The sequence below is a fragment of the Mixophyes fleayi genome, chromosome 4 (genome assembly GCF_038048845.1).
Source record: "Mixophyes fleayi isolate aMixFle1 chromosome 4, aMixFle1.hap1, whole genome shotgun sequence".
In the NCBI taxonomy this organism is placed as follows: Eukaryota; Metazoa; Chordata; class Amphibia; order Anura; family Limnodynastidae; genus Mixophyes; species Mixophyes fleayi.
Window position 1 is genome coordinate 149,812,335 of NC_134405.1, and position 144,179 is coordinate 149,956,513.

General features: G+C 39.3%; 1 protein-coding gene across 3 annotated transcripts; it reads left to right on the forward strand.

The window, feature by feature from the left end:
* Positions 1–8,529: 8,529 nt before the first annotated feature.
* Positions 8,530–99,585, forward strand: TAF3 (TATA-box binding protein associated factor 3). 3 transcript variants are annotated; one of them, XM_075208600.1, is made up of 7 exons: positions 8,530–8,866; positions 27,939–28,181; positions 79,204–80,978; positions 86,036–86,121; positions 95,832–96,084; positions 97,252–97,358; positions 98,470–99,585. In XM_075208600.1, the coding sequence occupies exons 1-7, from the start codon at positions 8,701–8,703 to the stop codon at positions 98,579–98,581; spliced, it is 2,742 nt and encodes a 913-aa protein (XP_075064701.1). In that variant the 5' UTR covers positions 8,530–8,700; the 3' UTR covers positions 98,582–99,585. The 3 variants fall into 3 exon arrangements, with proteins under 3 accessions (XP_075064701.1, XP_075064702.1, XP_075064703.1); XM_075208601.1 differs by having other exon boundaries at positions 86,039–86,121; XM_075208602.1 differs by lacking the exon at positions 8,530–8,866 and adding an exon at positions 11,118–11,154.
* Positions 99,586–144,179: the final 44,594 nt, after the last annotated feature.

Below are 144,179 nucleotides of genomic sequence, written 5' to 3' on the forward strand. Positions count from 1 at the left end.
CATATAATAGAAATTTCTTGGGTGTAGATAGACTATTTTTTTCTTGGGTGAATTACTGACCAATGGGTAAATGTATCAAGCTGAGAGTTGTCCGGCGTGTTTGAAAAACCTATTAGATTCTAGCTATCATTATTTAGTACATTCTACAAAATGATAGCTAGAATCTGATTGGTTGCGATAGGCAACATCTCCACTTTTCAAACCCGCTGGAAAACTCTCAGCTTGATACATTTACCCCCAAGTGTGCTTGGTAATTCTCTATATTGCTGCTGGACTAGAGAAGTTTTCCTCCTGCTTTGGAAACTTACTGAAAGTGAAGTAATGATAGTTGGACTTCCTTAGGCTCTTTCCAGTTGGACGGGCAAGATCTCAACCATTGGAACAAATTCCCAGCATCTATTGGATTTTGAATAGGTTCCCAACCCTGAGATCCTTCATCTGTAGCCTCAATTGCCCATTTGAGTAATAACCCCTCCCCAACCCCATTGAAATCAAAATTCTCCAATTTTTAAAAAAACTTTTTTTTTTTTAAACAGGAGTAATGTTGTATTTTATTGGGAAGGCGGCATACTTTGAATGACAGGTGTTTGTAGCAGATTATTCTGGTCTTCATAGAGATTTGAGGTTGACTGTTAAAACATGTAAGGTCTTCAACTCCAGGTGTGTATCCTTATGAAATTACTTTTCTTACCCCAACTTACGTTGTAGTTAGAGCAATAAATCTGAAACGGTCTTAAAGTTGTGAAAAGATAGGCTGATAATGGAGAATATTTCAAGATAAAGCTTCACACATAATGCCATTGCTGCATCATGTATGTCCATAATACCTAGAATAATGGACACAATCCAAATGCCACAAGAGTATAGTGTCTTACTTGTTAATATGGAGCGCTACGCTCTGTCTCCCATCTTGGTAGTGGTGTCCCCTGTGATCTAGTGAAGACAGGAAGTGGGGCAGCCTCTAGCCATCCACATCGCTTTACTGAGCATGCACAGACAGGAAGTTCAGCTCTCAGTTGGTTCTTCCAGTGATAGTTAAATTGTGCAACAATATGACCTTACTATCATCTGCATATATGAATGTATTATAATATAGTTAAGTACATCAAGTGCATATGCTTGTCATACTGCCTGTCTATTGCAGTCAGTATCAACTGTAAGCAACTGTATATATGTATATATCATCTGTTAACCAATTTGTTGGTATTAATTCAGAAATTGTTGTAAGTCTAAAAGATTCTTGTGGCTTAACATGATAATAGGTTTCTGTCAAAATTACTATGATAACATCACACATTCAAACCAGCGCCATACAGTGCAGAAGGCAAGCCCTATTTTCCTGAGTAGAACCTTCTTCAACCTGAGCTTTGCATCTGTGCTCACAGTGGACTTCACTTGTTGGACCAGGATGAGTCTCTTCACGGAGAGCTAAGTTCAAGGAGAACTGTATTTCCAACATATGTACAAAAGAAAGACTCATTGGGGTAAATGTATTAAGCTCCAATTTCTGCAAGGCACTAGAAATCAGCGACTTTGCAGTGGAAATTTAAAGTGGTGATGGCTTGTAAAGGCAAGTTAGGGTGTGGGGTGTGAACTTCCAGGAACTGCTTAATGCCATGAAGGAGTTCATGGCTTTCCACTGTGAAGAAGTAGATTTTCTCCCACAGTCCAAAAGCACACTGGTACGTTACATGGCTTCTGACTAAACTGACCTGTATGTGTCTGTTATTTGGAATTTAGAGTTTAAGATCTTCTGGGATGGAGATTGATGAGTATTACATGATTGTAGAAGGCTATGTGATATTTTGGCACTATATAAATAATAATAACCCCACCCCTACTTGCATTAAACTCTAGCCTAGGTTTTTCCTCCACTTTTGGAGGGGTTCACAAGGAGCCCTTTTCTTGCCATTTGATGAGTTTGCAAAATTTGTATGTAATTTAGAGCTGAACATATACCCCCCAACAAAAAGTATTCTGCATATCTATATTCATATCCATATATTTAAAGGAGGGTCTTTTGTCTGTATCCTCAACCAAATGGCTGGATCAGCTATTGTCAGGGGCCGTCCACTCCCTGCCACCAGTGCCGGAGACGACCACCAAACTCACCCTGAACTCTTACGGGTCCACGTAAGGGCTCAAGCTGCATGCGCAGAAAGGCTTCGCTTCCCGTTGCTAGGCATCGGGACACCTCACCTGTTGGCAGTCAGAGACGCTGGCCGCCAGCTTCCCGGGACCAATTAGGATTGTACAGGTTCTATTTAAAGCTGCCTCTGGCACCACTAGGGTGCCAAAGTATTGGTTCCACCCAGCTCCAGCACCTTGTTGTTTCAGATTCTGTTCCTGTTGTGACCTCCCTTTTTGGTTCCGTTTTTGTACCTTGCTGCCTGTTCTGGTTTCCTGACTCCTGGCTTGCCTTTGACCATTCTTCGGTACTCCCCTTGTACTTCGCTGTCTGTTTGGTTACTGACCCGGCTTGATTAACTACGCTCCGTCCACTCTGTTACTACGCTGGTGGCTGACTCTGAGAACCGCGACCAGCGCACCCTCCTGCAGCAAAGCCCAAACTCCCTTGAAGGGGTCCCTGCTGTGAATCTACTTCCAACACAATCTTGTACTTTCATGTGATTCATTACGTCGGTCAGGATTATTAAATCCAATAGTCTTGGACTCTCATAAGACCTTCTGAACTGTCTTTCAGATGTTTGGCAATGTAGACCATACATCATCATCATCATCATTTATTTATATAGCACCACTAATTCCGCAGCGCTGTACAGAGAACTCTTTCACATCAGTCCCTGCCACATTGGAGCTTACAGTCTAAATTTCCTAACATAGCCACACACAGACAGACAGGGAGAGACTAGGGTCCATTTTTTGATAGCAGCCAATTAACCTACCAGTATATTTTTGGAGTGTAGGAGGAAACCGGAGCACCCGGAGGAAACCCACGCAAACACGGGGAGAACATACAAACTCCACACAGATAAGGCCATGGTTGGGAATTGAACTCATGACCCCAGTGCTGTGAGGCAGAAGTGCTAACCACTAGGCCACTGTGCTGCCCAATACAGAAAATGTACCTCATCTTGAGAACTGCTTTCTATGGCAAAAATGACCAAGCCTACTGCGGACCTTTCAGATCTTGCTTCCAATCACACTGCTTCTGGTCTCTCGGTCTCTCTAGAGGAGGAGAGGTCTGAGGCAGTGCCTTTCTAAAAAACTTCCTGTATTTTTATCTTGTTTTATGCCATTGTATTTAATATGTTTGTATGATAATCCACTCAATGTACAGAACAACATATTATGCATTTTATAGTTAAAATGTCCACTGGAATACCACTTGCTTAATTGTATGACACGTAGTATTGATTTCTCTTTTTTCTTGCTTTTATTAGAGTATTGGTTACTAATAAATACACACCAACAGAAAAAAAATATTCATTGTACCATCTTACATGCCATTGAGGTGAGAAAATAACTTTGTTAGACTATAGTTATACCAGGTATTCTATGTGGTTCTTAGAGACTGATTTTAAATCCACTGAGATACTCTATTTATCTGTTTTGCTTTAAGTTGAATATTTACAAGTCTTTAAGAAAGCACATAACATATAAAATGAGGTGGTATAATATAAACAGTTAAATATGTCAAAAGTATTACTAGAATAAAGGGGGTGGAGTATTTCTAAAAATAGGATTCTTAGAGCAAGGATAAAACATTGACATTGGAGGGTGTAAGACTGTATGGCAACATAAAGAAAAACTATTTTACAGAGAGGTTGAGGGATCCATGGAATCATCTCCCAGCAGTTGTGGTGGGGACTTGTACAAGAAAAAAAATATCACTGTCTCCATTCGGCTCCCTTCTATTGACAGCGCTGTGACGTTATTAATTAAATGACCTCAGTGATGCTGCACCCACATATTGCTTTTGTTAAGAAAACAATAGAAAAAAACCCCACAAAAGAAAGAAACACACAAAAAGGCAGACTATTCTGTAGGCTATTTAATACCTGCAATTTTGTTTCTGTGCTTATTTATTTGTTACCAAAGAAAACAACTAAAAAATACCAAATACAGCAACAGGTATTTGGTTGTTGGACCACAAATTAAATTGGTAAGTTCTTCATGTGGCAATGTTTGCCTCAGTCCTTGTTTTAACACACTTAAGAAAAGTGGAAGAGATGGGCAAGGAGTTTGTCATCATTTATTAAGCACCACACAGCGCTGCAAAGTCGGTATACAGATGTATGAATATAAAATAGCAAATACATGCATATACAACTATAATAACAAATACAATTAAGCATAGAGATAGGGTAGAGAGGACCCTGCCCATAAGAGCTTACAATCTACAGGAGTAGTACAATTAATGTTGCCTCTTGTCCACTTTTTATTTAGGTTCAGTCTTCTTTCCAGAATATAATTTCAGTGACCTAGAAAACTGGTCAATTTAATAAAATGATGTAGTCCTAAATTAAATTGAAATAACACATTAAGGAATGGGAAAGGTGTAAACAGGAAAGTGTTGAAAGAGCCCTAACCCACAGAACAGAATCATAAACAAAATGAGTGTAAATAGTCAGTTTTCAATGCTGTAACTGAAACTAATGAGAAACTTATCAAAACTGGTGTAGAGGGATCGCAGCCAATCACAAATTTGCTTTCATTTTCTAAGCATTAATAGAAAAAAAAATGCAAGAATATGGTTGCTACAGGTTATGGCACATTTTTCTTGTTCAGTTTTTTTTGTGTGTAAATATTCAAGTTGTCAGCAGCCTATTTGGATTTCACATGTACAAATGATACTCAGACAACATACATTGCTGTGACCCACAGAAAGCAGTTAGGGGGGGTATTAAATTGTTTGCGAGTTGTTTTTTTTTGCCCGCAGTGTAAAAAAAATTCTCCCTGCGGGTTTTTAACTGAAATAGCGACCGTTTTTAGTTAGCGCAGTGTGAAAACTTGTGCAATTCAATTGAAAAAGAGGGAACGCTGCCCCCTCACATTAAACATTGTATTTGCGAGTTTTTAGGGGAGTGAAGGGGAGTTTTAACGCGGTTATGTATAACACAAAAAAAAGGTTTTGCATACATTTTCATACATTAGATTGCTTTACACATTGATAATATCTACATTACATTACTTTCTTTAGCATATTTTTTAATTGAACTATTTTTTAGCATAGAATCATCTATACCATGTCAATACACATTACTACATTCATATTTGTACCAAAAACATTCATAAACATAATTAATTAGTGATTTTTTTTTTATTTTTTTTTAATGTTTATTTTATTTCATTATTTTTTTCACAAGAAAATCAACTTTTACATGTTAGGCATTAGTGATAAGCATTTTCACATTATTACATGATTTCAAATACTTTTCAGAGGTTTTTTATTTTTAACACACCCCAAAGAGGTGCGAGATAAAACAGCATATTTGCCTGTTTAACGCGTCGCGTTAAAAAACAATTGAATAGCTTTTAATGTGGCTACCTCTAGCACACCCTATACTTTCAATAGACCTTCTACTGGACCGCGAGAGGACCACTTCATGAAAAAAAAAACTGAGCGTTAAAAATAGAATTGAATCGTGGGTAAAGCCGCTCGAAAATGCTAAAAAAAAACAGCATTAAAATGACTTAACGCGGTCAAAAAAAAACCAAACTCGATGACAATTGAATATCCCTATTTTATAGTGCAATTAAAATGAAAGCAAGTGTTTGCATGCTTTGGGTTACAGCACCTTTCTTACACTGTTATCTTTGCATTAGGCTTAAACGTTATGAACGGTTGCTGATTGCCCCATATTTTCTGCACAGCATCCAATAGAAAATGTAACAGTGTATGCAGGATGCTTCGTCCTCCCTGTATCTCTACCAGTAACTGCATCAGATACTGAGTCGAAAAAGACCCAGATTAGTTCTCAAGAGTAACAAAAATAAATTACAACTTTAAACTGTAATAACTCAAGCTGATATGTCAATTGGATTTGAGCAAACAGTTACTGTAAAAACAAAATACATTTGAAGTGTTCTCAATGTGTATTCTGACCTACTGAATGACTCACTCATTTTTAGTCCCAAAATCGTTCACTACACCAAAGAAAATTACACATTTTATGTATCAAAATAAACAGGATAAATAGAACAACATATATAAGGACACAACACATACCAGGAGCAGAATAATCCCTAGAAAATAATAATCACCACCATCATCATCACCATTTATTTATATAGCGCCACTGATTCCGCAGCACTGTACAGAGAACTCATTCACATCAGTCCCTGCCCCATTGGAGCTTACAATCTAAATCCCCTAACATATATACACACACACACACTTTTTTTTTTCTGATAGCAGCCAATTAACCTACTAGTATGTTTTTGGAGTGTGGGAGGAAACCGGAGCACCCGGAGGAAACCCACGCAAACATGGGGAGAACATACAAACTCCACACAGATAAGGCCATGGTCGGGAATTGAACTCATGACACCAGTGCTGTGAGGCAGAAGTGCTAACCACTAAGCCACCGTGCTGCCCAATGGGCACAGTAATGGAAAAGCGTTTTTCTTTTTCCTTTTTACTATTCAAGTGTGGGTTTTTATAATTTAACTATTTAAAATGCTACTAAAAGAAAGCACTATCTGTCACATTAAAACAATATAAAAGTCACTCTTATACTGTTTGAAATAAAAATATAGTCATGCAAATAGCAAAAAGCACTAAAATGTGTCAAGTCACAATACTACAAAGTACCAGACAGTACAGTACAATTGATAACAAATGTTTACAGTATTGTATACTGAGGCAAACTGAGGTCTTACAAAGACAAACATGCCTGTAGTCGGATTATACTTTAATTCGGCGGTTCCCAAACTGTGCGCCGCGGCTCCCAGGGGTGCCGCGGCGCTGTCACTGGGGTGCCGCGGGCCAGACATAAAAACAAAACAAAACACAGAAACTTACCAATCCGTCGGGCGCCGGGACCCAGCAGCCTCCTCTCTCCTGCAGCTGTCCCTGAATATTGCCGTCCATAACAAGCTGCAGGAGAGAGGAGGCTGCTGGGTCCCGGCGCCCGACGGATTGGTAAGTTTCTGTGTTTTGTTTTATGCCTGGCGCGGGGCAGAGTGAGAGGGATCGTGGCAGAGGAGGGGGACAGAGGAGGGGGACAGAGGATGGTGACAGCGGGACAGAGGAGGAGAGCAGAGGATGGTAACAGCGGGGCAGAGGAGGAGAGCAGAGGATGGTGACAGCGGGCCAGAGGTTGGTGACAGAGGATGGTGACAGTGGGACAGAGGTTGGTGACAGAGGATGGTGGCAGCGGGACAGAGGAGGAGAGCAGAGGATGGTGACAGTGGGACAGAGGTTGGTGACAGAGGATGGTGACAGCGGGACAGAGGATGGTGACAGTGGGAGAGAGGTTGGAGACAGAGGATGGTGACAGCGGGGCAGAGGAGGAGAGCAGAGGATGGTGACAGCGGGACAGAGGTTGGTGACAGAGGATGGTGACAGCGGGACAGAGGAGGAGAGCAGAGGATGGTGACAGCGGGGCAGAGGATGGTGACAGTGGGACAGAGGTTGGTGACAGAGGATGGTGACAGCGGGACAGAGGAGGAGAGCAGAGGATGGTGACAGCGGGACAGAGGAGGAGAGCAGAGGATGGTGACAGTGGGACAGAGGATGGTGACAGCGGGGCAGAGGAGGAGAGCAGAGGATGGTGACAGCGGGACAGAGGTTGGTGACAGAGGAGGAGAGCAGAGGATGGTGACAGCGGGGCAGAGGAGGGGGACAGAGAGCAGAGGGGCAGAGGATAGGGACAGAGAGCAGAGGATGGGGACAGCGGGGCAGAGGAGGGGGGACAGCGTGACAGAGGGCAGAGGGGGCAGAGTGCCTGAGGGCAGAGTGTCTGGATGCAGAGGGGGCATTTTTGCATACAACTAAATAAGTATTTCTGTCCTGACCTAAATACTTATTACAATTTTTTGACCCAGCTACTTCTAAAACAGGACTGCTCAATAATTATTTTGGAGGGGTGCCTTGAAAAAATTTGGAGACTCTAAGGGTGCCGCGAACTGCAAAAGTTTGGGAACCACTGCTTTAATTCATGATATTGTCCCTTTAATTCTTAAAGTGCCCTGCTGTATCACCTCTGTACTGTCATTTTTGGAGTTCCCTCTGGCAAACTCCTATTTGCGTAACATTTATAGAACATATATTGTTCATAGTGCTGTATGCGCTGCTTGTTAGTGTTTCTCCAGCATCAGGTTGTATTAAACGTCTAAATGTGTAAAAGGAAAACAAGTGACACTGCCTTGTCTATCCTACACACTCATTCCATGCATCTCTGTACTTCACATAACATGATTGGACGCTTTGTGCCCTAGACTAATATGGCGGCCATTGACTCATCATTAGACTCTCCAATCTCCGCCTCACTGTAACACCTCCCCTTTTGTGGCAATGGCTGATTTCCGAGCGACAGATCGTACCGGAAGTTACCTGATCGATTCGCTCTGCGATGGCTTGGTGTATCCTGCAGCCTGTGCTAAGCAGCGAGGAAAGGAAAGGCCAAGATGGCGATAGGATTGAGAGCGCGGAAGGGGCCGTGCGGTTGATCGGGGGAAAAAGAAGCAGAGAGACCGAGACGCCTGACTGTGATGGGAGCGGGATAAATCGGGATGTGTGAGAGCTACTCGCGCTCGCTGCTGCGAGTGTCGGTGGCGCAGATCTGTCAGTCTCTGGGCTGGGACTCCGTGCAGGTCACCGCCTGCGACCTGCTCACCGATGTCCTGCACAGGTACCTGCAGCAGCTGTGCCGAGGAGCCCATCGCTACTCCGAGCTGTGTGAGTATCCCCCCTCTGGATACAGCTTCTGTACCTCTTCCCAGGAGCAGTTGTGTGATGTGTGCATCCTACCTGACAGGGAGGTGTGTGCAGCTGTTTATATTTTGGGAGATCAGTTCTGGCTCTGCACAGTGTGAGAAGGTGACTGCACTGTTTCTGGGTGTCTGATAAGTTACAGTTGATTGTGAACATGTTTTCATGTCTCAGAATACGATGTGTGTATACATAAATACAGCTATAGTGACCACATAAATGTTTATAAATATAGAATCACAGGTAAGTGAGATCTTTTCTGCTTTTGTTGTTCATAAACAAGTTACAGTAGAGTTATGCACAGTGTGGCTTATATTGCTGCTATATCTAGTATAATATTTCACATATTCTCTTCAGGATATTAATGTATCTGCATATAATGGCAATTAATGAGAAATCATGGTCATGGCAACACTTTATAGCTTAATTATGTGTATTATAAAGCAAATAGAACTTTGATAGATGGCATTTTGTTTAATTTATACAATATATTTTGAAAAAGATGTGATTGTGAAGGGTCTCTAAATAGTATTTAGATTGTCATGAAAAACAAATGTTTGGTTAAAAAAATGTATTTAATTCACATGTTCTAAATTAATATAGTAGTAGTATACTTTGCAAAGCAAAACTTTGTGTGAAATTTTATGTTGCTAAGATCAGTCAGTGGAGGAAGATGACTTTGGATGAAATAAAAATATTTACTTTGTTGCCAATTCCTTAGTCTGTTTACATTTTTTTTTTACAATTGTAATGTGAATGAAATATTACAGGCAGATTGTAGCACCAAGAATTGGCACTGACTTTAAAGCGTTATAGTTTTATATCAATGTATAGTGTTGCCCTCTATCTTCATAATTGTATCAGCAGCTGACAATTCGTTTCATGTCTACAAACATAAGTGCCCAATAGGATAATTAGTTTTCTGTATTCTGAAGTAAAAACTCATGAAATACATAAGACTCAAAATGCAACAAAATTACAACAGGCATTAAAAATTAGCATCTTTAGAGTATTTGATATGCTGACAATTTTGGTCTGCTCTGTCACAGTGTCAGTGAACCTGTCACTTAGATCTACTTTCTTGCCTCTTACACATCCAGACTCTCTCGGTTAATGTCTACAGTATATGTTGTTTTGCCAGTTTGTGTTGTATGCAGCAAATTGTATCTGTGTTTTAGATAGAATGGTATGTGATATGTTCCCTTTTCTAGTAGTTTTTTTCAACTTACAATTTCTATGTTGCAACACTCCTCTCCTTTTTAAAGCTAATGGGTGTGATTTGTTTCAAAATGAAGTACACTCAGACAAAAATTAAGTAAGCGACACTAAATAACCATGGTAGCTGGCTCTTTATTTTTCATCTGTTACAGAACATGCAAGTTCAATTAAAAGTCAGGTACAGATAACACTACTGGCATTACCTGGTACTAATACAACTTTTTATTGTATTTTTACAGCCAGTAACTTTTTTCATTTCGGTGTTTTTTTTTATTGGTCATTATTACATTGTTATGCTGCTTGTTCTTGCTGTACTTTGTGGTGGGTGTGAAGTTATTTCAGCATGGAGCTAGCAGTTGTTTTTATTTATTATATCCTTTGTTTTTGAATGTATTTTTACCTGCAAGTCCCTTGATTTGTAAATTTTCATTTATTTTAGCCTGGTCAATGAATGACTGTGCTTTATATTAAACTTTCAACCTTAGAAAGCGGGTTTGTTTTGAAATGTTTGGCATATATATATATATATATATATATATATATATATATATATATATATTCTTAATGACCTGAAACAGTCTTATTAAAATACATTTCTCCAAATTAGTCACCAATGGATGTTTCTGATGTGACTTAGTGTTTTACATAGGTTAATGTGTTCATACAGTTCAATGTGATACACTTACAGGAAGTTATGTAGATGGGTATATTATCTGGAATTCTAACAATTCTGTAGTCTTTTCAATTGTGTGATATGCAAGTCTATAAATAAAGTTTAAGATGTAGCCCCATGAAAACTATCAATGTTTATTTAAAATACAAACTGCTCACAAGAAATGTGTTTCTGAGTGTGTGTATAATATATATAATTTATTTTTATTTGAATCTGCAGTTTGCAAAGTGTCATCTAGCTACAGTCAAATGGCACCTGATGTAGTGGGCAGAGAGTCTTCTCTCATCTCCTGCTGACAGCTTAATCACACTCCCTTTCCTCTCCCATCATGTATATGGAAGGATGGGTTGGAGTCAGAGTTCAGGTGACCATCTCCTCGTGAACGAGCTTGAGTACTGAAACAGAAATGTGTTCCAGCTGAAACACTGTAGTCCATATAAGTGCAAATGTAAACCCTCCAATTGATACTGTGATGTATACAGCAGATTATTGGCTTGGACATGCAGTATATCTAGTTATACAGCACTTGTGGTGTGTCCCACCATTCTGTTTGGATAGGTAGGATGGATTTAGTCTGCTACCATATTTTATAAGCATTATGCCATCTGCAGAGCAAACCTTTTTTTTTTTTTTTTTTAACTTTTATTTATAGATTATGTCACACAATAAACATATACTGGACAGTATCCCAAGATGGCATAAACAAATTGCATTATGAATTGGAAATCAAAGCACAAATGGCATGACCACTTGGTGTGGTTACATAACATAAACTTGGTAGAAGGATGTTGCAAAAATAAACCCATCATCATCAGTTATTTATATAGCGCCACTAATTCCGCAGCGCTGTACAGAGAACTCATTCACATCAGTCCCTGCCTCATTGGAGCTTACAGTCTTAAGTCCTTAACGTGTACACACACACACACAGACTAGGGTCAATTTTTGATAGCAGTCAATTAACCTACCAGTATATATTTTTTTTTTGTTTGTTTTTTTTTTTGGAATGAAGAACCTTAAAGATATGCTGGGGAGTGTGATGTTGTATACATTCGTGAAGACAGGGGTAGGGTGGGAGAAAGAAGAGGAAGGGGGTGGAATTTGAGACCAGGTCTGGGGTCCTTGGCGGCCAGAGCATTATGCGACAGTCCTCCTAGACAGAACTGTTCACAGGAAGAGGGACAAGTTATTTGAGTTTGATCAGGAGGTGGATTGGGACCCAAGGGACCATTGTAGAGGAACTAACCACCCCAGAATTTATGGCAGAATTTATGGGTTTTCATATTTAGGTACGCTGAAATTTTCTACATGGAATCTAAATACCAGATTGTATTGAGAAATTGCTGTGTAGAAGGAGGGTTTGAATTTTTCCAGTGTTTTGCGACCAGACATCTGGCTGCATTGAGGATCTGAACAGACAGTTTCTCAGAGTGTTTGTGTAGGGCCTCGATAGGGGATCCAAGATAAAAGGAGCATGGGCACTTTCAGACATGGATGGTAGTAACTGCGCTAATCATAGCTGTTACCTCATCTCAGAAGGAGGCTTTTCCCGGGCAAGACCACAAGATAGGGATGGAGGAACCCTCTTCCCCACAGTCCCTCCAACACAAGTCTGAAGAGGACCTGGGTCGGAACCAGGTACCGATGGTCATAGATTTTGTAGAAGTTTTCTTTAACAAGGGATGAGATGGAAGTCTGAGACCCTCTCTCTGATTGTTTCTGAAGTAAACCATGCCACAACTGGACTCTGATGAGTACTGGCGGATGTCCTGAAGCCCCTGTCACCGTTAACGATCACCCTTCGCAGAGTGGAAAAACTAGTGCGTGGAGGTTTATACTGCCATTTAACCTGAGAAAATAAGCAATGCAGTTGGATGAGGGTGGACCTGGGCACCTGCATCGTGAGAGTCTGGAAGAGATAAAGCAGGCCGGTGCAGGATATTCATATTTAAGGGCGACTATCCTACCGAGCCAGAAGATAAGTTTCTGCCACCTGAGCAGATCTATCTTAATTGTTTTGTTTATGGTGGGGAAACATTCTGCATACAAAGTATCATAATTGCAGGTAATATAGACACCTAGGTATTTCAACTTAGACTGTCACCAGGAGAAGTTGAAATTACTTTTAAGTAGACTCAGGGTTGAAGGAGGTATATGCAAGAGTTTCAGTTTTGGAAAGGTTTATTTTGTAATCTGAGATGGAACCATAATCAAAGAGGGGTGGCAAACAGAATCAGCAATGAGGTGTGAGGGGAGGTTAACGTGAGGAGGATGTCATCTGCGAATAGGCTGAGTTTATATTCATCGGAGCCAACTGTAACGCCTTTAATATCCAGAGAGGAGTGAATTTTGGCTGCCAGGGGTTCGATCACAAGGGCAAAAATCAGGGGGGGAGGGGAACCCCTGACGAGTGCTATTAGTGGTCTAGATCGGGGAGGAGAGCACCATATTTACTGAGACCCTATCAGAGGTGTTCGAATAAGGCCTGGATACCTTGAAGAAAGGTGTCATCAAGCCCAAGTTTCCGAAGAGCTTCCAGCATAAAAAAACCAACTAATTCATTCCAGCGGTGCGGGGGTGTTAGCATGTTTCAAATACCTATTTATCGCTTTCGGATAAAATAAGTATAAATACTTTAAACGTCTGACCACGTTTACCTCTTTGTGTTAAGCATCAAGTCTATATCAATTACAATGAAGAATAAAAAGATGGCTAATCTAAATGTTTCTTAAAGCTGAGAGGGTTATAGTGTGCCCTTCATCATGTGCATAAACCTTCCAAACAAAACTATACACATACAGCCCACATAAGAATATGCAGCACCCCCAACAATTAACCAAGTTAGGTCAAAATGACGTGTAAAGCAATGTACATTGAATTATATAATATAGGCATATTGGCATCTTATCATGTTCAAGTAGAAGTTGTCATTTTGTTTATTTCTTTGTTTTGTTCATATGTATAGCTCTACAAATCTTCATATCCAAGTAGTGGGTGATAAATGGAAATACCAAGGTAAATGAGGGGCACCAAGCATATTGAAAGCAAGGGCTTCCATACAGGTTGTGGTTCATGTGTTAATTCAGACTTCGGCAACCAAGGCAGTTCAGCAATTTTATGCATGATCCTGACCATGCTGGGATCTTTATTATCAATGACTTTGAATGAGGTGATAGTAGGGGTGCATTTGTCAGGTGTTTCAGCGACCAAGACAGCTTAATTTGCTAACGTTTCATTGTAAAGCTAATAAATTATCCAAAAAAACGTTTAATTCCTGGTAGACCTTCATAAATTTGACACACAAACCAGATTGTCTTCCTCTCCATCTATGAATATTGGCATTGCAGCCATCGTCTTTGGATGTCTATTACACCCTACACTTATACTTAAATATGTAAAGAAATGGACAAAGGCAGTTTGGTTTTTGTCTCTCTAGGCCCCCCTCCACTTGCATAAAATACCATAAAATTCAAACTAGCCCAGATGTCAAACTCTTGTGGTCTGCCACCTGCGTCATCTCTGCTTGTGTTTGGAAAGTGCAAATTGGTGCCAGAACCTCATGTGCCAGAACTGCTGCCACTGGTGCCACCCTGCTGCCACTGGCGCAGGACTTACAGAATCAACCGCATCCTCATCAGCTCCCTCATTGGCTACCCAAATCTCCCCCTCATCCTCTTCTAATTCCAAAGTGTCATCCTCACTTGGTGTATCACCGGCTACATTCGGGCTGTTCAGGCACACAGCAGAACTGCTGAAAAGGTCCCTCTTTATGCGTACACTAACAGAATGCTCACGATTAGACATCCCACTGTTGGATGGACTCTCCACAGGGATTGGTGGCATTTCTGATTCAGAGCAAACATTATCCTCTACTGCCTTATTGTTATCTTGCAGCTCGGCTTTGACACGTAACAGTAGTTGTGCACCACTTGTAGGCTCGGTAACATTTTTTGATCTGCCACTAATAGACAAAGGGGAAGGCCTCATTCTATCTTTGCCACTGTGTGTGTAGAATGGCATGTTGGCAATTTTTTTTTTTATCGACGCTTATCTTTTCCTCAGTTACACTTCTTTTTCGCTTCAACAGGGTAAATTTTTTGGGTGTGTGTCTTTTTTGACTGATTTCAAAAGACTGTAGTTTGACATCGCCTTTCCCAGATGACATACTGGGAACACTACCATCAGGACTGGTGACAGAACCTGGTTGCTGATTCTGCTCATATGTGGACTGCTTTGAATCCATTATGAGCCCAAAGCACTTGTACTGCTACAAATTGTTTTAGATACTGCTGACAAATATGACTTTTGACAGCCAGAAAAATTAATACAAAAGAATGGGGGACACCCCAACAGCACTTGGAGTGCCAGAAACTGAACAAAAAAAATCCCTCCTCTCTTCTCCTCTTAATGTTGTAACAACTGATTACAATGGTATTGAATACAATCAATCACTGTCCCTGCGCTGATCTAGCCAGTGTGACCTAACCCTGCTCTCTCCTGTCAAATGGCGATGGATTGCTGTGGAGGCTGGTATTTATGCTTTTCAAATCTCGTGAGAACCGAGAAAAACGAATACGTCACAATGACGTTTTGCCTCAATTTCGAATCCGAATGGGCGGGAGAGTACCGAGCGTGCTCGGCTCAGTACTCCGATACCCTAAATTCGGTAGGATTCGGATCTCGGGGGAACCGAGCCCGCCCATCTCTAATATGTACACACAAAAATAGATCTGTAGCATCTCGGTGATGGGCAAAAAAAAATCCTATAATCCTACTGGCTTTGAAAGTGCATAAACATGAAAGCAGTGAGGTGATGGCCACAATGATACTTTTTATTTGACTGTAGGAAACATTAGAGCATGAAAAATTATGTAACTTCGTCCTGCCCACCCAAAAAGTCAGTGTAGAGCTAGCCTTTTGTTCTGGTTTTAGAGGCATCGGTTTATCAAAGGGATAAATGTTTGTTAAAGTAGGTGGTAAAGTATGTATTGAGGTGAAAGATTACAAATTTTCTTTTGCTCAAATGTAATATGCAAACGAGTACAGAAAAGTATGTTGCTTGTTGCTAATAGTACTTTTTTTTTTTTTTTTTTTAATTTGTCAATGACTAGTGATGTTTAACATGTGTTTACAAAATATGGCAATGCATGGAACAACTTTAAAGGTCACCTTCATGTGTAACATATCTGATTTATTTTTGGGTGGTTAGTATTGCTTCTACTGGACCAGATTGTCATTTAAAAACAAGAGCTCCAAACTGTTAGATGAACAGTAAAGTTTTATTTGCTATGTCTACTTCAGATGCCTTATAGACAGGCTAAATGTGTCCCTCGGCTCATGGAGAACTTCTATCGCCTTTTAAAAATTTTAAGATTTAATCTACATACGCACCAGGTTGCAGCTGTTTTAGACTATTGGGGGCAGGGATTATATTTACTCACATTCCTATCGGGTGCAAGCAAAGATTTCAGATTGAACATCGGTGCAGTGTCTATTTGCAATATTGTTGTGGGGCTGCATTCACCAATGTAGCGCTTTAAAGTGGTGCCCCCAGCTCTATAACTTAGTCCACATCTCTACGATGTTAATGCCTGGTTTCTATAGTAAATGGTATATCTTGAACCAGGCACCGAGTAGACCTTGATGCCATTATGTCATCAAGTTCCAGCTTTCTAGCTATTTGCACTGGAACCTTTAATTGTGATAGTCAGTGGTATCAGGTGACAATACGTGTAAAGCCAGACAGCAGTTGCCAGTAAGAAGTCTAATATTTCTGAAATTATTTAAGGTTGGATAGGACATTCTAAATATAATATATCAGTAAGGCATTTTAAAAAGATCTGGTGGCATGAAGTTGAAAATCTCCTTTAGTTTAAAGTTAATAGGAGAATTGCCTTCAAAGTATTTTCCCTATAAGGTTTTTTTTTTTCTAGAATAGAGTTCGAATACTTGCTCATGGAGAAAGGTTGAGCAGCCCTGAGTAGTGTACTCAGGGCTCTGGTCAAAAACAGATATTTGTGAAAGAGGCAGCAGAGGTTGACATGGCTTGTACTGAGTAACAGGGATCTGCCTATAGTCTGTTCTCTAAAGCAGTGGTTCCAAAAGTGTATTTTAATACAGAACTCTTTCTACTTAGTAACAGGTGAGGTTTGGCAGCTGAACAACCTATTTCTAGCAGGGAAAATGAGAAGGTGTGGTCGCATTGGGATAAGAACACAAGCATTGTACACTGGAGAATAGGAAATTATCACTTGGTATGATGAAGACTTGGTTCCTGCTGGGATTGTAAACATTTTTGTTCTGTTTGGGTCATTCCACATTAAGTCAACACAATTTTACAAAAAATTATTTCATTGTCTCATTTTAAACCTTTTTTATAGTCTTTCATATGATGTATAAGAATGTGTAGCAAAAAAAATATTTTTTTTTGTATTGCAGTACAGTGTTGGCCAGAAAAATCTGTGTGATGTTTATACTTTTGTGTCAAAAAAAGACAAAACTATTATAGGAGTGATACCTTTATTGGCTAACCAAAAGAAAATGTTATATTTGCCATCTTTCAGAGCACAGAGGCCCCTTCATCAGGCAAGTGTACAAATGAATGACTGAGAAAAGGGCACAACATTTAAGAGATGTTATATCAAGCAATTTGTACAGGATGGGGGAGGAATACATCATTAAGATAAGCTAAAGTAATAAAACTGAGTTTTTTGCTAGGATGGAAGAGTGAAAGTCCTAGGAGTTCAGAGATCTGGAGTCACTCTGCTGTGGGGTGTGTAGTGTGTCTATGTAGTGGGTCATAAATCCAGGTGTTGGGTTAAGTCCTTGAGTCAATGACTGGAATGTTCTCATCAGCTTGTATTCCCAGATTTTTCTCTGTCATTTTTTAAAAAAAACTTTCAGTATTAAGACTTTTAAATCTGTCATACTGTGTCCAGGCTTCTTTATTGTATGTCTGTGTAGATTCATCTTAGATAGCAGTTTCTGCTTGGTCTCTCCAATGTAGATTCCCTCAGGGCACCTTGTACACTATATCACGTACACTACATTGGAGGATGTACATGAGAATGTCAGTGATTTTATAGTTCCGTTGTGTGTTGGGTATGTGGACTGTGTTTGTTGGTAGGACATGGGTGCAGATTTTGCATTTTTTGTTTTTGCATGGGAAGGTGTCAGTCTCTGAAGGTGATGAGAGGGCACTTCTAATGAGGAGATTTCTTAAGTTTCTAAGTTGTTTGTATGAAAGGAGAGATTAGCATACTGAGGTGACATCTTACTACCCATGACACTTCGTATACACTGCAGGTATGTCTTTCCCAAAAGAAAAGTAATTATGATTGAGTACGAACCCGATCAGCTGCAGGGTCGGCTCTGTGGCTAGACTGTTTACTTGAAGGTAGTGTTGGCGTGCGGCTATGCCATCCTTGTGGGGTATGTTAGAGTACAGAAACTCCACATCCTGTAGTTGCCAGTATTGAGTCTTCTGGTAGTTGACCCAGGGCTGAAAGTTTGCAGAGAATGTCTGAGGTATCCTGGCTATAACTAGGTGTTCGTCTCACCAAGGGTTGTGGAACATTTCTCTATCCAGCCAGAAATATCTTCCGTTAAGGTCCCAATACCAGAAATTTTTGGTCTTCCTGGATTGCCTTCTTTATGTATTTTAGGTAACATGTAGAAAGGTACATTTTGGGATTTCACGATATATGGTCCAGTAGAGAGGATGATCCAGGGTTAAAATCGTTTATGATCTTTATAAGTTCTTCTATGTATTGTTTGGTGGGGTCTTCCATAATCGGAGTGTAGTATTTTTTTTATCCGAGAGCTGTCTGTGTGCTTCCTGAATGTAATCTGATGTGTTCATAATTACTACAACTCCTTCCTTATCTGCTGGTTTAATGATAGTATTGTTAGATTTTAATGATTTTATAGCCTTCCTCTTCTCCACATTGAGATCGTGTGTCACTTTTTGGTGTTTGTCCAAAATATCAGTCCTTTTCCCAGTCATTCATTTGTAAACGGCCTGATGAAGGGGCCTCTGTGCTCTGAAAGCTAGCAAATGTAACATTTTCCTTTGATTAGCCAATAAAGGTATCGCTCCTATAATACTTTTGTCTTTTTTGACACAAAAGTATTCAACATCACATATATGATGTATAACAGCATTATGTTACAACAAAAAATAAAAATATAAAATGTTCAATATCAAAATTTTGATTTTCTCAAAAATCCATATTTTTACATTTTTGAAAAACCTCTAAAAAATTGTTCATACTGTTGTTAATAAATACCCAAAGTTTTATTATGGGACCATTTGCTACAGGAACCTTCAGTTTTGAGTGGTTCATGAAAATTGTTTTTATTGAGGTACTACACATCTGAGAAAATCAACGAAACAATGTTTCTCTTTCATCCATCTGGGGGACACTGCTTAACCATGGGGTTGAGTAGGGAAGGGAGGAGTCTGGCACCTAAACAGTTAACTTTTTTCTGCTGACAGCATGTTCCCCACATACCTCAGTTTGAAGTAGGTGCCCTAGGAGTAGGGCTGAACATCAGAGAGCTCCACAGTGAACAGGGTTCACTGTAAATAGGCTTTTTTCTTTTCTTTAGAAAAAAGTTTTTTTTCTGTTGACTAGCGGAGAGAGGCTCTGTTTTTAACGGAGCTGGCTCGTGGGAGAAGCGCCTGTCAGCTGGGGGCGGCCCCGCAGGCAGAGGAGGAAAGGCTTCTCACAGCGGTGAGCGGTCAGCAAGAGACCACTCTCCGCTGATAGCAGGGTCAGGCGCTGCCATAAGGCAAAGAGCGCCAGTACTACTGCCATTCCCCGGGGCCAGGCGGAGAGCATACCAAGTCCCCTCCTCCAAGGGGGTAGGGGGAACTTGAAGGATGGCCGTTCTATGGAGGAAACTAGCGCTTTTGCGGGGAACATAATCCTAACAGGATTTCACCTAAAAGAAAGGGGAAATCGCTGTTAGTGGAGGCACAGAAGGAGATGCCAGCGGTAGGGGAATGTGTATGAGATGCACCTCTTCCCCCCCCCCCCCCCCCCCCCCCCCCCGCCTCTTCATACTGAGTGAGCAGGTGGAAGATCCCTTTTGGCGCCAAAGTACAAAAGGAGGACAGACACAGCAGTCATTTGGAAGGAAGTGCACTGCTGACACATATCTTCCCTGCTAAGTATCACTATTTTCTTCTGTGTATGCATATGTATTATAAGACAACAAAATGTATTGAGAGAGCTTTAGGTTAAAGAAAACTATAAGCTCCCCAAACCTGTCTTAGATAAATCAGAAATGCTATGATATGTTTAAATAACTTAGTCAGTATTTTCTGATAGATGTTGTGGAAGTGTTTGTGCGTCTGAAACGTGATTTTATTTTTTTCTTATCTTATGATGGCTGATAAAAGTAAAACAACACGTGCCAAACATATTGTCTGTTCAAAGTGTAATGTTAAATTAACTGGTGAACGTTTGGATCAGGGGGGCTCTGTGCTGGCTGCGCTGTGGCACCTGCAATACTACAGCCTAAAGACAGTTCCATTCAGACGATAGAGCCTCCCGAATGGGTGGCAACCTTGTCACAGGGGGTTAATATACCCTGGTAAAATTGTTAACTAAACCAGCAGAGATCCCAGTGGTGGCTATGAGGCTTCTATCTACCTCTGGGACGCTACCCTCAGTGAGTTCTGGGGTGGGGGTAACAGGAGGGGGAATGAGTAGTTCATTACCCCTAGAGGTTGGACAATCTCCTTCCCCGGCTCTGCAGGAGTCACCCCAGATGGGGGAGGCTGGATGGTCGGCAGTGGCTAGAGGTCTAGACCGACTTAACCAGTTGCTGGAAAATCCCAGCCATATACGTAGCAATAAGAGACATAGATCAGCTAATGCGCTGTTGTCTCTGTCTGATTCAGAGGGTTCCTTGGAAGAGGAAGGTGAATTATTAGAGGATTCTGATTTGTCCTTAATGGAGTCAGAAGAAAGCTCTAGACACCAGGGTATGGACGATCTGGTAAAAGCAGTTCGTCAGACCTTCGGGTTTATTGAAGTAGAAGAGACTAGGTCCTTAGACCGGTCTCTCTTTAAGAAGGCTTCTAAACAGGTGGTCAGGTTCCCTCCCTCAGCAGAGTTGAGAGGTATTGCAGAGGCCACTTGGAAGTATCCAGATAAGAGGTTCACTGTGCCTAGAAAGTTTGGCTCATTATATCCTCTTTAAGAGGGAACAGGTGGCGAAAGTGGATGCGACTGTGGCGAGATTGGTTTGCCAGACCACATTATCGGTACCGGGGTTGGCGGCCTTACAGGACGCGACCGACCGTAAATTAGAATCCCTGCTGAAATCTGTCTTTTTGGCCGCTGGTACAAACTTCAGACCGGTGTTGTCTTCAACCTGGGTAGCAAGGGCTATGGAAGCCTGGGCAGGGCAGTTAGAGTCCGCATTACAGGATTCGGAGATGCTCCCCCTGGCCATGCACCTGAAGGAGGCAGCAGGTTATGTCTATGAAGCGGCCCAGAATTCGGCCTCCATATCATCGTCTATTTCTGCTACATCAGTAGCAGCAAGAAGGGCGTTATGGTTAAGGACTTGGAATGCGGATTCAGAGTCAAAAAGGTCGTTAGAATTCATCCCGTATACGGGTGGGATGCTATTTGGTCCAGAGTTGGACTCCTGGATTTCACAGGCTTCAGGGGGTAGGAATACGTCCTTGCCTGTGAATACGCCTAGACCTAGGGTTCCTAGGTTTAGTTCTTTCAGGCAGCCCTTTCGCGGGGGCGGGTCTGGCAGAGGCCAGACTGTCAGTTCAAGGGCCGTGGGAGGCAGGAGACAGTCACATAGAGGAAGGTCATCTTTTGCCTCCGCAGCAGGATAGACCAGCAGCATGACTACCACCCTCCTCTGGTTACAGAGGGTGGGGTGGGAGGGCGGCTGCTTGGGTTCGCCCAGCAGTGGACAGAGTCCTCGGCGAACTGGTGGGTCCAGGGAATCATGAGAAGGGGTTACATGATAGAATTGATGGGGCCAGCTCCTCACAGGTTTTTTGTAACCAGTTTACCCCGCTGTCCTCAGAAAAGACAGGCAATGCTCGATGCTGTTGATTTTTGCTTCTTTTAAAGAAGGTTATTGTACAGGTTCCGGAGCACCAGAGAGGGAAGGGGTTTTATTCAAACCTCTTCTTGGTAAAAATAAACCAGATGGTTCGTTCAGACCGGTGCTGAACCTCAAGCACCTAAATCTTCATCTGAGAGTAGATTCCTTCCGAATGGAATCCCTGAGATCGGTCATAAATGGCCTGGAGGCAGGCCAACTCATGGCATCAATAGACATCAGGGATGCCTATCTCCACGTTCCGATCTGGGAGGGGCATCAGCCTCTTCTCAGGTTCACGATAGGCACAGCTCACTATCAGTTCATAGCTCTTCCGTTCGGGCTGGCCACAGCCCCAAGGGTGTTTACAAAAATTATGGCAGTTATGGCGGCACTTCTTCACTCCATGGGGGTGCAGTTAGTGCCTTATCTTGACGATCTGTTAGTCAAGGCTTCAACAGCACAGTTGTTGGAACAACATCTTCGCCTTACGGTGAGGGTGCTGGAACAGCACGGCTGGCTCTTGAATGTCACAAATGATCCCTTGTCAGAGAATGATTTTCTTGGGACTAATAATGGACACTGCACGCAGCAGAGTGTTTCTTCCAGAGGACAAGATAAGGTCCTTGATGGAGTGGACAAACAGGGTTCTGTCAATCAAGAGGCTGTCAGTACTCATATGCATGAAGCTGCTAGGAAAGATGGTGGCATCTTTCGAGACGCTGCCATACAGAAGGATCCACTCCAGATGTCAGTGGGACATTCTGAGGATATGATCAGGATCCTTCCTTTGTTTGGAGTACCAGTGGATGAGGTTATCTCTAGAGACGAGAAGGTCCCTCAGATGGTGGTTGTTGGAGGTCAATTTAACAGAAGGCAGGTCCTTTGCCCCGTGGGCCTGGATCCTGGTATCCACAGACGCCAGTCTGAGTGGTTGGGGGGCAGTGGTCCTCCACCTGAGGATACAGGGTCTGTGGTAAGAAAGACAGTTGGGTCTGTCCATAAATGTGCTGGAGCTCATGGCCATCATGAAGGCACTACAGAGAGCTCAGTCTTCTGCAGGGAAGACCGGTTCGCATCCATTCTGACAATGCCACGGCAGTGTCATACATAAACAAGCAAGGAGGCACCAGGAGTGCAGTAGCGTTGAAGGTCACGTTTCAAATTTTTGCCTGGGCAGAAAGAAACGTCCCGGCACTGTCAGCAGTGTTCATCCCAGGGAGACAGAACGTACAGGCAGACTATCGAAGTCGGCACTAGTTCTATCAGGGGAGTGGGCATTGCATCCGGAGGTGTTCCAGTTGCTAGTAGACAAATGGGGACTCCCGGATCGAGACCTGATGGCGTCAAGAGTCAACAGGAAAGTCCCAGAGTTCTGCGCAAGAACAAGAGATCCACTGGCAGTGGCAGTGGACGTCCTAACAATGCTTTGGGACTTCAGGTTAGGTTACCTGTTTCCACACAATATCAATGATTTCCAGGGTACTTCGGAGGGTCAGGCAGGGGGACCGACAAGTCATTCTAGTGGCTCCAGCCTGGCCACGAAGAGTATGGTTTCCGGAGATTCTTCTGGTGGCAGTAGGTCAAGATGTTCGGTTGCCCCTACGAAGAGATCTGCTGACCCAGGGACCGTTCTTGCATCAAAATCTGAACCGGCTGAATTTAATGGCATGGCTTTTGAATCCAGTCTGTGGAGAGCGAGAGGGTTCTCGGTGGGTGTAGTAGGCACTCTCCTGAATACCAGAAAACCAGTTTCAGGCAGGATCTATCACCGCATCTGGCATGTGTATATATAAAGTGCTGCAAGAAGAAATCTTACAATTCAAAATCCTTTGGTCTGGCTAGATTTCTCGCCTTCTTACAGTGTGGTTTGGAGGCGGGTCTTAAGCTGGGAACCTTAAAGGTTCAAGTGTCAGCATTGTCAGTGTATTTCCACAGGCGGCTGGCGGAGATTCCGGATGTTAAGACTTTCTTGCAGCGAGTACTTCACATCCAGCCGCCCTACGTACATCCTACGGATCCTTGGGATCTTAATTTGGTCCTTAGCATGTTGCAGGAACCTCCTTTTGAACCGCTACTCTCCGTAGATTTGCGGTTCTTGACCTGGAAGACAGTCTTCCTGCTTGCTATTGCCTCAGCTAGGAGGGTCTCCGAGCTGGGAGCTCTATCTTGCAAAGAACCTTATCTGGTCTTATCTGGTGTGCTGGAAAAACAAGTCCGAGCAATGAAGGCCCCACCTCGCAACTTACTGGACTTAAAGGATCTGCTGTTAACAGCCAGATACCACAGGACATCTTCAGAGGTCTTGTGTAGTCCATGCCTTGACTGGTCAGAGCTGTTTTGTGTCACAAAGCGGGACCCACACAATGTTAGGCAGGTGGTTCTAATTTTGTGCTTTATCGGTGTATAAGGCCACTCAACCTTTCCAGTGTTCAGCTCTAGCAACAAGAAACTGAGACCCACTCTTTGTGACAGTGACATTACAGCAATATATTTTAATTAGACCTCACTCTTGCTTTAGTTGTATAGCCGTTCTACCCATCTGGAAAGATGATCTGATGCTGTTCATTGCAGCCTATAAGTGTCCCCATTTAACAGAATCAAATTCATTAAGGCTGTCAAACTCATCATGGAACACAGATTTAAATTTGGTATCTGAATTGTTGTGTGTAGCCAAAAGTTTCTTTTCATTTGTTTACCCAGGCATAAGGACTATCTGATCAAAGTGTATAGTCGAAAGGCTCTTTTTCTCCGAGAGAAATATTCTGCTTGAAGGGGGCACAAGATCTCTGGGTACAAAGTATTTGAAGTAATTTAAGAAAGAGATTTAAAGATTAAGCTCCCATTGGCACTGCATGGACAGGGAGAAAAAACACATTTCCTGCCATAGAGTGCATTGTTAATGGTGTGAATAAAGTCTAGGCTGATTCACCTTCAATATAAGTGAATCATCCTGGCTGTTTAAAGAGACAGGAGACTGGATTATCCTTTACCAACCTGTGTGCCTATATAATAATGGCGGTTAAGCGCCATGAAAAGTGTGTATCATCACCACCCTTCAGAGTTATTTTAAATATTGACGACAAATCAATGGGAAAAAAAACACAGTTTTTAGATAGCTGCAAATTGATAATGTAGTGATCATAAAGGAATTAGTTATAAGGATTAACCTATAACATAACTGGGGGAAATAAGGTCTAATCATAACTGCTGTGTAAATATGGTATATTAAATGAATCCATTGATAAATTGAGCTACTAAAGTGTAAATCCCGGTGTTTGAAGCAGACACAGGTGACACTGCTATCTTCTAAGACCTCATGGGTTGAGCCATATCCTGGCCTAGGATGGAGTTTTGACACCTGAATAGACTTTTAGGAATCGCTCAGCATGATGTCTTGCACAAGGAGACCATGTGATGACTGGCTATATTTTATATAGACAAAAATAATTCAGTTTTCAAATATGCCACTTAAAATCAATAAAAGTAGTGATCAACCACATATTCCTCAATAGCATGACGAAGGGCAGCTCATATTCAAATTAAGAATTCTGCCATACAGAAGTTGAGGAAATGAGTATAAGCTCAACTTACTCCCTGTATCCAGACCTGTTTGGTATCAATAGATGGGATCTATTGACGCTCCACAGAAAAGTCAGGTCACATAGTAGAATTGGGTACTAAATCAGGCAATATGCAAATCGTGGTTGTAAATAGTGTCACAGAGCACAGCCCTGTAAGTGGGGAAAGGTGTAAAAGTGTCTTTAAAAAGATGAGAACTGCTACAAGAAATTGTCAGTATTTTGGGAAGCAATCTTCATTGATAAACTGTCCATCTTCAAGCCAATTTCATTTGGCTCAGAATATACCACTTATCTATAAGTTATACTCTGAATTGAATCCCTTTATTTAAAACTGTTTTCATTGTGTATGTATGTCAATTGTTTTTTATTAACCTGTGAGCATTACACTTTTTGTATATTAAATCTGAAAATGTAAGAGTGATGTCCTTATTTCTCTAAATTCACTGCCTGTCTAGAATAGATAGATTGCTTGACCATGCTAAACCTTTCATTGTTGAGGTGTGATTTGTGAATACATTTGTATACCAAGCGCGAGTGTGCCTTAATGTACATTTGTGTCACAAAGCCTTGAGGGCTTAAGCGTTAACCTTTTTGATTGCTGGTGTGTACCTTGCTAAACTGTGGGAAACAGAGTGCTCATTGTATGCCAATGTGAGAAAGTATTGCCCTTATTTAATAGATGGTGGCAAACCGGACCGGGTGTGGTTGTGCGAGAGCTGTTTGGGGGCGATTCTGCTAAATCTGTAACCTGTGTGATGGGTGAGAGGAAGATTGAGTGCTAGAATCATGTGTAACCTCATTTAGTAAACACTTACAAGTCACAAGTGCGGTTTGTGACAGGTAAAGGTAGTCAGGAGAGGTTTCCTGACAAAATAGAGCTGATATATTGTTTGTCAGTGTGAATATAGGATAAGATATTAAATCAGAGAATAGCCAGAGGGCGCAATTCTTGACAGATACATTCACCACTTTGTTTCTTTTACAGCTGCTGGACCCACAGTCGGCACATATTTGGATGTGTTTTGGGAGAGAGGGTTGTGTTTTTTTTTGTTTTTTTTTCTTTACTTGTTTTTTGACGGCGGGTCTATCACACTGTCCACACTTACAGAAAAACTGCCGACATTTCCATTGTCTGTTTTGTACCCAACCACTCGAAACAGATTTATCGTATTACTTTTTAGTGCAACCCCATTTACTCACTTGTGCTTTTCCTGTACTGGGAAATATCTATCTCTGTGCAGGAAAGTTGTATAACCTGCAACTGTTTTTTGCTTTAATGATCTGCAGCATTAAGCTCTGCCACAGTGACAATACATCTCTGCTTCCTTTTGTGCTGATGTGCAAGTAATAAAAATTCTCTGTGCAGCTAGCATTTACAAATGCCCCGCCAATGTCACTTTTGTTTTTTAAAAAATAAAAAAAATATATAAAACATGTTTTGTTTTTTTTTGGTTTTTTTTTTCCCCCCCAGCACATACAAAAAACAAGCACTAACATCCTACCTATCTAGCCCACCTAACTAGAGCAGGAACAGTAGTATACATCTGTACAGTATGAACCTTTTTGACCCTATGTACTGAAGGAAAGCGAGGTGCTGTTGACCCATCATAGAACATCTCCAACATTATGGAATAGTAATAGGACAACAGCTATGAGGAAATTTCCTAAGGAGTCTGTCCATATCACCACTTATATCAGCGCTGCGCAGGACTATGAATTATCCTCCTTGGTGGTGGGGGTACCAGTATGTGTCGTCATCCTATTGAGAGTGAGTAGCAAACTGAGATTTGTACCAATGGTGAAACATCTTCTGATGATTATGCATGGCCTTTCTACTCTCATACATAAACCTTTCATGTTTCCAAACTGCATTGACCGGGGCAATCCAGTTGTGGACACTGGGTGGGTCAGACACCATTTATTCTCTGGCAAGTATCATCTTGGCCAGGGAAGATAAAGTAAATAAATATTTGAACAGAGATTTGGAAAAACTCTCTTCTTATGTGAGACCAAAGAGGCAAACTGTTGGGTACAGGGCAGGGGTGACTGCCAGTGTGGAAGAGATCGGACTCCAAACGAGTCCCAAAAGGTTTGCACGATAGCACAAGACTAGAGCATGTGCCAAAATGTGCTCAACATGGTGCCTTACTTAGGCCAAGCTGAGCTACTTCATCGTCCCATCCTGCGCAACCTAGTTGGGGTGAAATATCATCATACACTGGCAGAACATAAAAATGCACTTGTTGGAACCACAGACGTGAGGTGGCATCTCTGGTGAGCCAATGTCACTGTTGGTGATTATAGGAAATCCAGTCAACGGGTGATCATGTGCCCTTTTACTGTAGTAATAGAAATTGAAAATTTTATTGGTCCTTATGCTTCATTTTGAATTCCACAAGCGCTAATCAATCTGTAAACTTTGTATTTTAAGTTGCTTATGGCCTAATTGCATTGTATTACTAATCTGGGTTTTGTATTCTAGATGGACGGACAGACCCTGTTCTGGATGATGTAGGACAAGCCTTTAAACTAATGGGAGTGAATCTCCTTGAACTGGAAGACTATATTCACAATATTGAACCTGTTACCTTCCCACATCAGATCCCATCCTTTCCTGTCAGCAAGAATAATGTCCTCCAGTTTCCTCCTCCTGGAAGCAAAGATGTTGAGGACCGGAAAGAATACATCCCTGACTACTTACCACTTATCATCTCCTCACAGGAAGGTACTGTGGACATTTCTTAATATTCTTTCCATTTTATTTTGGGAAGTAGGCACTTAAAAAAGGGCTTGATCAACTTTTGTTTTAGAATTGGTGACTCTTTCACATATAAATAATACAACCAGTGCACATTTATTTAATTAGTAAACATGCAGGCATATTATTTGTAAACACAGTAAAATTCCTTTTGCGGTTATATCTGTCCCTTATGTTTTATGCACTTATGCGTGAATGACCCATTTCATATAATGTCAAGAAATAGAATCCTAATTCATTAAAAGATGGCAAAATTGGCGTTCTCAACCATATCTGTTCTATAAATGGGTAATAAAATAAGTTGAATATGTTGACTGTTAAAACTAGTAGATAAACACTGCTAGAACGCGCCACTCGGCCCTCTGATGTACATATATATTTATTGGTGTGGTTAGAATCACTGTTATTTGTTCATTGGGTGTAACTAATGCCCCAATATTGTGGGCAATATAGTCAGCCCAAGTTTGATAATATGTATAGGATATTTTATTATAATAGTCATTCCCCTCCTCTCAAGCTATCGAGGGCATATTGTTGTACACTGACTCTGGCTAATACCTCTGTGCCATTACATATGAGTCCAATTTATTGTGACTAAGCCCATCCTATTGGGAGAGAACGTGATTTTATTAATCACTCCCTGAATATTAATGCAAAGTAAATGGGGTGTCTCTAATATGATATCATTATCCCCCTTCATTCACGTTGCAAGAACTCCTATGTAGATATGTAGGTTCGCATGATTGGTACTTTCTGCTCTTAGTGGCAGCAAATAACCAACATTTTCGAAAAACACTGGGGTGTCCTTAAATCTGATGATCTTGGGAAAAACTTGGGAGATAGGATCTAAATAACGTGGCACAGGTCTAGGATTTTAAGGGATTCCATTGTACATAGTACTCTACCATCTAAAATAGGAATTTCAAATAGACCTAATGGCTTTTTGTGTGCACACCAAGCAATGTCTTTACATAGTCCAAACCAAAGAGTATAGGGACCGCTATTCAAAGGTGTTGACCTATATTGCCAACAGTATTGGGGCATTATTTATACCCAATGAATAAATGATAGAATTCTAACCACACCAATAGAGATATATATCTATCAGAGGGCCGTGTGGCGCATTCTAGCAGTGTTTTTCTGCTAGCTTTAACAGTTAATATTAGGTTCTCATTTGCATATTCATGTTTTAATATTTTGCTAATTTTGTTTATGTATGAATGAATGGAGTAAAATTTTAATGCATACCAAAGTTTAATATGTTTTATTGTATCGGTTCCCACAGTACCCTTAATACACACATTCTTTCTTTTCTTTATGTTTATTGGTTAATACATGTGGGTGCACCATTCCTAGGATGATTGATAATATATTGGTGCTATAAAACACTCTAGTGATCTTAAATCAATCAATCTAGGAGGATTTAGGTCCATCTGGTGCGGATACTCTTTCTGAAGTTGAATATGTTGTAAGCACTGAGATGCAGAATTTATGTTAACCACTTCGTCGCTGAGCCTAACTCAGCACATCTTGGGCTGGTGATACTCCAGCATCAGTAGAAGTAATTTATGCATGCAGTACACACACAAATTATACATTCATCACGTTAGCAATTATACAATTACTCTTTCGTATGGTGTGATGGTGGTGAAACGTCGATCTCTGCATGAGTCCTTTGTAGATGGTGCATTTCCTCAGTGAATGTGATAGAATTTAACGTGTTTCAAATGTGTCACAAGCTCATGCCATTCAGTAGCTGTTCCAAGCCATTTTATTTAATTTATGTGATATTTTTTTCATCTTGAACAGCTGATGAAATACAATGTTGGAAACCTTTGTGTCTACTTGAAACTCCTAATGAAGTTCACTTATGACTTAAAGACAGTAGTTTTTTTAGATATGACAATATTTAAGATATTTTTGCATTGGAAACCAACTTATTCTGTAAATCTGCTGATAGGAATACTGTTACATGCAGCCAGCTTTCATTCAGACCCACTGAAGAAATTTCTTCTTCCCCACTCAGTTTTTACGAGTTGAAAGGAACAAATCGGAATATTACCATGCATCAACTCAACGAGATACATGATCATATTTATTGTTCACCAAAGCTACTACTATAATACTATATCCTATGAGCAGAGCTTTGAAGTAAAAAATATGCAAATAAAAAATGATCAAAGAAATCAAAACAGATTTTTGCAACATTCAATTTTTATTTACTATGCTGCCTATGACTTCTGCAGCCAGTAAAGAATAGAATAGTAGCCTGTTATCCACAATGCTTCACTGCCTCAAATATCTTGTAAATCACAAACAAGAGTTAGAAACCTGAGACGTTTTGGTCAAAACCAATCCAATTTCCCCATTTACGAATACATCCAACTGGTTAAAAACGATACCAGCAAACTAGAAATGAGTGTGTGAAATGAGAAACTTACACCGTAACTCATTTGAATTGTATGATTGCTGATGTGATATACATTAGATTCTGCCCCTGTGGAATACATTACATCAGTGAAACTGGCCAAATCTTCGGGTAAAGGATGGTAGAACATAGTTCTTTGATAAATTCAGGCTGCAAAGGACACTCAGGAATCCCAGTAGCACAGTGTTTTGTGTTTGTTTTTTTGTTAAGTGAGACACACACAATTTATATATTAGAATTATTAGCGTTCACTATCCAATATTATACCAACAGATCAATATTTAATTTCCTTTAATATTAGAAAAATGCTCTTATAAATGTTATAAATATGCATAGATACATATATAGAAGATTATAAGATTTATACGATGATACATAAAAGCTACATAGCTAGGAATCCATGAGGAAGTGAGATGTTCTAACATATAACCAAATAATATCAAACAAGTAAGTCGCCATTTAATCAAATATGTAATCCTCTAAATCATGCATGCCACCGATGCTTGCATTAGCCAAAACCATGTTTTAGGTAGATCTTTGTCAAATAGATGAGAAGTGTTGCAGGTGAGTCATTGGTAACCAGAGTCATAACTAGACGTTTTAGTGCCCTGGACAAGAGAGAACTGCCCTCATCATCATCATCATCATCATCATCATTTATTTATATAGCGCCACTAATTCCGCAGCGCTGTACAGAGAACTCATTCACCTCAGTCCCTGCCCCATTGGGGCTTACAGTCTAAATACCCTAACACACACACACACACACACACACACGTCGATTTCTTAGCAGCTAATTAACCTACCAGTATGTTTTTTGAATATGGGAGGAAACCGGAGCACTCGGAGGAAACCCACGCAAACACGGGGAGAAGAGACTCCACACAGATAAGCCCGTTGTCGAGAATTGAACTCATGACCCCAGTGGTGTAAAGCAGAAGTGCTAACCACTTAGCCACCGTGCTGTCCTGCCCTCCAACCGCCCCCCTCTCCCCCCATCTTGGTGGATGTAGATGTAGCCACTTAGCGGCGGCGCTCCGCCAGAGGAGGTGTCTCGTCCTTTACAAACACTAGATCAGGCCTGTCCAACCTGCGGCCCTCCAGGTGTTGTGAAACTACAAGTCCCAGCATGCCCTTCCATCTATCAACTGGTTGTCTACTGGCAAAGCATGCTGGGGCTTGTAGTTTCACAACATCTGGAGGGCCGCAGGTTGGACAGGCCTGTACTAGATCGTTCTCCAACCCTGTGCTGCGCTCTCATACCTGCTCTTGTAGCTTTGATTTTCTAGTGCTACTTCTGGTGTCTTAACTTTATTTCCGCTTGATGGGATCCTGGAATGTTGGGGCCTTTATTGGAAAAGAGATGGTTGCTGTTCACCTACTAGAAAGCTCAGCAGTGAGTGACCAATCCAGACCTCCCTCTCCCACTACCACCCTGCTTATCAGTAGCTTTTTATGTCTAAAGAGCAGGCCTACTTATATCCAATCAGCCCCAGTATTAAATCAATAACATTAACATTTAATATATTATACTAATGAACAACACCCACATTTAATAATTAATAATGTTTGTTTAATAAATAAAATAATTTAAATTAAGAGCATTCCCATTAAATAAAAATTCATATTTTTCCCCCAGCCCCAAAATAAACTTAATAGCCTAGAAATTCCCCCCACCTTTAATAGACTATTATTTCTAATAAAGACAACATTGCCTTTTGTTGCTTATTTAGCTTTTGATATAATTGTATTTAATTACTGATTGATTATGCTTTATAGTATTTATATAGTATATATTACACCACAAAGAAATTCCCACCTTCTCTCCAACCCTTCTCCCCCGGGGGCCCGCACCAGCAACACAAACCTGCCATGTGCCTTGGTGGAAGTTAAATTAAGATGCGTTGAGAATAGTCTCCCGTGTCTGATCTATAATCGACTATGGCAACAGTGGCTTTTTTTTATATATTCGGGGATTCTGACTGTGCCTGACAGATGTGAAATGAGGGACACCAGGTCTCCCCATTACAGCAATACCGCCAGCACCATCACCACACTACAGAAGTACTATGAGTGCCAATCAAGGTATCATGTATGTTAAAACCATTAACTCCCTCATTGTGTGAAGATAGAAATATGTAAGCATAAAATACAAGCCACAATTCACTTATGAAATCAAAAAGTAGTTTAATGAACTGCAAATATATACAGTGTGTGTATATGGGTGTGTATATATACAAATATCTCCCAATACTATACCATACCAATACATAATATTATGGTAAAATTAATAATCCACTTAATTCATCATATCGTCAATTTAAATCATATGATGGATTGAATTAAGGTACTGTCATAAATATCTAAATATGGACTGATTTCATGGTGTACCTGGATAGCACCATTGAGCCACTATCTACTGTGGGACCATGTAGGATTAGGTATGTCTTCTGAGGATCCTCTAGGATAAACTGCTTGGTCTGATGCTGTTACACAGCAGACAGCTGGCACACAGGACACTTCAGATGATAGGAGTGGAGCTCCATGGAAAGTTATCAAGTTGACAACGCATTTATACTGTGGCGTGCTGGTGCAAATTGTGAGCTGCTATGGCGACCTCTCGAATTTGCGCCCTGGGCACTTGCATCAGCCGCACCACTCTCTATTCCGCTCTGTTGGTAACTTTTTGAATAAGTCTCAAGTTAAGGTAAGGAAGCTGTTAAAAGAAAACCTTGTTCTACAATGCTGGTTAAATATGAATTAACCAGCAGAGGGAGCCAATAACAGGAATCATTCCAAACAATGTAATAGAAAAGATTCACTGAAGGTTCTCCATAATAAGGAGAATTAGGCAATATAAATTTGAGGTTATTTACTGTGGTTTTGTAAAGTAGTATGTCTCTTTTTGGTAATATAAATGTTTCCCCCATGTGTAATGGGCATAAAATAAACCAATTTGTTTTTTTAAGGTAAAGATATTTTAGCCGTTATGCTACCAAATTAAATGGCACTCTTCTGAGAAAAATGTAGTTTATATATTTAGACCTAGAAATACATTAACAACAAATTGACTGCTGCACAAAAACCACAAAACTTTGAGAAAAAGTTATAAAATAGCAGCAACCGAAAAAATGCCGCTTTCAGGTCTTTTAACTAAGGTGAAAAGTCACTTTGTTTTTATTAAACCATGAACATTGATAAAGATTTACAAGACAATATTCTCATTGGATTAATAAAAAAAACTTATGAGTTTTCACCTTATTTACAAGAGCCGACAGTACTATTTGTTTATGGTGAAGAAGAAATCAGGCTATATACCCAAGTACACACCCTACTGCTGGTTTTAAAAATAAATATCTTGTATTTCCCAAACCTGTTGCGCTACACAAGACCATGTCACATGCTTTACCTAGCTTCTGTGAGGAGGTCAAATAAGACTGTACATTTTGTTCCCTGGTGCTAAAATAATATTTTGTGGGGAGACATTGAGCAATACTAACTGCTCGGAATGATTAACTGCAGTAAAAAACCAAAAGATATGTTTACTGCATTAAAATACACCATACAGGCTGGATATTTTTGGGAATATATTTGTACGATTGAACCAGTTGCATGAAATTAATTAACATAATTTTTATCAATAACCAAGTGGCCAGATTTATAGCTAATTTGGCCACACTAATGGTAACTTCAGGTTATGCTACTATTTGACATTTCCATATATCCATACTTGTGTATTACTGAGCTGAAGTGTATATATGACATAACTGAATAGTTTAAATAAGTCCACTATGCTCTCTGCTTTGAAGCAGACTGACCTGTTAGGAGAATTAAAGAAGCAGAGACTAGCAATATTTGCTTTGTGAAAATGTATTTTAGATTGGTTGATTTCATACACTGGGTAAACGCCAGTTATGTCACAGTAACTTGGTCTTGTATTTATAACCTGTATGTGATCCCCTCAGGACACTGTCCTAAAGATATGGGAGGATTTATCATTTTATAGTAGAGTAGGAAGGAATTTAATTAAATACTGTAAGAGTTGTAGTAGATTGCCTGGGTAACGTCATATAATGTATTTTACTTTCATGGTTCACATCTGATATGTTCAATTTTGGGGTTTAGTGGTCCATTATGTACAAAACGAAGTGTTAACAAAGGTAAGTGAGTGTATTGGATGTTTATTCTAATCACTTGTAAAATACAGAATACATGTAGTACTGTAGAAGTAATAAGTCACATTGTAGCAGTTTGTCTCTTTTGCAACATCTAATGGACATTTGTTTGAAAGGACTCACTTTGTTTATGTGAATAATCTGTGCTTGTGCTCAAACTACATTTCCTTATTTGAAACACTGCTATGTTTCCTTTTATAACTGTTGCAAGGCTAATTGCCCCTGACAGAACCACTTGGGAATAGTTCATGGAAATAATGGCTTCTGACCAATGCACACCAGGCTGCCAAACTCAGGAAGTCCTGGTGCCATAGGAAGGGAGAGAAATTCACATTTCATTTCCTTTGCAGGCTGTTAGGTTCAGCTTCACTAGTATAGTAACTCATATGGGATGTGGAGTTAGACTCTCAAGATCTATATAACATTTTATCTCAGCAGGCTTCTAAGCAGCTTAGACTCATGGGCCCAAGTCAACTGCTGGCTCTCCTTTCACTTTCCCATTGTGTAATAAGCTTTCTCTGTTAACCCCTTTGATGCCCAAACATTCCTAAGCATTATTTGAGCTTGGGGAGCAAGTGGAGGGTGGGTGATGAAAGACATAAACCAGCTAGAAGGAACAAATAGCTAAAAAGCAATCAACTTATGACAGGCTTAGTTTGTATGTGTTTTTATATATATATCGTACATTTGTATGCATAGACAATGGGGTGTATGTATGTGTGTATGTATATGTATGTGTGTGTGTGTATTTTTGTTGTGTGCAGCAAAATAAATCTGCAAATATTCATTTTTGTCCATCTTTGGGTTACGACCTTTTGGTGGGAGACAGTTGACAGCAGAGAATGATCCTTGAAGATCCCCTTTTGTTCCCGCATTTTAAAGACTTATTTGTAGCAGCCATTGTCACACAATAAATTAAAATATTTATCAGAAGGGCAGTGGTTTGAAATGAAGCTTTGCAACACAGCAACATGCTTTTTAAGTTTGGTTCTATGGGTTTAAAATTCTATTGGCTTCAGCTGATGAGCTACACGTGACATTTAAGACTTTCCCAGCTAAGTTTTTGTATTTATTTCTCGCATTGCATTCTGTTTGGAACATAACATGGAACAGGTGTGCGGCATAGAGGTTAAGTAACAGCTCTTCCTTGAACATGGAGAGGTATGTTATGCAGAGGATAAAGTGTTGCATGTATTATTACTGTCAGAGTTGACAGCATAGAGATCAACTGGTCTGTGAACCGTGCAGTTTCCCCAACCACCACTTGCAATGTCTTGTTCCATTTTGGTCTAAATAAGAGAACACTTGTGTGTACATCCACTTAACTTAGTTTGTAAAGTCCATCCTCCATTTCCATGTAGCGCTGTGTTATTTATAAGTTGTTTGTTTTGTTTTTTTGTATTTTTGGGGGTGGTTTGAAGTTGAGTGTTGTCAAATCAACTACAATTTAAGACTACTTTAATTTGTCTGTGTGCATGGCTTTAATAAATCAGATATGAATGAGAAGAGAAGTTGAGTTGTTCATGTTGCCTATAAGCACAGTAGAGTTTGCCTCTTAACCTCTGCCCTCCCAGCTCTCTGCTCACAGCTGGACAGTCTAACACATTTTCCTCTCATATTGACCCTTGCACAGCTAGATTTAGCTCTTGAGGTCCTAAATTTGTCAAATAAGACAATAAATAATTGTATCTCTTTGTTTTTTTCCCATAGTCAGGAATTCTATTAGGAATTCTAATACCTATATAATAGTACTCTCTAGCTTGAGCCTCCTTTTCAGTATATTTAAATGAATAAATGTATATCAGGACACGTACACTTGATCTTTTTTGTTCTTTATGTATAATAAAAAATCAGGTTTACTATGCTCAGTTTGCCCAGGACAGAGCATAGATAGAGTACACTGTATGCAAATGGCTTGGCTGAGGTTGAGAGCCTGGAATCGTACAGCGTTATTCTCACTCATGGGCAGACTCCTCACTACGTCACCACTCGTGCATTGTGAGCACTTCCAGAGAAGAGAAACTTAATGCAGGCAGCTGCCCAGGAGCCAGAGTCTGCACTCATTCACACAGTGTACATTGTTTTCATATGCTCTCTTCTGTGCATAACTATTACATAGAGCATTTCCCACTATGTACCTACATAGTGACAGGTCCTCTTTTAATGGTATATTGTCATGAAAATAATTTGTGGTTTGCACATTTTAAAAATGACATTGTTCACTATGATGAAAAGGCAAGGCACTTGGGATTAATAATAATTGCCTAATTGTGTTTTCTATAGTCTGAATGCTGCTACTTTAGTAAGTGGAACAAGACCTATCATACAGTGATGGATAGTTGCTCTTGTAGAAACCCATTGGACTTTAACACACAGTGATAACAATACATACTGTACTAGGATAACATTCAGTGCCCTGTATTTAACAATATAAATATAAAAAATATATTATCATGATGGCAACCCTTCAACAAATTAGATATTTTCAAAAGCTGAACTGGGTTTTACCAGGGTCTTGGGCTCTCCTACCTATATAGGAACTACAGTAATACTATCACCATGATGCGGTGTCTTTACACAACATTTCATAGACAATACTGTGTATTAGCCATTAGGGGGGATTCCTGGCAGATAAACTATCTGATGTATTTAAGCAGCTTGGTTCACACATGCCAAGTAAGTGCACATACCATCTTGTAAATCATGATGGAAATACATTCAGCAAAGCTAATAGACAAACCTACAAATTAAGGCAGTGTTGTACAGTGCTATATTTTTGCTACAGGGTTTCATGATGTTGGCAGCAGGTCAAACACGACGATTACGGTATCTCAAAAGCCCTCACACTGAGTGAATTTGGCACGCTTTCTTAATAACGGGGCAACGCGACAACCCACCCACTCCCATAACAAAAATGTCCCTCTCTGCCATTAGCATTGGAGACCAGAGAGCTGCTGAGCGGTTTGCTATTAGTTTTTTTTTCCTCTTTTATGTTTAGTCTTGTGTGCTAGTACATTGCCTTAGTTTTCTAAGGTGTAAGACAACCTGTACAGGTGTTTGTAAGAGTTGTTGTATGTTGCATAAATCTTTCAGAAAAGTCTTATCTAGTGATCAGTTGTTCACTCAATGAACCATATCTGAAGTGAAATTGAGTCACAAGAAAAGCAGGGCATACTGATATTCTGTCATCATTCTTTTTAGGTTCTGATTGGCCTGCAGTTGCATTCAATAAACCTAAACAGAAGGAGACTGGTGTGATTAGAAAAAAAAAAACTACCCACAGTTACTGATCTTTATCTTAAACTTTATAATTCACGCACAGACACATGTTTAATAAAATGTAAATTCACCATTTAGAGAAAAAAGCTTTTGATGGCCTTATATATATATATATATGATAAGAATTCCTTTGTTTTATTTATTTAGTGCCATTGTCTGTCTAATTTTGGCCACTGTTGCTGCAATATTAGGTTATGACATTATCAGAGAACCCTCCAAAACATGAGTAGATGATGGGGATATACAGGCCAGTCCAAAATACAGTTTATTAAACAGAATAAATAAATGGCTACCATGTTTTCGCATTTTTTTTTTTTTATTTTTTTTTTACAATTTAGCAAGAGAATGCAAGACAAACTAAATATTGCTATTTAGTTTATTCTTTACGAACTTGTGTTTTTTATTTTGGGTTTACTGTGTATAATAGTCCTTTTTAGGGTCTGTTTTGCACATTTAACCCTTATACAAAGTTCAGATAAGTGGACTTATCTCATAATTTTCCTTATAGACTATACAGAGAGGGAGTAAATTTTTATTTTGCAAAAGCGTTTACATAAATCATTTTGTGTTTTAGTTTTAGGGACCCATTAATTTTAGTGGTTACCATATTTTTATAAACCACTTTAACTGCCTAAAGAAATGTGAGTGATTTATCTTGGTCAGAAGGCGACTAAATGGCAACCATCCTTAACAAAAAGTAATTTTGCACTCTGTCTGACACATGCCAAATAGTCAATTCTTCTTAATATTGAGTCACTGATCCAGATGTGTTAGGGACACTGGTAATCTAAAAGAAGACTGGCCCATAAAGCTGCAATGCCTATATAAAGATTGTGCATTGAAAAAAAAAAAAGTCCACCCCTTAACCAGTGTTCATAAATTTCCCCACCTGTGATTCCAAACAATTGTAATTTTGCAGTCCTGCCAGTAGATGGCATTGTTGTCATACAGAAACGCATGCTAAAATAAATAAGTACTGTTTAAAATTAACATTGAAGTAATCTGTGCCTATGTGTGTTAAGAAAGATTGAAAGCACTTGGGGGATTAATGACATGCTTGCTGTATGTATAGATGAAATGTATACATAGACTGGCAATTCACGCAAATATATTAATGCAACATTAATGCAGATTATGTTTCAGTGTTGTGATGTTGAGTGAATGTTTTTTCCTTTCCACAGCAATTACTGATGTTAAATAAAATGGATTGTGGTGTCCAGCTGTAAGGAATAGTACATTTTGATTACAAATTTATTGCTGCTGTTTCTGTCTTCTGAATATGTGATAATGCATTTTAAATGTAGCTTAATAAAATGTGATGGTTGCAATCAGGATTGTGTACTGTGTGGGGGGCTTTTCTGTGTGTTTAATTTAATGTGTGCACACCCAGGTACATGTTATTTACTGTTGTAGTCTTTGTGTAATACCAATATAATTGTAATCATTATATTAAACAGCAATAATGTATTTATTTACATAATAATGTTACCCATGATAGTTTGAAATTCCGGAACAGAGAACTGAACACGTTTTCTTGTTTGTAATGTTTTTTTTATTTTCCATTGGTGGAGTTTGGAGCTTGAGCTCAGCTTCTGTAGCTGTTTCTCTTTCTGCTAGCTTTCAAGTGAAATACTTATATCAAATAAGATATTGGTTAGACAATTTCTTCAGTTCCATACATTAAATTGAAATGAAGCTTATGAAAAACTAATTAAAGCTGTACTACCAACTACAGGGGTAAAACTTTCTTTCACAACTTAAAAATGGCTGCAACCAGGGGGTGTGAGTGGGAGGACCAATCGGAATCCTCAATGACTGTGATTACATCTTTTCCTTCAGGGTTTTGTGAGGGCTGGTTTTCAGCCAGGGTTGTGAAACAACCATAGAACTCCTGGTAAAATAGTTGCTCAGAGCAACCCACGGTCTTTGGGGTGTGGGCGAAGCTAAGACATTTCAAGTGGTAGTGTAGCTTTAGTTGTTACAGAACTGGAGATTGTGAAAAGCAGGTGGAACATTACAGTTCATCTGCTCTGGTGAGGGAGTTCCTTGATCTATAGCTGCATACCTTTAAAAAAAAAAATAATAATAAATAAATCGTTTAGTATTTTACATATTCAGCATGTTGTGTGTTTTAATATCTCTACTAAAATGTCTGGGACAGTTAAAATTGTTGTATTCATCATCATCACTTATTTATATAGCGCCAGCATTTTCCGTAATGTTTTACAATTGGGGACAAACATAGTAAACTAATAAACAAACTGGGTAAAACAGACAAAGAGGTGAGAAGGCCCTGCTCGCAAGCTTACAATCTATGGGACAATGGGAGTTTGACACATGAGGCAAAGGCTAAGTCTACATTTTGCATTTCGGCCCAGCCAGGCTGTAAAGGTAAAAGTGACTCATAAGCTAAATGATCCTGTCACACAACAATGTTGGTCAGGGGGTAGTTGTCTTGTGTGAAATTGTGTAATGGGTAATAGGGTAAGGTAGTGAGGTTAAGAGGGTGGTTGAGGAATATTATAAGCTTGTCTGAAGAGGTGGGTTTTCAGAGAACGCTTGAAAGTTTGTAGACCAGAGGAGAGTCTTATTGTGCGAGGGAGAGAATTCCATAGAATGGGTGCAGCCCGAAAAAAGTCCTGTAACTGGGAATGGGAGGATATAGTGTGCATTGGTCCTGTTTAATAAAACATTTAGTTACACCATTGAGTGCACTATCTGTGGCCAGCAATTTTCATGGGCTTTATCTAGGACCCACATTGCATATTTCACTGTGGTTTAGCTGCATTCCACTTTAGATTTAGTGGCCCTATATGCATAATGACATTCACAAGCCTATAGGTGAAGTTTTAGGAGCTTATCAAAACTGAAGATATTTGACCTAAAGATTGTAGTTTTCTGTTGTGCTTCAAATGCAGTGGTTTTCTCACACTGTTTTTAATTTGGAATGCAATTAGAGCAGACTTCTGTATTGAGCCTAATTCTTCCCTTCCCTTGTATACTATTTCTGGCTTGTTAATGATTCCTCAGTAGATCTGGTCACAGACATGGTCTGTCAAATTGCACAGATCGCAGTAATCCAATGTCTAATATGTTGTTGCTAACATAGCCGATGGTCTTGGGGGGGTTGCTGAGCTAGAACCTTGAACAAACATGTATTTGCCATATAGAAGAAGCACATGATTGACCTATTAAAATGTGTATGATCCTATTTTTGCATAGTTTCATTTGCTTTGCAGCTTTATATATGGTTTTCTTATGTCTAACTTCAATTACATTTGATTTTCTTGATTTTTTTTTTTTTTTTTTTTTTTTGGCTTGTGTCCTTTTAGTGCCTGTAAATCAAACAGTGGTTCAAACACAATAGTGTGGACTATGTGTGTATTGAGTAAGTTTGAGAAGTTTTGGTTTGTCAATACAGTACTGTTTATCAACATGATATATTGCTTTTTCAGATCATTACTTATTTGCTGTCTTATCATTTTTATATATTTTTTTTTCATTTGGGCCATTTAGATGTGTGGGATGGGCTCCATCAGTACTTGCACAAGCATAGGCTTATTTTACATTACATATGTTTTCTATGTTCGTTGTATCCCAAATGAAACCATATTTTCTAGAAAGTAACTCAGGGAGTCCAAGTGTTTCCTGCTATTCCCACAGAAAAGGAAGTATTCAGTACAAACTCTCAGTTTCATGATGGAAGGAAACAGGATGTTCATAAGAAGTGACAAGAGGCCAGATACAGTGAAAAGTGGGAATTCTAAATGTATAATTCTTACTGAGTGGTCAATGGGAAAGAACCTCTGAGCACTATGCACAAACAAGCTCAAATGTGTATGTGTGTCTATCTAATTTATATATCCTTTTCTTTACTTTTTTTTTTGATATTAACTTTGCCTTAACACTCATGTAAGTCAATATTCACCTGCAAATTAAAAATTGTATTCAATTTGTATACCTGATTGTCCAGAACTGCAGAATATATTGGCCCATATTAAGGCTAATAAAAATTATCCAGCACATCAGCTGTTACCGTTATTTCATCCACATGCTTTTCTTTTCCTGTGAGTGGTCTTCGAACGGAGTTAACTGTAACTGAGGCTGAAATAGCCTCACATGAAACTTGCTGTTGTAACTGAAACTACTTCAGAGCCTGTTCTGTCTCAATACTGCAAAGGATTTTTCAGATGTGAATTTATGTGGTAAGTGTTAAGGTCATCGGGTTGGTCTGTGTTTTAGTTTCGTCTTACAAAGTTATGAACTGTTATGAATTTGATGCAAAGGGAAGTAATGAGATTAAAGAAAAGGCTTGCATGAACCTAAAACAGGCATAAAAGGTCAGCTCTTTAATCTACTGTTTTCAACAGATCTTCTCACCTTTGGACACTATTTTTGCTGTGAATGTTGCAGTAGTAACCCCTGGTGGGGGAGTTCTGTAATAGGGAGCAGTTGCCGTTAGCGCTAAGGGAGAAGTATAAAATCGTGGAACGAAATATTGCAAACTCTTTAGGTAATACATTTAATGAGTCTCTGCAGTGGAAACTTTACACTACTGTCAAGGCTGAGGATCCCCACAGAGATCTATTTAAGTGGGAATTGTCCATGAAATGCTTTAACAAGCCTGGCAGGGTTGTTTCTTGGCCACCAACAATCTCTAGTAAAGGGACTTACTCTCTCCATCTTGTAAGCAGAGACATACTCTCATATCGGTCTCCTTTCAATGGCTAATAAACTTGAGGTTCTAAAATATATATTTTTTAAAATATGGGAAGACTTTTAAGAGCCTTAAGAGATTGAAATATATCTCCTATGTTGGTATAAGGGTGATTATCGGGCATCATGGCTATTTTGTTTGCTGCACAGTTTGCAGTAGATATACCTATACCTGCAATGTTGCTACGAATTTTGGTACATGTGGTTGAGTGTTTGCTGCTATTAGACTGTGTGTGCGGTCATCCTCTCATCGCACACAGGCCTAGTGATGCCAGAGGTGATTCGGCAACTTGTTCCCAACAGGTTAACATTTGGATCTCATCCAGTTTGGCCATCTACATGTATGGTGCTGTGTAGAGTTATTATAAGCCCACATGTTTGAGATATTTATTCCAAAATCTCTGCACTTATTGGATGCATAAAGTGTAAAAAAATTTCTTTGCAAAATGCTGGTGAATATTATAATAAAAAATAAAGCCTGGTTAACTCGTTTCCTTCACGGGCTCTCCTGTAAGATATAATTCATCTGACACTCCCCTACACTTTTTATTATGGTGTAATACAGCTAATCTAAGCATTTGTTTATGCCTGGCTTGCATGTGAATTTTCATTAGCATTCTCTCCCCAGAGACCTTTTGAGTTCCAAGGGTAAAACATTTGTTTATTGCTCACTTCCTTGGGATTGTCAATAAGTAAAAAATGCAAAAACAAAAAAACTGCTGGAATTTTCCTAATGTGTTTTTAAACCATTTCATTAATTTGTAAGGCCTTTATGTAGCTGCTTATAGTAGTTCTTTTATATAGCGTATTTATAACTATTATTTTTACTAATAAGAGAGCTTATAAAATGTATTCAGTGAAAGTGAAACCCATTATGTATGTTGTGGCATCAGATCTGTATAGTAGCAGGTAACTCAAATATCCTATTACATGCACTGTAAAAGTTCAGTTTTTATGTTTTGGGGCTCATTGTGCGAGTAAAATGTAATGCTCTTCACAAGGTATACAATGTGGGTAATCTCAAATAGCAACATTGACAAATGAAGCATAAACGCTAATGTTTAAGACTGCTCTGACACTAGCAGATACGTCTTTATTGGAGTAGTTGAAATGCAGTGAACACCAAAGCATAAACTTTATTTTAAAGTGCTACGTAAGAGGCATTGTGGTAGCCATTTAAATATGTTCTCCTCGTCCTACTGAATGGGGAAAGCCTCCAGTAATTACCACTATAACCTGAGGTGTAACTAAAGTTTTTTTAATTTATCAAAAAAAAAACAACTTTCTCTCCTCTTATTGCTAATTCCTCTGCATCCAAGTAGCCTCACTCACTTGTTTATTTGTTGAAAATAATTTTAAAGCACTCCAAATCCTTCTCCTGCCTCTGTAGCCATTACTAGGCTCCCAATACAATGCTCTAATCTTATATTCCTTCTCTCCCAAGTACAGTATTTAACACTTTACAACACTGAATTACAACCTCCAATGCTTTATGCATTCCTCAGGTACTGCTTAATGGTTAGTCATTTTATTTTACCAAATATTTTGGCTGGTCACTTTAAACACATTAAACAGAACAGGTCGTGCTACTGAGCTTGTTACCACAACCTAATATCAGTGTAATCCACTGATTATTCCTTCAGTAATTTATGTAACCAATACGCTTTGCTTTTTGCATGGTGTTAGGGATGTTTTTTTCAAATCAAAATAATGTTAAACACTCTACCATTAAATCTAATAGGGAATAAAATTGTATCGTAAGTAAAAAGAAAAAGAAAAAAAAAAGCTTTCCAAGAACTGTGGAGGCTGAATTGGTCAGGTAGGTGAGGCTTGCAAAGAGAAATTGCATCCCAGTGATCTTATAATCTATACATAATTAGCCTTTGATATCTCCTTTAAAGCAGCAGTCCCGTCCAAAAAGTAGGTGTGGTTTGCTGGGGGTTTTCTTAGCATAAACTACTGTGACAAGCAATTGGAAATTACAATTTTTCCAGTTTTCCTTTGTTCATTTCCAGTGTCATGTGACTACCATGGCAACCACAGGTGCATGGCACAGGGTGTAGTAAGCAAAGAGGGTTTAAAGCTCTGTGAGAACTTAAAAATCCTTCCCTTGATTTCACCCCAGCATCACATGTAATGCTGTCTTATGTGTGGTTTTTGGCAACCATACTTGTCTGCCCTCCAGAGAGATTTTATAAAGGAAACAATGATTTGTAGGAGGACAGCTAGGGAAAGTGACTATCACATACATGCTTAAAAGGTACTTAACCTGCTATTTAAAGTATAAAAAAAAAGTGGGATTGGTGCTTTAATATTTTTTATTAATTCTGCATTGTATATGATTTGAATGGCTGCTTCATTTGGTTTGGCTCAAACACTAAAGTCCAGTTAGTTTACTGAAAGATTATGCAATATCTTTAGCAAAACTCGACACTACAGAGATTAATGAAGATGTGCCATGAGATCCAACTGTTTTGCAATGGAGGTGTTGGTGGATTGACATGTAGTATACTAATTTTTGCAGCAAAGTGTGCTTGAGGGAACAAATATCTATGCCCCATGTAGTAAAGGTGGCTGCGGAATATCATTATGCTGATACTGGCACCAATGGGGAAATAAGAAAACTTTAAGATTGAAGCTTGTGCCATGAGCAGTTACAATCTAAGTGGGTGATAACAGCCATATAAAGCAGTTGTAGACAAGATAACAAGTGATTAAGTTCAGACTATAATAAAACATTCTTTAAACAGGGAAATAACTTTAGTTCGGTGAGTTTCAATAAAACATTTTGGAACCTTTTTACTTTATTGCTGCAGTTTCACCCCATTTCCTTCGTCTGCTACATTCTGCACTGGTTAAGAGATCGTTTTTTACACGTTTGCACTGGGAAAATTGGTTAAAAGGCATGCCCAGTACTGAACATTTTAGACACACTTTAGTTGTGTGTTATGTACTTTTACCAATATCCTACATTGTGCTTATAGTGTGCACTAATGACTTAAAAGATTGTGCCACCTTCATAACAGAATGTTGGGAAACTGTTGACTTTTATTTGACCTATTATTAATACATTTTAATGTTTTAAAAGAGCAAAATGGGTAGGTTTAGAGGAGTTCTAAATGCATATACAACAATGTTTACAACTATCTGCTAGATGACGTTGTGCATACTTATTCTGGTTGAGGGCTTTAAAGAAAAAATGTTATGTCAGATTTGGGCATATTTACTTCAATGCTAAGAGCTAGGGTTATACATTTTCTTCAGTGACACTGGTTTCTACAACTGGCTGCCAATTATCTGAAGGATGGTATCCCAACAATTCAGCAATGCACTGGTCGCCATTTTATTATTAATCACCATGAAGACGGGTATCAAGTCCTGAATTCTGTTTGTTTTGAATTGATGGTATTGTATCAGACTAGCAGTCATTACATTACATTACATTTGGGATCCCTGGGACTCATTTTAAACAAAGTTTGGATCCACACTCAGCGCTGGAATACCAATTGCAGCAGATAACGACTCCTAATACAGCTGCACACAGGCTGTAGATTGGTTAAATAGATACTGATATTAAGGGAGTCGTTGCAGCGCTACTGGATTTTCTATGAATCCAAAATACAGAAAGAGAGATATTTAAAACTGTTATCCTACAGACAATAATCTATTCCATTCATATAAAGAACAGTAAGGGATCAAAAATAATGCAGGAGACTTGACTGAGCATTTATGCAATCACTGACTTTCAAACGGTAGTTGTATTCTTCACACTCAAATTAAAACTTTTCAGGTTGCAGACTATAAGAAATGAACTTACAGTCAAGTAGTAGATGATGTTCACGTAGCAGTTACTTGTATCAGATGATATACTGCAGTTTTTCCCAAAGAGTTCTATGTCAGTCCTCCGCAATACAGCTGATTCCCGTATTAGAATTAGCAGCGGCTGATGTGGTTCAGACGTTATTTCAATCTTCACCTCTCCACATAATTGTGAATAAAATATATAAAGAAAAGAAAGACATGCTTGTGTAATACGTAAAACACAATTTAATAACATTGGGACTCATGTTGTTACTGGTCATTATGAACATACCACTACATAAATTGGGCTACCACAAGAATCTTTGCATGTATGCTACAAAAAGTTTGCAACTGTATAGGATTTGACACCCATTCTTCAACAAAAATTTCCATAATTTTACTTTTCATTGATTGTGACTGGTGGGTGAAAACGGCACCAGAATATTTTGTACAACCTCCTCCCGCCCCTCAGACTTCATGTAGTTTGTCATATTTGCCATTGTTCTTAGAGAAACGTGTCTCATCTTTCCTCAATAACTTTCTACAGTATCCTCTTCTAACCATGTTATGGTTAGATGAAATCACAGGCCTGCTTAGTATCTTTATTAATGACCCCAAGCATGATGGGATGTTAAATGCTTAATTTACAAAAGAACAACGCCTATGTGGAAACACTTGTTTTCTGTATACATTTATCCTTCATTTGGTCAAGTGTTCCCTTTTATTTTGGTGTTTGATTTTGTATGTTTTGCTCATCTCCAGTTGTTATATATTCCCGTGTTTGCCGTTCATGTCAATTATTGTCCATTACATTTTTATTTTTTTTAAAAAAAGCTAATTACTTTTTATTTATTTTTTTATATAGAAAAACATAAGCAAAAAATACTTTTTTTTCTAGTTTCTTTACACTACCACACAATAGTGTCTTTGACCTACTGCATAGATCCAATGCACAATTCTTGTTTGATTATGGAACCAAGTTCATCAGATATGCAGTGTGTAAAATATGCATGTATTAATGTGCAAATTACATCCAACTCATTTAAAACCTAAAAATGTTTTCCCTGCCTAACTTTGACAATTTTAACTTTGCTTATACATGAATGTGTTGTTTTGACTTGGTTGATCTTTCTTAATTGCAGGTTTGATCAATAAGCCTTGTGATCTTTCTTTGTAAAAGATGTTACCATAAGTCTCTATTTATAGCATGAGAACCAATGGCATTTTGTAGGGCAAAAATAAAGTGGGTTCATTCTTCAAGAAACTTCTGTGACTGTGCTAGACATAGTAAAAGGTTTCATGACTCCCCTTTTTAAAGTGAAATGAAGTCAAATAAAACAGAAAAGCCCTAAATATCAACCACAGCATTATACACTTACAGATTGAATAACATTTTTATTTTTACTACTATGTAATCTGCATTTGTAATTCACTCCCTGCAAGAACTGGTTTAACACATCAGTAGGCTAGTACATGTCTCTGATTATTTACAATCTTGCCGTTAAAGTACAGGAAACTTAATTAATACTCACAGTGAGCATGAAAGTAAACATATCAGCATTTTATTACATGTTTTACTTAAACTCTTACCTGTATTTTTGTGGCTGAATATGGTCTTGTATGCCAGAAACATTCTGTACCCAACAAGCATATACATCTAAATCCACATTACTGCAGTGAATGATTTTCATGAACTTGTTAATTTTTATTTTTTTTTCTCCTGCCATTGAGCATTCCTGTGGTTTACACACAGAGCAATGTTTCCCTGGGTCTATAGGGTGAATGTACTTTCAGTGACTATCATCATCATCATCAACAACATTTATTTACATAGCACCAGCAAATTCCGTAGTGCTTTACAATTGGGAACAAACATTAATAAGACAATACTGGGTAATGCATACAGAGGTAAGAGAACCCTGCTCGCAAGCTTACAATCTATAGGTCAATGGGAGTTTGAAACACAAGGGCATGTGCTACATCATATTGCACAATGGACCAGCTAGAATGCAAAGGTAAAAGTACTGAGTGGGCTGTGTGTGTTGCAATGTTGGTCAGAGGGTTGTTGTCTTGCGTTGGCAGTGTAGAGGATGGTAATAGGGTAATCTAGGGAAATTAAGATGGTGGTTGAGGAATATTATAACCTTGTCTGAAGAGGTGGGTTTTCAGTGAATGCTTGAAGGTTTGAAGACTAGAGGAAAGTCTTACTGTGCGTGGGAGGGAATTCCACAAAGTAGTTGCAGCCTGGAAAAACTATTTGAACAGGTACACCCAGTACTGGGTAGGATCCCCTTTTGCCCCCAGAACAGCGTGTAATATTTCTGATAAGGATTCAGCAATGTGCTGGAAACATTCCTTAGAGATTCTGGTCCATGTTGACATGATAGCAGCATGCAGTTGCTGCAGATTTGTCTGCTGCACATTCATGCTGTGAATCTCCTGTAAAACCACATACCAAACGTGCTCTATTAGATTGAGATCTGATGATCGTGGAGGCCTTTGAGTACACTCGGCTCATTGTTATGTTTCTGGGACCAGCTTGAGATGATGGTGCGTGCTTTGTGACATAGGGATGGACATGATCAACAATACTCAGGTAGGCTGTGGCATTTTAAATAATGCTCAATTGGTATTAAGGGGCCTAATGTGTGCCAAGAATGCATTCCCCACTTTATTACACCACCACAAGTTTGCACTATTGACACAAGGCGGGATGATCCATGGAATCATGTTTATGCATAATTCTGATCCAGCTATTTTAATGTTGCAGCATATATTGAAATTCCACAGATCAGGCAATGATTTTCCTATTCCTCAACTGTCCAGTTTTTGTGAGCTTGTGTCTACTGCAGCCTCACTTTCTTTTCTGGTAGTCTGCTGCTGTAGTCCAGCCACTTCATGCCCTGCATTCAAAAATCATCTTCTGCATGCCATGTTCTAATGCATGGTTATTTGTGTTATGGTCTGACAGCTTGAATTAGTCTAGTCATTATCCTCTCATCTCTTGCATTCACAAGGAATTTCAACCACAGATTTAAAATTATTAAAGAGAAATCATGGAAAAAAAAAAACAACCTGAGTGTTTGAAGAAACATTTGCTTTAGGTTGAGGTCCTCTATGTGCTCCATTCTCCTCCGTTGTTGGTAGGTACACTTAGTCTAATTCCAACCAAAACAGAAAATGCGGTTTCCAGTGGAATTCCCTGATCCCTAATTGCAAATTATTACTTACCTGTGCTCTGACTGTATCACTGATCCAGGGTGTCTGTCATGGTCAGCGTTGGCAGTCCTTGCTTCTGTTGGCTGCATATTATTAATGGGCAAGACACTGCTGTAATATGAAATCTTGTTATGTAATTTACACCCAGTTTGAAGGAAAATAACTGATTTTTGGTGTGTTCTATTTTACTTGTATACAAAGCTACAGCATAAATTAATTTTCAGCTTTGGATGGAGTTATCCTTTTAAAACTTGCGTATTACTGTGCTAAATAATAGAACTGTCAAGTGAATACTGAATGGGGTTTTTCACTTTTGCACAGTACTAGCCCTTCTCCCCCTATGGAGTCAGCTTAGAACAGTCTTGGAGAACTCAGTCTGTATAGTCTACTCAGTAGCTCCGTTGAAGAGGTCTGTACAGAGTGTTATAAACTGCTTGCAATGTCACTGCAGTGATCATGAGTAGGATCGGCTCATTCTAATTGTGTGAAGGCTGTCCAAGAATTATGTATCTTCCATCCAGCAATATTCTCTACCTGCAGTCTGTCTACACCTATTTGTTCTGTTTTTATGTACGGTTTGTAACTCTGACTGTCTGCCACTGCTTAGCCTTTTGGCACCTCACAAATGATGATTTGTCTAGGGACAGTGTTGAAGTCTGAGTAACAGCCTTGCAGACTCCCAGATAACAAAAATGATTTTTACTGTTTATTTTATTCACCCACCATGACCTGTTATTTCCATTGAAACTTTGTCAAATAACTGATGTTATTTGAGCTTTTTCCCTTTTTATTAGTAGCGGTTTCATTTGTGGGTTGTATCTCTATTTTATTGTTTGTTGGCGGTGGGAAGATGCACTTGGTTATACTTTTACTCTTAAGCAAAACCTAAAGCAGAAATTTAGAATGAGACTAAACAGTGCACCTTTTTATTTTTATTTTTTTGCTTCTGGTATAAAAATTTTAGTTTTGGTTATCAAAGTATGCAGGAGTTACTAAGTGAGATGAATATGTTTTGTGACTTCTGTTTGGTCCCTTAATGCAGTTTGTTTGTTTTTTGTTTTTTTTGGTCAGGTTTCCTGTCTTAATTTCAGGGAGCAACCTGTGCATTTTGTTTATCTTTATATAACGTTTTGAGAACCATGTAAAATGTTGTATTCTGGTGGCTTGCCGACAATTTGCCTGTGATCCGTGGAAAGTGGGGGTCATACAATAGTGTGCCACTTTTTTTGCTATTTGTATAAAGATACCTTTAGCCATGTAGAACTTACATTTAATAACTTTCATAAACTAAGTATGCATGGTTATTTGTGTTATGGTTATGAATGTAGTGATTCAGTTGTGGAGGTATCATGAACAAACTACACTTATTTTTTTGGGAAATACTTTTATATTTAACTTGTATGGGCTTCCTCCAATTTGTTGTTAAGGGTACATGTAGCTTTATGATCTGCTGGATTCAGAAGTCTGCAAAATGTTATTATACCCTTTTCCTTGCAAATCGAATAAATCCTTAATGTATGGCTGCATTTGTGATCTGAGCTGTTATTGCTGTTTTCCCATCTTTATACACTGTAATATATTCTCTATTTTTGTAGTTCTCCCTTTACCCTGGGTGGCCTGACCTCTCTTGTGCAGGTCAGTAACCCGTAGAGTTTCTGTCTGCAGACTGCAGTACGATAGGTAGTGTAAGCCCAGAGGTGTAGTGTTCACTCCTTCAGAACTGCAGTAGCACTTAGCAAGACAACTTGGACTTACTGTATACATAAGCACTTGCCTATGTAGCATTTTATTCTTGTACAAACATTTCACTTAATGGTTCAGTCTCACTTTAGATGTGCAACATTTTGACTTGAAAGCTATAATGTAAGATAGTAGCTGTATTGGTAAAGGTCAGAAGCATTATGACAGACCGTTATGGACGGATAGTACAAGCTTGCCTAAATGTATATAGAATAAAACAAGCTTTTATAAAGCCACAGTAGCCTAGTGACGAAAACGAAAAAATCATTTGTCATAGCAAGCGGCCAATAAAAAGTTCTGTATATTGATGGTATTGTAGGTTTCATGTTTTTCTCCTCACCTTCATGGCTGTCACTTGCTTTATATGAAAGTCCTCCATGGCTCTACCAGATCATGTTGTAGGGTTGCTGCTATGTGGCTGATGTACCAGTTAGATTGTCATGGTCCTGCGACTAGTTATGCAATTGCTTCCCCTGTAATCTGGTTCTGGTGCTTTCAAGAGACTAGTTTTATGACCGTTTTTTCTGTTTGATCTGCCACAAATGATTTTTGTTTTAGTGTAGTTATTTCTTTCAGTTATGCTGCATGTGAACTGCAGACAAGTAATCTCTGTACAGTTTTATGGGATGAGATTATAATTGCTTATTCAGGAGGTTTTTGGCGATTCTGGGAAGGAAATGACCATTGAAATAAAAAATAAAGGATGTTTTTTGGTGTTTTGGCATTAACTATCCTGACATTAATCACAGAAAATCGTGTGAAATTGTGTTGTGTTAATATCTTTTTATATTTAGTAGCAGAGACTGAACATCGTCATGTAGCCCAGTCCAAGTTGCAGATATGTCAGGAGCCTTCCTTGAATGCACCTAATTACCCTGAAGGCTACATGCATTGATCACTGTTTATTTTTTTTGCTTTTTTTTTTATTAAAACAAAGAAATTAATTATCCCATTAGAATAAGAGTCCTGCATCTGTTGGCAAACATTCAATTAACTTTTTAGTGTTTGCCTCTTAATGTTGTGTTTGACCAATCGACCGTGGAGAACGACTCTCCTTTGAAACTCAGCAGCAGATGCCCATAGCACCACGGTGTTCTCTCTACAGTCTGCTTCTCTGGCTCCTCAACATTTTTCCCAAGCCTACAAAGTGAAGACGTAATTTAACCCCTTAATTTTATTTTATGTAAAATAATAGTATATAAACAACTAGCGCTTTTCTATTTTTTTTTTTTTTTTTTATAGGTTTGAAGTATGAACATATTTGGGTACTCAAGACTTCATGCAGGTTTAGTATATACTGGGTGGACTTCCACTTGATACCAGTTTAGTTTACATGTCCCAATTCAGCACCAAGAGTGCTAGTCATGGCAACATACATCGTAACCCCCTGACGATCAGTAATCCAAGCAACACTGCTGCAGTTGTGCGATTCATGTCACCTGCAGCAAGCCTTGACATTGAAAATGATGCTGGGTGCCTATTAGTGAATTTATAGCAGCCAGTTGGTGTGCACTGTACGCAAGTCTATTCGGGGTGAAGGGAAGATGATCAGGGCAACCTATAAAAGCACAGGCTGCTTTTTCTGGTGCGCAGGGCTAAGGCAGTTCACAAATGCAGCAACTTGTCTTGTTGTGCAATTAAAGAGTGCCAGTGGGAACAGCCAGTCCGGTTTTTTTTTGTGTTTTTTTTTCCGTTTTTTTGCTTGCAGTTGAGAGCCACCATTAGATCAGGGGATACAGATTACATTTCTGTCCCAGGTTTGCCATCCATTACACAGTTTACAATAAACAAAGTACTTTATTGATGTCTCTTATTATTGCATTTAAGAGTCGATAAGAAAATTACATTCAAAATATTAAATGACTCGTACTGTAATAAGTTTAGTACTTTATTGTACACAATAGTTTGTTGCTAAACGAACTCAGTGCCAGTCCCATTGGAGTATACTGTCTATCCACCCCCCATCAACACACACACACACACACACACACACACACACACACACACTCTTATCCTACAGGTACAGAATTATCCTACAGGTATGGTTTTAAGCATTGGGAAGAAACCGGAGCACCATGTTTTGTCTGGGGATATATTTTTTCTTTCTACGAATCAACTTCTTTAAATCTTAATTGCACACTGTCGACTTGTCTCTGTTTTTCCTGTTTTTAATTACATTACTATTAAAACTTAAGTGGGTGTCACCTGTGTTTTTTGTTTATTTATTTGCTGGCTCTTTAACAGATTTGTAGGCTGGTGAAAGCACAAGAAATAAGGACGATATAGAGGACACAAGAGTGATTACTTTGCAAAGTAGGTAGGAGTTCTCGTGGAAAACAGAGAAAATTATCAGAGCCCAGCATAGAATGCAAAGGTTGGTCTGCTGAATACAAATAAAGCATTGAGCATGCAGTTCTGCCTCAGAGAGCTGGCGCGGTTAGTAATGCTGTGATAAATGCACTGATAATTTCCAGCCTAAGAGTGCTATTGCAGACGTTTGAAGAAGGCTAAAAAGTGTCCAGTTAGTAGGAATTGCATTGCTTGGTTGGGTTCATCAGAATTGACAATAACCCCTTCCTTGCCAGAGAAGTCTGCAGAGTTTCAGTGTAGGTGTTTATTTGTAGACTGTTTGACCAAATTGATGTCCAAGAGTTGCTTTGATACCATCTTAATTCTCTGAATGGCACTATTCCCAGCTCATTTACTTGTGCTGTAAATACATGCAAAATTTGCATTATTACTGCATGTGTCCCAATTTGTATTTAAAAGTATTTAGCAAGCTGTTATGTTGCACACGCTGCAGTTTTGGACAGTTTTCTCAAACTGAACAACGTTTCCATATGTGTGATGTTGCCATACTGAAGCAAAATACTATTCATGTAATTGGACATGATGGAAATTTATTCAGGGACCCTCATGGCAATACATGTGGGGTCATTATTTGATCCACAAGTGCAGAATTCAATTCCTGCCTTCCGATCATACTGGTCAGTGGCACCTGAATAATCAAGTCTGTGTAATTTCACCATCTTTCATTGAGCTGCCCGTTTGGTGACTAAGACGCTCAGTGAAAATGGACATTAAAGGTTGTTTAATGTTTTCTAAATTACTTCCACCTACCGCTAGTAACTTTTAGGGATGCGGGTGAATCAGTTGATCTGTCCATACAAGGAGCAATTCTGCAGCTCAGGCCAAGGAAAGGATCCAGGTACAATTTGGCCACAGGGGCAAACAAATCACTTGTGACCTTGTAAGTGCAGTCATAAGATGACTCCTATCACCCTGTTTTGTGGACATTTATCATCTCGCATTTACCATTTGTTATTGTTGCTGATGTCTCAACATGTTGGCAGTTACTATGGCACATATTATGTGAGGTTTCAGTTTCTCCAAAAATGTAGTTTATCTGTATACTCTCAAACAAGCACATAAAGTAATATCAATGTTGCATAGACTACCCCTTGCTTATCCCTAATCAAATACTTTGCTTCAAATGTCTCTCAACTCTTGGGTGTCAGATTGAATTTAGTGACTTTGACATTTTTGAAGTTTTGTACTGCCACTAGTCAGATTGCGTGTTTCCTGATTAAAGAAAAATTTTCCTTAACTCCCTGCACTCCTAGTCCATGGTGTATAAATAATATTTTGAAATCTCTTGTACCATAGTAGTAACACTATCGTGTATGTTGCTTTATTTTCTCTAAATCTGAGCAAAAGTCCCCATGCAATTGTGTATTAAAAAAGCAAAGAATTTGTTTGCAACACTCAACACCTGAATCAACAAAATAAAACCAAACATTATAGTGATTCAGAATACCAGGCAAACCGAATATCTATATATTTTTTTTGTTTTTGCTTTTTGGATTTCTCATGTATAGGATGGGAACTGTTTATTTACTCTTCAATAATTAGTCTCTATGGAAGTTTAACGAGTTGTAAGTAATAACATTATATTTGGTCTAGCAAAAAAATGTTTTTTAAAAAAAAAAAAAAAAAAAGAATGTTCTATTTTTTTGCTAACAATCAAATTATTGTAATAGGTTGTGTGCCGTCGTCCAATTTGTTAAATTATCATCCATTGTACAGATACGTTCATATGTTAACTGCAAAATTATTACAGCATTACTAGTTTCTCATTTCTGCATGGAAGTCTGCACTCTATGAATCTTTTTCATGTCCCTTACTGTATTATTGTGAATATGTGTACACCCATTTTGTAATTAGTGGCATAAACAATATACCTGTTAATTGTTGCTATGCAAATATTAATGTTTGTTCCCAACCAAGACTCGAGCAGTTTTTACATCCTGCTCCGTACGTTGCCTTGTGGTGCTGTTATGGTATTCACACTAAAACGGCCTCTCTTGTTGGCTGTTATAATGTCTATTAATTCTACATGTTTAACAAGTTTCCATTTTTATGTTTCGACATTTGTGCCCTTAACCTCTGAGTCACTGGGAAAGAGGAGTTTGCTGGAGGCAATAACTGGTTCACTGTAATAGGAAAAAAATGTCTTGGCTCTTTTTTTTTGTTGTTTGTTTATAGTTCCTGTTTTATAGCTTTATAATCATTTAAGCTACATCATCCTATAACATTTTTTCCCCTTAATTTTTTCCTCCTGATTAACAAGGGCAATTTCAAACACGACATCAACAGAGGAAAGGTGGTATTTATTATATAAGTGACTGCAGTAGCAGGTTGCCATGGGCAAAGCAATCATTTGGATTTTACAAACCAAATGGCCTTTCCACCTCTTTTACTGGGTTCAGAATTCTGTTTGTAAAGTTATCAAAGGCTTTTATTTTAATAAAGAAACTTCGTTTTGCTGATCTAGCAGCATAAAGATAACTGCTTTTAATAAGTGTGTTTTTTTCTTTTTTCTTTTTATTAATAAAAAGAAACCGCCTTTCTGACCATTTTGTAATAAACAGAAAACAGGACTGCTCATTTGTATAATACCAGTCTCACTATCTGGGCCCTGAAGGGCTCTCTTGTACCTTAGTAAATCACTATACCATGTGTTTTTTGTTTTTGCGAGAACTATGTCCCTGGTTCTGAGTGAGTAGCTTCTACCTACCAGGATGGTGAGAGAGGGTGCGCTCCAGTGTCAGGATAGCTATGCTTCATAAAACTATACCATTTGCATGGAAGATTTTCCTGTTATACTGTGTCATCCCGTTCAAAGCCAGAATTTAAACCCCTTGATAACTCATTGGAAGGTATTTGCCTGTTGTTTCTTTTCTAGGAGATTTATAGCAGTAGGAAAAAATGGACAGTTAATGGCATGAACTGTACACATGGGTTTTCACCTAATTTGTAGACATTGGCCAGGTGTTGTTGACCACTAATTTAAAAGGCAAGTTTGTTATTGTTTTTTTATATTAAATACTAATGTAGATGCTTGCTTGCATAGGGAGAGGAATCTGTAGCAGAAAGAAGTAATATTGCCACTGTAGAAGTCATTAATATGGCCTCATCAAGAATACAGTGTCCAGTTCTGGAGGCCATATGATATAAATACATTAGAGACTACAAAGAAGGGCAACTAAAATGGTGCATGGCCTACAGCACAAAACTTACCCGGAAAGACTAAAAGATCTTAATACGTATAGTTTGGAGCAGAGAAGGGAAAGGGGGGACATGATAGAAACTTTCAAATATATCAAGTGTTTTAACAAGGTGCAGGAGGGAAACGTTCTTCAAAGGAAGAGGAGTACTAGAACACAAGGACATGCACTGAAACTGGAGGGAAGTAGGTTCAGAGGAAATTTAAGAAGAATTACATTTAACAGAAAGTGTAGTTGATAAGTGGAGTAGCCTCCCATCAGTGGTGGTAGAGGCTAATACAGTAGAGCAATTTAAACATGCTTGGGATAGACATAAGGATATCATTACAAAGAACTAAGGATCAAATAGGGTTTGAGGTTACCACAGGCTAAAAAAATGGGCAGACTGAATGGGCTAAGTGGTTCTTAACTGCCGTCAAATTCTGTGTGTCTTTGTTAATGTGTTAACGTTCTGCAAATAATTTGACATGGGTCTTTGATGGCTTTTTTTTTTTTTGCTAGATAATATAGGGTAATATATGGTTTATTATTTGCATGTGAATAGGGGTGCTATCTTTTCATGCAATCAGATTTGTTTCTAATACATGTTTGCCTATTTTCACCACACTATTTGTGTTTGTCAATAGAAGTATTTAGAGAAAAAAAAATAACACATCTACAAAACATTGGGTCTCAACTCTGTGAAAACCTAAACTGTATATGTATTCTCTCCAGGTTGCAAAACCTAGTCTGTGTCTGTACATGCAGATAAGAAACCTGCAGGGACAATAAACCAATTAAACCATCTTTATTGATTGATTGCCAGGAATCCTCTCTTGAGCATCCATCTTCCAGATGTGCTTAGATGTGTCACCTTCACCCACCAAACCAGGAGCAGACTAGATCAACTTTACTCCTTATCTTTTTATTATTTTAGCACTCCGCTCTTTGTCTTAAAAATGTTTATATATTCAATAAATGTATTGTTGTATTGAAATGCAATCAGTAATTTGTTTTTAAAGGTAATATACATCCAAACTGCATTTTACACATTAATGTTTTAGCTGTAAGACGGATCCAAGCACACACTATATGAAAATAAATAATTCAGCAATAATGTGTCTGCTGGGTGCAAACTGGCGCACAAGTTGCTACTAAAAAATATCTATGTAGCTCTTAATTTTATTTTAATTCTGAATAAATATATTCAGATAAATATTATTTAGCATATAGTTCTCTGCATTGCTGCAGATAATGCGCTTGCTCTGTATAGGTTAAATAAAATATCAACTCCACACTGCTACAGAACCATGGCACTGTGCACTATTGAAGAAGCCATTTGGAGGTGATAACCAGGGTTTGACGCAGCAAGGAGAGCAATAGAGACCATACTGGGCCCCTTTTAGAGTTTGGAGTAAATCCACCTTGAGTTTTGCACCTTGCCAAAATCATGTAAAAGGTGTGGACATGTTTTGAGTTCTAATGGGAAACATTCATCCCTAAATCAGTGTAAAATATAGTTGCCTAATATTGCGTGCTACCAGCAAAAAGTTGCATCTGTATTAGATCTTAACATAGTTTGTCAGGATGCAACTTTGCATGGTTGTCTCTTCATAGTAGGTTTTTCAGTATAATTTTACCTTTTTAAATGGACTTGTCACTTAGACACTGAAGCTATTTTTGTATACTTAGCTACTATTCCTGATGATGTAGCTGTTCAACTCGCTACTCACTATTGCTTCGTGAGGAGTATTTTGCCAGTGCTCGTAATAATCGTGTCTTTTCTAGAAAATTGATAATTTTTCCCCATACTTTTTGTTTCTTCACATATAATGTCTGCCTCCATTGTAAGTAGGTGAGCTCTTTAAATTTATTTATTTTGCAAGCAAACTTTTCTCTAAATGTGTATAAAACTCACAGGAAGTTGCTATGACTTTGCGCCTAATGTGTTAGACATTATCGCTTTTTTCCTTTATTTTTTTCTTTTTTAAGCCTTTATATTGTTTATACTACTGTTGTGTAAATTGCATTGTAAACTAGTTAATGTTTTGTTTAATTATTTTAAATCTATGTATTTTCTTCCTACATGTACCCCACTACATTACCTGATGCATATATTTTTTTTTTGCTTTGTTATCTTTAGTAGGACTGAGTGTCTACCCTATTGAAGAACATGCAATGACTATTACACATGTGGGGAGCAGATGCATTTCTTGCATTGGAACTCCACCACGAAAGGGAGGCAGACCGATGTATGCTGATGGCGCGGTTTTTATTTACCAGTCACTATACAGTGACTATGTAGTCTACATGTAGATTACATGACAGAGAAGTTTCAATACAGCAGCTGTCTAAAGCCATGTAGTTGGTTGACATGAACAATGGTTCCCATCTCTGCATATTATAGTGGGCACCATATGTGACTCTGTATTTTAGATTGGGCACAGTATATAGCTCTGCATATTAGATTAGGAACATTCAGACGGCAAAGTAGATTGTAATATTCACAAATTTTGATGCGTTTTGATTAAGATAAAAAATAAATTACCAGTGAGGGGTGAACGGAAAACCATATATACAGCTGCATATGCAAACTATGGCCTCTTTATACGGAATGTAATTGTCAGGACTTCTTCCTATTCTGTATTTGTAGACAACAGTACAATAACATGCTGTCCTTTTTTGTATGTTTTATTACGTGATTTGTTTGCTCTAATAAAGAAAAGCACACAGTGATTTTAAATAGTGCTATGTTCCAGTTTGTAAGCTCTGTATTGTCCATTTCAGTTATTCGTTTCCTTACTGACAGATCTATAACCAGCAGCCATGAGTCCATCCTGCCACTAGTTAGGAATGCCAGAGGACAATATTAATTGAATGCCCAATTTGGCCACGCAGATTTTCACGTCTAACGATCCAACCATTTGGATCATTTCTGGTGTCACTAGGGACTGTAAGCACAGTCGTAAGGTAACCATAGTCGCAGACTGATAGGGGCATCGATCTGTAGATTTGAATTTGCACATGCCGGTTAATTATCATTGTTTTAATATGTTCATTATCCAGAATCATAATTGTTTTTGGGTCCAACATGCTGGACCAAATTTTGGCTGCAACGTTGCAGAGTATATGGACAGCATATATAAATTCTATGATGCATATTGCCCAAAAGGGAGACTCTGAGGAGTGAATACTAATTATTAAAAATGTGGACACAGAGCCATATGTAGCATTCAAAATCCATTGAAATAATATATAGGTGAAAGTAGAATTTAACTTAACACACATAGGAAAGAAACATAGCTCTTTGTTTCTTTTCAAAATGTAAATTTTTAATTATTATTTTGGTGATGGCATCCTTTTAAAGATGGGTTTTATATAGTCCATAAGAAGGTATTTTACAAAAATTGTGTTCTGTTTTTTTATTTTCTTATCAAAACCGTTAAGGTTTTAAGTTTCTTTTTTTGTTTCTCCATTCTGAGATTCATAATGGGACTCCTTACTGTATTTAATGGTGTTTTCATATTTGCCTTTTGCAAGACAATATGGCTGCTACCTACATGTATTTTACTGAACTTTATTAAGGAAAAGAATGTCTTATGAGTGCATTTCTTTGTACTCTTTATTCTTCCCTGGAACACTAAAGATTCTAGCTAACCCAGAACATGTTCTTCCACTTTTTCAGTGTGGTGTCCTTGCAACTGTCTAATGCAAATCAATCATTTGCTTTAAATTTGATATCTCTCAAATGAAAAAGGAGATAAAAAAAAAAACTTTCACGTGAAAGACCTGTCTATATACCCTTTTACTGGCAAAAGGCAGAGCCCAATATCTGATAAGCACCGTGGCTTGGCAGACAGACCTTTCCGTGCATAATTTCTAATAAAATAAGTGCTGAGCCTGTATGAGAGGTTAATGAGCATTCCAGGCAGGGTGAACTCCATTGTTCAGTGTGAATGCAACTGCCCCGGAAATATTTCACAGACAGAAATTTGTGTGAAATTTATTGGAAACATCCTATGGCTTCTAACTAATCAGCTTAGTTTTATGTTCAATTAATTTGTCAAAAATAGAATAAATATAGGTGGATGTACTGGTGTTTTCTCAGATTAAATGAGATAAATCTACTTTTTGAAGATTTGAAGGACTGTAATCATGGGAGACGGAGTAAAATGAATATAGCCTAATTTTAATAAATTTACTATGAAGATCTTCCTTGTAATTATGTATTGTGCCATTGTTAGGTGATGGATTCTTCAGAAATGATCAGCAAACAATAGTTGCAATGGAACCAAAATGAAAGTGTATTTTAAGTTGTGTGTCAAATGTGTAGCAGTTTTGACTTGGTTTACTGATTTATTTTTGCCCTACACTCGTGTTTATGAATGTTGCCCTGTATTTTGTGTGTTGTTTTTGATCTGGTATTTTGTGTTTTAAAACCTGCATGAAAACCAGTTAAAAAGCACATGGATGTATAAGAGTCTTTAGAGGTTGTCAGGCATGAATTCTCCACACTTAAAATTGATCTTTAGATGTCTGTTCCTTTTTTTTTTTTTTTGCTTTGCTTTGCTTTGCCCTTATAGTAATTTGGTTTTCTCTTCTTACATTCACTCCTTCCCCTGACGCTCCTTTTTCCCTCTGTTACATGGGGGTACATACAGGTCTTTCTCCTCTCTGTGGACTACATGTCTGTACTGCCGCCACCCCCTACTCGACACATCTTCAGAACTTTCTTAAGAGTCCAGGTTTGGAGACTAAACAGTCTCCCACATCCTGTGTCAAGTCGAGTAAAAGTCTCACATATCACACGTAACATTACTTGCTAGCAGTATAGGATTGGAGACTTCCATAACTGTAATGCCCAGTAATACATTTACTTTGTACCAGTCATCCATCATAAACATTTCCATGTTTGTTTATCAAAATGTAGCTTCAAATAGTTTTATTATAGGGGTGTAGGTTTTAAAACTGAAATTCCTTGAAGATTAAGGGGAGATAGAGAGATTGTTTTCAATATTTAGAGACAGGTCTGCCTAGTCAGATAAATGCAAGCACTACTAACATCTTTCCATGGTTGAATAGCTAAGCTCCGTCCCTCTGATAGCTTTGACTCTCCTGATTGAAAACCCTGCTTACCCAGCTTTACTGAGCAGCATTATAGCGAATTAATTCCTTTATTAAGGCTATAAATGTCCCCCAAAGTGCTTGTTCACATATATAAAACAAAAACACAGGAGCATGGAGGTTAGTAAAAATAAATAGTACTTTTATAGATGAGTGTATTAACACACTTTCAATAATGATAAAAACCATGTGTTTCAAAAGCAAGAAGAATATTCATACCAGACTCTTAAAGCATGGAGTGATCTCATCCACTTTTGCGTCAATCTGACGCTTTTCTGGAGAAGTTCTTCAACTTTACAAACTTCATAGTCTGCTTGATTTTGAAACACTATCTCTTTCTACTTTGTAAGTTTATTACACGTTTTAGCTATAAAGTCTGTTTTTATACTAGTCGCCTTGCTCTTGTGTGTTTTTGTTTTGTTTATGCTCCAGGGAACTTTTTTTTCTATTTGTTCTCGCTTGTGGACAGCAGCTTACACAATTGCAGCATTACATATACAACCCACCATCATTGAAAAGCCAGCGCCGAGGAATTTTTGTTTATCCTATCGCATACGTTGAAGTGCACTGTGTATGCGGCAAAGTCAGATCACATGCAAAGTCCACTGAAAAGAGCGCCATGGAATAAGGATGTGTTCATACTAGTGTTACATTCCAATGTGGCAAGAAACCCTGTTAAGTTGCCTTTTTTTTAGTTTAGTTTTATAAACTTTCAATAAAATCTATGACTGTAACATTCTACATTTTAGCAGGTTTATTGTGAATGTATTGGGAAATTATAAGCTGATGGGCACCAAGGATCACACCAAGAACAGGGTTGTTTTGAAAATCTACTGGAGCTGCTGGATCCTGCGTTCAGGTGTCGTAGCTGTTGCCATCTCCATTCCTCATTTGGTGATCTCAGCATCCTCCTTGGTGACAGCTGCTTCCGCAACTTCTATGAACATAAGGGACAAGTGTCCTGGCTTTGTGTTCAGCAGTGAGCATGTTTGTTAAGACACACCACTACCCAAAACTTGTGGATGACCACAGGAGTGGACATATTTCCATAGCCAGAAACGAACAGCTGACTGTCTTGACAGTTCACCTTTAGTGTTCCCACCTTCCACACTCTCCTCATTCCAACCATACCGCACAGAAGTGTCAGTCGCAAATGGTGGCTTTAATATTGGCATCTGATAATGCTTCTGTTTTATAGTAGCTTTACACTTTCTCCCCCACTAGCTACAATTGTAAATCTACTACCTTATGTATCAATTGCTCCTCACCTCTCATTTGGGCAGTCCACCTTTACTTCTGTTTCAGATTGTGTGTTACTTATTTGTATCCTGATCTCCTCAATGTACAGCGCTATGTAATATGTTGGCACTTTATAAATAAAGGATAATTGTGAATACATGATTATCTTGTTGGCTTATTACTACAATCTGAGATCTTGTCACTCATTCACTTGTTTTTTCAAACTGGACTATTGGAGTATGGGTAAGTTATTTTATCCTATTTGTCTGTTAACGGTAGGGGCGTGAATGTATAAAATGATACTTCTAAATGATTGTTTTTAGTTTCTGTGACGCTGTTAAGTGTACTTTCAGAGCTCACCATTCACTAGCGGTGCCATTTTTTTATATATTTTCCTCAGTCACTTTATCTACATTAATCTTTTGTAATTATCTCGTAACAATACAATAGCTTTGGGACGTGACCGTGTGTGTGTGTATGTGATATCATGGGTACAGATATTTCTTCATTTTGAGGTGTCTGGGGTTAGAAACTACAGATAATTACAGCAGGCAAAGAGATCGTAGACACAACTCCCAAAGCTTGCGTATACCTGTACAGGGTATAGCCTAAAATTATATCTAGCATACACTTGCTGCTTGCCCTTTACTGCCCTGTGCAGATATCTATTACTTTAGTTTAGCTTCTAGTGTACTAAAACGTGTGACGTTTCATCTATAGAAGTGTGATGGTGACTTTTTTTTTTCCCTGCGTTTCAGCCAGATAATGCATACACACACCTTTTTGTGATCTTTGTATGACCCAACGAGTCCACTAGATACCAGGCCTTAACAGAATCGGGAAGACAGAAATACAATGCTTAAAATATATCAAGAATCTGTCTAATCTGACTTTTCATGTTTTCCTAATCAGACCTTCTATCCCATGTAGTGATGTGTTTGGCTATATTTTACTTATCAGCAGATATTTTATTGCATTGGGGAGTGTGCTGTTGCTTTCAAACTCTCATTGTGTTTTTTTGGTGTGTAATATTACCCTAAGCTCCTCTTATCAGTTCACTGATATAACTGATAAATGATTGAACCTTTAGCTGTGTAACCCACAAAGCATCTATCTGATTGCATTGATTTCTTGTGTGGTTCGAGTAATGAAATGGAAAACAGTCTGGCTTTCAACTCTCCCCAGTGGGTTAATTCATTTCCTTTAAGAGCAAAGCTTGGCTACATTAAGTGCATATGTATTTATATTCATTATGAAGGGCTGGTTAACTCTTTTAACACAGTCTTGATTTCCCTCGAACATAGTCCTGCCCACCTATCTTTTGGAGGAGTAAATACATTGATAACTTCATATTACTGTACACATCATTAAATAACAGCATAACTCTCTGGATGGAAAAGTCAGTCTCTTAATTGAATGTTTGAGCTGATGATCTTCATTGAATTGTTAATTACAGCATTATTTTTCATCTAGTGATTTTGATCTCTTCCATTTCCAATTTACATGCCAGTTATTTAACCTCCAAGACATTGCCTTTTGCTTGACCACTGTGACGTTCATTGCCAGTTTGATTTACGATATAACGATAGCATACCTGCCCAAAGTCTGGTTTATCAGGATGAAATTTTTAAGTAGACTATGCCACCTTTTAATATGAATCTGAAATATGAGCAGATTTGAGATAAGTGCGGAAGCGAGTGCACACTATGCTCGTATATTTTAGTATCATTTATATCTTACATTCTTATGATGCAATTGTGTGTTGTGTTCTTTCTCCATTTAGGACAAAAGGGTGAAAGTTTAAATCTGCAATTTTTCCTCTAATAAAAACATGTTCTGGTGAAGCAACCTTGTAGAAAATATTTTATTGCGATTCCTATCTGTTTACAACTTGGACTTGAAAGTCCTTTTCTCAACCATCTCCCTAACATTTACGTAATTTTTAAATGAAAACTGTACTATGCAGAAGTGCAAGGGCCGTTTCCGAACACTAAACTGTGCTTTTTTTGTTCCATAAGGATCACCTCCCATATTTTGGAGCTGGTGACTGTTCTAGAAAATTATCTTTACCCCTAAGATGTAGATACCTAAAGTTGAATTATCGGAGAAACACATTGACCACCATAAAGAGCTTTGCCGTTTTTTTCCTACTCTCTATACTCGTGGCCATTACCATTGCACACCTGCTTCTGATACAAATATGAGCTCGGACATTTCCCTAACATTTGAACTCTCCAGGCCTGATACATTCCAAATATTTTGTGTCAATCTCCTGTTGATTCACCCGATTTAATATGTGACATACTTGCCTCCTATCAATTCTGGTGAGGCTAGCCAACTAGCAAGACCAAATGTACAATGTTCTGGTCCAGAAAGCTAGAGGATTCTACATTTTAGGGCAGTGTTGGCTAACCTGTGACACTCTAGGTGTTGTGAAACTACAAGTCCCAGCATGCTTTGCCAATATATAGCAGCTTATTGCTGGAAGGGTATGCTGGGACTTGTAGTTTCACAACACCAGGAGTGTCACAGGTTAGCCACCACTGTTTTAGGGTATGAATCTTGGTAACCTTAAACTTTTTTATGTCTTGCCTTCCTTCCCAATTAATTAGCAACAAAAATATATTTTAAAATGGCTTCTAGCTTAGCTGTTCAGACTGTGCACTGCGGCTCCTTGGTGTTCCACAGCGATCTCACAGGGGTGAATGCGAGGTTAAAGCAGGGGACTACTTGCCAATTATTTTGGCTTTGGGTGTCTTGAAGCTGTGAGCTGAAACCCAGCTAGTAAATTACCGTATTAACTGTTTTTCTGCGCACGATTACCGTAATAACGGTAATCGTGCGCAGGCCGCTGGATTTTCGGCGTTTCCGCTGACAATTGAATACGCCACTAAGGGTGCCTCGAACTGAGAAGGTTTGGGATCTACTGTCCTAGGTACATCATAGCTGGGCAGGCTGCAATAGTGAGACCACAACGGTATATAATACATAATACCAGTGGCAACCCAATGACATTTGATCCAGGTGTGATGGCTGAACTGGATGAATAAACCAACCTTTTTTTTTTTTTTCTCCTTATGACAAATTGCAAAGGAGTTACTACTTTTAATTCCAGCTTGCCAGTTTTGCTGGTTAGCGTTCATCCCCAGCTTACTGCTAACTTTCATTGTGTGCTGGTGTTTCCTAGTACCCCAAAGAGTATAAAGAAAAGAAACCCATAATGGGTTGAAGCTCTAATTATATATTTTAAATATTGATGTGAAGTATTATGTGACCTTGACCATTTTATTTTTTAATATGTGATATTTCTTTTAGTTAGGGGCAAATTATCAAGGTCCAGGCAGTGAAATATAGGAATAAGGATATTGCCCTTAGTGGCTTACGCTTGTCTTTTGTAGTAAAATATAAAGCAAATACCTTTAAACATACATATATTATATAATATTGTATTTAGCTGACTTGCGGCTTTGGTATTAATTTTCATTGTTTCTTTTCTAGGCCTTTGCTTGGCCTGACCTTCCATGTGAACCCTGCGTGAATGTAAACACTTTCTGGGGATATTTTGATGCAGACCCAGCAAATCTGGAGAGTATTAGTGGCCTAGTGTTTGAGGGAAGTCTGATTCTCTGCGTAATTGTCAGAAGCTGCTTTCCAACCCCAGATCTTACATTTGTTTAAAGTTTTCTAGGGTTCACTGGTAATGTTTTACTTATCTCTTTTTCAGATATAATTAGTAAAACACATAATTGGTTTGATTTTAAAGGGAAAAAGAATGAGTAAACTTGTCTGTATATTTCTATACTCTTTTTAGAAACTTTCCCAGCTCTATAAACTTTTTTTTTTTCTTCCTCATTTTTTTTTTTTCTATTTTTTTATTTAAAGCTACCCGTACCACAAATAGTTAACACTTCAACAACAGCCACAATAACAATATTTGCTGTAGTTTTAAGGATTAGATCTGGTCAGTATGACTGTTTTAGTGTATGTGTTAGGGCACATACACAGTTGAATTTTGACCCATCCAATGTGGATTCAGTTATTGTAGTCGTAGCCAGGTGGGTCAAAGGGTCCCTGCATTGGTCTTTGAAGAAGTGCACATGCGCTTCCTAAATTAATCTGTTGAAAACTTAATAAATATCAAATAAAGATCTCCTTAGAATTGATCACTTGTCAATTGCTTTCAGAGCTTGAACTCCTATTTAATCTTCCATTAAAACACAGAATGCACATTGACGGTCTGTGTATATGTGCCCTTATTGTGCCCACACAACATTCATGATTATGGTGAACATCAGCATCATTTTTTTGTAGAGAGCATTCAAGTGTCTTTCTAATTAATATGGTGTCAGCATAGTGCAAGCCATATTCATAGCTTACCAGCACTTCATTGTGAGTGGGTTTGGAAGAATGTACAAGAGGCCTTTTTAAGGCAGTTATACTGATTCATTAGTTTAGAGTTAAGCAGTCGAGGATTATGTTCAGCTTGGCATATTGCTGACATAAGTAGACCACTGAAACTCTGCTTAACTCAATGCACTTTTCCCCTTGTGCCATATGCTTGCCAGAGTAATCCATTAACTTGTCTAGATTACACCTTTTGATAAGACACTTTTATCAAGTTTGGTTTTGTATGAGTGCTCAGGAATCTCTGAAGGTAGTTTTCTGCTGGATCTACAATGCAAAACAATTCTACTTTTTTTTTGCTGAAGCTTAACAACTACTGTAACTACTCTATGATGAAGACCTGTAACAAGGGTCTTGTAGATTTGCTCAAGGTCCCAAAAAGAACAAACTCAACAAATGTTATCATCTTCTTGGGTAAACCAAAAGTTTGTGTGTTTTGTATATGTGCCATCAAGAGTGGAAGCGAGTAGTGTGAAGACAGCATGTTGCAGGTATGCTGTGTTTCGACTACTCATTTTCTCTCTTGATGGCACAATGCCTACATCTAAGTCTTCTTTGCTGCACACTGTAGGTAGTTTGTCTTACCAGACCCCCTTTGAATCTACACATACCTCTCAGGAATACCACCACACAGGATATAACTAAAAGCCACCCTGGTACATTTACTATGGGAAAGGGGACTTGAGTTTAATAGATGGCACAATTGTAGCAGGTTGTATGTAACTTACATGATACAGTATACAGATCAATCTACAATACAACTCTCAATCACAGCTATAATGCAGTTATTAATCAGCTCACTATTCGCATCTCTCCATGCATATTAGATAGATTCTGACAGTCAGCATGATATGCCCACACTAAGCTTTCTTGCTCTTCAGGAATCTCCTCTTTTTGGTAAAATAAAATTAGACAAAAGAAAAATGGATCAATAGAATTGACTTGAGTTAGATTGATTCAGCACAACCCTTAATGATGAATGTAACTGTTCACGTGAACAACACAAAGGGCTGAGTGGTCATTACAGCTCGGTCAGTAAGCGCAGAAGCATTAATCCCTCATACACATGTAATAAACCCAAATAAAGGGCATCAACAGCACCACACTTATTCTTACACTCTGAGTAATGTAAACAAGACAGTCCGTTATAAACGTTGGGCACTGTTGGTACACTTTGTAAATAACCGAGGTTATAGTGAATGTCAGTGATCTGTTCAGTAGATAACTTTTTAATAGTCCTCCATAAAAAGACTTAACAGGGAATAATTGTCTGTGTAATTTGATAATGCAAGTATGCAATGCTGTAATCGCAAATCCATACTGTTCCTGAATTTTGCACTTTCATCTGTCTCTCTCTCTGTGCTATATATATATTTCAACTGGGAGCCGATTTATCTGTGACCATGGAGGCATGGAAAGCATGGCTCAGCTGCAATCAGCAGGGACCTCCTCTTGTTTGCAGTCCTCTCTGCTCACACACATTTTTCCCAGGCCAAAAGACTCCCTCTCTGGCCAGGGACTAGCTTTGAATGTCCACAATACCAAAACTTCACTGGTTCGCCTGGAAGTTCACTGGCATAGAGAGGTCCCTTGTGAAATGTGTCCCCCTGAACACTCTTAGCAACTCTGTGTAAACTGTCTCCCCCCAGCCCTCCTGGCTTTAATGTTTTTGCTCTGTCTCACAAGGACTTTCATGCTCCACTGTCCTCCAGAAAGGACCACTCTGTCCTGCCCCCATTTATATCCTCCTCTTCTGTAATTGATGGTAGCGTGCTCCTTAATGCTTCTGTGCCCTCCTGCTCCGTCTCCCCCTCCTGTATGTAAGCAGTGATCCAGGCCCATTGCCACCATCTTGGTGAAGCCACAAAGTAGTGTATTAGTGTATGTATATTTGTTAAAGAACAGCTTGGTAGGTAGCACTTTAGTGTTGGTATATATTTTTAGTTGTGATGTCTGTGCCTCCTGTTATGATATCAACTGGATACGGGCTCTGTTAAGACTCCAGTTTTAAACTAGAAAGTCTGGTTGCAATGGCTGCTTGTATTGTGAAGACGACTTCAATAACTGATGACAGAGGATGTAACCTGGTAGAATACAGCATCACCTGAGCATCCAAATTCCACACATTGAAAACAGAGGGCATATGAAAGTCATGTTAGTGTGTCTGTAGTTCGTTCTATAGCCAAAGTTTGTTATTTACGGTGTTCAGCTGGCGCCAGACTTTTTGACAGGGGCAGAAAATGTAAAAATAAATAGTTAGAAGCCAATATTATGTAGTTTTTTTTCTTCAATGGATGAATTGCATGGCATTGTAATCTTCATGATCAAAAGGCACATGCTTAAGTAAGGTTGTGAGGAGTGGCAGTTTTTTGTTTTGTTTTTTTTGCTGTGTTGCAAACAATATGAAAGCATTCAACGCAAAAATGAATTAACTGGGTATTCTACACACCGCTTATAGATAGCCATATACAGTATATGTATAATTTCTCTAGATGGTTTTTACATAATGGAAGAGGGTCATCTCGGTAAAGTAATGGATATTTAATAAAACTCTAGCATTAAGTAGGACCTGTGTTTAGTCCAGTTTCCTCATCTTTAGAGTCCATTTAGTTTGTCCAAAGATTAATTTATAATTCTTTATGCCCTGTAATAGTGGATGTGTTATAAATAGTTACAAAACAGTCTTTCATATGAGATTTTAGGTAATGCTTCAAACGGTATCAGTGGCAGCAGTGGGTCACATGGGATACTGTGACTCCTTTAAAGGCACACATTTCATTAAATGCAGCATACTGTAAATATACTGTATGTAAGGGACTGTAAAATTGTGTTGATTATTTAACTAGTTTGTTTCAGTAGTTTCTATGTTAACATGTTTATGTATCCTTCTATCTTAAGGATTGTACATGTGCTAAAGTTCACAGCTTAAATTTTTTTATTTTTTTTTAACCATTCTGTGGGTAGCATTTTGCAGGCACGGTTCCCATTTAAGTTTATGATTTATAAAACAAGTGCTTGTTTCAAGACAAAATAATGCAAACAAAAGAAAAGTCACATTCCAGACCCCTGTAGTGGAGCCAGTCTGTCCGGCCCAAACATGCAGGTATTTTCACAGCCTTGTCTAATTATTGGAGTCTCTGTCATTTTTTTTTTTTTTTCTTTTTTTTACTTGTAGCAGCATTTGCAAAGTATTTGAAATGAAGTGAGAACAAGTATCAAATATTTATTTATTATTATTTTTTTAATCCTTCCACCAGAACTGTGGAATCACTGAGCAGGTAATACTATTTGGAAATAGAGAGGTGAAGGGGTTAGTAAAACTAGGTATTTAGTTTTTTGTTATTTTATAGAATTATGTTATCAATATGCACAAAGTCTACATTTAATATAGCTATTTAAGAACAGCCTGGTATGTTACCATATGTTTTTGTTATTAAAAATTTTTTCACTTTTTTGGGCTCAACCATTTTGCTTTGCCCGGCCTTACTATAGGTTTGGAGTTTTAAACCTGTGTGTATTCAAAATCCGTTTTAAAATGAGGGTATGTGGACATATCGATTATAAACATGGACTTGAGAAACCGTAGCGTGAACCTCTAAGATTAAGATGCAGAAATAAAACTTATTTACACTGTAAGACTGAGCAGTGTATTCTAGAGATCATCCACATAGAGCCTCTCTTCAAATCTGAATAGAATACACACCAACGTGATCCTGAAGACCTAGAGATCATTAATTTGATGGTAATGTGCGGGTGATAGTCGTGCAAACAGAAATGAAGTGGAGGGCAGACAATAATAGCTGGAGTATTCTCCCCAAGGATACGGATACCTTCAGTTCGCAATGCCTGGTTGGCCGCCTATGGTATGGGTGACAGTGAGGTGCTGCTAAGGCAGATTGCATTTAATTCATTTGTTTGAAACACCCATATTTAAAATATTGTTACAAAGCAAAATTAAATTTGTTAGTAGGTATTTGTATATTTGAAAACCAAAGTGAATTTAAGCTTATCTGTTTAATTTACAATTATAATTTACATTTAATTCAGGTCTTGAACTTATTTGAAGAGGTTTCTAATGTTGCCCATTAAATCTTGTGACAAATCTGGCCTGGTATCGTATCACACAGAGGCGTTCTGGCACGCTGCATTTGGTGGCTTATACCTAGACAGCAAAACCCAAAAAAACCTGTCTCGCGTATTGGTCAACAAATACTTTTACTTATTTCACTGCTTATCGAGCTATAGGCCACATTAGTCTGCATATGCATTTTTCATATTTTAAACAATCTTAAGACTCTGTCACTTCTGGACTAAAGAATGTATTTTCTAATGCCATTTGATGCAAGTAACGTACTTGATTTAAACAAAAGATTAGAGCTACACTTGACATACTATTTATAAAGCAAGCAATAGATATAATGTAAGCATTGTCTTCTGGTTCAGCGACAACTGCTAAAACGATTTACTTAAAATATAATGAATAATATTAAACATTACATGTTTAACAGTTGTAGAAAGGAATTCCATAGAAATAAATATAATAATTTTAATTAGCCATGTATGTATAATTTTTTTTTTCTCTGCTACTATATCTCCTGAAAACAAGATGGACTGTGCTTAACCAATGAGTTTGTCTACCGAAGTGTAAAATATGTATTTAGGTTTAACAGGAAATAATGGTTAAATAATATTTTACATAATTATGCCCATTGTATACTACTACTATATTATGCCCAGTTTCATAACTGTGTTTACCATTTATCAAGCAGAAATCTTTGAAGCAGTGGATTGTGTGTTGCCTTGCTTGTATAATGTGTGTAGGCTTTTCCCATAAAGACTTGTGTAAGATTTTAGTGAATAAGATGCATACCTGTTTTCAGCTTTATGCTCCTATAATGACACCTGGTACCACCTATTAAGGGAGCTGTTGGGATGAGTTGCTCCCTGCTCCTGCCACTTTCCTCTTCCTGCTGCTCTTTGCATTCTCCTGGATCCCCCTTTTCTAACCTGTAAGGACTTTCTCACATGCACAGTTGTGTGAAGGGGGGGGATATGTGGGAGACACACGTATAGTGCCAGTTCCTATCCGACTCTTACAATAGAACATTTACATGTACATTTTTAACCAACGAAGACTATACCTGTGTTTTTCGGTAAAACTGTGATTCATAAGTGAAATGACTGTGTGGGGTGGAGGGGGGTGGGGTTACAGCAGAACTATAGCATCCTAAACACAACTATTATTGATTTAGATATTCTGCCTGCCTGCGTTTTCCTGCAGGGGTTTTTCAGTGGAAAGGTCATAAAAAGTTTACATAAACCTCACCGAATCATAGCTGGTAAGCTTAATTGTTAGTGGTACATTGTAACATGATCATTGGTTTACATTTATTTAAACACTATGTCCAAAATCCTGACAATCCCAATTAAGCCAGCTTTAATTATAACCTGTTGTTGCACTATGCAGCGCTTTCCTCGGTGACACATATTAACTTGACCTCATTGCTTCAGTTAACCCCTTAATATTTAAAATGTTAACATTATTCAGGATGTTTTGTACAGATACCCGGCACACACTATTTTTAGCACTTCTAGAAAATGTGTTAATTTTTGAGTACAATATATAAAATATTTACTCTTGAACAGTTTGGTTTTGTTTTTTTTAATAAAGTTTGGTTTGTAGAAATAATTGCATTTTTCATACGCTTACCATTTATGTGGTGCAGATAGACATGTTGGAAATAATGTTAGAGCATGAAAATAAAATAAAACTTTATAGTGGGTAAGTAACTATTAGCAGTATTCCTGTTTGAATCTTCTCCATATTACTGCATCAGTTAATGGTAACAAGTATGTATAAAATGCATGTTCTCTGCTGTCTAAATACACCAAAATACTTAACAGCCCAATTTAATAAAAAAAAAAAAATCTCTAAAAGAGCTCTAATAGGTAATTTTAATATAGTATAATATAAAGCTTTTTGGTGTAGTACTACTCTGATAGCTGCCTTTTTTAATGAAGCATGTTTTTCCAAATAAATAAATTGGATGTTTTGGCCCAGGTTATGACAATAATCTTGCTTTTGTTTTACCACCCACGTGGCAGCTCTCACTTATTCATATAAGTAAACCGAGCAATTAAGTTTGTATCTTTGCTTACGTGGGTAGCTTTTCAAAATAAATATATATATATATATATATATATATATATATATATATATATATATATATATATATATATATATATATATATATATATGACACACACATACACAATGTATAAATATGTATTGATGTGGGTGTATATATAGATATATTTATTTGTAAGGCAAGTTGTGCATGCCTTGTTTTTTTTTTTTTTTTTTTTTTTTTTAATGCAGTTAACGGATCCATTCCGGTGCCTTTTGTAAGCCTTTTATACTTTTGTCTAATAAGCTTTTGAAAACAATTAGTGCATATTTCAAACTAAGTAAACTTGATTAAATAATTACACTAATAATGGACAGAAATGGAATATGAAGGGTTATCTCAAAGCTAATCCTTAAGTAATGGAATTGGTGTATCTGATTTTCTTCCTCGCAATTCTCAGTGTACAGAGGAACAAGACAAGCGGTTATGGGAAATAAGGGGGAGCCACTGGAGGCCAGCGAAGAAAACGAGACCTTATCTGAAGCAATTAATCAAGAAACTCATATTGTGGGACAATTATTCTAAGCTAATTCTAAAATAGCTTTAGAGCCCCAGGTCCTGAGATATTTTTCCAGAATTTTGTCAAGGTCATTGAGAGCAGTGGGGCAAGTCCTGCAATAAAAGGAAGGCATCCGTTGAACTAGTTAACAGTTTTATATCCACGTTTACTGCCAAACAGAGTGACGAAAAAGATCTGAAAAATAGCTGTGTAGATTTTATTTCTTCTAAAGTTCTTTGGCTTAATTGATTTATACACAGTAATATATTTTTGTTAACATTGTGTCATATTTGTTCCACTTGTTCAATGTGAACATTATTTCCTTATGCAGGAATACTTGAATGTTAGAGATTTACACTTGCTACCTTTTTTGACCTAGAACATTTTTATTTTATAAAAATTTACTTAAGTGCAAGAAATTGATATATTGTCCAGGCTAACAAAGATGAAATGGTTACATACATATGACACATGATGCACCGATAATAACATGATTTGTAACAGGTGTGTTAACTATTACAAATTACATCACTGTCTATGTATTAACATATGGCAAATGGCATTAACAAATACAATACAAAGTAAAGGAAGTGTGTAAAGTCATCACAAGAGATTATATAAAATGTTAGGCCTTACTCATTTGTGTATGTCATGAGGAGCCCAGGGCTTTCAGAATGCTGAGTGTCCTTTTGGTATTGCAGTACCTAGCCAAGAGTAAGATGCAACAAGCTCTCTATCTGGGGCATATTATTGACATGGGTTATTTGGAGAATGGAGAGGAGCAATCCTCTCCATTTCTAATCCTATTTTGTTAAAGGAGAAAATATTATTTCCTATTTATTCTATTAGATATTACAACTTTAGTTCATTTTGCACAGGGGTTTCCGCCGTCTAGATTACTAGCACGTATTGCTTCTACATGCCCTATTGCAAGTTTTGCTAAATACATTATTTTCTTTTGGTACCATGTATTTTTATAATGAGGCTGAATTGTTTTCTTGGGTACCCTGAAATAGATGCAGCAGCATAATGCACAAAGATTACAGGACTTCGTATTGAATTAAATTCTGCAAGTGTTAAATAGGGGGAGATTCAATTGCTGGCGATGTATCGTGCGGACATCGCGATGACCGACAGCGCGCATTGCCAGCCATTGCAGTAGGAATCCCCTTATTTTTCTGCGCATCTCTATCAAGTGCACGGAAAAATAAGTGGAGATTCCTGCCATAACATTGGCGTGATGGCTCTCTGGACGTTCCAGAGACACATTGCGCTGAATTCAATCTCCCTCATAGAATCTGTAGTTATCTTGGATTTAAAAGTATTTTGTGTATTTTGTGTATTTGTGAATACCATATGCACTGTGCTTAAAACCCAGATCCCACCAACGCTGCTTCTGCCAATGTAGTGGCTTGTGCAAAAAACATAGGATGGCTAGGAGTATTATATATAATTTCCTTATCAGAGGTTGCTATTTTAATTGCACTCTGACCTTTTTTGCACTGTTGTAGGACCCTCACTAATTCCCCATAGCAGTCATGGGTTTTTAAAGTTTTGTCTCTGGAAATATTCCTATTTTTCTAATAGTTATATTCTTATGTCTTATTGAAGTTCAATGTGTGTACACTATATTAAAATCAAGTAGTAAACATTTCATGATGGTTTGTATTTCCCCAAAGTGTGTCTAGGCATTACCATGCTCATCAGCTGAAGTGTACCTGGAAATTATTTGAAAATGTGGGCAACTATGGTTAGTATGTATAATACACCTGCTTGTTTATAGCAGCACTATAGTTTGTTTATACCTTAGTATCTAAGGTTGTGTACCTACATGTTTTGCATTGCTGGAATACAAGTGTTTTCAGAACTGCTTTCACTGGAGTAAATGAGAATGTGTGAGCATTTTTTCCTAAAAACAATTTCCTCCTACTGTACTAGCAAATAGTATGTTACTGTAATCACGAATGACACAGATGTAGTGATTTACGAGACCAATTTATTGTATCTGACAGGCGGAGAAAATAGGTGGATATATCCTTATCATAAACCATATCATAAATAACAAAGGCAAAGCACTTGGAATACGCATGTGGTGTCAGCAGCAAGTCTCTGTAAACAGACTGGTCTAGTATGTAGTCATAGAAACCCCAGAGTCCTACAGTTATCAAGGCCCTCTGCAGCTATGTGATACAACAGTATTACCATATATATTAGTCCATTTATAATATTCAGTGTCATTCCTGGTTTGTTGTGTATCCAGCATTCGTTCTCCTGTGGCTACATGCAAATAAGATTGTTAGTAGGTGCATAGTATAGATATGTCAGAAATCTGGATTATTTTAAAAACTGAACATTTTATGGCTGATGCTTACATTAACACTTGTGTGGCAAAAACAAATGTAACATACATCTGGCACACGTAAACACTTACATGCTCATACTATGAATATATCTACTTGTGTGTAAGTAGCTTTTCTGTGGGATTGGACTAGACAGCTAACCTTCGTTTACCACACGCATCAGAGAGCCTTGGGAGCCCCTGACCTGACGCAGGTTCACAGGTTGTCCTTCAGTCTACTTTTGGTAGGTACTTACCACTGCATACCTGGAACACCCACATAATTTTGCCCCTGTCAAAGAGGCTCAGATCATTACACTTGGCCATTTTTCCTGCTTTCAAGACATCAAGTTCAAGAACTGTCAGTTCACTTACTGTCTAATATATCCCACCCTTTGACAGATGTCACTGTAATGAGATAATGTTATTTGCTTCACTTGGTGGTTTTAAAGTTGTGGCTAATCGTTATGTATGATAGATAGAGATAGGTAGATATATATTGCGTGTGTGGAGAGAGAGGAAGTGTCACATGACAAATAACAGAATTTACCTTGTCATCATTTATGCCATCAAAGTATTTTCAATTAGAAGTCATTTGTTAAAAAAAAAAAAAAAAAAAAGTAAGCACACCCGATGGTTTAGAGGAGTTTGTGGTGGGCTCAATTGTGAGGTTTTCTGTGGCTGGAAAACTCCATATCACTCAACTACTACCATGCTTGGCGGTTGGTATAAGGTTCTTATGCTCTTTGGTGAAAATCAAAAACATGGCATTGCGCATTAAAATGAGACATCTCCACTTTGAGCTTGTCTCCCTAGAGGACATTATTCCAGAAGTCTTGGTGTTGCATGGGAATGTAATACAATCCATATTGTGATTTTTGATTTTTGGGTTTTTTTTGGGGAAATGTTACTTTCTCCTGGCTACTCTTTCATGAAATTCATATCTGTTTAGTCTTTTTCTGCAAGTAGTTTCGTACATTTTAAAATGTACTGTGTTGACAGAGGCCTGTAAATGAACATCATATGGTCTGATCTTTGGGTAAATTTGTTAGGAAGTCTACTCGAAGTTTGGCAGCTGTCTTCAGAGTTCTCCATTTGAAAATATTCTCTCACTGTGAAGTGATGGAATTCAAATACTTTGGAAATAACCTTTATAGCTCTTTCCAGACTGATGAGCAGCAGCAATTGCTACTCTGAGATCACTACATTTGTATTTTTTCTTTTTGGCATGGTATGAACAAAACCCTGAATGCTCCGGACTGCACTACCAAAGCTTTCAGCTTTTATGTAGTGGTGGTAGCATTTCTTGATGATGACTTGATCAGGAGGAGCATCTGGCTGTCCAGTTACCGCAACATTGTAGGGTTACGAAGGGAAATCTGTGGTGATACCGTATTGTCACTTTATCTGCGCAGCCACGCACTGCAAAGCTAATTCAATATGCCTCATGGTATCTTTTATTGAATAGATAATGAAAAATTAAAAAAATGTTAATTGTGAGTTGTTTCATGCGGTTAGATTTATCAAGTCTTAGGACTTGGTGATAATCTTGATATGTAAAAACACCGATTAGTAAGAGGCGTGTGTACTTTTTTCCCCCCACATGACTGTGTGCATGTGTGTGTATATGTGTGTATATATATATATATGTGTGTGTATATATGTATATGTATGTGTGTGTGTGTGTATATATATATAGATATAGATAGATAGATATATACACATATATTGTAGTCTGTTTTTTTGCGGGTTTTTTTTTTAACTATATGCGTTATTTGCAAACTATTCTACTTACAAATACATCATATCAAGTGTGTTCCGCAGAAACGTTTGCTAGCCAGGTGGCATTCAAAAGTAGCATGGTGGGGGGCGGTTGTTATACTTTGCAATAATATTGAAACATTTTGGAGGCTATTGCCCACACTTGCCAGGACTGGTCAGACTGGTGGTCAGTGGTCTGACACACAATGCTGGCTGTAGTGCGCAGATAGTGCTTGTTCTAATAGGAGAAACAATGCTTTATTCTATTATAATAGGACTCTGTTGGGCTCAATGAGCAAGGTGGCAAGTAAAAACAGCTGGGTGCAGCATCCGGGAAAAAGGTGCTGGGGAGAACATGGATATCATTGTTATGTACATTTTCAGATCCAATGTTGTGTGTTCTGCTTGTCATAAAACAATAACATACCGGTTTGATCCTGCAAGTAATATTTTACTTTTTCTATGTTTTCTTTCATCTACTTTTTCTTTTGGATCCGCCCACTGTAATACAACTTTACTTACCTTTTTACAGAGGAAGAAGAGGAGCAAGTACCCACTGATGGTGGGACATCTGCAGAAGCTATGCAAGTTCCTCTTGAAGAAGAAGGAGAGATGGAAGATGATGAAACTGTTAATGATGAAAACTATTTAAGTAAAAGACCGCTGGACAGTCCAGAAACCTTAGATCTGCCTTTTGCAAAACGACAAAGATTAGCCAATATTAAAGGAGAGATTTTGGATGGAACATTGGAACCACGTGAACCACTTAGTTCAATAAATGCTCAAAAGGTTCCTCCTATTCTTTCACCCACTCACATACAGGATAATTCTGACTTGTCCTTTTCTTCTTCAGAACCAATAATGCTGTCTCCTGTTTTAAAGCCTCAGACACCCTCTTCCAAGCCATCAGAATCTAAAGCATTGATCTCCAAAACAAAATCAAAAGGTTCACCAGGGCAAAAACCAAAATCTCTCAAATCCACACCACTGGCTACAGTTCATGGCAGCCCTATTCAGTCACCTAAAAGTGGACCTAAAGAGAAAAAGTCTGGACGTGCCAAAAGTCCTAAAAGCCCCAAAAGTCCAAAAGCACCTGCATCTAATACTCAGCCAACTATAAAATTGGAAACTCCAAGCAGTATACCCATAGTTGCATTAAGTGACAAAATTGTAAGGGAAAACATACAAATAAAACAAAATCCATCACCACAGGATTCTGAAAAATTAAACACAGAAAGTCCATCCAAGAAACCATCAGTGACTGATAATACCATTGAAGATTCAATAGATGCTGTAATTGCCCGAGCTTGTGCTGAACAAGAACCTGATCCATTTGAATTTCCCTCAGGTTCAGAATCTGAGGGTGAAGTTTTTACTAGTCCCAAAAGACTTACTATAGCAGAACCAGCTACTCCTAAGGTTTCAGCTACTAACAGCAGTATTGGCAAGGCTTGTAGCACCCCACTGCCTGCTTCAGGTGGCACATCTAGCTCTGATATTTCATGGACGATGGATGACTCAATAAATGAGGTGATCCGAAAGGTCAACCAAGAAACTCCACCAAATATGCCGATCAGTCAACCATGCTTCTCTTCTCCTTCTGCCTCTCCTCCTACTCCAGAACCACTTGTTAAAGCCTATGAGGACAAGGTGAAAATAACTTCTCCAGTAGAGTTGAAGAAAAAAACAAAGAAAGATTTGAAAACAAAGATAAAGAAAAAGGACAAGGAAAAACAGAAGGACAAAGACCGAAGCAAGGATAAAAACAAAGATAAAAACAAGGAAAAGGACAAAGATAAAGATGGTGGCAAAGATTCAAAACTTCAGTGGAAGGACTCTGCCAGAGATGATGATACTGAGATGCACAGGTTTATGTTAAAAAATGTAAATGACTCTGACCAAAAACCAAAGCAAAAAGAGAGTAGTGGTAAGAAAGAGAAAGAAAAACATAAAAAGAAAGATAAGGGGAAGAAGGATAAAGATAAAAAAGAGAAAGGTAAAGACAAAAACAAAGAAGAAAAGCTGAAAGCTGTGCCATCAACTCCTGTATTAACACCTAAAGAAATTTCACTGCCAATGATAAGTACTCCAAATGCAGTAAGACTACCCTCTTTGTTGCCTTCCTTGTCACCACTACTTCCAGAAAAGGTAGCTGAGGAGAGAGAGAAACCTAAAGAGAAGGACAAGAAAAAGGAAAAGAAAGAGAAGAAGAAAAAGAAAGACAAAGAGAAAGTGAAGGAGAAAGAGAAGGAGAGAAAAGAAAAGGACAAGAAAGACAAAGATAAGGAAAAACATAAGCATGACAAAGTAAGTATTTCAACGTTCATTGTCTTTTATATATCATGCACTTGTCCAAGCTTCATACAGCAGACTGTAGAGTCACTTGCAAATAATTATTTGTACAATTTCACCTAAATATACAATCCGAATTGTGAAACTAGTGTATTTTTCTTGTTGTCGGAGTCTTGGCTTTATTAAGATTTAGAAAAGAGTGAGAAATTGATAAAAGCAATAACAGATTAAATTGACAGGCCTGCCCACTAGCCATCAGAAAGCCCCTTTTTAAGAAGATAAACTGTAAAGCTTCCTAGCACAAAGGATTCCCATGCTGAATTAAATTGTATAGCGAATAGCTAATAAGTGTTTCTTAAATCCATCTCTCTCCTGCAAGTCAGGGTTTTTAACTTGTTCCCCTTTAAATTGCAAGTATGTTTCCATAGCTTTTTGTTGCTGTTCTATGGTTTTGGGAGCAATATGGAGTTAAAGCTTTATCAGTTGGTGCCCCGAGGTATGTGGCAAAGGAGCTAAATCCATGAAGATTAGCAAAAAAATGCAGCACATGGCAGTAAAGGGTTTATAAGACTACCAGTATTAGTTCAGGTGAAAGGAGGGTTGCTTATACATAAAACTAGACAAATCCACTCACAATGTATTTACAAAATGGTGTTGTATTGCAATGCTTTGCCTTTATGGTGATATGGGAAGCTTAAAAATGAAACAACTCCCAGCCAGGTTTTTAGAGTTCCCAAAGGGCCAGTTGTCCATTTAGCTCAAAATGTTAAGATTTCACTTGCGAAAGAAAAAAGAAGCACTGGAATAAACAGCTAAAATTAAAAATACAGCTCATGATAAATTAATATTATAGCCAAGCAATGATTGGATCTTAATGAAAATGGAGATAAAACATTAACACAGCAGCAGTGCTAATGAAAATGTAAATTTAGATTTTTGTTTTGCTGAAATGATTACATTGTCTTTCTTTTTCCAATATCCCATTCACTACCAGAGGACCAAACCGTGCCCTGCTGAGTAAATGTTGCAACTCTGTTTTTGCAGTAAGCAGATAATAACAGGAGCCTTCTCCAGCTTTTGTTCATCTTGATAGGGTATATATTTTTTGTAGTGTGCCCGTTTCACTATGCAAAGCAAAGCTGTGCAATGAAATAATGTTTTCATAAAAAAAAAAGTTTTACTACAAAATAATTGCATATAAGAGGGAGTATGTCATTGGGTGTGTAATGTAAAATGTAATGAGGACCTCTGTTAGGTCTGTTGCCCTAAACCGGCTACAATATTAGACCAGTTGCCAAGTCATGTGTAATATTATGCTAGTTGGCTCTATATTGCAGTGAGTGTGGCCAGAAAACCTCTGCGATGCACAGTAAAAAAAAAAAAAAAACAGCCCAAATCCATTGATTCATGCATGTTAGTAAATGCTGTCTAGAGATTACCACTATCATTCTATGTGGTGGTCCTAAAAGACATGCCAGAAGAGAGCCCGTGGCAGCTGTATTTGGTCCATCTTTGGCCACCTGTCTGTAGCAAACTTAGACATTGATCCTAGTTCCAGTAAAGATAGCAAAAATAATTTGAATTGAATTGTTATGTATGCTTCTTAATGTTCTGTCATTCAAAGCACCCTTGCCCACACGCACCCTCATTTACGTCCTCCTTACACAGGGTGCAGTAGCGCTATGTAAAATGATTTGCAAAATGTTTGTATATTTGTTTTAAAACGTTAAGTAGATTAAATCTATATTGTTTGTCCCAGGGTCCTATGCTGCTTTACCTGCTCCCGACTGCTGGGAATGCAAGAGAACTGCATTGGGAGCATAAACCCTGCAGGAGCAAGTAGCTGAAAGGGGTCCAAAATTGCTTCCCCTCATGAGGATCAGAGAACAGCAGCTCTGAGACCCCTTTCCTGCAGCTCTGGATGTATTCTAATAGAGCCTGATGTGGTGTAATGCCCATCAGTTCCAGGTACTGGCAAATGAGCCTGGTAGTGGCAGCAACTATTCTCCTTCAAGGGGGGGCATCCTACTAATGCACAGTTAGCATTTAGAATTGGCGATTGGCAGTAGAACCAGTAGGAATGATCATTAACGACTAGATAACAATAAAGAGTGTTCCTACTCAAGTAGGCACAACTGTGTTGGGGCATTGAAGAAAGTTACTAAGTGGAGAAAGCTACTTGTATTGCAAAAAGCCACCACAAAATGGGGATTGATCTTGGCTAAGGGGTGCAGATTGAGTTGGTTACCCCCTTCACCCAGAATCAAGCTGTTTTCTACAGGAGGTGGTGCAACAGCAACGTTAAGCTCTGAGGAAAAGCTGTAGCTGCCACACCATCCAGACTACCTAGTGAGGTCTTCACTCTTGGAAAAGTCAATGTCCCCTAGCAACAAAGAGGATATTTTTTCTTGTTAAGACTGGTCATGTGGGGTTGCCTGGTGATGGTCTTCTCCCTAGTAAGAAACCAACTCCAGTGTTGAATAATGATGACGACTGGGCCCATTCTGCTAGACACTGGTAACCCTTGATATTACAGACGTGTCCCAGCCCCCCTGTAGAGTGATCCTACCTTGTAGATAGAGAGTTGAGCCCATAGGAGGGAGTCTATGGAGCTTTTTGATCAATTTAATTAAGGAATGAGGTGCCAAGCTGGAAGCTACATTTCAGGGATAGACGTGGACTGTGTGAACTGGCATAGAGGGCTGATGGACAGGATAGCCAGGAAGGTAGAAAGGGAGAGGTCTTTCAGGGAACAAGTTCAACTTGTGATCCAACTGAGCTTTTGCATGCAACTATTTTCAGCTGCCCTTAAAATCCCTCTAGTTGGACACCGGAAGAATGGACCGAATACTAACATGACTGCCACACAAATTTGTCCTTGCCTGTCAGGACATCTGGACCTTTATATGTATTCTAATGGTTGTCAGCGGTTTGGGCATCCCACTGCTTGTGCGCCCTTCAAGTTCTTTGCATATCATTATGGGACCTTTTCTTTGCGTTGCAATAGACATAGTAGGTCCTCTGCCTAGTAGATCAGGGAAACGGGTACATTCTCCCCAAGATAGATAGAATCAGAGTTTTGGGAAAAGGGAGCCAGTCTCCCAGATCAGTTAGAGAATCTTATTGGGCTTGCAGAAGCTCAGACCAAGATGAAGACTTGGTCTGGTCACAGCAAACACACTAGCATTATTGAGGTAGACAAATTGGTGCCCACATGTCCAACAAGCTCTAGGCTGCCTGGACTGGACCATACGCAATTTAATACCTGACACTACATCAATATGGGGTGTCATTTGATAGTGATGTTAGGCATCTGGGAATCCACCATATATAGACATGCTGAAGGCATACCATAAGTAGCCACTGTTTTCTGTAAGGGCGGTGTACATTTAGTGTGTTGGGGCAAGCGACTTGGTACAAATAGAGGACCACAGCACTGATTTTAAGTGCTCTCTTTTGATTCACAGTTAAGTAGGAACGTCCTTAGTGATGCACCACGTGGAAACTGATGACTAAAGGCCAATTGGGCATCCTGCTTACTGGATCTTGCTTCATCTGAGAGAGTATATGCAGGGAGGTTTAAGAGATGCTGGAGCTAGGCCTTATCCAAGGCATCTCACCCTCCATGGTCAGCCTACACTATGTGGATCCTCAGGAAGGACAAGTCAATGCGTTTTTGCGTAGACTAGCATCTTTTTTTGCATCGTTTGTTGAACATTGTGTTTGTGTCTGATGCTTATCCTCTGCCCCACATTGATGGGGGTTTTTTAGATGCGTTGGCAGAAGCAAAGTAAATTTCCACTCTAGAGTTGAGTAACAGGTTTTGGCAGATGCTACAGACCCCAGGGGCTCAAGAATTGTCAGCATTTGTCATCCTATTTGGTTTGTATGATTTTAAAGGTGCTGATTTAAAGACCTGGCCACCTTCCACAAACAAGGAATGTCTCACATCAACATGGATATATTGTCCCAAAAGGAGTCGGCTACCCTGGGACCAGGAAATAATTTGCCGAAAAATTAGCTACTGGTAACCTTAATCACCTCAAGTTAACACACTGCCCACTGTACAGCAGTCCTGTGGCTAGGGAAGCCTGGTATTGGCAATGACTGTTTTCCTGCAACTGGGGGCACCATGGTGATGTATAGTATGGTAGCCAGGTAGCAGTAAGATTGGTGGTCAGATTATTATTTATGTATACAGTGCCACTAATTCCGCAGCACTGTACAGAGAACTCACATTAGTCCCTGCCTTATTGAGTGTGGGAGGAAAGCGGAGCACCCAGAGGAAACCCACGCAAACATGGGGAGAACATACAAACTCCTCACAGATAAGGCCATGGTCGGGAATTGCAGTGAGGCAGGAGTGCTAACCACTTAGCCACCGCAGAAATGATGAGTTAATGACAATAGGAGTAACTTCCAAGACAAATCTGTAAAACCAACTCCTTGATAGAGTGACAATTAAACCATCCTGTCACATATGCCCAAAAATGAAAAGGCTTATTTTAAATCTCTGTTGTAAAAATTAGCTATTCATTCAAGTGAAAGTCATAAATGGGTACTCTCTACTGACATCTGTTGTACAACCTCAGCTTTTTCTGACTGACCTGTCAAAATATCCTTTACTTAATAGTATAGACAGAGATCAAGTTTAGTTAAAAATCAGAACAAAACATTTCCAATATCCTATACATGATGTAAAGGACTTTTAAGTATCGACTAAACTCAATTAAAGCAATTGCTGCTCACCATAATAGTACTACAGTTGTTAACATAGTGCTAATACAGTATTAATAATAATCTGTTTTTCGATGTGCACTGCTTAAAATGAATGAATAGGCATATTTGTTTTTAAGGGAACCAGAGGTCCATGAGTGATTGCTACATGGAATCTTCTACCCATATATATATATAGAATTGGATGTGAATAAATTGGTATGTTTTGTAATCACATAAACCAGGCCATGTTTAGCAGCCTGGGCTATAGATCTGGTGAAAAGATTTGAGTAATCATAATAGTGGATTTTTATAACTAACTTTACCTTTCATCTAATCAAAGCATTTTGTTTAAGCAGGCGAAAGTGGAGTTATCGATTCCAGCCCCTTCACCTGTAATACCACGGTTGACACTGCGGGTTGGAGCAGGCCAAGACACAATGTAAGTTGTTACTAATATTGTTATCCTGATTTTGTGATAAACCATAATTAGCCTTTTGGTTCTGACTTAATATGCCATGTTTGTTACAGTGGTTGTCTAATCATTACATAGTGCAGATTATTATGGCAAGTGCATCAAATGTCTTGTTCATGCTTTATTTTGGTGGAGGGTGGGGCTAACAAATCCTAGTAATAGTTACTTTTTGTCAGAGGTAGCTATAATATGGGCACGGTCATTCTGAAAGTTAATTTGAAGGTGCTTTGCTTATGGCGTTTTACCACATATAATAAAATCTAACCTCTAAGTAGAGATGAGGGATGTTACTGTGACATTTCAAGTGAATTAAATTTCATGGCAGTTTACCATAGGCGCCATGTCCCAGTGATAGTCGTAGAGTTCTGATTTTGCTTAACCATTCTGTGGAATGGCCATTCCCCACTGACTGTCAGTTCAATCTGTTCGGTGTTGTGGTTTAAATTCTGGGCAGGCTAAAAATGGTAAGGAAAATTGCAAGCAGAATACTAAAACCAAATTTTGCTGGTGAACCATGCGAAATTTCGTAGCCAATGTAGAAATTAGGCTACTAATCCACAAAGCAGTTTTTTACATTTTATTTCCTAATCTCTACCTCTGTGTGGTCATATCCCAAATGTCTCATATCAGCCAGAGGTTTTTATATTTTAACTATATCTACACTGCTTACTTTTTGTCCCATAAAAGGACTCGTTTTATGAAGGCTTCAAGAACAAGTTCATAATCTGATTATCCCACTTAAAATAGCAGCATTTGCCAACATGCAAAGTCCAAGGCTGCCAAATTACTATTTCAGGGAAATTTACCGGTTTCAATTCTAATATAATTAGACCTAATTTGGTCCCTAAATAAATAAAAGGTCAGTCTACAAATTAAGTTTATCTCTATGCGCAGTTTCCATAAATTGTTTTTTAATGTTTTGTTTTTTTTCACAGATCTTATCCATAATGGTGTTAGTTGATTAGGATTTAAAATATTTAAGATTGTTTCTTAATGTATTTGAACAATGCATTACAGAATTTTCTCTGCAGTGTTATCAAGTCACTGATCACTAATTGAGTTAATGTCAGTAGGTGATTAAGATATGGTATCTACTGGACACTGATGTACTTAAGTAGCATATAAATTTCACATCAAACCTAATGCAAAATAAGTGTTTACAAAGCCAGTCTAAATTATTGACCGTAACTTCCTAAGCAAGGGATAGGCAAACTGTGGCATTGCTAGGTGTTAAAATTGACCACAAAATGCATCCAGTTTGTTCAGGACATGGTGAATATTGCAGTTGGAGTGAAAACGTTTGCAATGCCTCTGCTTTTTCACCACTTACACATAATTTGTTTTTTTCCCTTAATGTAAATCATTAGTTTCCACATTTTGGTGTACTTTAGGTCAAGTATACCAGAAGAGTAATTTTTTTATTAATGAAAAACCGATGTGAATTCAAGGTGAGCCCTCTAGTAAGGTATACACTCTATTTTATATATAGTGTGTTAGATACTCTACTAAAGTGCTGCTCTGTTTACATATAGTTGATGTATTCACTTTGCAGCATGGCTCCCAACGCTTCATCTGCATGGTAGCAAGAGATCAGCAAATTCCCAGCACAAATAGCCTTATACATTCTATATACTACTACTCATTAATTTACTGTGTAGATGCCTCATGCCCAGTGGCAGCTTTCTGTTCTGTAAAGTTCAGTGTAAGTTCACATCACCTTTCTTGGCACAAGCCTGCTCATTTAAGTAGCAAACACCTTATTGTTTTTATGCAGAAAGAGAATAGGGATCATTAAAGTGCCCTCTATGGGCATATCCAAATTGTTTGTCCTTAACCCTGGCTCTTTCTGTTTGTTAGGGTGAGGATGGGTGGCTTTATATTGACTTGTCAAGCTGTTGGTTTGCAATCCAGGCCAAGCATCTCATGACCCAATCCATTTACTTCACTGTTTTGTGGTGGGGAAACAGGTAAAGGAATCCTGCTGAAAATCCCTACTTCTGCACGTTTTTATGAATAAAGCCAGTGTCTGCAGCGGTTAGGGCAGCGTGACCAAATCCTCCAGAAAACGTAATGCTAGCAGCTTGGAGCTATTGTGGGACACAGCTGTGGGCGGTGTTGGTTACTCTGCTAGCAATTGCTCATTCAGCAAAAGCCTATGAAGGAGAACCAGTAGTGGAATTAATTCAAGAGGAAGAAATGATACTGCAGGGAGAGGAATGTAGAAGGGTAAACCACTGTTTGGGAAAAGTTAAACAATAGAGAGCTGGCAGTGACAGTCTGTGTTTATTGCTGTGCTAATGGGCCTCCAAATTATTTTACAATGTGGAATTTAGTGGTTTATTACTCAGAAATGAAAACTGTTAACAGCTGGATAGCTGCATTAAAGACTGTTGAGTGACTATATAAAGCAAAAATGGTAGCGATGTACAGAGCATAGAATGAGTGCATCTTAACCCATTAATATAATTGCTTTATATATGGTGCAGGCTATAAATCTGTGTCTTTAATTGACAAGATGGCCAATGATATAAGAATTCATTGAACACTCATTTCTGCATTGAATTTTATGATAAAGTTTGTACAACTAGAAACAGCAGACAGAAATAGGTTAAAGATTCGTCATCATCACCCTTTATTTATATAGCGCCACTAATTCCGCAGCGCTGTACTGAGAACTCACTCACATCAGTCCCTGCCCAATTGGGGCTTACAATCTAAATTCCTTAACACACACACACAGACAGACAAAGACACAGACTAGGGTCACTTTTGTTAGCAGCCAGTTAACCTACCAGTATGTTTTTGGAGTGTGGGAGGAAAGCGGAGCACCCGGAGGAAACCCACGCAAACACGGGGAGAACATACAAACTCCACACAGATAAGGCCATAGTCGTGAATTGAACTAATGACCCCAGTGCTGTAAGGCAGAATTGCTAACCACTAAGCCACAGTGGAACAATTTTAAGATGTTATTAATGTAGCTCAATCAAGAAAGAAAATGACATAGGAATTTAATAGCTGGCAGGTCATGGCCATGTGGTCTTCCTGAAGAAATATTTCACATGTAGTATAAAAGTTTGTACCATACAGCATATACCAGTCATTTGCCTATCCTTGTGTGTTGTTAGTGGCAATAAAAGTTTAGGGTAATGTGTTACGTTGAATGTAGCCATCTGCAAATGCAACATTTTCTAATGTGGTCATTATACGAAAGATGGAGTCAAATATATAAATAATCTCTAATATCCTTGTAAATAATGTCTGTACTAAGTGACTTCTGATGTTGTCACTTCAGTGTTCATTAGGACAGCTTGTGTTTTAGAAGTAATATTGCACCCACTGTAAATTAGTACAGGTATGAGAAGTCACCTAGAAGCACCAGTGATTTAACATACCAACTTTTGCCCTCACATTATACCAATGCCCCCACAGTGTACCGACCAGTGTCTCATACTGTGGGGAAATTGTTTAGTATATATGAGCCAGTGCCCTAAGAGCACAAACACCAGTGTTCCCGCATATCATGCTCATTTCCAAATCTTTTTTTTTTTTTTTTTTTAAGTACATAATTAAGAATCCTATAGTCCTTGCGACGTCTTAGAAATTGATAAATCTAGCAAACATCTTTTTGTTGAATAAATTATGATTAAGTAAAATATGTTAACATGGAGAAGCCATGTGTAAGAAAAAGTAAGTACACCCTTACTGCTTCCTTATCACTAAAGGAAGTAATTTGAGCCAGATGCTGCTAATCAAATGCGCGTCATCATTAAGTGCTACCTCCTCTATATAAAAACTCGACTTATGGTGCTTGTCTCGGGCATTCAGAGTCGATGCCAAGCCAAGGGGAAAATGCTTCTCCAATGATCTCTGTATGGAATGGTTTATAAAGTCATTTTTAAACAAGTTTGAAATCAATCATTGTACAGAGTGAGATTATTTTTTAATGGTGGAGTACATTGAAGACAGTTGCAGATCTTCCCAGGAGTGGGGTCCCAGCAAATTCACCCCAAGGTCGGATTAAATGATGCTCCAAGAAATCGCACTGGATCCATATCTACATTTGGGTATCTGTAGGCCCATATCAACATGGTAAAATAAAAACCGTATGACTTGGGTTACAAAGCTGCATCTGAGTTAACACTTTCAAAACCAAAAAGTTGAGTAGTTCAATTTTTATTGCACAACACCATGTTTGGTGAAAACCACGCACATTGTATCAACACAAGACCCTGATACAAACTTTCAAGCATAGTAGTAGATGGGTGAAGATTTGGGATTGTTTTGTAGCCACAGGGCATGGACGCCTGCAGTCATTGAGTCAACCACAAACTCCTCTAAACTAGATAGTTATGTCCTAATATGTAAATAAAGAAAAGTGGTTCCCATGTGATTGGAGAGAAAACATGCTATGTGAAAGGACTATTTTGCCAAGAGAGAGCTAGTGTAGAAATATTTCCTTAAATTTTATGATCATTAAATTCTCTGAAAGGCCACTCTCTTGGAGCTGGTACTATGCTAAAGCTGACATCAGCAATCCTGATGCCAAACCTGTCTTCTGTCTGTTTGTTCTATATAACGATCATCTTTCTCTTGTCACTGAAAAGGAACACAAAACTTGCCTCTTTCATAATCTGTAATCAGATGTAAGAGTTATATTTATCAATCTTGCAACAAAAGGAAATATAGAAGTGTTGCCTATATCAACCAGTCATATTCGAACGACCATTTAACTAGTACATTTTACAAAATGATAGAATCTGATTGGTTGCTATGGGCAACGTGGTTCGTAAAAAACATTGTTAATCACTCAAATCAGTCCCTGCCCCAGTGGTGCTTACAATCTATATTCCTTAACTTACGGACACACACATACTGTGTTTATTTTCATCAGAAACTAATTAATCTACCAGTATGAAAACCAACTGGCTTCAATGTAAAAAGCATAGTTTCTATACCATGACACTTTGTTACATTGAAACCGGTAGGTTTTAAGTATAACCCTTATACTTAGCACCCTCTTAGCATTGAGTGTTTCATTGAAGAGCGCTTCTGAATCCATTTCTAAATGGCAGCTTATGTGTCACTGCTGTTCACATGAGTTGTGCAGTCAGGAAGTTGTCCAATTATGTTTTGGGATGTGTGTGTACACACACACACACATACATACCCCCTTAAATGGGTCGGACAAAATGATTTACACCCTTCAAAAGTAGTTGGAAATAATTAGATTCCAAGCAGATGATTCAACTTCACTTTAGAACTGAACTCATCTGTGGTAAGTAGCAGGTGCCTGCAATATAAAAATCACTCATAAAACAGTAGAATGTGTCCTTTTCTCTATTCAAGCTTGTATACTGTCAGTGTACTGCAATGAGCATGGAGTAAAGAAAAGGCCAGAGAATTGTCTGAGGTGGTCAGACAGAAGAATATCCATGTTTTGCTACAATTTTAAGGCTACAAATCAATCTGCAGAGACCTTGATGTTCCCATTTCCACTGTACATAATGTTATTAGAGATTTAAGGCCCACGGCACTGTAGCCAACCTCCCTGGAATGAGGAAAATTGATAGAAGATTGCAACAGAGGATTGTTTGTGTTAGGAAGTTAAAGTGCTTCCCCTCGATTCAATCAGACTGACCTTCAGACACAAGGTATGCTTAAACTCGCACCACCTGTCACCAATACAATGAAAGCGTTACATGGTAAAAGGGCCAGGAGGGCCAAAACATATCTGAACAATCCAAATTCCTTCTGGGAGTATGTCTTGAGGACAGATGAGACCAAATGAAAGCTTTTTGGTAAAGCATATCATACCTATGTTTACAGAAAGCAAAATTAAAAGAACACTTTCCCTATAGTTAAACATGGAAGTCTTTCAGGGAAGTTTTGGGGTTGCCGTGCTGCTTCTTGCACTGGATGGTTTTGAATATGAGCATGACATCATGAAATCTGGAGATTACCAGGCCATTTTGGAGCACACAGTTGAATCCAGGGTCAGAAGGTTGAGAAGGCAGCCTTCAAATGTGGGAGAACTGGATTCGTTTGCACAACAAGAGTGGACCAATCTACCAGTAGAGGTGTACGAAAGCTCATCCATGGCTATCGGCAGCATGGTGGCTAAGTGGTTAGCACTTCTGCCTTACAGCACTGGTGTCATGAGTTCAATTCCTGACAATGGCTTTATCTGTGAAGAGTTTGCATGTTCTCCCCGTGTTTATGCAGGTTTCCTCCGGGTGCTCTGGTTTCCTCCTACACTCCAAAAACATACTGGTAGGTTAATTGGCTGCTAACAAATTGGCCCTAGTCTGTCTCTGTGTGTATATGTTAGGAAAATTAGACTGTAAGCTCCAATGGGGCAGGGACTGATGTGAATGAGTTATTTTTTATAATTATTATTATTATTATTATTATTATTATTATTATTATTTAATAATAATATTTATTTTTATTATTAATCACACTCAGTAGCCACTTTATAAGGTACACTTTTCCCCCCAAAAAATGATCATGGCATGTATTGAACAAGGTACTGAAAACATTCTTTAGAGTTTCTCTGCCCATGGTGACATGATGGCATCACGCATTTGCTGCAGATTTGTCGGCTACACAGCCATGCTGTGAATATCACATTCTCACCAGATCTGAATCCAAAGTGCTCTATTTGAGATCTGGTGACTGTGGAGGTCATTGAAGTACACTTGAGATGACATGTGCTCGATATCCTTCTGGAAGTAACCATTAGAAGATGGGTAGACTGTGGCCAGAAAGGAATGCACAGGGTAAGCTGTGGCATTTAACAATGCTCAATTGTTATTAAGGAGCCTAATGTGTGACGCAGAAATTCTCTACAACATTACACCACCAGCTTGCACCATTGACACAAGGCAGGATGGATGTATGAATTGATGTTTACGCCAAATTCTGACCCTACCATCAAGGTGGCATGTCACAGCAGAAAGATTTGTCAGACCAGGCAACGTTTTTTTCAATCGTCAATTGTCCAGATTTGGGGAGTCTGTGTTCACGGTAGCCAGCGTTTCCCATTCTTGGTTGTCAGGAGTGGAACCCAGTATGGTCGTCTGCTGCTGTAGCCCATGTACTTTAAGATTTGACATGCTGTGGGTTCAGAGATGCTGTTCAGCATACCACTGTAACACATGGTTATTTGAATTACTGTCACCTTTTTCTCAGCTGAACCACTCTGGACATACCTCTGATCTCTCTCACTAAACAGGCATTTTTTTCCTGCAGAACATTCTCTGTAAACTCTAGGGACTGTTGTGTGTGAAAATCCCAAGAGACCTGCCCTTTCTGAGATACTCCCAACACCCACGTCTGGTACCAACAATCATTACATGGTCAAAATCACTTGGATCATTTCTAGTGTTTGGTCTAAACATCAACTAGACCTCTTGACCAAGCTGGAATGCATTGAGTTGCTGCCACTTTATTGCCTGAATAAGTATTTGCATTAACATGCAAGTATATTTAATTAAGTGGTCACTGAATGTGTATGTGTAAATTAATATTATACGCTATAACAAAGCTCTCTGGCACTGCTACATAGGGGCAGACAAATGCAGGGGGTACACTGTTTTACTAGTTCGTAATGCAACTGGGTGCATTATGGAGAGTGCAATTTTTGCCTAAAGAAACAAAGGTAGAGGATTAAGGAATTTTATATTGTTTAAGCATAGTCTATGAACTTTTATGAAATACATTGCTACTGAACTTTTGTGACATTCTGATACAGATATCAACATGGATGTATTTTTATGTATGTTGGGTTTTGTTTTTTTTACATGCTATAACATTATTGTAAATGTTCGGGGAAGTGTAGATACAGGTTTGAAGTATATATTCAACTTCAGGGAACTATTCTTGACACTACTAAGGAAGTTCACAGGAAACATTTTAACTGCTGAGGTTAGTGTTTATATGTTTGTCTTTCTGCCTGCCAGATATTCCTGGTTGTAGAATTGTTTGAGGAAGGAAGTATTGAATTAGCAAATATTTGTAATGTCTTTAATGTAAGAAGCTGAAAAAGTTGGAAACCCCTTCATCTTGGAGATAAAAGTTTTCGGCACTAAAATGAGCCTCTATTAATGTTAATTTGGTTAGTTCCCACATGTTAACTTGCTGACTCCAGTGTGCATGTAGGATGCTGGTATCTACACAGTATATGTGTGTATGTAGAAATATATAGGTGTGTGTATAAAAATAGTGTATGTAATGTATATGTGTGTGTGTGTGTGTGTGTGTGTGTGTATGTGTATATATATATATATATATATATATATGTGTATATATATTTAGTATAATAATAATTCTCATTTACAAGTGAATGACTAATCAATAGAACTGTGTTCGTGTAGGCATTGTTGGTGCAACAAATACTATCTTAGAATATCAAATACTATGTAGCAATATATAGTCTAATGTGTAAAAAGTATATACAATCTTCCACGTGGTGCAGAACTAGTCACAACATTCTTATCTTGTGGGGCTGAAAAAAAACCCCATAATGGCTTCATCGTTGTGTTACTAACTCCAGCCCAGACTTAGAGTACACCCCTTACATATAATTTATTATAAGTATTCAGAGTAATTGGGAGACTAGGAGATTTCAAACCTGTATGTAGAAGTGTTTTAAGCAGATGTTGCACAACCTCAAACCATTATTTTAAAAATGATTTACATGTAACAAGTTATTAATTGAACTTAAAGGTCTCTGAACAAAAAGGAGTGTGGGTTTGTGTAACTCTAGGAGTAAGATGTGTGTGTTGCTCACTGGTAAAGAGGGATGGAGATGTTTGTTAATGGAATTGGTCATGTTGTTGTCAAAATAATTAGTGGTACAAGTCACCTATGCCATGTTTAGTCTTATTTCACTGGGCTGTTATTGCCTAATTTATCCATCTATATATAAGCCGCTTTGAAAAGGATTTGTCAAAACCAACTTGAAACCAGTCTGTGGTTGAATTAAAAGTTAAAAGCAATCTACATTAAAAACTGCTGCAAAATATGTGCAAAAGTTGCACCTCAATATGAAATAAGACTGCTACTCATTGGTCAATACCAAACAGTGAATACAATTATGCTTTGAATTATTTTCACACACAGTTCATGTTTTATTAACGGGTGTTTGCTGTGTGTGTTTGTTTTTTAGCTTAGTAGATTGGGTCCTTTTGAAATATATTATAGGTTTTTTTTAGTAATGAGAACTACATTACTTTTTACCATTTGATGCTGTTATTTCTGTGCAATATTTGCCTCTGAATACCCTTTTAAAGGGTTTCACCACACTGCGTAATCCTAGTTAGGTTTTTCATGTAAACATTTGTGAACGTTTTAGTTTCATTATAGTTTACTGCTGTCTACTTTGGACTTTGTTTCAGAACCTTGCACCCTGTCCCTGACTCATCTTACTAACAGTTGTGTTGCTATGAACCAGCTTGCATAGCAGTCGTTAGAGTCTGAATGCCATTTAATGGACTGTTTTGTGCTTCTTACAACTGGTTTCCCTTGTCATACAGGGTAGTCTACCACATGGCCTACAGGCTTCTTTCACAATTATAATTCAATTGACCTCTTGAATCTGGTTACTTTTCTACAACACCTGTCCAGGTATGGAAATAAAATTGTTTTGTGTTTTTTTCCCTCCACCTATCTAGAGTCATCAGCAAGGTTGTATCTGCTCCAGATGCTAAGGTGGCTCCTCCACCATCCTTGCCAAAATCGCCTCCACCAACCCCATCTCCCGCACCCGCGCCAGTACTTGTTGTTCCGCCTCCTGTGCAGCCACCTCCTGTTCCAGCAGCAGCATCATCAGCTCCAAATCCAGCTCCTGCTACCCCTGGACCAAACACTGGCAACTCTAAAACGCCTTATAGAAGTGTTGTCACAGAGACTGTCAGCACTTACGTGGTGAGTTCATTTAATTCATTTACTCTTTTCTTTTCTTTTTTTTTTTTTATTAGTAAATCCCATTCACAGTGTTTGCAGGACTCCTTAATTTCATGGAAATAAAGTATTTAAAATAAAATTTGTATTTGGGTGCTGCTGTTGAAAAATAGGGGATTTATCTTTTAATATTGAGTTACATTACATCAAATTATTTTAACTTTTTTACTATCAACTTTGGAAGAATAGTATTGTAATATACAAAGAAAAAAGGTATGCGAGACAATGTTTCTGGTGTCTTTATGCTGTTTTAGATTGACCATGTTTTTGCTGTAACTAAAATCTTCCCCCTTTTTTTTTTTTTTTTATTTTCATTAAGGTTTTCTAGAATTCACCCTATTGTAACAATAAGGGAAATCATGTTTGTGGCAATCAAAGCAATGACTCCATTTAGTGCAGTTACTCAACTATACAGAATGAATGTGACTGTTTTTGCAGTTTCGTTTCACTTGTGCTTCAATTCAAAGTGAAAGATGTCATAAAGTAAATGGAAAGTTACTCAGTAACAACATTTTATACCCTTGATCTTATCAGCAAGTTGAATAGTGTGTGTTTGGCTAATAAGTAAAAATGCAAAGTAAATCTCCTACAGAATAGTGTATATTTTAATTGCAGAAAATTGTGAGGTGTTGTCTGATGTATGCTACTAGACTTGAAACTGTAGAAATATTGCTCTAGTGTAACTGTTTTGCTGCAGTGTAGCATATGTATTTCTGTCTTTACTGTTTGTGCAAGAAAAATCCTGCTGGATGAGCAGTCCGTTTAAAATTTGTTAACAAAAATTGTTTACCTACCGGTAATTCTCCTATCATCTTTTACCTGCTTCCACCTTCCAGAAGTAGTTTGTGGCGTAGAGGCATTTCTTCCTGACCAATAGTTTAAGAACCAGCTTTGATTGCCAAACTTTTTCTTTAATGGGAGTATGCATTAAGTTCACAGTATGTTACTAGAAAAATGTAACTCGCCGTTAGTTGTCCCCCCCCCCCCCCCCCCCCCAGCTAGTTAGTTGGCCGTCCCCATTCCCCCCCCCCCCCAGCTAGCTGGTGGCCGTCCCCATCCCCCTCCAGCTAGTTTAGCTATTTGCTATGGAGGTGATTTTCTGTATTATAGATTTTTTTGTTTTGCTTCCAGATCCGTGATGAATGGGGTAATCAAATATGGATCTGTCCAGGATGCAATAAACCTGATGATGGGAGTCCAATGATTGGGTGTGATGGATGTGATGACTGGTATCATTGGTAAGTTGGGCACCTCTTACACAGCAAATCATTATTTACACTGTGACTTGAAGAGCGACTCTTTAGGAAGATTTTGCATTATTTTTAGTTTTATTATTCATAATACCCTTTTATTTATATAGCTTCGACATATAAGGCAGCTCTTTACAGACAATATTTTAATCATTTACATCAGTCCCTGTTTCAGAGGAGTTTACACTGTAGATTCTCTAAACGCACACACTAACATTATCGGTATGCGTTTGGGCTACAGGAGGAGTCTGGAGCACCTGGAGGAAACCCACACAAACACTGGGAGAACATGCAAATTCCACACAGGCAGTGCTCTGTTCTTCATAGAACCCATGAGCCGAGCGCTGTGAGGCAGCAATGCTAACCACTGTGACACTGTTGGCCTAATATATATCACATTTACCAGTTTGAAGAAATGTGCTTGGCTAATTTGATATTAAGCAGAACTACAGCCATTTAGATTATTTAATTGCACTTGAATATTCTGCAATAAAAATCATTAGTAATGCACATTCTTCAAGCAGTAAGTGGTAAATGCAGAAATGATTCAGGGTCTCTTGTTAAGGCTTGCCATTTATAAACATTGTGCATATTCTACACCTTTTAAATTTACTGATAATGACAAATGAGCTAAGAGGCTTTGTTTATCTGCCATGTGCATAAACTAAGTAATACTGATTGACAGGAGACTTGCAGAGATTGACCAGAGATCAGCAATGTTACCTACCACTTTAACATTGTACTGCACCATCTGCTTTTTGTGACTCTCAAGAAAATTTGCAATATAATAATGTAAAAGCTTAAGAATATAATTCTTCTTAAGTGTCATGTATACTATTAACCATAATGTGTTTTGTTTTGTTTGGGGTTTTTTTAAGTGGACTTTATGCTGAAAAAAAAATATTGTGGAGTTGTATAAAGTGCAATACAGACATACCATGCATAATCCCTTATTCCTTGTGCACAATTTATGCACTTATTTAAAGGAGAGAAAAATACTATGTTACAGGGGATCTATTTTTCTTTTGACATCCTGTGTGTGAATATCAATTTACTATGCTTATACCTTATTTTTTGCATTTGTTTCCTTTTTTTTTAGGCCTTGCGTGGGATTAGTTGCAGAACCAGAAGAAGAACAGTGGTTTTGTACAAAGTGTGACAGCAAGAAGAAAGATAAAAAGCACAAAAAAAGGAAGCACAAAGCTCATTGAGACTTACAGTGATGGGTCCTGGCTTCATTTATCTGTGCTGCTTCTAATGGAGGAATTTGGGACTTAGCCATGCTTTCATCTCTGTGGACTGCATTGTCGGACAAGCAAGTAGTAGGCCTTACCAGAGGACACCTCAGCCACAACATTATGGATGTGAACAGAGAGTGTATTGCGACTTCCTCCTTTTTCCAAAAACAGCACTCTCTTCCTGTATAATAGATGTATTTTCGTCTATACGAGTTGAACTTGTAACCTATTCAATGAATCCGTACAAGCTGTAAAATGTAGTGAATTATTTTAAAAAGACTTTTGAAGGGACTGTGCCCATTTTGCTTTTGACATCTTTGCTGTACTTGATGATCATAAGGAAAGCCGTTCTTTACCAATATATGTGTCAAGTACATATTTTGTTATAAAAATATACAAATCTTTTTCATTTTCCTTTTTGTGCTAATATAAATAAATGACTTCTGGCTTTGTGAAATATATATATATATTTTTAAAGAAATGTTTCTATTATATCCACTTATTTCCTAGCATTTTCCATTGATATTTGTAATATATTTTAGATTTGTTTTGGTCTTATTATTTTTTTTTTTTAACCATATGTCTAAACCTGGTGTTGCATGTACTTGGCATATATTGGTTATTCAGTCCCTTAGGTTTTGAACTTAATTGGGTTGCAGATTCCCAATTGTACCATGCAAGAGAAGTGTATTTCTGTGTAAATTCAACCTTTTATGTCAGGCATGTCCAACCTGCGGCCCTCCAGATGTTGTGAAACTACAAGCCCCAGCATGCTTTGCCAGTAGACAACCAGTTGATAGCTGGAAGGGCATGCTGGGACTTGTAGTTTCACAACATCTGGAGGGCCGCAGGTTGGACAGGCCTGCTTTATGTGCTGTTGTGTCAGCTGGTTTTACATTGCAGCTTAAAACAGCATATTTGTTAATCTTTCATCTGAAAGTCTGTTTTGTATATATTAAAGGTGTGTCGGAAATCTAGCTTCTGCCTTAACTTTTTTTCGATACTGGGTTGTCATAGAAACGATTGAAAAACATTTTGCTAGCAACCCCCAATTTAAACAAATGTTGATAATATAGAATTAGATTGGCGTACAAAGAATAACAGTATAGGCAACCTTACATACTCCATACAATGCCTTATCAATGCCTATAATTCCTTGCCAGCCTACTTGATAGTGGACTGACCTCATAACTGAATATCATCTCCACCAAAGACCATCTTCAGAAGTCCAGAGTACTTGAAATAGGTTGCCTTTGTGATAATGTACCCTTAGTACAAAGACTTTAGAAGTCATTGATGCTTACATAATTCTCATGTGACGGCTTATGATGTTATATGAAGTTATAATTTATCAATATATTATAATGGTCTCTTATGACTTATATTTTGACTTATAGTTATTTGACTCAATGTATTGGTAAAGAGCAGTTTAGCTCATGCTAGACAATTTACAATATTGCTATGTAGAGATATAATATAATATGTAAAATAGATGCTTGCAACCTATGGTTGTTGCTTGCTGAAAGTTTGAGTTCAATGCCAGTTGGAGAGACAGGTTTCTTACCTATGCTATAATACTGCAGTATATTAAATTCTTCTTATACATATTAGCAACTTTCTGACAGATGCAAATGAATAATCCGTTAATGCTGTTTTCTACATGTGTGTTTCACCCACTAATAATTATGTTTAATCAAAAGAAAATTTCTATTTGGAATTAAGTGTTTGATAGGGACACATGGATACACTAAATGCATATTTTGTATTTGTCAATGTTAAATCATTTTACAGAAGATTCTGAGGAAAGCCAAACAAAATGTGTAGATTGCATATCAAAATGAATATAAATAGGGACCTTAGTGTTAAAATCATAATGTTTACAGGAATTTGAATTACAGATTGAGTGTGCACTAGAATCAAAAGAAAGCTGCAATTTATATACGGGAAACAAATCTTGTAAGAAAAAAAAAACAAAAAACATTCGTATTAGGCCAGAACTTGGCTTTGTTTATTTCCTATTATATAAGTGTAAACAAATTAAAATTTTATTTTGGTTTATGGCAATCCCATTTTTGTTGAAATGTCAATTTCCCTTTGTCACAGGGCTGTTGTAGAACAGTATGCTGGTTTTGGTTCTGTGTAATTTATCCTTCTAAGTTAAATCTCAATTACAGTGGAGAACATTTATTAAAATTAGTGCACAAATAGCGTAGAAATGAAAATGTTGCTTTGAAACCATCCAAATTGTCATGAATTAGTAACAGTGCCTATTTTGTTCCTTTAAAACTGAAATTTTGTATCCTTTTAACTCTCCTCCTTATTTTACACACTGCTGATGACAGGTTACATATATCAAGAAACATATTCATACCCAAATAAAACCACAAGGTGTAGAGCAAGTAAAGAAAAAAATCCTGCAGGTTTAGTTTTGTAAACCCCCCCCTCCTGCCTGAATGGTAGTCTTGTGGGATCTTCTCAAGGAGCAGGTTTCAGAGAGATTACCTAATGAGCACACCAATGACTAGCAGCATACTGATATGGGCATGTTTATATGAGGTTAACTATTAATATTTTATATTTAACAATATTAAATATTTTAAGTATTCTAGTTCAATATCCTATACTCTGTAGACTTTACAGCCCCTAAGTCCCAAACCTTCAAGGTTGAAAATGTCATCTGGAATCACCATAAAAGGGAAAGGCATATGAACTATAAATGTCACTCATTTAGGATATTGTACTGTACTTCACCAGTCTTTTTTTTTTCCCCCACTTTGTTTTTTGTGTAATTTAACCGACTACTTTCAAGGTATAGTTTTGTTTCATGGTTTTTTATAAAATTCTGTAAATTATGTGCTCACTTAATTTTATGTATTGTGCCCCCCCCCCCCCCCCATGTATTGGATTTATAAAACTGTACCCTTTTTCTATACATAAACAAATAAGTTGGTAGTTCCAGAATAACATATTATTTGTCTTCTATCTTTGTCATTTCTAAAATAAACACATCCCTATTAAAATATGACAGACCTGCCAGAAACTCTTCACAGTAAAAGTCTCTGGATGTTTATAGCACTGCATTCTTTAGCATGCTTATAGTTATGGTTATGTATATTCTACTATATAAATGCCTAGTGGCGTGTGTGGAAAAAAAAACCAAGCTGCAGCGCCACCTGCTGGGCAGAGTTATACCACTTAGACCTATATAGTTGGGAGTGGTTGGTGGTTGCCGGGGGGTGACAGTGGGGAGTTTTTAACACCTTAAGTAGCTTGATGAAGGATGAGGTGATGGAGATAAATGATGAGGTGGTGCCATGTGGACAAAACCACGTTAAAAAAAGGGCGCTTGCGTCGGGAAGTAACGCTCTTCCCCTGAGGAGGCCTGGGCTAGGCCCAAATGCATGACAAGAACCTTTTTAACACCTTAAGTTGCTTGATTTGACTAGAATGCATGGGTTAACTTGTATTATATAATGGCCATCTCCAACTCCACTGTTCCCTACATCTCCTCCAACCTCATCTACACCTCCCACCCCCTCCGGACTGCCAATGACAGTCGCCTTTTCTTCCCTCTGGTAACCACATTTCGCTCTCATATCCAAGATTTTCTACCGCACTACCTCCCACCACTGGAATGACCTTCCTCGTTAAGACATTCCCCTAGCCTGTATAGCTTCAAACGTTCATTGAAAACCCACCTGTTTAGAGAAGCCTACCAGTTCTCCACTTAACCATTTTCCCATCTAGTATGCCTTACCCTTTTTCATTCTCCATCTCTTCCACTATGTCTGCCCTTTTCCTTTAGATTGTAAGCACTAGTGAGCAGGACCCTAATCCACCCTGTTCTTATTACCTATAACATTTGCAACACTGCACACCTCCTCCTTTGGCTCCCTACTTATTGACTCCACTTCTCCTTTGTTTTAGCTCCTCTTAAAGTGGCTCGAAACTTGTTAGTTGCTCCCACGCTAATGGACACAGGTTTCAGACTGTGCTGAATATACCCTTGCACCCCAGTTATACCATGTATTGTCTTGTTGGCCCTCTGTACGGTGCTGCAAACCTCATGTAGCGCCCGATAAATGAAGATTAATAATATATGATTATCATATGGGAATTTTCAGAGGGAAGGACTTACTTCTCAAGTACTGAAAATGTAATTAGCCTCAAATGCCAAAAGGAACTGACATCAGAGTTAAAGCCTAAATATATTTCTAATGACAGTGGTTAACGGGATGGTATGGGTGATTTTAAAGCTGGGTACATGGTGTACAATCCTACCACTAAACTAGAGTGCTAAGTGACCGGATTATAGTCCCATTTGTCCACATGTCTGAGTGATATTTATCTGATTATCTGACAGGGGCTGTTTTGGGACCATCAGCTGCATCATTGGGATAATTACTCAACATCACTGCAGATATTGCAATATATCTGCCTATTAGTGTGAAATTGTGTGCATTTTTATTATATATAGAATGGTTTTATTTTGTAAATTAAAGGATTGTCTAAATTTCTTAAAATAAACCTTTGCATGAGTGGGTAAGTTGTTCTCTGATCCTATTGGATTGCAATTATCAAGTCAATGGGCCAAACAGATTCATGCAGATTACAGTGATCCATTATGACCATGCGTAACGCGTGGGTTGGATACGATTTGGCGGCACTGAAAATATCAACAGTCAGACTGTCGACACTGTTAATTTGTTTTTTTTGGGGGGGGGTATACACTTTTTTTTTAAAAAAATATTTATTGACTGTTGTGTGCTGACAGTTCCGCTAGCATTGCCCTTTGAATGTCTGCACTGTGACTGTCGATGTGCACAATGTCTGTGTTTTAACCATGTAGATACAATGAACATGTTGACAGACTGACTGTTACTCATATTCAGTGTTGCCAAAATGACTACATCCCTACCTCGTATGGGTTGGCCTCGAATATCATAGTCCAAATAAAGTTCAGTTCTAGCTAATAGATTGTTTATGATGTGGAAACACATTTCAATGGTGGCTAATTTCAGTTTAAAAAAAAACAACTAATTGGGCATGTATACCCAGCATATTTACAATGCCACCTATCTTAATTACTGACCTTGCTTAGTATATATGTTTTCTATAATATTCTTTCAATGTGTCCAGAATTTCATGATATATAATCCAAAACAAAGTTAACACTACATAAAATGAGGTGCAAGAGCTTACAATCTTCACAGGTAGGTGAAAGTGCTTAAAATGTAAATTACTGATCACAGTTAGAAGTACATTAAGTGCCTTCATGACTGAATAGTTTCAAGAGTGTCAGCAAAGCAATTTCAACTTCGACTTGAAGAGATGTTATGACATCCAGATCAATGGATATGGCAATCCAAAGGTAAAGTGCATCTGTGAGCTTTAATGTGTGTGAGAAGTAGGTTGTGCAGAAAGCACACCCATGTTCTGGGTGTGAAGAAGATATTTTTGGAAACTATGTATTAACAGAATTTGTTGGAATAAGTTAGAGTGCTTTTTATCCTACAATTAAGACTCTATCTGAAATAATTTTGTGCCAAAAAATAGGAGTCAAACATAGACAAATGGAAGCCTTAGCCCAGGACTATAAGAAGTACTGTATAAGGAAAGGCAGCTGCCTGTAGTGCTGTAAAGGTAAGAGCAAGAAATTATTTTGAAAAATGTGCGCGCGCATTGGCAGACAATCTAGGGGCTGAGGAGATGAGAAGTTATTAGTGTGTATTTAAAAAAGAAAAAAAATGTGCTTGGGATTTTTAGTGGGTTTAGATTAAGACCCAAACAAAGTTTGTCAATTTTTCCTGCTTAACATTGCTAGTCTGTATTTAGTAATGGAGTTCCTGCTCAATGGACACTTACAGAAGCTGCTAGGGTGAGGGAAAGCATTTTTTTTTTTTTTTTTTTTTACTCCTTCCCCGTGTACACAGGCATGCTTTTATTTCATGGAGATAAATGATCTTTGTGACCAAACATCTTCCCTTTGTTCCTGAAAAAAACCACCAGCTACAGTGGCAACACAATGTGAGTATAAACACTACTTTCGTGGCAATCTAATATTTGATCTCTGTTGTGGATCAGCAATTAAAAAGCAAAGTGCCCCCACAGGTTAAGATTCTGCTTGATCAGTGAGTAGCCAGATCTGTACCTAATTTAGCTGGTCATGTGGATGGCTGAATTGGATAGATAGACAGTTTGGTGGTCAGACTAATTGGCTCCATTAGTGCTGTTGGTCATTGACAGCACACACAGAGATCGCCAGCCACTGATTTTTTTTTTTGGCCAACAATTGAGATCTGATTGGATCTCAATCGTTCTCAGCCATTTTTGGTAGATGGGCTAGAAAACAAGCATGCCAATTTTGGCCACTAAAATCACCACTTGTTTGGCCAGTTTTAATTACGGTCTAATCTGTTAAAGTGTGGATTATTGATTCTGCTACCAATTGCTATAAAACAGTATGCATATTAAAACCGCTATCTAAAGGGGCACATTCTAATGTTTTCATACATCTTTTAACCTGACATACTGGTTGTATAGTGTAGTCATAATGCAATTATGCTCATTAAGGCTTTGGAAATAATGCATGATCACCCAGAGTAGATATATTGTGGTCATCTAGCAGGCACAATAAGAGACTATTATTGTTCAAAGCCATTAGAAGAGATGAGTTAATAGAAATGCAGGTTTGTAGCTCTAGCCAAATAAATTATTTGCAAATTTTATTACAATCTATGCTACAAATTTTTGGGGGTACCTTTTATAATAACTTTGTTTTTTATCCACATTTTCATAACAGAAGAAATACATTGCATCCTGATAAATATTGTCCATCTGTATATAGATATATGTGGCTGGCCCCTCTTAGAACTACACTGAAAGAAACCAAAATGTATTTGAGGGGAGACACTTGTTACATCCGGCAAATTACGGTTAAGTCCCATTGTAATAGCTCCCAATACGTATCCCAGCATACCTAAATTACATGCAATTGATCTGTGATAATTTGAACGATCAGTTAGTACTCAACTCTCACATCCAAGTTACAATAGTAATAATACATGGCTGGGTGTACTAAATATGTTTCACTTTTCTTTGAAATGTCTTATGATCTGAATATGGCAGTCCATCTGGACCTGGCCCTTGTTGTTGGACATGACCTTCAACACCGCCTCAATTTTTTGCCCATCAATGTCATTATTGAGCAGTTCTATTTCCGGCAAATTAGGAAAACTATATGGGGGAATTGTATTTGGTGTTTCCTACACTAAGTGGGTTTTCTCACAAAGTGTTAGTAAATGACACAGTTGAATAAACAGAGCACAACATCTGAAGACATCCAGAAATGAGGTATATTTTCTACAACCTGACTGCACTTCTTCTCTAACTGCACTGGACATGGCAAATATGTATTTTTTACTTAATTTCTCTGCATTTCTTAAGTTTATTTGCCTCTGTTTATTTCCCCTTTATTCTTAAACAAATTGCTTTACTTACTACTAGTGCCCTGTCACTCCTCCACTCCCCTCTAATTAACACTCATTAGTTTTTTTTAATTTGTATATACTACTTGTAACATCCTCACCTGGTCGCAAAGACATCAACTGTCACATCTTAGTGACCTTTACAATCTTTATCTATTTCTGCCGATTAGCTGGTGATACATCGCCAAATCCAGGTTGCCCCACATACCCCATACATGTACATCTTATTCAGAACACTACAGAAATCCAGGTAACATCAAACACATCTGTCTCTGATCTCTTCCAAAGTCCTTTAAACGTGCACTATGCAATGAACCCCCTGTTTGTCCCAAAATTAACTCCATACACATCCTATTCCTCTCGAACAACCTCAGCCTTCTGTCAATAATAGAAACATGACTTATTCAATCGGACGGTACCTTGCCTGCAGCCTTTTCACATACACCTCCAGACTTGGGAGCAGACAAGGAGGTGGGGTTGGACCACTACTTTTCCCCACATTCACATTGCACATTTACAGTTCTACCAAATGTCCCACCATTCAGTCACATTTTTTTGCTGAAAAATCCTTCAAACCAGCCCAGATGTTATATTGTTCTGGTCTGCCCCCTGCGTCTTCCCTGCTTCTTTTTGGAAAATCTAATTTTTTACGAGCAGCAGCTGCTTCAGAAATTAAAGGAGGACACGTCGTCAAGCCAAGGCCCAGTTCAGCGGACAACTTGCTGAGCAATAGCTCCTTGCAAAAGTTCACATCTCGCTCATTTTGAAGCAAAGACTCAATGTAGGTCTTAAACCTTGGATTAAGCACAGTGGCCAAAATGTACTGATCCGAGTTCAAGATTTTAATAACTCGAGGATTATTGTGAAGCGAATTAAGTACTTGATCGACAAGGAGAACATACTTTGCGGAATTGCTTGCTTTCATCTCCTCCTTCATTTTCTCAAGCTGCTTTTCCAATAATCTAATTAAAGGAATGACTTGCCTCAAGCTAGCAGAGTCTGCACTCACTTCACACGTCACAACTTCAAATGGTTTCAGCACCTTTCACAGCATTGAAAGGATTCCCCACTGTGCAAGAGTGAAATGCATCCCCCCTCCTTTCCCTATGTCATGGCTTGTACAATACGCTTGGATGGCTTTGGGCTGTTCCTCCATCCTCTGAAGCATGTACAGGGTGGAATTCCACCTAGTTACCACCTCTTGCTTAAGTTGGTGGCAGGGCAAGTTAAACTGTTCTTGGAGCTGCTGCAATCTCCTACATGCTGTGGCAGAATGCCTGAAATGGCCTGAAATTTTACGGGCCACCGAAAGCATCTCCTGCACCTCACGGTTATTTCTTAGGAAGCTCTACACCACCAAGTTGATGGTGTGAGCAAAACAGGGAATGTGATGGAATTCACCCAGCTGTAATGCTCGCACTATATTGTTGGCGTTATCAGAAATGACATACCCTGGAGAGAGCCCAAGTGGTATAAGCCATGTATCAATCACATCTCTTAGTTTGCGTAACAAATTGTCAACTGTATGCCTGTTAGTGAAGCTGGTGATACAAAGAGTGGCCTGCCTGTGACAGATGTTATGTAGTGGTGTACATGCTGCTGCTGTTCCTGCTAATGAAGGCGAATGACCAACCCTGTGGGCTGTTACAGTCATATAGTCTTTGGTTTGCCGACTTCCATTTGTCCACATATCTGTGGTTAAGTGGACAGTGGGCAGAATGGCATTTTTCAGCGCAATCTCTACATTTGTACACACTCTTTGGTATAGTTGTGGAATAGCTTTACGTGAAAAATGGTGTCGCGATGGAATTCTGTAACACGGACACAAAACCTCAATTAACTGTGAAAAACAAGCTGCGTTTATTGTGGATATTGGATGCAGATCTAACACTAACATGGCAGCCATGGCATCTGTGATTCGCTTGGCGACTGGGTGACTGCTGTCATATTTGCTTCCCCTAGCAAGTGATTGTTTCACAGTTTATTGTTGAAATGTAGGACTGCTCTTTTTCTTGGCCTTCCTCTGGGCTGACAATTCGTCCCCAGCAACAGCAGCAGTGGTACTAATGCTTTCTTCAGAGGAATCAATTATAGTGCAGGAGTCATCCAGGATGCAGGGGATGCAGGGCTAACTCCGAGCGCTACTGAGGATATTGATGAGGATGGTGTTGTGCGTGTACTTTGTAGCCGTCGGGATGTCGGTGAGCGCAGGGTCCTAGCTGATGATGGAGTGCTTGTAATTTTTTGGGAAGAACTTTCAGCTTTTCCCAACACTTTGCCATGAACTATCGTCAAATGGCGTAACATAGACGAGGTTCCAAGATTGTTAAGGTCCCTCCCTCGACTGACTGTGGCTTGACATACACTAGAAATGGCTATACAATTGTTGTCTGGATTTGGGTAGAAATAATTCCACACATAAGAAGTGGATTTTTTTGTTTTATGCCCAGGCATGACAATGGCCTTTTTCTTGTCACGTGCCAGAACTGCTGCCACTGGTGCAGGACTTACACAAACAACCTCATTCTCATCAACATCCTCATTAGTGCCCTCATCGCCTACACAAATCTCCCCCTCATCCTCTTCTAATTCCAAAGTGGCATCCTCAATATGTGTATCACCGGCTACACTCGGTCTGTTCAGGCACACATCAGCAGAACTGCTGAAAGGGCCCTTCTTTATGGGTACACTAACAGAATGCTCACGATTAGACATACCACTGGTGGATGGACTCTCCACAGGGATTGGTGTCATTTCTGATTCTGAGCATATATTATCCTCTAATGCCTTACTGTTTTATTCCAGTTCGGCTTTGACGCGTAACAGTAGTTGTGCACCAGTTTTAGACTCCAAATTACTGGGTCTTGCTTGGTCACAAGTGACTGTACAAGAAGAAGGCTCAGTAACATTTTTTGATCTGCCACTAATAGAGAAAGGCGAAGGCCTCATTCTTTCATTGCTACTGCGTGTGTAGAATGGCATGTTGGCAATTTTTTTTTTATCGGCACTTAACTTTTCCTCAGTTACACTTCTATTTCGCTTCAACGCGGTAAATTTTTTTGGGTGTGTGTTTTTTTCCCCTGATTTAAAAAGACTATATACTTTTACATCGGCTTTACTCCTATTCTAAAAAAACAAAACTCCGACCCAAACTCTCAAATTACCGTCCCATCTCTCAGCTCCCTTGCCCCTCCAAGCTTCTAGAGAGACTTGCCTACACTCGCCTCACACGCTTTCTTTCCGCAAACAACCTGTTGGATCCTCTTCAGTCTGGCTTTCGTTCTCAACACTCCACAGAGACTGCGCTGACCAAGGTTGTTAATGATCTGATCACTGCTAAGACTGAACGCCATTACTCTCTCCTAATTCTCCTTGATCTCTCGGCTGCATTTGACACCGTTGACCACTCTCTTCTCATACAAACGCTGCAATCCCTAGGTCTTCAAGACACAGTTCTATCCTGGTTCTCATCTTACCTCTCTAATCGCTCTTTCACTGTTAATTTCTCTGGAGCCACCTCTGCTCCGCTTCCCCTATCAGTTGGAGTACCACAAGGCTCGGTGCTAGGTCCTCTGCTGTTCTCTATCTATACCGCTTCTCTTGGAAATCTAATAAGTTCCTTTGGCTTTCAGTATCATCTCTATGCGGATGATACCCAAATCTATCTATCCTCTCCTGATATCTCGACATCTGTGTTGTCCCGTGTAACTGACTGTCTTTCTGCCATTTCATCTTGGATGTCCTCTCGTCAACTCAAACTTAATCTTTCTAAAACAGAGTTAATAATATTCCCACCCGCCAACAAGAACATACCTGACATTTCTATCTCTGTTGATAACATGACCATAAATCCCACCCCACAAGCTCGCTGCCTAGGTGTAATCCTTGATTCACGCCTATCCTTTGTTCCCCACATTGACTCTATATCTAAATCATGTTACATACATCTAAAGAACATTTCCAGAATCCGCACATATCTCACACAAGACACTGCTAAAACCTTAATTCATGCACTAATCATCTCCCGCGTTGACTATTGCAATTCCCTCCTTACTGGTCTTCCCAAAAACAGACTCAAACCCCTAAAATCTATTTTGCATGCTTCGGCAAGACTGATTTTCCTTGCAAATAGCTATTCCTCTGTTGAATCACTCTGTATGTCTCTACACTGGCTGCCTGTCTTCTACTGAATCCAATATAAAATACTTTTACTAACCTACAAGGCCATCAACAAAGCTGCACCAACATACATCTCCTCTCTTGTCTTAAAATATCTCCCAACTCGGCAACTCCGTTCTGCAAAAGATCTGCGTCTCTCATCCACCCTCCTTACATCCTCCCATTCCCGGTTACAGGACTTTTTTCGGGCTGCACCCACTCTATGGAACTCTCTCCCTCGCACAATAAGACTCTCCTCTGTTCTACAAACTTTCAAGCGTTCTCTGAAAACCTACCTATTCAGACAAGCTTATAATATTCCTCAACCACCATCTTAACCTCACTACCTTTAGCCTGTTACACAATTTCACACAAGACAACTACCCCCGGACCAACATTGTTGTGTGACAGGATCATTTAGCTTATGAGTCACCTTACCTTTGCAGTCTGGCTGGGCCAAGATGCAAAATGTATACTTAACCTCATGTGTCAATCTCCCATTGTCCCATAGATTGTAAGCTTGCGAGCAGGGCCTTCTCACCTCTTTGTCTGTTTTACCCAGTTTGTTTATTAGTTTATTACGTTTGTCCCCAATTGTAAAGCGCTACGGAATATGTTGGCGCTATATAAATAAATGATGATGATGACGTACTGGGAACACTACCATGAGGACTGGTGCCAGCACCTGCTTGCTGATTCTGCTCATATGTGGACTGCTTTGAATCCATTTTAATGAGCCCAAAGCACTTGTAGTGCAAAATATTGTATTAGATACTGCTGACAAATATGAGTTTTTGTGACAGCCAGAAAAATTAGTATACAACACTGGGGAATATGGGACACCCCAAAGCACTTGTAGTGCAAAAAATTTAAAAATAAGCCTCCTCTATCCTCCTCTCTTCCTGCTCTAACAATTGCTAATATAATTTGAATTAATAATAGAATTGAATAGATTAGAAATGAAAGAATAATACAAAGAATAAGGTGTACAATTATTGCTCTGTCCCTGCTATAATACAGCCTGTGACCTAACCCTGCTCTCTGCCTCTGTCAAATGGCAAAGGATTGCTGTGGAGGCGGGTATTTATGCTTTTCAAATCTCGCGAGAACCGAGCTCAGAAATACGAATACGTCGCAATGACGTTTTGCCTTGATTTCGATTCCAAATGGGCGGGAGAGCTCGGCTCGGTACTCGGATAGACGAGATTCGGATCTCGGGAAACCGAGCCCGCCCATCTCTAATTGTCATGGGCATGAACAGAAAAGCAAAGCCTTATTTGTCACTTTGACCTGGCCCTCTTAACTCTCAAGACGGAGTACCTCCATGCTACCTCTATACTTGTTCTCACAGTCCACGTATTGCAGTTGTATCTCCCTCTGAAACTCCTCATTGAGCCTGATGAATGATGTGACACTTTTTTTTCCCCATTCTATGCATGTTTATTTACAGATAAAGTTGAGTCAGTAGCCTTCTGTATCTTAACATCCAGATTTTAAGGAAGTCTGAACTTTCAACTATGCCCTTGATATTTATTGGCCACGCCTATTCACAATAAAATGGAAAAGATATCCCCACTTAAAACTAATGCAGTTAAGAAGGTGGGAGACTTTTGGAGGGAGTACTATCCATTTACCAAGATTCGCTGGGGTTGTCACTAAAGAACAGTAGCCTTAACCCCTAAATTCCGCCACACTTGTGTGGCGCAGCTTTTGCGTTAAATCAATGCTCTCAAAATAATGATGGTGAGGCATTACATTTTTTAAAACTGTATTAGCCGTTGTGTGCCTGAAACTTTGCTCTCTCTTTCTGGCAATAGTGAGGAGAATAAATTAAAAACTAAGTGCCTTGCTCTCATCTCACGCATGTACCCACCTTGGGTAAATTTTCATTAATTGCATTGGCCCTTTTTTGCACAGGACTGTGGTTTGTAAAATTTTCCAAAGCAAGATTTATGTATCTAATATATATTTATGTGTTATGCACATCCGTGTAATTATATGTACCCACAAACCTATATGGCAGAGTATGCATATAGGCAGGATATAATTATGGAAAAAGCAAAATGTAATCCTCCCTTGTAAGGCTTGTTTTTTGACCCTGACAATTCATAGAGGTATAGGGTGTAGGAGTATTTAGAGTAATGATCATTTTGAACAACATTTTTTTTAGTAGTCGATGTTAATTTATGTGGGATAAGTCAAGCTACAGTGACCTGTTTGCTTTTTATGAAACCAAGGAAAATGCAGTAAACCAATTTGGGTTTGCGATAGGTTTACCAATCTTTCACAATAGCAGTATAAATTAATATCATGGAAAAACAAAATAAACATATCCTTGGACAACACGAATAGAAGGAGAGGAAATAGCTGTTATCTTTGGATTTTTTTCAAATCGGGTCCATGTTGCAAAATAAATGACTTCTAAACCTAAAATAGTTATAGCCTTACTTTAAACAGTTAACAGTAAAATTGGCAAAGATATATGAAAAGCTGCCACCATACAGTAGGGTTTTGTTTGGTCAAGTTTACCCATTATATTAAATATTGTATAGTCTGTGGTATGCAATTTGATCGTATATGTACAATTTGGTATGTGTGACTAACTTGGTCACAGATCATTATGGATTATTATATGTATGGCTAGTATAAAGGTTCAGGAGCTTATCAGAGCTGAAGGTATTTTTGGTGTGCAGATAAAAAAATATTCTACAGTACAGTATTTAAATTGGGCATGCAGGAGTGCCTGTAGAATAACCATGGAAGAAATCTTATTTGCTCTTGATACCAATAGAATGGTGGCATATCCCTCAGGTGAGTACTTAATTTTGTTGAGCCCGCCTATATACTAACCATGATGATTGGCCTCAATTAATGGCTAGCTAAAGTGAATATGCTTCACTATGGTTCAGTTTTATATTAATTATGCCTTTCCATTTGTAATTTCATTAAATTAGAACTGTTAGAGCTTTCAGAAATTAATATTAAAATTCTTAACAATTAGTTGCAAAATTGATAGAACACAATACTTTTGAACAGTCACAAAAGGTGTCAATGTTTTCTTTTTTGGGGTCAAATTTGGCCTTAAATTAATGTTTTATGGTCAGATTTCAAAATGTTGGAGAGCTTGGAAACAGTAACTGTTCCATATATATATATATATATATATATATATATATATATATATATATATATATATATATATATATATATACTAGCAGAATACCCGGCGTTGCCCGGGATTTAAAGAATTTTAAGACACAACTGTGTTACAAAGTGTTTCTCTGAGTTTGAAGAGACCAGTTACTGGATGAAGCGGCATTAAACCATTCCCAATATTTAACAAATGATCAGCAAACTGACCGTCCATTGTGTTGCCATGCAGAGAAACTCTCATATTTGTGGTTAGTCGCAAAGTGCGAACATGCCTGCAAAGATGTGATGATTTAAGGCATGCATTAATTTCATCCGCCATTGTTCCTTTTGGAATGACCGGCAATGTTTGTCTAAAATCTCCAGCCAATACAACAGTGACTCCACCCATTAGTAAATCATTAAAAATTGAAGTGTTTGATTGAGGGCCTGTAAAGCATTTTTGTGTGACATGGTGCATTCATCCCATACAATGACCTGACATTCCTGCAGAATCTGAGCTTTTTCTGTTGGTTTAGTGATATTGCAGACGGGAGTTTCACTTCGGGCCAGATTAAGCGGTAACTTGAAAGCTGAATGTGCTGTTCTTCCACCAGGGAGCAAAGTTGCAGCAATTCCAGAAGAGGCCACAGCAATAGCTATCTTGGAATGTACTCGAATTTTAGCAAGTAACAACTTGATGAGAAACGTCTTACCTGTTCCTCCGGGTGCATCCAGAAAAAATATATTTCCCCTTTTTTTGAAGCTTCTTCCAAGACATTGTTCCAGACATTTCACAGTTATGGTCGTTTTCGATAATTTTTAGGTGTTACCCCCCTCGCCACCCCCACCCTTAGGAGTGCTAGGGGTGTCTTGCCCCCACAATATTTGTTGTCAGACTGTAAGTCATATGTGTACCAGGATTGGTGTAAATTGTTCCAGACATTCCAGAGTTATGGTCGTTTTCGATGATTTTTAGGTGTTACCCCCTCGTCACCCCCACCCTTAGGAGTGCTAGGGGTGTCTTGCCCCCACAATATTTGTTGTCAGACTGTAAGTCATATGTGTACCAGGTTTGGTGTAAATTGTTCCAGACATTCCAGAGTTATGGTCGTTTTCGATGATTTTTAGGTGTTACCCCCCTCGTCACCCCCACCCCGTAATGAACTTCAATTTTAAATTTTTTTAGTTGCCTCCGTCATGTTTTAATACACTCGTATGCAAAATTTCATGATCTTCGCTTGAAAAATGTGGATTTGTATAGAAAGACAGACAGAAGGACAAATTTTCTCTTTTATATATTAGATATACAGTACATGTCATAATCTAAAGACTGATATCTTTGAAACCATATTAACAAATGTTGTAGTTAAACCTGGAGTTTTAACATTATGTTTGTCATTCTGACAGCGGCAGGCTTAGAAATGACTGTAGACATTTGCAAATGTGATGTTCAGTAAAAATTATTTACCCTATTACCATAAAATTACGATCACCTTAACTTCCATCAATGTGGCCCTTTGTTTAATGTACATATATTTATGTTTAGGTAGGATGTCTATATTGCAGCAAAAATGCTATATATATATATATATATATATATATATATATATATATATATATATATATATATATATATATAAATAAAACATTAGAGAAGCAGATGTAACATATATCATACTTGCCAACGCTCCTGGAATGTCCGGGAGACTCCTGCATTTTGCGAGAGTCTCACAGACTCCCGGGAGAGTGTGGCAATCTCCCGGATCTGCCCACTTCACTAGGAAGTGAAGTGGGCAGAATTAGGTCCCAAACGCCGCGATTCCCGGTGAAACACGGCGCTTGGCCCCGCCCCCGCTGTCAAATGACGCATTAGCGTCATTGCGTCACGGGGGCGGGGCCAAAATGACACACATTTTGGAGCCACGCCCCCCCATCACGCCCACCTCCCCTGCAGGCTCCCGGAAACCAACTTACTAAAGTTGGTAAGTATGACTTTTATATAGTAGTTCATGAAGAACCATTTATGCATGTCATCATGTTCACTGCTTTTATTTTGTTGTTACTATTAACACTGGTAAAGTATTACTTGTCTTTCTCCTTTATAAATCCTTGCTGGGTGCAGGGGTTGTTCTGTGTCTTGATCAGTGTCTGACTGAGGTACATTTGATAAAGAGATTAATGAATAAAACAGAGAAACAGTAAGTAATGTTGATGTAATGTATTCGTTTTACAGAGAATATTTAATCATTCACATCAGTCCCTTTCCCAGTGCAGATAATCGATATTCCTTATCACATGGTGATACACACAAGGGTTATGGAAGGAAACCGGAGCTGTAGCGATTATGGCATGATCAGGGGTTAAAATCTAAAAAAATTAATTGCTGCAGCTTACTGTGGGCAAGTACAGGAGGGGTTAATTTACTAGGATGACAAATCTCACCTATCCATATGCCCATCTCCTAGTGCCAGTATCCTGCTTCATAGCATGGGATGTCCTATTCAGCCAGGCTTGATGTCTCTAGTACAAGATAAAAGCAGCCTGCTAGATAACATTTAGTGCACTGGCTAAATGTCCTGTAAATTCCCTTTGTAGCCACACATGAAAATTGCTGTGAGCATTCCAAGTCAAGTCCTCGTGAACCACATAGGAAATGTATACATCAAAGGAATATTGGTCACAATTCATACTTAAATTGTGCTGTGTATCCAAGTATAGACATAGGGACTGAATCATGCTCAGACACAACTTGCACAAAAGTTGAGTTTTAAAAAAAAAAAAAAAAGAGCACGGAACCTGAGCATAGTTCCGACCATATTCAAACTGAAGCAGATCTCAAGATGTGTTTCGATTTGAATTTGGGTGTAAGTACGCTCTGCCTAAATGGTTCTTGCCTTACATAGACAGAACAGACTGCATAATATGCACAAACATATGTAAAATATAAGGTCATATCAGAACACATGCAAATAAGTTTAAATGGTAAAATAAATGAACTGTGAACAGTATAATTAAATAAAAATATAGATTTAAAAAAATACGGTTAGAACTCCCTTGGCATGCCCTTACTGTACATGGGCTACATTAGTCTGCCCCTTCCCTCCCACGTTGTGCCCTCAAGTCGTAGGCTGTCGAAAGTTTCATGTGTGTAAAGTCCATTTCTGAGTATGCACAGAGCTATTTCATGCAAGATATGCTACGCAAATGAGCGTACGTCCAAACATGTGTAAGTGAACTTATTATATATGTCGAACTCAGAAATCAGCTTAATAGCTATAGAAACTAAATAGTTTCTCAAATGATTAATGTCATTCAAATTTGGTATGCACTTTTGTGTAAATTGATGCTCATTTCATTGAAGCTAAAATTCTGTTTCTGATGCTCTAAAGAAAGTGTCATTGTGTTCTCTTATTTTTTAAACTTTAATCATTGTTGCTATTTTGCCTTATTAAATTCCAAATAACATTCTGCCTTTGTGTTCTTAACACATTCATGTGCTAGATTGGCGTGGTTATTAAAACGGTAATGAAATACAGGTGATTGTTTGGCAAAATGCTTACTTTGAAATCAAATTTTGATCATGCAAGCTTAGATGAGTGCAGGCTGTGAAAGGAGCAATCGGAGGAAACCCACGCAAACATGGGGAGAACATACAAAACCATTTATATGTAACAACTGGACAGGCTTGTTACAGGAGGGTGCAATATATACGAATATGCACAAATGGATTATTACTCGCCATAAATGATGTACTGCCTCAAGCCAAATCTTATTGACTGGCTCCCAGCAGAAAGACCCCTGTCTGACTTACCCATGGATAAGCAATAATGCAAATGTAAATTGGGGGAATGTCATCTTGACACATTCATAGCAAGGAATTTAATAAAGATGGGATGTACAGTAAAAAAAAATATTGAAAGATGAATCACAGTGTAAATGTAATAGCAAATACAAAGGAAAATCAGATAAGTCATTTATTATGTAGTATGAATGATTGAACAGATTATGCCGGCGGTTCCTAAACTGTGCGCCGCTGCTCCCAGGGGTGCCGCGGCGCTGTCACTGGGGTGCCGGGGGCCAGCCATGAAAAAAAAAAGAACACAGAAACTTACCAATCCGTCTGGCGCCGGGACCCAGCAGCCTCCTCTCTCCTGCAGCTGTCACTGAATATCAACGTCAGTAACAAGCTGCGGGAGAGAGGAGGCTGCTGGGTCCCGGCGCCCGATGGACTGGTAAGTTTCTGTGTTTTTTTTTTTTTTTTATGGCTGGCGCCTGGCGTGGGGCAGAGTGAGAGGGATCGCGACAGCGGGCAAAGGAGGGGAACAGAGAGCAGAGGATGGTGACAGCGGGGCAGAGGAGGGGGACAAAGAGCAGAAAAGGGGGAGAGAGAGCAGAGGAGGGGGACAGAGAGCAGAGGAGGGGGACAGAGAGCAGAGGATGGTGATAGTGGGGCAGAGGAGGGGGACAGAGAGCAGAGGAGGGGGACAGAGAGCAGAGGAGGGGGACAGAGAGTCGAGGATGGTGACAACGGAGCAGAGGAGGGGAACAGAGAGGAGAAGGACAGATGGCAGAGGAGGGGGACAGAGGGCAGAGGAGGGTGACAGCGGGGCAGAAGAGGAGGGGAACAGAGGGCAGAGGAGGGGGACAGAGAGCAGAGGATGGGGACAGCGGGGCAGAGGAGGGGGACAGAGAGCAGAGGAGGGGGACAGAGGGCAGAGGAGAAGGGCAGAGGAGGGGGACAGAGGGGCAGAGGAGGGGCAAAGCGGGGCAGTGGAGGGGGACACAGCGTGAGAGGGCAGAGGAGGGAACAGCGTGTGAGAGGGCAGAGGAGGGGGACATTGTGAGAGAGAGAAGAGGAGGGGGGACAGCGTGACAGAGGGCAGAGGGGGCAGTGTGTCTGGATGCAGAGGGGGCAGAGTGCCTGAGGGCAGAGTGTCTGGATGCAGAGGGGGCATTTTTGCATACAACTAAATAAGTATTTCTGTCCTGACCTAAATACTTATTACAATTTTTTTACCCAACTACTTCTAAAACAGGACTGCTCAGTAATTATTTTGGAGGGGTGCCTTGAAAAAATTTGGAGACTCTAAGGGTGCCGCGAACTGCAAAAGTTTGGGAACCACTGGATTATGCTATTCAATTTTTACTAGTTGATATTTAGAATAAATCGCCTATAGCAAATCTCACTCTCAGACTACATTAATAGTATCTTCTAACTGGCTAAGCCATGAAACAGGAATTAGGTAACAGTGTGAACAGTCTTTTAGTTGTGCACTTTCAGGACCCTGAGAACAAAAGTCCCTTGGCAAAGTATTGGCTCTATAACATAAGTTTGCCCAGTTGGTGAGTGAACAGTGCCTCAGTCATACATACAGTTTATAAAGGTGAATTATGTAAAAAAAAATACTGCTAATAAGCTCAGTCTCTAAATCAGTTATAAATAGAGATGGTCACTGACCCCCGTGTTTTGGTTTTGGATTCGGTTTTGGATCTGGATTACCGTTGTGTTTTGGTTTTGGTTTTGCAAAACCACCATTGCGTGTTTTGGTTTTGGTTTTGGTTTTGTTTGGTTTTGTTTTGCTATTTTGTTGGAAAATCAATGTTTTTGGGCCTAAAATAACCCAATTTAGTGCTCCAACTGTTTTAGAGATAAGTAATCTAATTGTAGAAGTAATAAATCATCCAAAAAACTGTTTAATTCTTCGTTGGTAGGCCTTCATTTATTCTACACACAAAACAGATTGTCTTCATCTCCATCTATGCATATTGGCAATGCAGCCATCGTCTTTGGATGTATATTACACCCTACACTTATATTTAAATATGTAAAGAAATGGAAAAAGGCAGTTTGCTTTCTTTCTCTATAGGCCCCCTTCCACTTGTTTAAAAAACCAAAAAATTCAGCCGTTATAGACTGTACAATATTAATTGAAATGGACAAAGCCAGTTTGGTTTCTGTCTCTCTAGGCTCCCCTCCACTTGTATAAAATATAAAAAAATTCAGCCGTTATAGACTGTACAATATTAATTGATATGGAGAAAGCCAGTTTGATTTCTGTCTCTCTAGGCCCCCCTCCACTTGTATAAAATACCAAAAAATTCAGCCGTTCTAGACTGTACAATATTAAGAGAAATGAACAAAGGCAGTTTGGGGTCACTCTGTCTATGACACCCTACCCTTAAGGATAAATTGCCCAGACAGCAGCCTTTCAAGACGGTACGTGATATGGAAAAGCCACAAGTCCCTTTCCTCTTTGGGGGAAGATTGCACCCTACACTTACATAGAATGTTTTAAAAAGATGTTATGGTCATCATCTTCAGCTTCATCCTCACACTCATCAGTGTGTACGTCATCATCACAGACTATCAATTCATCGCCGCTTGAATCCGCTATTAGAGAACAGTCAGTGCTTGGATGTCTTGGATGGTGAAGGACTTCCTCGTGGAAGATGTAGTTCATTTTTATAAACAGAATTTTCTCCACATTTTTGGGAAGTAACCTTCTACGCCGATCACTGACTAAGTTCCCTGCTGTGCTGAACACTCCTTCAGAGTACACACTGGAGGGTGGGCAGCTTAGGTAACGCAAAGCAAGTTTGTACATGGGTTTCCAAATGGCCTGCTTTTCTTCCCAGTAAGGAAAGGGACTGTCTGACATTTCCATATCAACTACCTCTTGAAAGTAATCCTCCACCATCCTTTGCATGTTTATACTCGTATTGAATGAAGTTATGGGCAAAGTGACACATTTTTTTGAAAAATCCTTCAAACCAGCCCAAATGTTAAATTGTTCTGGTCTGCCCCCTGCGTCTTCCCTGCTTCTTTTTGGGAAATTTAATTTCTTACGAGCAGCAGCAGCTTGAGAAAGTGAAGGAGGACACGTTGTCAAGCCGAGGCCCAGTTCAGCGGCCAACTTGCTGAGCAATAGCTCCTTGCAAAAGTTCACATCTCGCTCATTTACAAGTAAAGACTCAATGTAGGTTTTAAACCTTGGATCAAGCACAGTGGCCAAAACGTACTGATCCGAGTTCAAGATCTTAATAACTCGAGGATCATTGTGAAGCAAATTAAGTACTTGATCGACAAGGCCAACATACTTTGCTGAATTGCTTGCTTTCAGCTCCTCCTTCATTTTCTCAAGCTGCTTTTCCAATAGTCTAATTAAAGGAATGACTTGGCTCAAACTAGCAGAGTCTGCACTCACCTCACACGTCACAACTTCAAATGGTTTTAGCACCTTGCACAGGACTGAAAGGATTCCCCACTGTGCAAGAGTGAAATACATCCTCCCTCCTTTCCCAATGTCATGGCTTGTGCAATACGCTTGGATGGCTTTGGGCTGTTCCTCCATCCTCTGAAGCATGTACAGGGTGGGATTCCACCTAGTTACCACCTCTTGCTTAAGTTTTTGGAAGGGCAAGTTAAACTGCTCTTGGAGCTGCTGTAATCTCCCAAATGCTGTGGCTGAATGCCTGAAATGGCCTGAAATTTTACGGGCCACCGAAAGCATCTCCTGCACCTCACGGTTATTTCGTAGGAAGCTCTGCACCACCAAGTTGATGGTGTGAGCAAAACAGGGAATATGTTGGAAATCGCCCAGCTGTAATGCTCGCACTATATTGTTGGCGTTATCAGAAATGACATACCTTGGGGAGAGTCTGAGTGGTATAAGCCATGCATCAATCACATCTCTCAGTTTGCGTAACAAATTGTCAGCCGTATGCCTGTTAGTGAAGCCGGTGATACAAAGAGTGGCCTGCCTGTGACAAATGTTACGTAGTGGTGTACATGCTGCTGCTGTTCCTGCTGGTGAAGGTGAATGACCAACCCAGTGGGCTGTCAGTCATATGGTCTTTGGTTTGGCCACTTCCACTTGTTCACATATCTGTGGTTAAGTGGACAGTGGGCAGAATGGCATTTTTCAGCGCAATCTCTACATTTTTACACACTTTTTGGTATAGTTGTGGAATTACTTTACGGGAGAAATGGTGTCGCGATGGAATTATGTAAAGCGGACACAAAACCTCAATTAACTGTGAAAAACCAGCTGTGTTTATTGTGGAGATTGGACGCAGATCTAACACTAACATTGCAGCCATGGCGTCTGTGATTCGCTTGGCGACTGAGTGCCTGCTGTCATATTTGCTTCCCCTCGCGAATGATTGTTTCACAGTTAATTGCTGAAATGTAGGACTGCTCATTTTCTTGACCTGCCTCTGGGATGACGATTCACCCCCAGCAGCAGCAACAGCAGCAGCAGTGGGACTAACTCTTTCTTCAGAGGAATCAATAATAATGCAGGAGTCATCCAGCCTTAAGTGGGATGCCGGGCTAACTCCAAACGCTATTGAGGATATTGATGAGGATGGTGTGGTGGGTGTATTTTGTAGCCGTCGGGATGTCGGTGAGTGCAGGGTCTTAGCTGATGATGGAGTGCTTGTATGTTTTTGGGAAGAACTTTCAGCTTTTCCCAATACTTTGCCATGAACTCTCGTTAAATGGCGTAACATAGGCGAGGATCCAAGATGGTTAAGGTCCCTCCCTCGACTGACTGTGGCTTGACATACACTACAAATGGCTATGCAATTGTTGTCTGGATTTGGGTAGAAATAATTCCACACATAAGCAGTGGATTTTTTTGTTTTATGCCCAGGCATGACAATGGCCTTTTTCTTGTCACGTGCCAGAACTGCTGCCACTGGTGCAGGATTTACACAAACAACCTCATCCTCATCAACATCCTCATTAGCGCCCTCGTCGCCTACACAAATCTCCCCCTCATCCTCTTCTAATTCCAAAGTGGCATCCTCAATTTTGGTATCACCGGCTACACTCGGGCTATTAAGGCACACATCAGCAGAATGCTCACGATTAGACATCCCACTGTTGGATGGACTCTCCACAGGGATTGTTGTCATTTGTGAATCAGAGCAAACATTCTCCTCTAATGCCTTACTGTTATCTTGCAGCTCGGCTTTGATGCGTAACAGTAGTTGTGCACCAATTGTAGGCTGGGTAACTTTTTGGGATCTGTCACTAATAGCCAAAGGTGAAGGCCTCATTCTCTCTTTGCCACTGCGTGTGTAGAATGGCATGTTTGCAATTTTTTTTTTATCGCCACTTAACTTTTGCTCAGTAACACTTCTTTTTCGCTTCAATACAGTAAATTGTTTTTTGGTTTTTGTTTTTTTGCACTGATTTGGAAACACTCTGTCGTTTGACATCGCCTTGGCCAGATGACGTAGTGGGAACACTAACATCAGGACTGGTGACAGAACCTGGTTGCTCATTCTGATCATATGTGGCCTGCTTTGAATCCATTCTGAGCGCAAAGCACTTGTAGTGGTAAAAATTATTTGGTAGATACTGCTGACAGATGACTTTTGACAGCCATAAATATTTATGCACAATTATGGGGGACACCCCAAAAACACTGAGGAGTGCTAAAAATTAATTGGTAGATACTGCTAACAGATATGACTTTTGACAGCCAGAAATATTTATGCATAATTATGGGGGACACCCCAAAAGCACTGAGGAGTGTTAAAAATTAGTTGGTAGATACTGCTGACAGATGACTTTTGACAGCCAGAAATATTTATGCACAATTATGGGGGACACCCCAAAAACACTGGGGAGTGCTAAAAATTAATTGGTAGATACTGCTGACAGATATGACTTTTGACAGCCAGAAATATTTATGCACAATTATGGGGGACACCCCAAAAGCACTGGGGAGTGCCAAATATTAAAAAAAAATAATAAACCTAAATCCTCCTTTCTTCTCTAGCGATTTTTGTTAGAGCAATTGCAAGAAGAATATTGGATTCTCTTTCCCTACTCTAATCAGCCTGTGCCTACACCCTGCTCTCTCCCTCTGTCAAATGGCGATGGATTGCTGTGGAGGCGTGTATTTATAGTGTTGAAGTATTGCGAGAACCGAGCCCCGAGATCCGACGACGTTACGATGACGTTCGGCCTCGATTTGGATTCGGAGCTGGCGGGAGAGTACCGAGCTACTTAGCTCGGTACTTGGATAGGCAAAGTTCGGGTGGGTTCAGTTCTCGGGGAACCGGACCCGCCCATCTCTAGTTATAAACCTGTTTGCAAACAATCCATGAGCTACACAGTATCTAACACAGAGCCCTTTTAATGTGGGTGCACACTAATGATAGCTGAATTAAATCAGTAATACTCTGTCCTACTTTTAGAATATATTTTCCCAAATGCTTGCATCAACTAGTAATTATGACTCGGTCCTCAGCACTCCTAATATTTTTAAATATAAATAGCAAAATACTCAAACAGCAAAATAGCCCTAGAATATTGCCCGTAATGGCTCTGTTATTTTTGCAACCCTAGCCTCCTCAGTCACCTAAGGCAATGACTGCTGATGGTCAACGGATAAACTGCAGCTCATCTTTGAGCTCCTTGTTGGTCCCGCCAGAGAGAGAGTTCCTGCTTCCACGGGTGGGGTACGCGTCGCCGATGCTGGTAAGCGTCGGATTTACCAGCATCGGTGAAGAGACGACCACTGGCCTCCACATGGGTATATTTCCTCTCTCTGACCCTCCTGCTGAGTAGGCTTGCTGAGACATGTATAGCCAACCAATGATATATAGGGAAGAGCAGTTCCCCAAGGGGATGCCTGTCTGTAAATCTCTTCTCCCACTGGCACGAATGTTTGTATATAAATTTAAACAATTGTGACAAATACTTCATATTTCTTCATACACTGTTTTTACACATTCTTTCCATCATTCCCCCCTTTCACCCAATTTTTTTTTAGCTGAACACTACACAGCATAAAATATACAGAACAACTCCTGTATCTGTCCCCCAACCCAAACCTCCCTTAAGAAGCATTCTGCCATACAATACAAAGAAAATATGGGGAGCATAGCTTGAACGATAATGGAAGAACACAGATAAAAGCTAAACTCCAACAACCCCAAAAATATTCATCTCCTAATTCTGAGTAATGGCAGTCTTCGACCTTAAATCTGCCACTGCGTGCATCTGTTATAATTTCAGTGCAAGCACATGCTCAGAAGAATGCAGGTTAGTAAATTCTAGCTTTTGCCCAGTTTTGTGCTTTGCTCAATAGGTCAATTAATTAATACAACTAATCACCAAACAGAGGTATAAAGGCACAAGTAACATAGAAACTTGACAAGTCAGAATCATAATGGCAGTAGATCATTAGAGACAAAATTACTTGGTAACTCCTCTTTGCAGTATGCGGTTAACGTCTAGACATTCATTTGGTCGACATTCAGAAAGTCAGCAACGTTAGGTCAATAATTCAAATGTTGATAGTATTATTTGGATAGGGTTAGGCTTAGCGTTAGTATTAGAATTAGGAAAAGGGTTAGTGTTAGAGGGTTAGGGATATTAACGCTGGGCCTTCTTACCTCTCTGTCGGGCTCTATTTACCAGAATTGTTTTATCACTGTGTTACCAATTGTAAAATGCTATAGAATTTGATTTATAAATAATGATGATGAAGGAAGGAGGTGCCTATCTCTACTTACTGTGGCATCACAAAGGCCACAGATGCCTTGACAAATGTTGTCTGGATTGGTATAAAAATATTTCCACATGCAAGAGGTAGATTTTGTGAACTTTTGCACAGGCATGATAATGCAGTTATCATGGGCATGAGGTGGTACCACTGGTGACTGACTGACTTACTTGGACACATACATCATTCTCCTCATTATCTTGTTCAGGTACAACATTGTGTTATTTTCAGATCCACAATTATCTCCCTCATCCTGTTGCACATTAGTAAGTTCCAAAGTAGCATCCTAAATTTTTCACATTTTGAGGAAGTATTCTCCTACGCCGATCGCTGACAAAGTTCCCAGCTGTGCTGAAAACTCTTTCTGAGTACACACTGGAGGGTGGGCAGCTTAGGTAGTGTAAAGCGAGTTGGTACTTGGGTCTCCAAATTCCTTTTTTTTCCTCCCAGTATGTAAAGGCACTGTCCAATGTGTCTGTTTCTATGCTGTCGTTAAAGTAATCTTGCACCATCTTTTGGATGTTAGTAGGATCAGGTGGAGTTACGGCAGAGGTGTCACATTTTTTGGTCAATTCTTTTAGACCAGACCAGATGTCAAAATGCTGTGCCGAGTCATTTACATCATCACTGGGTCTCCGGGAAAAGATAAGTTTTTTCCTAATCAGCAGTTGACTGAGAAACTGAAGGAGCAGATGTCGTCCTGTTTGGTCAGGGCCGGACTGAGACTAAAAATCAGCCCTGGCATTTATAGTTCACAGGCCCACCTCAGTTCCAGCAGGAAAGTAACCGAGGTGGGCCTGCGTGGCGGCACCAAAAAAGGCATGACCACATTGTGTTATGGGTGGGGCCAACATGGGGCAATGATACATTCATTAAAATAAAACATTACATTTATCAAGCCACCCTTGAGGCACATTATGACACCCCCAGCCCACTGTACTTATCTATGCTTCTGGTGCTGCTGACATCCATCAGGGTGGGAACTTCCTGTAGAGTGAGCAGGGAAGCTCTTAGTCTCACAAGATTACCAAATCATGTGAGACTTAGAGCTCCTCGACTTGCTCTGCAGGCTGTGTCCTATCCAGGGACTTGGAGCGGCTATCCGCTCCCTCCTGCTAACCAGAGCTAGATTAACCCTTGAGGGCCTGGGGTATTTAAGACCGGGAGCCCCTATTATGTAACATGGCTATCATTTTAGACAAATGTTAGACAAATGCACAGGCAATACTGTGTGCAATACTGTTAGTTGCACGCAGCTCTGCCTCCACAATCAGTACAGTGTGAAGCGGGACATACCTCCCAACTGTCCTTGTAGTCGGCCCAAATCTCACTAAACGAGACAGTCACCAAAATTCGGGACTTCCCCACCAGATTCAGGAGAGTTGGCAGACTGTCCTGCTCTCTCCTACCTGTCTTGTTAGTTTCACCACCTCTGGCTCCTGGTGTCTTTAGTTCAGTTGCTGCTTGTCTGGATACTGGAATGCTGGAGACCCTATTTGGAAAAAAAATGGGTACATGCAATTTAGAAAACTCCAACTAGCCCCTTTTATAATTAGGCCTCCCTCCAGCCCCAACATTTAAATACTAGTATTCACATTTTATATAAATAGCTGCTATTTCCCTCCCTCCAAACAACCCCAGCAATAAATGAAATAGCATTTACGTTTAATAAATATACCTATTTCCCGCAACCATCACTGCCATTAAATAATTCATATTCACATTTTTTTCCCACAAACAGCCCCACTTTCAATAAATAGCCCCCAAACCACCCCATCATTAAATTAAAGGTCCAATCACCCTATCTTAAATTGCTAGGCCCTAATATAAAATTAACCCACATCACCCCACAAAATAAAATAGCTCTAATTAAATAATTAGCCCCCACCTAAACTTCACCATTAAATTAATAGCCTACCTCCCACATTATATTAACATTCTCCTCCTTCCCTCATGCCTGAGTACATGCCCCAAATTGATGTTATACCACACAGAAGTGCCCCAAAATCATATTTTACCACACAGTAGTGCCCCAAAATCATATTTTACCACACAGTAGTGCCCCAAAATCATATTTTACCACACAGTAGTGCCCCAAAATCATATTTTACCACACATTAGTGCCCCAAAATCATATTATGCCACAATAGTGCCCCTAGTTGAAATTATGGCACACAATAGTGGCCCAAATCATATTATCCCGTTTTTTGTGTGTCACCTATTCTCCCCCCCCCCCCCTGCTGTTATTGTCTGGCAGCTTTTATGTTCTCCCCCCTCCCCTGTTATTGTCTGGCAGCATTTACGTTCTCCCCCCCACACCCCTGTTATTGTCTGGCAGCTTTTATGTTCTCCCCCCTTCCCCCCTGTTATTGTCTGGCAGCTTATATGTTCTCCCCCCCCCCCCCTGTTATTGTCTGGCAGCATTTATGTTCTCCCCCCTGTTATTGTCTGGCAGCATCTATGTTCTCCCCCCCCCCTGTTATTGTCTGGCAGCTTTTATGTTCTCCCCCCCCTGTTATTGTCTGGCAGCATTTATGTTCTCCCCCCCCCCCCCGGTTTTGTTTACTTACCTTCTTCTCAGCTTCTTCTCAGCTCTTTCCTGTCCGCTCTTCACCTGCCTTCCAGGACCTGTACTGATCACATGTGCCGCGCGCGGCACATGTGACCAGGAAGTGTCAGCGCACAGTCAGTGCAGTGACTGACTGCTTAAACCGGCCCTACTGACCATTGGCCCTTCTGGCATTTGCCAGAAGTGCCAGATGGCCAGTCCGGCCCTGTGTCTGGTAACACTTGAACTGTCATCTTGCTGACCTTCACCTATGAACCTTCTTGTAGAGATGAGGAATAGCTTTTCTAGGAAAATGCTGTCATGATGGAATTTGGTAACTGGGACACAAGACCTCAAATTAGCTGTCTAAAACCAGCTGCATTAATAGTGGATATTGGACACAGACCTAATACTAGCATAGTCGCCATGGCGTCTGTGATCCGCTTTGCGACTGAGTGACAGCTTTCATACTTGTTTCCTCTTGCAAAGGATTGTTTAACAGTCAATTGTTGTAAACTACTAGTAGTCTTCTTGGTCTGCTTCTGGGATGAAGATCCACCCCCAGCAGCAGCAGTAGCAGTGGGAGTAATGCTCAAGAATTCTTCTGAGGAAGCCTGGATTGTGGAGGAGTCATCTAACCTTAGCAACTTGGATGCAGGACTAACTCCAATCACTACTGAGGATATTGATGAGGACGGTGTTGTGGGTGTAGATTGCAGGTGCTGGAATCTAGCTGAGAGAAGGGACCTAGCAGATGCGGGACTGCTTGTTGTTATTTTTTTAGCATAAGTTTCAGATTTTCCCAACAGTTTGCCATGAAGTCGCTTAAAATGGCGTAACATGGATGAGGTTTCTAGATGGTTAAGGTCCCTACGTCTACTGAATGTGGATTTTTTGATCTTATGCCTAGGCGTGACAATGGCCTTTCTCTTATCACGTGCAAGAACTGCTTCCACTGGTGCAGGACACAAGCAGCATCATCCTCATCAGCGCCGTCCTCAGCTACACAAATATCCCCCTCATTCTGTTGCAATTCCAAAGTGGCATCCTTAATTTGTGTATAACCAGCTACACTTGGGCTGCTCATCCACACATCTGCAGAAATGCTGAAAGAAGCCTTCTTTATGAGCACTGTATCAGAAAGGTCAGGCTTACACATAGCACTCGTGGATAGAATCTCCTCAGGGATTTGTGTCATTTCTTAATCTGAACATACAGTTTCTTCTAATGCCTTACTGTTTTCTTCAAGCTCGTCTTTTACACGTAAAAGTATTTGGGTAATGTTTTTTTGAGTCAGAATGACAAGGTATTGCATCGTCATGACTGACCATACAAGAAGATGTCTCACTGACAGTTGCAGAACTAGCACTCATAGAGAAAGGTGAAGGCCTGATTCTTTCCTTGCCATTGTGTGTGTAGAATGGCACGTTGTCAATTTTTTTTTTTTCGCCACTTACCTTGATTACAGATGTTTTTTCTTGACCAATGTAAAAGGTGTTTGTTTTACATTTTTGTTTCCCTGACTTAAAAACAATATGCACTTTAACATAGGCTTTAGCAGATGACGTAGATGGATTGCTAGTATCATGATTGGTGCTCCTGGTCTGCTGTGGACTGATGTGAATCCATTTTGATGACACAGTAAAATGTCACTGTATACTTTTAATTAGAGATGCTCACTGACCCCACGTGTTTTGGTTTTGGATCTGGATTACCGTCATGTTTTGGTTTTGCCAAACCGCCCTCGTGTGTTTTGGTTTTAGTTTTGTTTAGTTTTGTTTTGCAATTTGAAAAGAAAAAAACATTTTTTTTGGGCCTAAAATAACATAACTTAGGTATTATTTTGTACCTACATTATTATTAACCTCACTAACACTAATTCCAGTCATTTCCATTCAATTTTTACCACCTCCTAGGTCACAATATGATTTTCATATACTTTCAAAGAAAAATTGCTGCAGTTCTTGCCAGTGATAAGAAAAAGGCCATTGTCATGCCTGGGCATAAGACCAAAAATCCACGTCTGAAATGTGGAATTATTTTTACACAAATCCTGACAATAGTTGTCTAGCCATTTGTAGTGTTTTTAAAGCCACACTCAGTAGAGGTAGGGACCTTAACCATCTGGGATCCTCATCCATGTTACGTCATTTTTAATCGAGTTCTTGGAAAGCTGTTGGGAAAATCAGAAACTTAGGTTAAAAAAATAACAAGCAGTCCAGCATCATCTGCCTCCCTTCTCTCATCTACATCCCAGCACCTGAAATCTACCCCCCCAATACCTTCATCATCAATATTCCCAGAACCAATAATTTACAGTTAAACAATCCTTTGCAAGAGGAAGCAAGTATGAAATCTGTCACTCAGTCGCAAAGCGGATCACAGACGCCATAAGGACTATGCTAGTATTAGATCTGCGTCCAATTTCCATTTTTAATGCAACAGGTTTTAGACAGTTACTTGAGGTCTTGTGTCCCGCTTACCAAATTCCATCATGACACCATTTTACTAGAAAAGCTATTCCGCACCTCTACCAGAAAGTTCATAAAAATGTAATTATTGGGCTACAAAATGCCATTCTACCCACTGTACACTTAACCACAGATATGTGGGCAAGCGGAACTGGGCTTTACATAGGCTTTATCAGATGACATACTGGTAACACTACCATCAGGACTGGTGCCAGCACCTGCTTGCTGATTCTGCTCATATGTGGACTGCTTTGAATCCATTTTAATGAGCCCAAACCACTTCTAGTGCAAAATATTGTCTTATATAGATACTGCTGACAAATATGACTTTTTTTGACAGCCAGAAAAATTACTGTAAAACACTGGGGAATATGGGACACCCTAAAAGCACTTGGAGTGCCAAAAATTTAAGAAAAAGCCTCCTCTATCCTCCTCTCTTACTGCTCTAACAATTGCTAATACAATTAGTATTAATATTAGAATTGTATAGAATAGAATTGAAACAATAATGTGTACAATTATTGCTCTGTCCATGCGCTAATATAGCCTGTGTCCTAACCCTGCTCTCTCCCTCTGTCAAATGGCGATGGATTGCTGTGGAGGCTGGTATTTATGCTTTTCAAATCTCGAGAGAACCGAGCTCAGAAATACGAATACGTCACGATGAAGTTTTGCCTTGATTTCGATTCCGAATGGGCGGGAGAGTACCGAGCCTGCTCAGCTCGGTACTCGGATAGGCGAAATTCGGATGAATTCGGATCTCAGGGAACCGAGCCCTCCCATCTCTACTTTTAATAACACTGCCAGCCCTATTATTTGAATTTCTGTTTCAGCACTGAACATTGCCACCTCTCCTATTTCTGAGTGAGCTATGGCAGAGAAAAATGTCACGGTAGACGTTTAAAAACACTGCCAGCCCTATTATTTGAATTTCTGTTTCAGCACTGAACAGTGCCACCTCTCCTATTTCTTGGTGAGCTATGGCACAGTGGAATGTGACCGGAGACTTTTAATAACACTGCCAGCCCTATTATTTGAATTTCTGTTTCAGCACTGAACAATGCAACCTCTCCTATTTCTGTGTGAGCTATGTGGAAGTCAAATAATTGGATGAAGTAAACAAAATTAATTAATATTGTTTTACTGTGCAATTGCGATTAGTACACCATGTGTAATGATGCAATCGCACGGATTAATAACACACACATTTACCTTCGCACTTACACTTGCAAATAGTACACCTTTACTAAGTTTCCAATCCACATTTATTTATTAGTAAAATTTATTAGAGACTAATTATACATAGATAATATTAAAGTTATGGTATTTATGGCTCAGGTCCTCTATAGGTAAATAGTTTGATCTCATATTAAAGCTTATTTCACCAGCATTAACCCGGTTTTGACAGAGTAGCGATCGCATCTAGTGGTCACAACTTATGAGCAATATGAAATTAATACTCAAAAATACTTTGTTTTTGGGTCAGTTTAAACCGGTTCTTAGGCGGAAAGACACATAGGCAGCAGTTGGAGTGAGCAGCCCCCTCCTTTGTTAGAAGATCAAATGAACTGACCTATGACCAGCAGACAACTGGAACATCGTTAACCCTGCACCAATGAAGACCTCTCTTAGTGTTATCTGTGCATAATTGTGACATCATCACTGTTAATGTTAATTCAAACGACATATAAACAAGCTTCCCTGAACCAGTGTCTCTCTTCCTGACAACAGACAACATGACTGTAACTGAACCTGGGCCCAGAGGAAGCACTGGCTTAAAGTAATGTATTCTGTTTTTATACTTTCATGTTTAATATAATATATTTCATGCATCATAATGGCTTGCTGTAAATTCTGCTATATTTTACAATTAAATCTCTTTGTGCCTTGGAACCACAATAAATCGCATTGGACAATGTTTATTGGTAGCAATAAAGCGAACATAACAGCTATATCTCTGTAGAATTTCACTGGAGCTTTTAAAGAACATTGTCTTTCAGCACTGAGAACTGCCACCTCTCCTGTTTCTGTGTGAACTATAACACTGTAGAATGTCACTGGAGACTTCGAAGGACACTGCCACCCCTCTTCTTTCTGTTTAAGCTATGACGCTGCCCAACTACACTGGAGACTGCCAACAACCATGCTGCCCCTTCTTTGTCTCTCTGTGAAATGGCGCAGGATCTCCGTGGAGGGAGGGCGGTACTTATAGAATCCAAAACTTGTGAGATCCGACAACATGTCTTTGACTTTTTGCATCGTTTTCAGTTCCGAGGGCACGATAAAGTACGAAGCTGGCTCGGCTTGGTACTCAGATTGGTTAAATTTGGGTTGGCTTGGTTTTTTGAAAACCGAGCCCAAGCATCTCTACTTTTTGCCAGTTTCTCACATTAGTAAATAGTATAAAAATAGTGTAATAGGCTAACTGCACGAAGCAAGTTACAATGACAGAACAATATGTTTGAGGTACATTTTTGGTAGGTGTTGTAAAACATTTGGATATAAAACCTAAAATACATGCAGAAATATAATCTGCTCTGGATGACCTTCTGTCCCTGCTTTTGTCAGCATTTATACAAAATAATCTGAAAGTAAGCCCTGCATGTGATAATGGAAGATCTGCATTAACTGTTTACTAGTCCTAAATTACATTTGATGGTACTACAAATATTAGGGAGGTGAAATCCAGCTGACAAAAAAGAATTATCTAAATGTTGTAATTGTCCTTGTAGATAAAAAAAAGTGATTTATATATATATATATATATATATATATATATATGTATATATATTGTAGATATGGAGAATAGGGGTCCACGCTCCCTTAAATGGATATAAAGAGAAGGCTGCCCGGGGGGACAAAGAAATCAAGGGACAGTCCCACCCCTTGTGGATAGTAAATATAGAAAATAGCTGTCCCCTTGGCGCACAGTTAGAAGTGACTATAATATGTGTGTAAAAAAAAAAAAAGTGATATATATGTATATATATATATATATTAGGGATGTGCACCGGCGACTTTTGAGGTCTCGTGTTTTGTGTTTTGGATCCGGATTTTCGTTATTTTTGAGGTTCGGATTTGTCTCGCAAAACACTTGACGAAAGGTCTCGGTTCGGATTTAAGGTATTGGATTCGGATTTTTTTGGAAAAAAACATAAAAAGTTTAAAAATCAAGTTTTTGGGCTTATTTTCACTCCTAGGCTATTATTAACCTCAATAACATTCAATAACAAGCATTTCCACTAATTTACAGTGTATTCTGAACACCTCACAATATAGTTATTAGTCCAAAACGTTGCAACAAGGTATCTTTCTGGACTGCGTAGAGGAGTGGGTCACCACAATATATATTAAAAACCCTGAACTTTTATGAATCGCACCAATAAATGTACCTGGACTGCGTAGAGGAGTGGGTCACCACAATATCTTAAAAACCCTGAACTTTTAGGATTCGCACCAATAATTGTACCTGGACTGCGTAGAGGAGTGGGTCACCACAATATATTAAAAACCCTGAACTTTTATGATTCGCACCAATAATTGTACCTGGACTGCGTAGAGGAGTGGGTCACCACAATATCTTGAAAACCCTGAACTTTTATGATTCGCACCAATAATTGTACCTGGACTGCGTAGAGGAGTGGGTCACCACAATATATATTAAAAACCCTGAACTTTTATGAATCGCACCAATAAATGTACCTGGACTGCGTAGAGGAGTGGGTCACCACAATATCTTAAAAACCCTGAACTTTTATGATTCGCACCAATAAATGTACCTGGACTGCGTAGAGGAGTGGGTCACCACAATATCTTAAAAACCCTGAACTTTTCTGATTCGCACCAATAATTGTACCTGGACTGCGTAGAGGAGTGGGTCACCACAATATCTTAAAAACCCTGAACTTTTATGATTCGCACCAATAATTGTACCTGGACTGCGTAGAGGAGTGGGTCACCACAATATATATTAAAAACCCTGAACTTTTATGAATCGCACCAATAAATGTACCTGGACTGCGTAGAGGAGTGGGTCACCACAATATCTTAAAAACCCTGAACTTTTAGGATTCGCACCAATAATTGTACCTGGACTGCGTAGAGGAGTGGGTCACCACAATATCTTAAAAACCCTGAACTTTTAGGATTCGCACCAATAATTGTACCTGGACTGCGTAGAGGAGTGGGTCACCACAATATCTTAAAAACCCTGAACTTTTATGATTCGCACCAATAATTGTACCTGGACTGCGTAGAGGAGTGGGTCACCACAATATATTAAAAACCCTGAACTTTTATGATTCGCACCAATAATTGTACCTGGACTGCGTAGAGGAGTGGGTCACCACAATATCTTAAAAACCCTGAACTTTTATGATTCGCACCAATAATTGTACCTGGACTGCGTAGAGGAGTGGGTCACCACAATATATATTAAAAACCCTGAACTTTTATGAATCGCACCAATAAATGTACCTGGACTGCGTAGAGGAGTGGGTCACCACAATATCTTAAAAACCCTGAACTTTTATGATTCGCACCAATAAATGTACCTGGACTGCGTAGAGGAGTGGGTCACCACAATATCTTAAAAACCCTGAACTTTTCTGATTCGCACCAATAATTGTACCTGGACTGCGTAGAGGAGTGGGTCACCACAATATCTTAAAAACCCTGAACTTTTATGATTCGCACCAATAATTGTACCTGGACTGCGTAGAGGAGTGGGTCACCACAATATATATTAAAAACCCTGAACTTTTATGAATCGCACCAATAAATGTACCTGGACTGCGTAGAGGAGTGGGTCACCACAATATCTTAAAAACCCTGAACTTTTAGGATTCGCACCAATAATTGTACCTGGACTGCGTAGAGGAGTGGGTCACCACAATATCTTAAAAACCCTGAACTTTTAGGATTCGCACCAATAATTGTACCTGGACTGCGTAGAGGAGTGGGTCACCACAATATCTTAAAAACCCTGAACTTTTATGATTCGCACCAATAATTGTACCTGGACTGCGTAGAGGAGTGGGTCACCACAATATATTAAAAACCCTGAACTTTTATGAATCGCACCAATAAATGTACCTGGACTGCGTATAGGAGTGGGTCACCACAAGATATCTTAAAAACCCTGAACTTTTATGATTCGCACCAATAAATGTATCTGGACTGCGTAGAGGAGTGGGCACTGGGCACCACAATAAAATATATAAAAAACCTTCAACAGATCTGCATTACACTACACATACGGCTGCTCCTCCATCCTCTCCATCATATACATGTTGGAGTTTTAGCGTGTGACAACCTCTTGTTTTTGATAATGTCAGTGCATTTGGAATATTTTTCAATTTGCCCCACACCACTGAATGTACTTTATCTATGATACGCAATACGCATCTATCTATCTTGACTGCGTAGTGTGGTGGCCCCGGTACACAATTTGGTACCGAGGCCACAATATAATTAAAAAACCCTCCACGGGTCGGAATTCCACCAAACAAGTATCTGGACTGCATAGTGGGGTGGCCCCGGTACCCAATTTGATACCGGGGCCACAATACCTCCTCCAAACATGCTACAGACAATTCGTCATTGAGAGACCCCAGACAGACAGGGTCGAAGTGTTATTGTTTGACTTTGTAAACCCAAAAAAATGTCCCTGTTGCACATAGTCATGCAATGAAGACTGACTTTTTCATTTAAAGGCACGATCTTTAAAGTGTAGTGTTTGTAAGTCTAAGTCATATTATACTTTTGGTAAAATTGGTTTATTTTGTTCCTCTTTATGGTAATTAATTAGTAATAGAAGTAAAGTAGGAAATAGAATTAAAGTATGAAATAGAATTAAAGTAGGAAATAGAGTGGTATAGAGTTGTAGTGTGGTATAGATAGAGTGGTCCACACAATATAATAATAAAACCCTCAACTGGTCTGAATTCCACCAAACAAGTATCTTGACTGCGTAGTGGGGTGGCCCCGGTACACAATTTGGTACCGAGGCCACAATATAATTAAAAAATTGGGCATCAACTGTCAACGTTGTTTAATATCTGATACACCTAAATATGGACTGCACAGTGGAGTGTCCCCGGTAGTAAATTTGGTGCCGGGGCCACAATACCTCCTCCAACTTCCAAGTGTAGTGTTTATAAAGACAGACAGCGTCGAAGTGTTATTATTAGTTGACTTTCTTAACCCTAAAATTGTCCCTGTTGCAAATATTCGTGCAATGGACAGTTACTTTTCTATTGAAAGACTCAAGCTTTCAAGTGTAGTGTTTATAAAATATAAACAACAATACAGTAGTTTTAGAGCACGTCAATACCTCTTGTTTTAAATTATGACACGGCATTTTACTTTTGGTTTAATTTCTTGAATTTTTTTACATTTGGTTTTACTTTTTGAACATGGCAAACGACTGTTGCTTGGTCATATAATGCAAAAAAAAAAGTTCCAAGATGGAATTGTCCTTGGGCCCTCACACCCACCCTTATGTTGTTGAAATAGGACATGCACACTTTAACAAACCAATCATTTCAGCGACAGGGCCTACCAAACAACTTTGGCTGAAATGATTGGTTTGTTTGGGCCCCCACACCAAAAAAGCTATTCATCTCTCCCTGTACAGACTAAACAGGCTCTACTGAGGCAAGATGTCGTCCTCATCCTCAACCTCTGATTCCTCTCCCCCTACAGTGTGTACTTCCTCCTCATCACACATTATCAATTCGTCCCCGCTGGACTCCACAACCACAGGTCCCTCTGTAGTATCTGGAGGGCAGTGCTGTACTTCATTGAGGAATTGATTATTCATTTTTATAAACATCATTTTTTCAACGTTGTGAGGAAGCAACCTCCTTCGCCGCTCACTGACCAGGTTCCCCGCTGCACTAAAAACTCTTTCCGAGTACACACTGGAGGGGGGACAACTCAGGTAAAATAGAGCCAGTTTGTACAGGGGCTTCCAAACTGCCTTTTTTTCCTGCCAGTAACAATATGGACTGTCTGACATGTCTACTTGGATGGTGTCAGCAAAGTAATCATCCACAATTTTTTCTATTGTGACAGCATCCAATGCAGCGAGAGTAGACATGTCTGCAATGGTTGGCAGGTCCTTCAGTCCGGACCAGATGTTATCAGCATCCCCGCCAGTGCCTCTTTTGGGAAAACTGAGCTTTTTCCTCGCAGCCATAGATGTGGAAGAAAATGAGGGTGGAGCTGTTGGCATGTCACGGTCCTCTTCAGAGGACAATCTCCTGACCAGCAGGTCTTTGCACCGCTGTAGACTTGTGTCCGCCGGAAACAGAGACACAACATACGCTTTAAACCGAGGATCGAGCACGGTGGCCAGAATGTATTCCTCTGACTTTAAAAGAGTGACCACCCTCGGATCCTGGCAAAGCGTACGAAGGGCTACATCCACAAGAGCTACATGCTTGCTGTAATCGCAATGGCTTACCAGCTCCTCCCTCACTTTCTCCAGCTGCTTCTGCAACAGCCTGATCAGGGGAATGACCTGACTCAAGCTGGCAGTGTCGGAACTGACTTCTCGTGTGGCAAGTTCAAATGGCTGCAGAACCTTGCACAACACGGAAATCAGTCTCCACTGCGCTTGACTCAGGCGCATCCCCACTCCTTTGCCTATGTCGTAGGTGGCTGTGTAGGCCTGAATGGCCTTTTGCTGCTCCTCCATCCTCTGCAGCATATAGAGGGTGGAGTTCCAGCGCGTCATAACCTCTTGTTTGAGGTGATGGCAGGGCAGGTTCAAGCTTTTTTGATGTGCCTCTAGTCTGCGGTAGGCACTGGCTGAATGCCGAAAGTGTCCAGCAATTTTGCGGGCCACCGCAAGCATCTCCTGCACACCCCTGTCACTCTTGAGGTAATGCTGCACCACCAAATTAATGGTGTGGGCAAAACATGGGACGTGCTGGAAATTGCCCATATTTAATGCCCGCACAATGTTACTGGCATTGTCTGACACCACAAATCCCCATGAGAGTCTAAGTGGGGTAAGCCACTGGGAGATAATTTCCCTCATTTTCTCTAATATGTTGTCAGCGTTGTGCCTCTTATTAAAGCCTGTAATGCACAATGTTGCCTGCCTTTGCATGAGCAGCCATTTTGTAGATGCTGCTACTGATGCAGCTGTTGCTGTTGCTGCGGAAGGGGATGCATCTACCCAGTGGGCTGTCACAGTCATATAGTCCTTCGTTTGCCCAGAACCACTTGTCCACATGTCCGTGGTTAAGTGGACAGTGGGTACAACCGCATTTTTAAGAGCACTGAGGACACTTGATCGTACTTCTCTGTACATTTTTGGTATCGCCTGCCTAGTGAAGTGGAATCTCGAGGGGATTTGGTACCGGGGACACAATACCTCCATCAACCCTCTAAATCCCACTCCACTGATGGCGGACACCGGGCGCACGTCTAACACCAACATTGCAGTTACAGCCGCAGTTATACGCTTTGCAATAGGGTGACTACTATCGTATTTGGTGGTCATGGCAAACGACTGTTGGACGGTCAATTGTTTGGTGAAAGACTTAGCGGTCTTACGACTTCCCCTCTGGGAAGATGACCGACTAACAGCAGCAACAGCAGCAGTGGCAGTAGTAGGCGTACCGCTGCAGGATTCCTCGGATGAATCCCGTATTGAGGAGGACTCAGTCTGGCTGCTGACTTGGGCTGCAGGACTGAATCTGATGGAGATTGTGGAGGAAGTTGACGAGGAGGGTGTTGCTGGTGTGTATCCAACTGGACCACGGGATTTAGGTGTCCCTGTACCGATGAGGGTCCTAGCCCCAGTTCCTGAACTAACCACTGAACTATGAAGGTTATTCAGGTGACGTATAAGGGAGGATGTTCCTAGGTGGGCAAGATCCTTACCCCTGCTTATTTGAGCTTTACATAAGCTACATATTGCCATACATTGGTTGTCCGGATTTGGATAAAAATAACTCCAGACCGAAGAGGTGCATTTTTTGGTCTTCTGACCAGGCATGACGATGGGCTTTTTCATCCCATGGACATCAGCTGTTTCCCCCCCTGGTGCCTCATTTACAATAACCACATCACCATCCTCATCATCAAGTTCCTCCACAGCGCCAGCTACATCATCAATAGCCTCCTCCCGAGCCACCTCTTCCCGTACAGTGATGGGAAGGTCAGGCTTGACAACCACCAACACCCTTGGACTCGCCTTGGGGATTTGTGATAATTTCTCTTTAGAAGGCAGAGTTGTTTGCTGTTTTGTTGCTGACAGCATAACTCTCTTCAATTTTTTGTAGGGGGGGGGAGGAGGAGGAGGGCTAAGATCCGTGGGTGAAGCTGAACCACTAGTCATGAACACGGGCCAGGGCCTAAGCCGTTCCTTGCCACTCCGTGTCGTAAATGGCATATTGGCAACTTTACGTTTCTCCTCAGATGATTTTAAGTTTCTCTTTTTGCTACTTTTTCTTAACTTGGGCTTTTTGGATTTTACATGCCCGGTACTACGAGATTGGGCATCGGGCTTGGAAGACGACGTTGATGGCATTTCATCGTCTATGTCATGACTAGTGGCAGCAGCTTCAGCATTAGGAGGAAGTGGGTCTTGATCTTTCCCTACTTTATCCTCCAAATTTTTGGTCTCCATTATATGTAGCACAAGATACTGCAGAATGTGTGAACTTGGTAATATTGCAGTACCAATGGACTTATACTGCTGGATTGGTTTTGCAAATTTGGTTATAATTATTATTTTTTATTTTTTTTTTAAATTTTTTATTTTTTTTTACTTTTTTCTTATTTTTAAAAAACTTGGGAATAGTGGGGAAATAACTATGCCCTTAGAAGCACAGAGCACAGGACACAGCACCACTGGACTGAACAGGACACGGCACAGGACCCAGCAGCACTACGGAACTCAGCAGGACAGAGCACAGGACACAGCACCACTGGACTGATACTGCAGAATGTGTGAACTTGGTAATATTGCAGTACCACTGGACTTTTACTGCTGAATGTGTGAACTTGGTAATATTGCAGTACCAATGGACTTATAATGCTGGATTGGTTTTGCAAATTTGGTTATAATTATTATATATTTTTTTTTTTTTTAAATTTTTTATTTTTTTTTACTTTTTTTTTATTTTTTAAAAACTTGGGAATAATGGGGAAATAACTATGCCCTTAGAAGCACAGAGCACAGGACACAGCACCACTGGACTGAACAGGACACGGCACAGGACCCAGCAGCACTACGGAACTCAGCAGGACAGAGCACAGGACACAGCACCACTGGACTGATACTGCAGAATGTGTAAACTTTGTAATATTGCAGTACCACTGGACTTTTACTGCTGAATGTGTGAACTTGGTAATATTGCAGTACCAATGGACTTATAATGCTGGATTGGTTTTGCAAATTTGGTTATAATTATTATATTTTTTTTTTTTTTTTAAATTTTTTATTTTTTTTTACTTTTTTTTTATTTTTTAAAAACTTGGGAATAATGGGGAAATAACTATGCCCTTAGAAGCACAGAGCACAGGACACAGCACCACTGGACTGAACAGGACACGGCACAGGACCCAGCAGCACTACGGAACTCAGCAGGACAGAGCACAGGACACAGCACCACTGGACTGATACTGCAGAATGTGTAAACTTTGTAATATTGCAGTACCACTGGACTTTTACTGCTGAATGTGTGAACTTGGTAATATTGCAGTACCAATGGGCTTATACTGCAGGATTGGTTGTGAAAATTTTGTGGTAATTAAAAAATATTAAAGTAGTTTTTGGTATTTTTTAAAAAAACTTTTTTTTATTTTTTTAAACACAGGGGAATATTGGGGAAATAACTATGCCCTTAGAAGCACAGAGCACAGGACACAGCACCACTGGACTGAACAGGACACAGCACAGGACCCAGCAGCACCACTGACCTCAGAAGGACAGAGCACAGCACACAGCACCACTGGACTGATACTGCAGAACACAGCACAGCACAGCACAGCACAGCACTAAACAGCACAGCACAGCACAGCACTAAACAGCACAGAACTAAACAGCACAGAACTAAACAGCACAGAGGACCACCTAACACACCCTCCCTCTACCCTGATCAATGCCCGAGTGAAGATTGCGGCGACTAGCGGGGAATTTATAGGATCCGAGTATCGCGAGATCCGACAACGGGATTATGAGTCAGAGCCTCAGTTTCACTTTTGAATTTGGCGCCAATACCCGGATCTGTCTCGGATCCGACTCGGATCCGCAACGTTCGGGTGGGCTCGGATTTCATAAATCCGAGTGCGCTCATCCCTAATATATATATATATATATACATCTCAAAATGATAAGTTATGGAAGGACGGCGCCTTCAGGTGTAAAAACAGATAATTGTGTATATATAGTCAGTAAGCTCAGAGAGTCCAGAGACCATAAAATCCCGAGAAAAATAGTAATGCAGGTGGATATCAGCATATAGCAGCATATATCAGCAAATCAGGTGAGACACTGTGCAGATTAATAGTGTAGTAGTGTGCTTACCAGAAATAAGTAAAATAACAGCTTATCTGTATATAGGCTCCTCGGTCATCCCAGGTGGTGATTTTCTTTGCTCGCAGAGACAAGATGCAAATATAGTATGTTCTATTAATAACTGCTGCATCACCGCTCAATAGTAGGAAAGATATAAGAAAGCCATATGGTGTAGTATTTTTGCAAACAATTTATTCAGCAGATTAAAAATCTAAAATGCAAACTCACAATGAAGATAATAAATATAAGCTTATCTGTATAATATACAGGCGAGATCACTGGTAGTCATATCCCTGGAGGTAGTTAAAGATGTCCCTCTATAGGCTCCATACAAAAGCTCAGGAAAGGGTGATATCTTAATTTGTTACTCCCAGGGTAGATCAGTGAAACAGGGTCTCAGATAGTACATATATATATATGGGCCCCGGTGCACTGCTTTGCCCGGGGGCCCATAATGTTCTTAAGATGGCCCTGACCCAAATGTCCCCTTATTTATTGCCATATAGTTTTAAGTGCACCCAAATTGCTTCATATGCCAAAGTCATGGGTACTTGTGTGCCAGCATTCGCTGTCACTGTTATCTGCGGAACGTCCAAATGAATACCACACGTTTATGGAAATTCTAAACAGCAGGTGAGTACTATCTTTCTGTACTTATCCATCTGCATTCAGCAGGATTTTATGGCTCTGCCTATAGTACACCTGGGGGTAAAAGTATGAAGCTCCGATTTCGGTGACTTTGCAGGGGAAATTTAAATCGGGCACTGGCTTGTAAAGGCAAACTTGCCTTTAGAAGTCATTGCCGCTTTAAATTTCCCCTGCAAAGTCACCAATTTCCATCGCAGAAATTGGAGCTTCATACATTTACATTTACCCCCGGAATTAATGACCTTTATTGTCTAAGTAGGAAATAAAATAAACTCATATTACAATTTGTTACTGTACAGGATCTTCAGAATTAGTATGGACCATCTTCTTTTCTCAAAGCACCACTCACACTGCCTGGGAATCTATTATAATGTATTATGTCATACGTTTGGCAGCTTAGTGACATAACAAGATACACTCCTTTGTTGACATTCATATGAACAACGTGACTTGCATAGGCAGCTTATACATAGCAAATGTCCCTGACTGAGGCATCACAGGTGATTCACTGCTCTAAAACAGAAGTAGATCATTTCACTTGCACAAGTGGGGTAACCTTGACAGTAAAAAGTACTTTAAGAAACTGTAAACTACATGCTCCTAATTATCTGCCTCATCCACATTCAGTTTTTTAGGAAGTGCCCCTTTCAAACCACTCTGCTCATACTTTTCTTTTAATGTAGAAAGAGTAAAAAGATCACTTCGAGATCCTGCTTACTATCACTCACTTGGACAACCCCCTTCATTTAATAAAGATGACTATTATTTTAGGATCACTGCTTCTATAAATTATAATTAATTATAATTTTTTATTTATCTCCTAAAATATTACTTATTCCAGCCTTATTACATTAGCTTCTCTTTTGTGTTTTTGAACATGTGTTTTTGCATATTACGTGGAATTTTTGTACTCACAAACACCTCCTAAGTACCTATAAAAATGAAGTCCAATTATGGGGAGAAAGGAGTTCTAGTCACCCAAAAACTATTGTAGCCTCCTCCTCTCCATCCTCCATCTCAGTCAGGGTAGGGCTGGCAAATTTTGGCCCGGGGTGGCAAGTCTCGACTCAGTAGCCTATTTTAAAGGAAAAAAATGGAGTTGGTCCAGTGACCCAGCCCAAAATAACCCACTGTGGGACTGGCCTGGGTTGAAGATGCCAGCCTGCCCCTGATCTCACTTGCCTCTCCCCACTTCAGTCGATCACCAATGCCACTGCTCAACTTATTTTCCACTCTTGTCGCTCTACTTCTGCCTACTCCACTAGTCACTATACCGTCTCCCTGTCCCCTACAGAACACAGCTCAAACTCCTCACCTTCACCTACAGTAAATTCCCTCATTGAATTTCATTTAGATGTCTTGTCCCTGCAAACCAATTTTTTGCATGTGAGTGAAATTTGAGGCACATTCACAAACCCTTTCAGATAATAAATAGAAAGTTCCCCAATCTGCCCAGCAAATTCAATGAGGAAATGTACGAATTTGCACCCCCATAGATGCTGCCATCTTGGTATGTATAATATGCACTCCCCATAACATTTGATAAAAAATAGACACAGCCTCACAATATGGACTATAGGCACAGCTGGTGGAACTGGGTAAGCAAGGCGGGGGGGCGCCAAGCCTGAGAGGCACTTACCCTGCCTGCCACCCTTGCTTGTCAGCCGGGACAAAAAAAACCCAAAAAAAACAAACAACAAAAACCCAATAGGCGGCTGCACCCACCCTCCCCTCCTCTCTGCTCCCTTCTCACTGATAGATTTGGGCATGACGTCATCACTTCCCGACACTGTCAGTGAGGAGCGGTGCAGAGAGTAGCTGCACGCAGACAGAAGGGGAAGAGAAGAAGTAAAAACTGAAGAGAAGAAGACAGAAGAAAAAAAGAAGAGGAAGAGAAGAAAAGAAGGTTATTTAAAGGTAAGTAAAGAATGGAGGGGGCAGCAACGGAGGGCGTACAATGTGATGAAGAGGACACAGAGATGAGGAGAGGGCACAGGGATGAGGAGAGGGTACAGTGATGTGATGGTACAGTGTAATGAGTGATGAGGAGAGGGCACAGTGAT

What these genes read in the sequence shown, in the direction of transcription:
- TAF3 (XM_075208600.1), top strand. Translation starts at nt 8,701, where the DNA reads ATGTGTGAGAGCTACTCGCGCTCGCTGCTGCGAGTGTCGGTGGCGCAG. An exon ending in TATCATCTCCTCACAGGAAG is followed by an intron (nt 28,182 to 79,203) that starts GTACTGTGGACA and finishes ACCTTTTTACAG; the next exon opens with AGGAAGAAGAGGAGCAAGTA. An exon ending in AGACTGTCAGCACTTACGTG is followed by an intron (nt 96,085 to 97,251) that starts GTGAGTTCATTT and finishes TTTTGCTTCCAG; the next exon opens with ATCCGTGATGAATGGGGTAA.